The sequence below is a fragment of the Uloborus diversus genome, chromosome 3 (assembly GCF_026930045.1).
Source record: "Uloborus diversus isolate 005 chromosome 3, Udiv.v.3.1, whole genome shotgun sequence".
In the NCBI taxonomy this organism is placed as follows: domain Eukaryota; kingdom Metazoa; phylum Arthropoda; class Arachnida; order Araneae; family Uloboridae; genus Uloborus; species Uloborus diversus.
In genome coordinates this window covers 31,662,294-31,806,472 of record NC_072733.1, presented here as the reverse complement: position 1 = coordinate 31,806,472, position 144,179 = coordinate 31,662,294, and the positions used below count along the sequence as shown (strand labels likewise).

Below are 144,179 nucleotides of genomic sequence, written 5' to 3'. Positions count from 1 at the left end.
AAACTATATTTTAATAATTTTATGTGCAACACATTTTAAATTTTCGCAATCTGTACAGTTAAATATTAATTATTACAAGAGCTAATTTTTATACGTCCCCCAACTCTGGAATATAGTATACATCTGAGAAACAGTTAATAGAAAAACAGAAACCTAATGTGCTTGAGATCAAAACTCTTTCTGTTAACTTTAAAAAAAAAGAAAAAAAAACACATATCTTAAAAATGTTAAATATTATATGTTTTCAGTGCGCTTCTGTTCAGGTCATTTTCATTTACAGTACAACTTCATTTTTCCGACCTAGCGGAGACCAAAGGCAATCCGGATAACGAAAATCTGGGTAATTTGTAAAACACATTCGTAAATGAGCAGACTTATATTTTATAACAGCAAAAAAACTCTGCAACAAAATTACATAGGATTGTTACTCGCAAACACTTAATCGTTTATAGTTCAGCTGCTGTGGTGTAGGAATGACACTCCAAATGTGCCATGTTGTTTATTAGATGACTATAATTTATTGCACGTCCTATGCAGGAGTTGTGTATTTAATCAAAATAAAGAGCAAAGATTTGGTGCATTGAGTTTCGTTCCGGCTACCATAATTTAGAAATATATCATTTCAGTAAGTATATTTTTTAACTTTAAAATTTGATCTGGATAAGCCGGAGATCTGAATAAACGGGGACAAAATAAACGAGGTTCTACTGTAATTATAAATATGCATCAAAAGTCAGTGGCGTATATGTATTTTTATTTTGGAGGGGGCCCATATAACCAAGATTAGTCCATCCCCCCTTTATTTTGATTTTTTGTAATTTTTTTTGGGAGGGGGGGTCCGGGGGTTCTCCCCCGGAAATGTTTTGAAATTCTAGTCCTAAGAACACAGTTTTACAGTCTCTGGTGCGAAATGGGAAGATTGGGCGCCGACTATTGGGCGCCGGGAACATTGGGCGCCGAGCACTTTGGGCGCCGGGAACTTTGGGCGCCGGGAACTTTTGGCGCCGAGCACTTTGGGCGCCGAGCGTTTTGGGCGTCAATCACTTTGGGCGCCGAGCACTTTGGGCGCCGGAAAGCGAATTCTGAAACCCTCAGTTACAGTGCATTGGCGAAATTCGAAAGCTACAAAAATGGTTGGCGAGAATTTCGAAGTGCTGCTTGCGTAGCGCAATGCTGCTTATGCTCTGCTTGCAACCTGTGTTTGAAAACAAAGTTCATTATAATAGTCGCGATTGTCATTGTCATAAAGTTTTGTATTTTTTAATCTCTGAACGATATTCTTGGTCTTATTAAACAATTATTTGAACACAAGATGAATCACATTTTTTAATGTTGCAAGTCGTGGATGGATATTACGCTAGTTACATTTTGTATTGAGACTTATAAATTTTGTTTACAAATGCTCCGTGTGCAGTCGCGAAAGCTACTCATTAGATATGACCCTGAACTAAACCTGCAGTGAGAATTTAGAAAGGAAAGGTTCCTCCAGGAGGAATGGTACATACCATTGCATTTTATAGAGAAAAAATTCAAAATCGATATTTCCAAAAGCTGGAGGGGAGCAATGACAAGCCCCCTGAATACACCCTTAAATAAACAAAATTAATTAATCATAATGCAGGGTCTTCCAAAAAGAATGATCCGTGAAAAATATTGAACATCAACACTTCATATTAATTTTAAACTATGTAGATAATGAACAACTTTTTTAAAACCAAATTAAAGTGGTTAAAGTGTCCACGTTTTCGTTTTAAAAAACTAATGAAATCAGGATCCTAAGATAATTTGATTTTTGCCATACTTTTTAATTAGTTTTTGAAAAGTTTTTAATGCGCAGATATGTATTCAAAAAGTACTTTATTTCAGTGACTTTAATTACAGCACAACTTTTATAGACAATTACATTGTTGTAGAAAAACATGAATGGAACAATTCAGCAGTAAGTTATCCAGGGCTAAGGTAGATATGCAATATACCGACAGCCTGGTTATGACATCCAGAGACTACAGTTTCGTCATTGTTATGGACTCATCAGTCTGGAACAGTCAATAACTAAGCTGGAGGCAGATGTCATCTCATTGATGCTTAGAGTGCCAACAGACTGGTAGCTAAATTAAAATTAACACACCAGCGAGAGTCCCCAGCAATGGTGCAGTTCAACTCGTCAATTGAAAGCAAAGCATGGGTATAAAGCAGTTTACCACCTTTTAGCCAGGGCTAAGGTAGAACTACAAGCAACATACGGAAATCATCTCATTCAAGCTGAATGAGTCTCGTATCTGCCTCTCGAGCTCGGTTCTTGAATATTTCAGACTGATGAGCCCATAACAGGGATGAAACTGCAGTCTCTGGATATCATAAATGGGATGTCAGTATATTGCATGTAGTTCTGCCCTAGCCCAGTCTTAAGGACGGTAACTTTCTGCTTTATATCCATGCATTGCCTCCGATTGTTTAGTTGAAGCACACCACTGCTGTGAACCCTTGTGATTTGCTCAATTAAATTTAGTTACCGGTTTGTTGGCACTCTAGGCTTCAATGAGATGACATCTGCCTTCAGCTTGATGATTGACCATTCCAGACTGATGAGTCCATAACAAGGATGAAATTGCAGTCTCCGGATGTCATACATGCATAATTGACAAATGTGTAAAAAAAATGGTTTTCTTCAAATCTTGCTCATAATCTTCATTAACTTTCAAACTGGAAGCAGAAATCAAACAAAATGTTAAGTTCCTGTCTTGAATCTTGAAAGATATGCGGGCCTTTCTTGTAGTTTTCTCAATTTTTTTTGACGCCATATCACTTTGATCTGTTTGATTCTTATTTCACTGTTAATTAGCAATTGCAAAAAGTTTTTATTTCGAAGCAACTATCATTAAATGAAATGCACTTACTAGCAGCAAGTTTACCAATAAGACAGGTAATTTAATTGATTTAATCTGCCATTACTAATAAGCCAGCTAGTGTCGAGAAAGCAGGTGGTAACCAAGGCTGAGGAATTGGAGGAAACATGACTCCGACTCTTTGACTTTGAAAAGAATAAGGTTTTGTCAAAATGGCTTCTGTTGAAAGGTTCTTCATTCATAAGGGCGTAAGGATTGGTAGGGGCACCATGGGCTCTCACAACCCTTTGCACTGAATCTTATTCAGCTCCCTATTCTGCACAAAGTATGAAGTTAAGAAGACGATTGAATGTCATGGAGAAGCGTGCCATATCTTGAGCTCACTTAGGCTTCAGATCTGGTCCTTCCCCCAATTTTCCTTCCACTTCCACAGTGCCATGAATTCAAAATTAATTATAATGCAAGAATAATTAACTGCAAGCTCCTTCTGCAAACTTATATGAATTGCTTTGAACCTAAAACAGAAAAACATCCCTACTAGCAAAATTTCTTGCATCAACCTTGACAGATCTTGATATAATATTGATGTGTTTCATACTGCATAAAGCTTGCATAAAGATTAAAAAGCAATATTACAATAACAACACGTATGCAACATTGCATTCATCTTAAAATATCAATGTTGATATTACCTTACAATAACAACATTGCATACATGTTGTCGCCGTCAAGATGATATTGATTTCATGCTGTCGCCGTCAAGGTAATTAGTACACAATAGAACAGGTGGACCTTCGTTGATACTTGCGCATGCGCACAGTTCTTTCTACCCAGCATCCCTCGCATTGCTGGTACATTCTTCCTGCTTCGACCTCAATCGGTTCAGAGGTGCTGCACGTGGCGTTGCATTCTTTTAGGCTTCGTTAAGTTGGTTGCTTAGTTATTAGTCTGGAATAGTATTGTTTTAGGAAAAACTTATGAATGACTGATAACTATATTTGTTTATTAATATAGTACTAAACAAGTCATATCGCAGACGATGTGCGATCAATGTTAGAAATGGCGAAAATAACTTTTTTCGTCCCTAGACTTTGAAACAAAGGACAACAAAGAATTTCGTATTATCACTTCAATCTCACGTAAGATTAATTTTATTCAATGGTATTTATGTTATTCTTTAAGATAAATTCATATGTTTTGTTCATGGGATATTTTCAATGCTGACATCCATTTGAAAATGTACTTATTTATTGTATTTATTTATTTATTTATTATTTTGCTACCTTTAGTGCTATAAAAACTTCCGCAATTATTCCTAACTAAGCATTTTATGTCTTTATAATACAATTAGAAGCATGAATTTAAAAAATAAGTCAAGTATTACGCAAAACGAAGAAACTTTCATTTTTTAAATTAAATCGCGAGTACTATTAATATCTTTATATGAATTTCCGATCAGATGTCAGCTTTAAGAAAATATTCTCAGGCTAGAAAACTATCTTGAAGAATAACAGAAATAATTAAAGAATGAAATTTAATTCTCGAGTTTGAAGTGAAAATAATACAAATAAATAAATGGATAAAACACCTTGCAAACATGCTGATTTCATACTGTCATGTCAATGTATCCTGACATTTTCCTGTCATATCAATACGTATGCAATATTACAAAAGCAAGATCATCTTGCCTAGACCTTGATTTCATGCTGTCATGACAACATCTTGATATTATCCTGTCATATCAATACGTATGCAAGATTACAAAAGCAAGATCATCTTTCCTAGACCTTGATTTTATGCTGTCATGACAACATCTTGATATTATCCTGTCATATCAATACGTATGCAATGTTACAAAAGCAGCCTACCTTGATATTTTCCTGATATTATGCTGCATACACCTTGTCAGTCAATATTGTGGCAGCCTGCTGACAGCATAAAGGGAGTAACATAACAACATTGAGGCAGTATTAATGCAAGATGATTTTTCTTGCATGTCAACCTTTATGCAATACTGAGACAAGATATTTTGCTTACTGGGATGGGTGGCTCACAAGTTGTACATTGGCTCAAGAGCCTCCCCCCCCCCCTTTCCCCCGACTACCAATCACTTCTGAAGTGCTCCAAATTCAGAGTTAATTACAATATAATATGAATAGCAACCCCTTCTGCAAGTTTTCCGGATTGCTTCACATGCCATGAATGTAAGGGAAAAAACGGAAACGAAAAAGTTCAAAGGGTGCAAGAATAAGTTAAGGTGCAAATAAGTTAGACGGTGCCCCTCCCCCCTCTAACTTAACTAACACAGGTGCTATGAATTCAAAGTCAATTATAAAATATTTGCTATAAACTCCTTTGATAGGGAACATTTTAATAAAATTAAGATTTTGGTGCAATCTGCAAATTGTTATCAATTATCAGTTCATTCAGGCAAAGTTAACAAGGCAAAAAAAAAAAATAAATAAATTTTTTTAGAACTCTGAATATATTATTATCATTAGCATACAAATGAACTCACACCTATTAGACTATAATGATTTAGTACAGTTAAGGAGTGACACAAGCTCGGAGCATAAAACAATCGAAATGGAACAGCTTACAGTTCTTGGGGCCAATGACTACTGATTGCGAGTAGTTGGTGGTAGCCAAACGTGTCATTTCAATTTTTTCTAGGAAATGGGGGGGGGGGTGCGGGAGTGTGCAAAGGCTGACACAGGTCGCTCAAATTCTCACGAGCCCCACAGAGCATAGGAGCAGTGACTCAACATCTTCCCACCCATCCTTTCCCCTTTTTATTTATTTTTTTTTTTTTTATAAAACTAAAAACTGAGACAGATGAAGGTGAAATTACAAATGAAATGAAAAGGATTATATTCTTTCCTGAGATAAAATGTATTTCTTAGATCATTAAATGGTAGTATTTTTTACAGATTTTCTCACGACATTTTTATTGTTAAAAAACTTTATGAACTAACCAAAATCTTCAACATATTGTTCAGAGAAAACCAATAAATTAAAACATCAGCAACATAAGAGAAGCACACTCAGATCGTATTTCAGTTACTATTCTCAAGAATATAAAAAAAAAAATCAACAGTCAAAGAAACTCATTTTGAAACAGCATGTATTATCTACCATGTTAAAATCTGTTCTGCGTCTCTTTCAATGTGAGTTTATTGCGAATGTTTACAGCAAGCAGAATTTTACAAACGTAAAAACAATACAGACGTAAATTAAGATTCAGAAGAAACCCTACGAAAACGGAAATATTTCACAACACAAAAAACAGTAAATCGTGAAATTAAAACGAACTAAAACTTTAAACAGCAATATTTCGCATTGCAATTTCTACCTCACAATTTAAAGGGGCGGCTCTGTTTACATTTTACTCGGGGTTGCTTTAATGTATCCAGGTTACCATGCTGTTTAATAGAACGCGCTCGTTTTTATTTCTCATTTCGTCAATGTACTGTAATTGGTTTTGTTCGGCGATCCTAACCGGTCAACCACAGAGTAACCGGTTACTAACCGCTGCGTTCTATCATCAACCGGTTAGCGTATTAATATGTTGATTAGTTGATTGAAGCACGTGATCATTAGATGTCACTTGATCGATTAACCGGTAGCTATCAGTTGAGCCTCACCGGTCGACCGATTACTAACCGCAGCGTTCTATGATCAACCGGTTACCATTCTAAGCAGTTGATTGGAGCATGTGATCATTAGCTGTCACGTGATTAACTAACCAGTAGCTACCGTAACGTAAGCATCGAGAGCGTTTCAAAATTCGCCGCCGGGAACATTGGGCGCCCAGCATTTTAGGCCCCGGGAATACTGGGCCCAATATGCTCGGCGCCCAAAGTTCCCGGCGCCCAAAGTTCCCGGCGCCCAAAATACTCGGCGCCCAAAGTTCCCGGCGCCCAAAATGCTCGGCGCCCAAAGTTCCCGGCGCCCAAAATGCTCGGCGCCCAAAGTTCCCGGTGCCCAAAATGCTCGGCGCCCAAAGTTCCCGGCGCCCAAAATGCTCGGCGCCCAAAGTTCTCGGTGCCCAAAATGCTCGGCGGCCAAAGTTCCCGGCGCCCAAAATGCTCGGCGCCCAAAGTTCCCGGCGCCCAATTTACGGCACCCAATCTTCCTAGACCGCTCTGGTGATGCTAAGGGAAGGAAAAATTCGAGGGCTTCTGCGGAAGTTTTTAGAAATCTTAAAACCGCCATTATAGGGTGGATTTGTTGACGTTAGTGTTATTAAAAGAATGGGACTTTTTGAAGTTGCCCCAATTGATTTTTTTAAAACAATAGAGCGAAATCCTACACCCCTCCGCCCAATTTTTCGAAATTGAAAATCTAAAAACGCAGTTTCAGACTATTTTCGACGATGTTACGGGCAATGTCCTTAAAAACTATTTTGAAATTAAAGTCCCAAAAAACGAATTTTTGAACAGATATTCAGTAATACTAGGTGGAGAGATTTAAACTCTCCACCTTGAATATTCCAAAATTGTAGTTTTTTCCTTGTCAGTTTTGATACGAGAATAGTCGGACCCTCGTCCGAAATTTTTTCGTAATTGAAGTCTTAAATAAAGCGCGTCTGTGGACCATATTTGGTAACGTAAGGGTTTCGGCCATTTTTCAAAATTGAAGTTCCATCAAGGCAATCTTAAACAATTTTCGATGCTTTCAGAAGGCAAGGCGTTTGGTAGTTGTCCCCTGGAAATTTTTTGTTATTGTAGCCCCGAAAACGAGGTTGAAGAAGCTCTTTAATGGTTTTAGTGGGTGGGAGGACTTTGAAGCGTAGCATTTTTAAGAATTTCTTGTCTTAGACCGACTAGGGAAAAAAATGGGGGGGGGGGGGGGAGAGAATAGGAAGCGTTGGACGTGATCAATAGTCATTAGTAACTTTTGAAAATTTTTATTTTAAGGTTCTTTTCAAAAGCAATTCAGATTTTTTCCCAACATTAGGCAATCTTTGGAAGTAAAAAGGAGTTCGATAATCCTTCTCTGAAAGGTACAACGCAATTTTCAGGTATCTTTATAGACGTTTAGTGATAAGGAGCTGTTTTAGGGATCTTCCTCTGAAACTTTTCAAAATTGAAATCTTAAAGGCACAATTGCAGATTATTTTTCATAGTAACCTCAGTGAGAGGATGTTGGTTCGGGGATCCTCCTCCAGAAATGTTTTGAAATTGATGCTGGAAAAACGCCTAAATAAATACGTTTTTAGGACATCAATTTCCATTATTACTCCAACCGAACAACTAAAACTTATTTTAAACTTCTTTTAGGGAACGAGAGTTAAGGAGAGAATCATTTTGAAAAGAAAAAAAGGGGGGAGGTGAAAGAAAGAAGAACTTAAATTGCTAAGCAATTAGCTGCATCTGTTTTTTTTTTTTTTTTTAATTTAAAGATTTCCTTTTGAAAATATTGAGATTTTTTCCCCCAACATTATTTATTTTTATTTTGTTGAAATAACTTCGCTTTCCCAAGATCCTTTCTTTTCTGGAGAATGGGGTACGGATCCTCTAACCCCTTCTGAACACCACATCCTGGTGTCATCTAAAGCAGGGTTCCCAAACTTTAGCGATTCACGGCACCCTTTGAAGAATTAGAATTTTCTCACAGCATCTTAGTCTAGTTTTATATACATACTTATTATTGTTACCATGGACGCTTGGTGGCACCCCTCACCTCCTACCTGCGGCACCCAATTCGGAAATCTCTGCTCTAACGCCTTATAATTATTATTATCACTATCTTAATTATTCTTTTTTGTAGCTAAAAGTTTGGAAATTATTCGTGAGCAACTAAAACCAAAAATAACCCTTATGTAAGTTTTTTTCCCACATTTTGGAGGGGGCCCGGGCCCCCTCAGCCCCTCTCTTATATACGCCCTTGTAAAAGTACTAAAGAAAAATTCAAGTTTAGAGCCGTAAAAAATAGCTGATTTCTGACACATTGATTGACGTTGATGATTTAAGCATATTTAAAATATTGTGTGGATGGAAAAAATATATTGAAACTAAGTCGAAAATGTATCGTTTTAGTTCAATTTATCCTCAAAATAACCTTAGTATTTTCTAAAGAAAAATTGGCAGCCTCCCGAACTTTAAATTGAATCTCCATTATTATAGTGCGAGATTTTTTTTTCCAAGAATGAGAAAAATTATAAAATTCAACAGATTTGTATTACATCATTCAACTTATATATAAACAATGCCTTGCCTACTCTCCTAACGTCTTAAGCATTTAACCACGATGATAAATAAGATGAAGATTGTTAGGGGCCTCTTTTTCGTGGTCTCTCGATCTCTTTCTGAATTCAGCATCAATTAGTTTTTCGACATATCTTAAAACTGATTTAAAACTATACAAGATGAGCAAAAAATATCCTGAGAACGGAGTAAAAAGCAGAAAAAAAGTTCGTGGTACGAGCTAGAGAAGATACTCTTTAGAGAATGGTTCTGTTAGATAGAGATAGTGACTCCAATTCCTTAAGCCATGGGCTACGGCAAGGTGGGACCGTGTCTTTGATCTTTCAGTTTCGCCGCTTCGTGATGAAAACGTAGTTTTCATATAGGGACAACATATAGAGCGACAACAGCTACGCTCGGAAAGCGCTACCGGTTACAGGGGAAGATAGGGTTGCCGCCGAGCTGCAAGATTGGCTCCTTGTTCGCTTTCGAGTTTCATTTTAAAAAATAGTCACAAGCGGGAGCGGAAGGAGTGGCTGAAACGGGTTGATGTAAACTCGCGCCCCGCGGATTCGAAAATGCATGCTACCAATAAATGAAACGCTCGATTTTGATTCAAATATTAAAAAAAGACAAAATGGCCCTGTGTTAGCAGAATTAAAAGCAGGTTTTTTCATAAACCTTATTCTCTTTAATACGATTAATTTTAAACTAATCAAAAAATTCCGAGGTAACGAAAATTATATTTAGTTTTAATTGATTCAAAATGAATGAGGGAATAAAAACTGATTAAGAAAATAAAAAAAAAATAATAATAAATAAATAAGCAACAAATAACGAACATAAAAAATTGCTTTTGTTTGCTACATTAAATTAAGCTTTAATAAAGATTTTTGAACATAGAAATATTTCTTATATTGATATCAAACGCATTACATTTGAAAAAACTTGCTTGATGGTTGGTTGCATGCCGGTGACTGTAACTGTTTGCGATTCGAGAACTCTCGTGTGCTCCTTTGTTGTTTCTATGGAGATATAAGAAGGAGAGAAATCTCCTACGAATGGCAACACCTGAAAACGGCTCAAAAATTTCACTTTCTCACCATGAGCGTATAAAAAATTCTCCTGTTTCTTGGAAATGTCATGCCCAGGGCACGGGCAAGAGGAGCCCGTGCGATAAACAGTGCGAGCAGAAAAATTAAAATTGAAGATGCAAACCAGTATTGAGCTATGGAAATACGCAAGTCAGTGCTTCCAGGATGACGTCAGACACGGCCGTTTCTCCCCTCCTTTAGTGCCGATTTACACGATTCCTGCTTTCGGACATCTGACGTCATTTTGAGCTCGAAAACCAGTTTTCGCGCCTCCAAAACCTGCCTGACTTCGTCGGGAATGGGTTGTGGATCGTCCACAACTCCAAGTCAGAAAAACGAAGTCCGACGTGCAATGATTGGCTATTGATGTCACATGCTTTCGTTTCTATGGTAACAATAAACCTTCTAAAATCAGGGAAAAGATAGCCATCTTTGTGTCTACGGTAATGATTTTGATAAAGTGAATTTCAAAGTGTAACTTCGAAATTGAACAAAGCTAAGTAAATCATTGATAATCGCGCGAAATGAACGAGCCTCTTTTTTATGAAGGACCATGATGCACTGGAAAAAAAAAGCGATTTTTAACATGCTAGGAACTGCAGCGTAGCATCTATACGAATTAGTTGGGTAATTCTTATCGGCAGGATCATTTCTGTATATTCTGTCATAAGAATTATCTTGCTGGCAAAAAGAAGATATTATAATTTTATTCTTGTTTATGGAGGCAATGAGAAGATTTACTGGATTTTCAATGTTACACCTGAAACCTTTTCAAGTAAATACCATTGTGATTGTTTATCATACAAATACTTTGTGATATTACTTAGATTATTATGTAATAAAAATAATGACATTGTTTTCATTAGTAGCTAGAAGTGTTTAAACAATGTTTTACGCAATATTGTAATAGCTTCATTTCATAACAAATGAAGAAATCTTTAAATAATTATCAATCAAATGTTGTAAAGTCACTTTTTTCATAGGAACTTCCAAGTAGGTACATATTCTCAATTATGGGACCGCTTATAGTGCAATGGATTCTTTTAAATTTACTGTGTTTTATTCTAGGGCATAATTGTTCGTAACTTATTATGGGACATATAATACTATGTGTACTAGTTATTGTAAAAAAAATATTCACGACAAATTGTTATGTGCTGAATCAGTTCATGATTTGGCTGGGCTGAAGCTCTGTTCCACTCCTATTTTTAATCAACAATTGTACTAAATGTTGAAACAACAACAAATTTTGGCAAAATATTCAGTATTCAGCTGAAGATAAGGACAGAATTTTAACTTAATGTTCGGTATTCAGTGCATCCCTAGTTTTTGGTTTATGCGGTCTTTTAAAAAATATTCGAGTTTACGGAAAAAACACACACAGGTATAAATTTTACATTTAATGATAATGATAAAAATAAATACAATGTGTACAAGTTAATTATAACTTTTTTCTTTAATTTCCTGATAAATATTTTCCATGAGCATTCAACAAGAGTTGAAAAGAAAGTTATTATTCATTAGTTGGCTACATAATAAGAATATTAAATGCAAAAATTTTGTTCGATATCTTTCTTTCCAAAGTTACATCAACATTGGAAAAGGATAGGCATTACTTGCGTGCGTCAAACTATAGTGAAAGGTGGGTGGACGAAAGGAAAACTATCTCAATGCATGTTACGCATGTTCATTTTAAGCTATATTTATCTGATTTTTCTGTTTATATACAGGAGGGGGTATCTTCAAGGGGTTTTTTTTCCTTGCCATCATTGAATAAAAAATGACCATAAACATCTTTCATCTGACTAAAGTTTCAATGTTTCCTCTCACATCCTTCACAATTAAACCTCTGGTTTTGCTAATCAACTTTAGCTGAGGGTAAAATATTTATCTTCGTGTTTGTTGTTTCTATATTCATTTCCTTTTGTGCTTGCAAGTAGCGAGAGTCAAAAAAATAATAATAATTTAAATTTTGACATCTTGAATTCAAATTATGTTTTTCGCAATCACGAGTGTGTATGTAGGGGTGTGTGTTAGTGTCCAGGCATGAATGTGGATATATGTGTGTATGTATGCGTGTGTGTATATGTCTGTGTGCAGGCATGAGTGTATGGGTGTGGGTATGTATGTCTATCTGCGTGTGGTGTCTGTGTGCAGGCATGAGTGTGTGGGTATTTGTGTGTGCATGTAGTTGTGTATGTATGTGCGTGTGTGTATAGGACATGGATGCAACCTGGAGACGGTTTTGGCTAGGGGAGCAGCATCGTGAAGAGCCGGTCGACGGTGATGCTGCAGAGGGTGCTGGTGGGAAAATAAAATCATAGGACATCAAAACAGTCAAATGAAAGCAATAAGCAATCATGATTGCTCAAAAAAACCGTAAAGATACACTTCTGAACATTTCTATGGTCCAGACTGCGTCATGACCCCCCCCCCCCCAGTAACTTCCCACCCATAGTCACTTCTTTGACCACCAGACAAGGCGGTTGGTAAAACTAGCATTTGTAAAAACCCCAACTGGATTTTTAAAGGAGCACCTGGATTTTTTCAGGTAACTTTTAAATTTTGGTTTCGTTCAAACTTTAAACTGATTATTTTTCAACTAAATCATGGAAAAGTTAAATAAACAATAAAAGTAAAATCTATATATCTAAACAAAATATGATGTATGTTAGTGATCGTGTGTGCTATGTAGTTTATACAAATCCACAATTAAGGCCAGATTTTTGCCAAATTTGTCACAAAGGTCCTTTGATACTTGAGAATTTACATGAGGAGTTTCACCCCACGGTGCACAACCATGGGAGGGAGGGGGGGGTTCCTTACACAAATACAGTTTATCAAATCTTGTGCAGAGGCAGTGGCGTAGCTACATTTTCTGCCGCCCAGGACAATTCCTCAATTTGCTGCCCTTTGGTTGAGAAACAGTCAAAAGTATTTAAAGGAAAAATAAGAACTTAATTACAAAGAAAAATAAAGAATATGCTCTATTCAGAAAAAATTTCTAAATTAGTCCTAAGAATGCATTTTAACCTTTTGGTGACACTAGGCAGGAGCTTAGAGGCCGGCGCTCTGCACAGGAAATTTTCCTAATTTAAAGATCTAGGTATGCAATTTTATGGTTTCTTTGGTCCTTTCAAAGGGGGTAATGACATCCTTTTGGATCCGTGGTGGAGTGCCTGTGTTAATGTTGAAAAACTCGGAAATTGCCGCTTTCCTAGATCCAATACTGCCATATTACAGAATCTGAATGGTTTTCTTTTTCACTGATACAGGGTGATAAGATTAATGAGCCCTATAAGTTCGATTAACCATACTGATTCATGAGAAGGAAAAGTTGTGTATTGAAATCATTACTTTCCATGTGAATGTGAAAGGTTTACTTAGACATCAATTCACTAATTAAAAACCTTCTGCTTAAATGAATGTCTCAGTTTGAAACTCGCTGTTTATAGGAATTTTACTGATATAAAGCAGTAAGATTAGTCGCAGTTATTATTTGAGTTGTGAGTAAGTACTTTTATAAGATAAACATAAAATTAATTCTGGTCTGAATAAAAGTTTTGTAATAAGTGACCAATTAAAGCAATTTCTGAAACAGATAATGCTACCTCAAAGATAAGCAATTAATTGCCCAGACCTCTCTTTTCTTACTCTTGTTGTAACTTTCCTCAAAAAAAATAGTTGTTTTTTTTTTAAATAAGGTAGTTTTCGAGTAACTTTCTTAAAATCAAGTGCTAATTTCATATTATAACGAAATTTTTTTTTTTTTTTTTTTTTGCCTCCTGTAATTGATCAGAAGCATGATTTCCCTATTAGCAAATGTTGAACTTTTTTCACATCAAGAGCATGAAATTGCCACCCCCCCAGCAAAATGCTGCCCGGGGCGGACCAACCCCTCCGTCCCACCTTAGTTACGCCACTGTGCAGAGTAATGCCTCGTGCAATGCTTAGGAATACACATAGGAGGGTATTCGTCTACCTATGGGGAGAACGCTCCATAAGGAGTTTTCCTTATACAGCTCCATAACTTACAACAGATCTTTGCAAAATTTGGCGTCTTTTTGCGATTTTTAATTTGTGGTAATTCCTCTGCTTCGTGTTATCATACATAAAAAATAGTTTGCTCATATGTATATTATTTAGATGTGCGTAGCATTTACCGTCTGGCCACGGATTGTATGGAAAGACAAACATCTGTTTTACAGCCGAAAATGGACAAATCTATTATTTTTTATCGATGCCAGCTTTTGCAGAAGCAGAGTCCCATTCAAATGAGTGGAATACGGGCATCAAATTTTTACTTTTCCCCCTTATTCACGTAGATTCGTCTTATCTGGACGTATAAAAATTCCACGCAATCCGTGGTTGGACAGTATGTACTTCGGACAATAATTTAGGTTAACTTTTTAGTTCTAAAAAGTAATGACTTGACCATAATTATACAATTCCCCTCCCCCTCCCTTTATTTCTTTTACTATTTGTGTATTAAAAAAAAACTTTGGAAGGACTACATATTTGTTTTAGATATTAAATTCAATGCCTCTTGTAACAGTTCCGTTTTCTTGTAACGGCTGCATGTTAGCCATTTCCCATTTTTCAAAAAAGTACTTATCAGACTAAAGTAAGCAAGAATTATTTCAATCCAATTCCGAGACGTTTTTTTTTTTAATTGTTGGGGGGAAATGTTTTGATTAACTGAAAATGGCCATCTTTTTTTTAACAACAGCTCAATGCAAGGTTTCCAAGAGAAAAAGCCATAATTCAAAAGTCAATTCCGATCACCCCTCCCTTACATCCACCCTTACTCGAAACAACTTCGAGATGAAGAGATAACTAACTCCTGCTCAAAGGTAAAAACGTACACTGTGTTCAAAATGAAATATATATACATTACTTTCCTTTTGATACATCAAATAAATGCCAAACGTATTTTTTCAATACTGCATTTGTCTATAAATCCTCACCCCAGGAATTAACTAGAATTTTCTCGAACATTAATGCATAAAGGCCCTCAAAAGACATTTGCACGATGGCGCCAATCAGGCTTGGTGCGGGCCTGCATACACGTAGATTTGCACATGTGTTAAATGTAGCCCCCCCCCCCCCGAAAAAATATTTCAACACCACTGTTAGTATTATTCCACAATAACATGCAAAGCAGTTCTAAAAAAATATACATTTTGATACATCACTACAAGATTTTATTATACAGTGAAACCTCTCCGAGAAGTCGCCCCTTCGTTCAGTGAAAATGTGGACACAGAAAGGGTGGCCATATTTAAGAGTTTTCATTATTGAACTCGAGCTGTACTATGAATTATATAATTCAACACTTTTTAATGATGTTTCAAGAAAATAAAGGGATCAACATACACAGGTTTCACTGTATCACTAAATGAAAAAATGCTCCTCATCGAGTTCTGAAAATGTAATAGCAATAACACAGCAAAAATTATCAACTGTTGTTTTCCGAGCGGCTATCAGAAAGAAAAACTTTTGCACACTGAGAACAGTGGTGTTACCATAGGGTACATTCCATGTATGCCGTATATTCTCAAATATTTTTTAGACATATAGCGTAAACTTTCAAGTTTAAAAAATTTCCATATAAACACATATTACATATATCGTTGCCTCAGAGCAACACTAAGACATCTAATCCCCGAAATAACATTAAGATATCCTACTGTTGCTCTGAGGCAACGATTTGATCGCATACAAATATTGTGCGTAATGGATTATTGGGAGTATACCCTCAGAAAAATAGATGGGAACATCACTGTATGAGAATAATTTGCACAAGCCAAAAACCTCATTTTTGAAATTGATTAAAATAAGCAAATAAATAAATATATGTTTCAGTATTCTAAAAATTATTTTATTTATGAAATCCTTGTGCAATTTCATTTTTTCATGCATACAACAGCAGCATGATGTGATGAGATCCAAGAACATAGACCATTCTATTTTTTAAATTAATCTTTGAATTTCAGGGGGGGGGGCGGGAGGGAATGCTTGTTCGATGAACCCAGAATTATCTTCTATTTATTTTTTTAGCCTGACTTAATTGTGCACATGTTATGTATTGAATATGCACACAGATTTAAAAAAAAAACATCGGTAAACCATTACCGCGAAACACGGGAAAGCACTGTTTGGCAAATTTAGAATTTTTTACTTCTATTTTTAGCGTGGCTCAAAAAAAAGATTAAAAAAAGCGCTATCCAAGACATGTTTTCTAAAAAATAAACCTTCAACATTTACGGAAAACACTTCAATTCTTTAACAATTAAAAAAAAATAGTAGGAAATAACAGAAGATTCAACGGAAGCAAATATAAACAAACAGGTGCAGACGCCCTGTCAAAACATCGAACCAGTTATGGAATTTGCATACGCTTCCCGCTTTCCGCCTTCGTGTAAATGAGCAACGATTTTCCTCTGACTTGTGACGTCACATGTCTGCCGTCCGATGTCCGAAAGCGGGAATCGTGTAAAAGGGGTCTTAGTAGTATTCTCGAGCTTCTCAAAATAATGTTAGTTTTCCTTATTTCTTTCAAAAAAGTATTAAATGGTGGAAGCGTAAACAAGAAAACTCTGGATTAACAAAATTGGATAACGTTATACCAGGTAAAATTTTTTATTGTTTTGTATGAATTTGTAAGAATATGAGTTTTTTTTAATCTTAAATTAATTTAACTAATCATATTTTACAGCAGCATTTAGTTGGAATGGACAGTATGCAAAATATTTTCTTGAATTTATTATCGTAGAACAAAATGAAAAATGTTTAACCGAGAAAGAATTTACTTTAGACCCCTTTTACACGATTCCCGCTTTCGGACATCGGACGGCAGACATGTGACGTCACAAGTCAGAGGAAAATCGTTGCTCATTTACACTAGAGTCCCTATGACCCCTTTTACACGATTCCCGCTTTCGCACATTGGACGGCAGACATGTGACGTCACAAGTCAGAGGAAAATCGTTGCTCATTTACACGAAGGCGGAAAGCGGGAAGCGTATGCAAATTTCGTAACCGGTTCGGTGTTTTGACAGGGCGTCTGCACCTGTTTGTTTATATTTGCTTCCGTTGAATCTTCTGTTATTTCCTACTATTTTTTTTAATTGTTAAAGAATTGAAGTGTTTTCCGTAAATGTTGAAGGTTTATTTTTTAGAAAACATGTCTTGGATAGCGCTTTTTTTAATCTTTTTTTTTGAGCCACGCTAAAAATAGAAGTAAAAAATTCTAAATTTGCCAAACAGTGCTTTCCCGTGTTTCGCTGTTTTTTTTTTTAATCTGTGCACAATTAAGCCAGGCTAAAAAAATAAATAGAAGATAATTCTGCGTTCATCAAACAAGCATTCCCTCCCCCCCCCCTGAAATTCAAAGATTAATTTAAAAAATAGAATGGTCTATGTTCTAGGATCTTATCACATCATGCTGCTGTTGTATGCATGAAAAAATGAAATTGCTCAAGGATTTCATAAATAAAATAATTTTTAAAATACTGAAACATATATTTATTTCTTTGCTTATTTTAATCAATTTCAAAAATGAGGTTTTTGGCTTGTGCAAATTATTCTTATTCAGTGAAGTTCCCATCTATTTTTCTGAGGGTATACTCCCAGTAATCCATTACGCACAATATTTGTATGCGATCAAATCGTTGCCTCAGAGCAACAGTAGGATATCTTAACGTTATTTCGAGGATTAGATGTCTTAGTGTTGCTCTGAGGCAACGATATATGTAATATGTGTTTATATGGAAATTTTTGAAACTTGAAGGTATATGCTATATGTCTAAAAAATATTTGAGAATATACGGCATACATGGAATATACCCTATGGGAACACCACTGTTCTCAGTGTGCAAAAGTTTTTCTTTCTGATAGCCGCTCGGAAAACAACAGTTGATAATTTTTGCTGTGTTATTGCTATTACATTTTCAGAACTCGATGAGGAGCATTTTTTCATTTAGTGATACAGTGAAACCTGTGTATGTTGACCCCTTTATTTTCTTGAAACATCATTAAAAGGTGTTGAAATATATAATTCATAGTACAGCTCGAGTTCAATAATGAAAACTCTTAAGTATGGCCACCCCTTCTGTGTCCACATTTTCACTAAACGAAGGGGTGGCTTCTCGGAGAGGTTTCACTGTATAATAAAATGCTTGTAGTGATGTATCAAAATGTATATATTTTAGAACTGCTTTGCATGTTATTGTGGAATAATACTAACAGTGGTGTTGAAATATTTTTTCGGGGGGGGGGGGGGAGGCTACATTTAACACATGTGCAAATCTACGTGTATGCAGGCCCGCACCAAGCCTGATCGGCGCCATCGTGCAAATGTCTTTTGAGCGCCTTTATGCATTAATGTTCGAGAAAATTCTAGTTAACTCCTGGGGTGAGGATTTATAGACAAATGCAGTATTGAAAAAATACGTTTGGCATTTATTTGATGTATCAAAAGGAACGTAATGTATATATATTTCATTTTGAACACAGTGTACGTTTTTACCTTTGAGCAGGAGTTATCTCTTCATCTCGAAGTTGTTTCGAGTAAGGGTGGATGTAAGGGAGGGGTGATCGGAATTGACTTTTGAATTATGGCTTTTTCTCTTGGAAACCTTGCATTGAGCTGTTGTTAAAAAAAAGATGGCCATTTTCAGTTAATTCAAAGCATTTCCCCCCAACAATAAAAAAAAAAAAAAAAAAAAAAAATTTTGGAATTTGATTGAAATAATTCTTGCTTACTTTAGTCTGATAAGTACTTTTTTGAAAAATGGGAAATGTCTAATATGCAGCCGTTACAAGAAAACGGAACTGTTACAAAAGGCATTGAATTTAATATCTAAAACAAATATGTAGTCCTTCCAAAGTTTTTTTTAAATACACAAATAGTAAAAGAAATAAAGGGAGGGGGAGGGGAATTGAATAATTATGGTCAAGTCATTACTTTTCAGAACTAAAAAGTTAAACTAAATTATTGTCCGAAGTACATACTGTCCAACCACGGATTGCATGGAATTTTTATACGTCCAGATAAGACGAATCTATGTGAATAAGGAGGAAAGGTAAAAATTTGATGCCCGTATTCCACTCATTTGAATGAGACTCTGCTTCTGCAAAAACTGGCATCGATAAAAAATAATAGATTTGTCCATTTCCGGCTGTAAAACGGATGTTTGTCTTTCCATACAATCCGTGGCCCGTAAATGTTACGCACATCTAAATAATGTACATATGAGCAAACTATTTTTTTATGTATGATAACACGAAGCAGAGGAATTACCACCAATTAAAAATCGCAAAAAGACGCCAAATTTAGCAAAGATCTGTTGTAAGTTATGGAGCTGTATAAGGAAAACTCCTTATGGGGTGTTCTCCCCATAGGTAGACGAATACCCTCCTATGTGTATTCCTAAGCATTGCACGACCTCTGCACAGTGGCGTAACTAAGGTGGGACGGAGGGGTTGGTCCGCCCCGGGCACCATTTTGCTGGGGGGTGGCAATTTCATGCTCTTGATGTGAAAAAAGTTCAACATTTGCTAATAGGGAAATTATGCTTCTGATCAATTACTGGAGGCAAAAAAAAAAAAAAAAAAAAACTTTTCGTTATAATATGAAACTAGCACTTGATTTTAAGAAAATTACTCGAAAACTACCTTATTAAAAAAAAAAACTTTTTTTGAGGAAAGTTACAACAAGAGTAAGAAAAGAGAGGTCTGGGCAATTAATTGCTTATCTTTGGGGTAGCATTATCTGTTTCAGAAATTGCTTTAATTGGTCACTTATTACAAAACTTTTATTCAGACCAGAATTAATTTTATGTTTATCTTATAAAAGTACTTACTCACAACTCAAAAAATAACTGCGACTAATCTTACTGCTTTATATCAGTAAAATTCCTATAAACAGCGAGTTTCAAGCTGAGACATTCATTTAAGCAGAAGGTTTTTAATTAGTGAATTGACGTCTAAGTAAACCTTTCACATTCACATGGAAAGTAATGATTTTCAATACACAACTTTTCCTTCTCATGAATCAGTATGGTTAATCGAACTTATAGGGCTCATTAATCTTATCACCCTGTATCAGTGAAAAAGAAAACCATCCAAATTCTGTAATATGGCAGTATTGGATCTAGGAAAGCGGCAGTTTCCGAGTTTTTCAACATTAAGACAGGCACCCCAGCACGGATCCAAAAGGATGTCATTACCCCCTTTGAAAGGACCAAAGAAACCATAAAATTGCATACCTAGATCTTTAAATTAGGAAAATTTCCTGTGCAGAGCGCCGGCCTCTAAGCTCCTGCCTGGTGTCACCAAAAGGTTAAAATGCATTCTTAGGGCTAATTTAGAAATTTTTTCTGAATAGAGCATATTCTTTATTTTTCTTCGCGATTAAGTTCTTATTTTTCCTTTAAATACTTTTGACTGTTTCTCAACCAAAGGGCAGCAAATTGAGGAATTGTCCCGGGCGGCAGAAAATGTAGCTACGCCACTGCCTCTGCACAAGATTTGATAAACTGTATTTGTGTAAGGACCCCCCCCCCCTCCCATGGTTGTGCACCTTGGGGTGAAACTCCTCACGTAAATTCTCAAGTATCAAAGGACCTTTGTGACAAATTTGGCAAAAATCTGGCCTTAATTGTGGATTTGTATAAACTACATAGCACACACAATCACTAACATACATCATATTTTGTTTAGATATATAGATTTTACTTTTATTGTTTATTTAACTTTTTCCATGATTTAATTGAAAAATAATCAGTTTAAATTTTGAAAGAAACCAAAATTTAAAAGTTACCTGCAAAAATCCAGGTGCTCCTTTAAAATTCCAGTTGGGGTTTTTACAAATGATAGTTTTACCAACCGCCTTTTCTGGTGGTCAAAGAAGTGACTATGGGTGGGAAGTTACTGGGGGGGGGGGGTTCATGACGCAGTCTGCACCATAGAAATGTTCAGAAGTGTATCTTTATGGTTTTTTTGAGCAATCATGATTGCTTATTGCTTTCATTTGACTGTTTTGATGTCTTATGATTTTATTTTCCCACCAGCACCCTCTGCAGCATCACCGTTGACCGGCTCTTCACGATGCTGCTCCCCTAGCCAAAACCGTCTCCAGGTTGCATCCATGTCCTACACACACGCACATACATACACAACTACATGCACACACAAATACCCACACACTCATGCCTGCACACAGACACCACACACAGACAGACATACATACCCACACCCATACACTCATGCCTGCACACAGACATATACACACACGCATACATACACACATATACCCACATTCATGCCTGGACACAAACACACACCCCTACATACACACTCGTGATTGCGAAAAACATAATTTGAATTCAAGATGTCAAAATTCAAATTATTATTATTTTTTTGACTCTCGCTACTTGCAAGCACAAAAGGAAATGAATATAGAAACAACAAACACGAAGATAAATATTTTACCCTCAGCTAAAGTTGATTAGCAAAACCAGAGGTTTAATTGTGAAGGATGTGAGAGGAAACTATTTTAAACATTGAAATTTTAGTCAGATGAAAGATGTTTATGGTCATTTTTTATTCAATGATGGCAAGGAAAAAAACCCCTTGAAGATACCCCCTCCTGTATATAAACAGAAAAATCAGATAAATACAGCTTAAAAGGAACATGCATAACATGCATTGAGATTGTTTTCCTTTCGTTTACCCACCTTTCACTCTAGTTTGACGCTCGCAAGTAATGCCTATCCTTTTCCAATGTTGATGTAACTTTGGAAAGAAAGATATCGAACAAAATTTTTGCATTTAATATTCTTATTATGTAGCCAACTAATGAATAATAACTTTCTTTTCAACTCCTGTTGAATGCTCATGGAAAATATTTATCAGGAAATTAAAGAAAAAAGTTGTAATTAACTTGTACACATTGTATTTATTTTTATCATTATCATTAAATGTAAAATTTATACCTGTGTGTGTTTTTTCCGTAAACTCGAATGTTTTTTAAAAGACCGCATAAACCAAAAACTAGGGACGCACTGAATACCGAACATTAAGTTAAAATTCTGTCCTTATCTTCAGCTGAATACTGAATATTTTGCCAAAATTTGTTGTTGTTTCAACATTTAGTACAATTGTTGATTAAAAACAGGAGTGGAACAGAGCTTCAGCCCAGCCAAATCATGAACTGATTCAGCACATAACAATTTGTCGTGAATATTTTTTTTACAATAACTAGTACACATAGTATTATGTCTCATAATAAGTTACGAACAATTATGCCCTAGAATAAAACACAGTAAATTTAAAAGAATCCATTGCACTACAAGCGGTCCCATAATTGAGAATATGTACCTACTTGGAAGTTCCTATGAAAAAAGTGACTTTACAACATTTGATTGATAATTATTTAAAGATTTCTTCATTTGTTATGAAATGAAGCTATTACAATATTGCGTAAAACATTGTTTAAACACTTCTAGCTACTAATGAAAACAATGTCATTATTTTTATTACATAATAATCTAAACAGTAATATCACAAAGTATTTGTAAGATAAACAATCACAATGGTACTTACTTGGAAAGGTTTCAGGTGTAACATTGAAAATCTAGTAAATCTTCTCATTGCCTCCATAAGCAAGAATAAAATGATAATATCTTCTTTTTGCCAGCAAGATAATTCTTATGACAGAATATACAGAAATGATCCTGCCGATAAGAATTACCCAGCTAATTCGTATAGATGCTACGCTGCAGTTCCTAGCATGTTTAAAATCGCTTTTTTTTTTCCCAGTGCATGATGGTCCTTCATAAAAAAGAGGCTCATTCATTTCGCGCGATTATCAATGATTTACGTAGCTTTGTCCAATTTCGAAGTTACACTTTGAAATTCACTTTATCAAAATCATTACCGTAGACTCAAAGATGGCTACCTTTTCCCTGATTTTAGAAGGTTTATTGTTACCATAGAAACGAAAGCATGTGACATCAATAGCCAATCATTGCACGTCGGACTTCGCTTTTCTGACTTGGAGTTGTGGACGATCCACAACCCATTCCCGACGAAGTCAGGCAGGTTTTGGAGGCGCGAAAACTGGTTTTCGAGCTCAAAATGACGTCAGATGTCCGAAAGCGGGAATCGTGTAAATCGGCACTAGCTGAAAGCAAACTAAGACACATCGATTGCGTTAATAAATACTCAGAACAAACCGGTTTCTTACCGGTAGACCGGTGAGGTTTGTCGAACGCAACCTAGGAAGCACAGGGGGGCTGAAATTTTTGAGCCGTTTTCAAGTGTTGCCGTTCGTTTCAGCTCCCATTTTTCCCACGAGGAGAAAATTATTATTTTCTTCCTCTCTTAATTTTTACTTCATTTATAATTGTGGAAAGATTTGATGTTCTATCAAGACATAAAAATATTTAAATTAGTTTTAATATCAGCAGAAATGTATATTAAAAGTTTATTTACACATGTATTTAGTACAAATCGTTTTATTTGTATACGAATTTCTTTTTTGAATGGCAATCATATCAGGGGAGATCTCGCGTCATCTGAGCTCGCTGTAATGGAGAACGGGTAACTGGTTGTGTGTGATGTTTTATAACTGAATTTCCTTGTTGTGACACTTAAAAATTAATTCTTTACTTGGACTTTGTCTTTTAAATCTTACGTTTGCTACAAAGTGAGAATATTCAAAATAAAAGTTTTTGCAGTGTCTGATGAACTGGCAGTTGAATGACTTGACCTGCAAGTATGCGTTGTCATTTTAGCACTAAAGATGAAGAAACCAAGTCTGTTCCAAGTGGAGTAAACATTTGGAGCGCTGCTAGTATTCCAACCCCAAATGTCTTAAAGACAATCGAAATTCCAAATGGTAAGTGAAAATATGAATCGCGTTTAATTTTTAAGGATGAAATAGCAATAAAAAAGACTTCGTTTTTCCCCTATTATAACTTTTTTCCTTTTTTTTTTAAAAAAAAAGTTTCTTATACGAGGTCAGATAGCTGACAGTAGAGAATTCTTTCGAAAGTTAGTATTTGAAATTAATTAAGGTGTTTTGTCTGAAATTTCATGATAATGTACCAGAAATACTGAGCATACATAAAAATGTGTTATGATTTGTAGAAAATATATACGTTCAAAAAAAAAAAAAAAGCTTCTTTTGTGAAAGTTCCATCGCGAAATGTATGTACTGTATATAAAATGCATATTATTAATTATTAGATTGGTGATCACTTTCTAGTTACATTTACAACTGTACTGTTTCATAAATTTTCTGTTCTATTTGATTTCATTTCAATATTCAACATTTTCTTTTCTCTTCCGTAATTTTTTTTTTTTTTTAAGACGAATTTCTGCTTAATTTTGTTTTTATTTACTGACAGATGATTTAACGTTTCAATGGAGTGTCGATGAACAAATTTTTACATTGAATTTCGACGCAAATATAACTTTATAAGCAAGTGTTTTGTACACTCAAACCTGTTTTTGTGCGATCTTTTTCTGCGCAATCTATGAAAATTTCTATCAGATTGGGACTCATTGACGAAATTATTTTAAAAACGAGTGGAAGGTAGTATCTTCAAGTGACGACATAGACACCCTGATGGGAAGTCACTGACCTCCCAAAAAATTCCTTATTCAGGAAATTTTGTCGGATTACTCGGCAAAATTATCATCACTTGGTTTTCTTTGATTTATGTTAAAGGTAAGCAATTCCAAGTTATTTTATAGTTTTTTCGGTTATTTTCTATGAAATTTTTTTTATGCGGTTCCTATCCACCGTAATGTTTTTAAAAAATTGTGTTGCGAAAACAACTTTTCAGTGCTACTCGTGAAGTTTCGAACTAATTTATTTTGTGCGGTCCCTATCCACCACATAAAAACAGGTTTTGGTGTAATTTGTTTTAATTTCTAAAATTAGTTACGCTGTTCATTTGTAACAATATAATCTGTACAAAATACAGTTGCCCTCGTTTACAGCAAATTTTTGGTTATAACTTTGGTAATAACTTTTGGTTATAACAATTTCGACTTGAATTTGGAGGGTAAAAACTTAAGAAATTTTTTGGGGGAAATTTGTTTCAGAAAAAAGGGTCAACTATTTAAGTTAGCCTCTCTAAGCAGTTGGCCCAGTCATTGATCCCCGACTAGCCGACCTGGCCAGTCCGCCCCTGCAATAGTGTTACACATGTATATAATTATCATCAGGGCTCGAGGTTTCTGAAAAAAACTAGTAGACAGCAGAAAATTCTGGTAGCCAGCAAAAAAATCCCCCCCCCCTCTCCCCGCTTTCAAAGTCTTCAATTTTTAAGCTACATTTCTATTACTTTAAAAAATACATGAAAATCATATACTTACAACTTGAAATGACATAAATTGGCATGGAATTAAATGTATGAAGCAAAAAAAAGGGAGATGCAAACAAGATTTAAGTTTCTCTTGAATTCTTCCTCCAGTCATTGGTTTGTTTGCTGCTTTTTTTGTCACATGTCCTTGTGTATGTCTTGATTTTGTGGATTTGAAAAACCATTTGTCAATAGCTCTTTGCGGGTTAAAGTCTTGAATTGAAGGACCATTCATGTGAACCATCAGAAGGTCCTTCAGTGTTGATGCTTCCATTGTGGACCGCATATCTGTTTTAATTAAGTTCATGTGACTAAAACCACGTTCACAAGATAATGTTGAAGTTCGTAGAACAGCATTGATTTCAAAGAAGTGGCTAAGATGAGGAATTCAAAATTTGTAATTCAAAAGTATATTTTGTTGCAACTCTTCTATTTTTAATCCTTGTCCCAACACTTTAAATTCTTACCATTCTTTAAATTCATACTATTCTTTTATAATGAATTCAGATTTATTTCATATGGAATTCCATTGTGGGAGAAAACATGTTTTTGGAAGTGCTTGGCAAGAACTGTGATTTCTGTTTCCCCGAAATTTTCTAAATTTTCTATCGGCCAAGTAAAGGTGTCAAACACTGAGGTAGCTTTTTTCAGTTCAGTATCATCATCTACATATCGTTCCTGCAGATAAATTATTCCACCATTGATTATTTTCTTCCTATTAGTCTCAAATATTGTGGTATCAACATTACTTAGTTGAATGCCTAAATATTCCCATTCAATGTAACTGTCTTTAAAGTGATTTTCAAATGAGGCTGAAGTAGATTCTAATTCATGAAGTTCATTTACAGCATGTTTAACATACAAATTAATTACACAAACTAGAGGTGCAGATTAGCGGTCGCCACTCGCCAATTGGCGACCAAAAATTTTCAATGGCTACCAAAGATTTCAGCGCCGATCGCCACCGGGTGACTAAAGGGGAAAAAAAATCCCCCCAAGTTGACGTTATCGTAGTCACTCGTCTAGACGCGACGTCACTTACTGACCCTCAAGAAAAGTTGAAATGTTGTCTCTCTCTCCTCACTGATTCGTTGACCACTTCCCATTTGCTACACCTACACTGCGTTCGGGCTTAGAGCATTGTTTGGGGAGGGGGGTGAAAACTGCCCCCCCCCCCCCCCCCGCGGTCGAGCAGACATGATCCCCGAACCCAATCAAGGTCAACACCGCAGCATCTGCAGTGCCTGAGGAGGGGAAACGTAAATACGGCGGCGTAGCTAATTCTGATGACTTTTTAAAAGGTTGAAAATGGCGAGTAGAGGTAGCTCAAAGAGAATAAAATTGGATACATCTTCCAAGACTTTATTTCAGTTCTTCAAAACGAAGACAACCAGCATCAAGTCAGTTCATTTTTCATTATTATAGAAAAAAAATTTTTTTTTTTTGGAAAGATTACTGTAACGTGTGTAACAAACTAAACATGGCACCAAATACATTATTTTTCTGCTGTATAATACGCTATCGATTTAAAAATCAATTTTTAGAAGTACCAAATTACCTTAAATGTGGCCGACTTACACCGGTGTCATGAAACTTTTCACGACTTGCTTCGCGAAAATATGCTTCCCTTGTTCCTTTTACATCTTGCAAATATTTTAATATAATATTTTTTTTTCAATCTGAAAATATTTTGACAGATGCAGCGTTAAATTAGCTTATTTAATGTTTAATTTTCATGACTTTTTATTTAGGGAGCCATTACTTCGTGCGAAAAATTGCACTTCGTGATTTAGATTTCAATCCTTTTACACCTTGTAAATATTAAAAATATTTTTTAAAATCGGAAATTATTTTGCGCAGGCTAAATTTAATTAGCTTATTTCGTGTTTGATTTTAATGAATGGATTTATTTTTGGATCCATGCTTCCTTTGTAATCGTACTTCGCGGGGAACTGCACCTCGTGGTTGAGTTTTCAATAGTTTTGCATCTTGTTAATTTCTTAATATTTTTGACAAATGAAAGTTATTTTGACGTATACTACCTTAGATTAGCTTGGTCTATGTTCCATTTTAATAAAAGAATTAATTTTCGAAGCCACGCTTCCTTTGTAATCGTACTTTGCGGGGAATTGCACCTCGTGGTTGAGTTTTCAATCCCTTTGGATCTTGTACAGATATTAATATTTTTGATAATCAGAAGTTATTTTGGCACAGGCTGCCTTAAATTAGCTTATTTTTATGTTTATTTTAAAAACTTGATTTATTTTTGGAATTGTGCTTTCTTTGTAATCGTACTTCACGGATAACTATAACCACGTGGTTAAGTTTTAAATCCTTTTGCATCTTATACATATCTTAATATTTTTGACAGCCGAAAGTTATTTAGATAAATGCAACCTTATATTAGTTCTTTTATGTTCTGTTTTTATAAAAGAATTTATTTTTGAAGCCATGCTTCCTTTCTAATCGCACTTTGCGGGGAGCTGCACCTTGTGGTTGAATTTTCAATCTTTTTGCATCTTGTACAATTGTCTTCATATTTTTGATAAGCAAAAGTTATTTTGATGTGTGCTACCTTAGATTAGCTTGTTTCATGTTCCATTTTAATAAAAGAATTGATTTTTGGAGCCATGATAACTTTGGAATCGCACTTTGAGGATAATTGCATCTTGTGCTTTAGATTTCCTTTTGCATCTTGTACCAACATATTTTAATTTTTTTGGCAGTCGGAAGTTGTCAGCTTATTTTAAGTTTTATTTTAATAAATAATAAATGCAATTATTTTCGGGAAACGTGCCGACATTGCACACCAGTTTTGTTAATCTTTTTGCATTTTTTAAATACTTCAGAAGTTTTGATAATTGAAAGTTATATTTTAATAACTAAAAAGTAATAAATCCTGTTCATATATTTATTTTTACAAGCTTTATTTTAATCAATTTAATTTTATCCTAAAATATTAAATCGAAACATATTTTTTTTTTTGCTGTTGAATTTGAAATGTATTATTTGTATAAATGATACTAAATGTCGTATGTTGATAGGCAGATTTCTCGAGTAGTGGATAGCTACTTTATTATTAGTTCAATTCTAATTCAGACTTTTAAAATAACCATTTGTTCGCAAACTACAAATATTTTTCTAGTTTGTTTTTATTATGTGGTTTTGAATTTTAAAATTTGGTCCTACAAATTTAAATTTGCAAATATGTTGGCTAGGGGGATTCCATGAAAAGTGAAACCAGTAGGTCAAACAAATATTAGATTTTTAACTTAATGTGTTCCTCCATCCTATTTCAATACAAATCATTCTCAGATTTCTTCAATGAGAGAAGGAAAATACTTACCAATCTTCACTGGTACTGATTTTTATTGTGCTAAGATTTTTAATACATAGATATGTAAAATATATGTACAGTGAAACAGAGTTTATACGTTTTTGAAGGGACTGTATAAAAAAAGTGTATAAGGGGAAAAACGTAAATCATAAACACTTTACATTGATACCAAACTTAATATGTAACTAGTGATGTAAAATACCTGGGTATTTATTTTTAGGGGTAAATACCCAGGGTATATACCCTGGTAAATACCCAAAATGGGTATTTACCCGGGTATTTATTTCAAAAATTTATATTTAACTAAAATACTTTTCTGTATGTATTCCACTATGTATATATATAAACAACCATATACAAAACAATAAATTTTTGCTCAAAAGTTGTATTTTGATCACATATTTAAAGAACAATTGTGTGAAACAATTTAGCAATCTAATATGATATTCACATTAGATGTGTCGGATATGCCTAATCAATGTTGATAGCCAAATTTCAGATATAAAAAGACATTCTACAAAGAAAAGTTGCTTTGCGATTGAACTCATCAGCAATGGAAATCTCAAAGTTTTTTTCGCACCAGAACTACAAAGCAACACAAATGGATAGTTAGGCAAATGCATTACAAATTCAAAAAATGCATACTTTGAAGCGACAGCCAAATTTTGAAAAGATAAAAAATGGGGAGAGAATGTAATGAATATGTATACAAATGCCTGGTGTGGAAATAATCATTTAACCACCGGCAAAGACAAATTCAGGAAAACTGTATCAAAATTCTCTTTTAAATTTTCCTGTCATCCTATTTAAGTTTTAGAATAGTTCATTTTAAATTCTGACTGTTTTTTTTTTTTTTTTTTGATAAGATTTTACTAAGCCTTTAATTAAAAAAATTATAATATATAAATTTTTATATTTTTAATCTTCCATTTTATGGTTTACGTTTTAAAAAGAAATTCATCACCTTTTAATACCACCCCTTTTTTTTTTTTTTGCAAAATGCGCAATTACTAAGGGATTTATTTACCCTGCCTTCGGATAAATACACAAAAAATATTTACCTTCCCACCCTACATCACTAATTGCGTGTATTAAAAATAGTTTAAATCATGCAATAATGGGGAGCAAGTGCAGATGAGCAAGGCAACGGAAAACAATATTTTGATTTGTTTTTGCTTATTAATGTGAAAACTGTTTCTATATTTGCCCATTATCACCTAAACAGTAATAAAATAAATAAATAATATTGTCTTAATAACCTAACTCAGTTTATTCTTCTAAATATCCCTCCTGCTCCCTTTTTTTTTTTTTTTTTTGGATATGACTAACCTAGATTGTAATTTTGAAATCCTGGAGTTCATCATTGAATTGCTCATACTCCTCCAACTATGACATTGAAAAGAAAGATTCTTTTCACACGATATGTTTCTTTCATAATTTCATCAAGTCTTTCAATAAAAAATTTTATAAACTGTGTAATACATATGTATGCTTCAGTTTTACCAATTATTTCATATTTAGATTTAAAAAAAAAAAATCCCATTCACTTTTTGCATTTTTTTTGTAAAATACCCAGTTTTTGGGTATTTACCCAGGCCTTGGGTAAATACCCAAAAAAAATTTACCTACCCACTGGGTATTTACCCGATCCACATCACTACTCTAAACACAACAGAGAATAAGGTAGTTGCAAAGTTCAATAGTATTTATCACTAAAATTATAACAAATGTTACTTAAAATACACTGCCAGCTCAGTTATTCCATCTGAGGACTGCAGTTTTGTGCTTTTTAGCACTCATCAGCCCAAAATAGGAATTACCTGAGCTGGAGACGAACAACCTCTTAAGGGAGCCAAGCGAGCCAAACAAAGCTACTGTAGAATTAGCACACCAGATGAGTGACCGCAGCAATGGTGCAGTTCAACTCAAAGATTGATGGCAAAGCATGGTAATTTGTAGTAAGTTACAGCCCTATCCATCCAAGGACTGCAATTTTGTGCTTTGTAGCACTTATCAGCCTGGAATGTTTGTTATATTGTAACTTACTACAATGTAATAAATGTTTGAGTTACGCAGTCCAACCCTTAGACCATTAAGAGATAGACGAGCCATTCCATTCAGTCGCTATTGTATGCGCTGATGCAGGAGTAAGGACGACAAGTTTTACGACCGGGGGAGAAGATCAAACAGTTTCGCCGCTCTCTACCACGTGATTCGGTCATTTGGATTTCAGCGTTTTCTTCCCATGTCTCTATTCTAGTAGGAGAGAGTTCAACTAAATAACATGCCGTATTGCTGTGCACACAATTGCAATGAAAAAGCATGTGTTGGAGTACAAACCTGAAGAAAATCATATATAAACTAACAAAATTAATAACCGAAAAATATTTAAGGATACGAATGTATCATTACGTAAAAAACATCAATGAATCCCGAAGTGCACCAAAAGTACGCGGCAAATGCACAAAACTAATCTTGTTCAAAAACCAATAACTGGAAAATAAAAAAAAAAAGAAATTTTCTTGAATCTTGTGTTACAATTAATTTTATTGCCACAACATTTTTTCTCTAAACAATTATAAACGTTGAAGAATATCAGAGGAGCTAATGGTATTCGAAAGTTGAAAGAATTATAGTGGAAATTGAGAAGTATTTCGATAAAAAATAGCGTCTAACTTAGCAAAAAAAAAAAAAAAAAGAACGAAAGAAAAAGATATATATAAATGGATGTATGTTTGCGTGTGGGTAGGTGTTTGTTCTTTATACAAATACAAAATTTGCGTGGGAGTTTTACCAAATTTGGCACACAGGTTTTACTTTTGAATGCATTTTAGGTATCACCTCCCAAAAGAACGTCCCCCCACGCAAACGCTTCCCCCGTAGTGAATTCAGTGCATTTTAGACATGAAATATGATTTTAAACATATCTGAATTTCAGTATTTACATTTTTCAGTGATTCTTAATGGCATTTCGTGTATAAATCCACCCCTCCCCCAGAAGGGTATCAACTGAGGGGGGAGGGGGGTTCAAACAATTGTTTTATAAAAACCTTTTTTTCTCCTGTCCTATAAAATAAAATTAACACTTTTTTCATCTCACTAACCACTTTTACATGCAATAAAACAATTTACGCTATGAATGCACTTCTCTATAAAATCAGCCTATCTCTAACTTGTAAACTGTACGGAAATTGCATTTCGAATTTCGTAAATATACCTTTTTTAATTCCGAACCCAAAATATTAAAAATATGTTTAGAGTAGCTAAAATTTTCGCGATTAACGAGCGATCCATATTTTTTGAAAGAAAAGAAAAGAAAAAAACTTTGCTGAATAAGGAAAATACAAACAAGATTCAAACACATAAAGTTAGAGGGGGAAATTGCAAATTTTTTTTAGCCTTTCTTTAATTTATTTTTGAAAATTTTCTTCCTGTTTTAGCGATGTTTTTTGATTAGATTAAGCCTTTATTTATTTCATTAATTTTCCTTTAAAAAAAACTTTTGCGGGGAAGATAGGCTAAAAATAGTTTGAAATACATTACCATTTGAAACTTTTAACATCATTTTCACAAAATTAATATTTTATTCATTTCTTGAAAGCATGAAATAGTAAGTTAATAGTAAAAAAGCTATCTTGCATTACAAACGGAAAAAGAGAGAGAGCGAGGGGAAATAAAAACAATTTTCATTCATTGTAAAGAAATTCTCTGCAATTTACCCTCTTTAAAAAACGTGGGTGAATTAGTAACTCTGTTTCTCAATAAGCGAACTTTTAGAACCATTTTTAAAACGGCGTAACTCAACAATTTACAGTAGAAATAAAATAGAAAAAAATCCATTAATCAGTAAACTATGCGCTTGCGGGTCACAGAAAAAAAAATGTTCCAAAACATTTCTGGCCGAAGATAAAAAATTAAAATCAACGCTACTCAAATCCCTACGAGAATTTACGCAGTTATGCGAAACACTCCACTGTGTGTCCATCCCAGTCACGTGGTATCCCCTTACTTTCCCCCGCGGTTCTTCCTGCATCATCAACCACGCCCACTGCCGTATCTATGTGTTAATGATCTAAGGTCCAACCAGACAAACCAACGTACTCCACCCGTGGGGCATGTTGGTTCACTTCACGAGGTTCCGTTAAAAAATTAATATAAAAAAAGTTTATCAATTCAACACTTCACAAAAAATCTGTGGTGTTTAGAAGCATTTAGTGAAACTTATTGTAGAAAATCAAACTAATCATGTAATTTTTGATGGTAAAAAATGATAAGTAAAAAAGCAGACCAACGTGCCCCACCTCCCCTTACTATATTTTTATGTTGTATTAATGTAACAAAGTAATGTAATATTGCTTTTTATTTTATATTCATCAAATTATTAGAAATATAACTATTTTAAGTCACATTCGCCTAATTAAGTATTAAATGTTGGTTAGAAAAAAAGAAAATGTGTCTAATGGTTGTTCATAGACTAATGCATATTTTTTATTTCTGACTCATATTACTGTGTAAAAGTAGCTAATAGAAGAAAAATGAGTCTAACAGCTAATGCTAAATTAACTCCATTAAAATTGATAAAAATGTAAAATGAAATATTAGATATAAATAAGCAAAGAAACCTTAATTTTATGTTTACGTATTGTTGTAATAATGTAAGAAAATAAGGAGTGATTTGAGGATGCATTTACTTTCTGGAAGACTTTAGTTTTTGTTGCTTGAAAATATCAGATATATATCAAAATTTCGAATATTTTTGATATTTTCGAACCCTGATCGAAGTATTTTGCTTTACCCGTTCAAAATTCAAACCACAAGCTTCGTTGCTGAAAAATAGGAAGTTCTACTCCAGTATTATAGCTCAATAAGATCTACCCCTATTTGGTTCTTCTTATCTGATTCAATAATGTAGAAATATTAATAACAGTTGAAGAAATTCTCAGTCATTGAGCAATTTTTTTATGGTCCTCAGCCACTTTTCCTTATTATTGAGTCTTGTAATGCATCGATCCTTATCAGTGAACTTCCAGTAGACCTGGAATCGTTAAGAGAGAAGTACTTCTGGTGCATAAGAGAACCCTGTGCATTTACTAAAACCAGCATCAATAATGAATTCCTTAATGTGGTGTTGACATTCTAGAGATACAGCCCTGTTGTTTGGGTCAGGGGTTTCAATTGTCTGCATGGTTTTGGAAGTAAATATACCTATTACTTGTAAGTGGGCTGTCATTTGCTGTTTTTTATACAAATTACATTGAGTGTTGTATATCCTTTGTCCTCTCCCCCTGTAAAATTTGAACTGCAGAGATAAATTCTTCATTTAGCAGTAAGTTACCGCCCTTAACCCTTTCCGGCGCGGTGGTCACAAAAAGGGACACCAATTTTAAAAATTTCTTTAAAAAAAAAGTTTTTTCTTTAAAACTCCAAAAATCGCTGCATTAGTTGCTTTTATTTCTCTGTAATGCACAGAGTTGGCAGCACTATTAAATATGACTCTTTTTGTTGTCTTAATTTCTTGTTCAAAATACCTTGATTTTCAAGCGCAAATACAATATTTTTTTCAAGATTTTAAAATTTACACCATAAACTAAATTAGTCAACCATTTTCCCCTCAGGAATCCTGAGCTAATCAATCATAATTTTGTAAAAGATTTGAGTTCATTTTTGATTGCATAAACAAAGTCCCCAAATGTGGACACCGCCCGTCTAGAGCATTGAACTTACTGTTGTGGGTGAAAGATGTAATTTGATACATTTCAGAAAAGGGGGACCAAAAGAATAGTCTACAATGGGCTTTTGTTTATTTATTTTGGGTTCTTGACCCAGAACAGGTGAATTTGAAGGTCCATGCCTGCACACATTTGAGATCTGCTTTTCCTAGCAGACAGTTGTATACTTTTTTATTATCAGCTTTGATATTATTTTTTCTGTAAATGGTATTATACAGTCGTATTTTTCCATTTAATATTTTATAGCGCAAAAGGAATGCACATAAAGCAAGAACAATGTGCCAAAAATATTTTTAACATTTTAAATTGCTTATTTAGATATTTTTATATAATCTATATGAACTTTCTTGAATTTTACTTCATCTTTATCTTGGAATTTTTATAGTAAAAATATTGAATTTTGTGTTCTAAATATTCTTAATGGCATAAATTATTGAAATAATTAGTAAAAATGCTTAAGAGCTTAAAATATTTGAAATTACTCCAATTGTCATATGTGGTAAGCATAACCACTTCAGAAAACAATTTCTGCTCTAGGCGGGCGGTGGTCACAAACGGGGACACCACCCCAAGATGGAGGGGGTGAATTTAAAAAATTTTTGACTGTAAAATCTATGTCCAGATAACCAATTTATCCCATCCATTGTGTTTTTTTATTATATTTCTAAAATTTTAATGACTCGCGCCTGTAAGGGTTAAGCCAGGGCTAAGGCAAAACTACATGCAATATACCAGGCAGCCCGATTATCACATCCTAAGACTGCAGTTTTGTTCTTATTAGAACTCCTTAGTCAGGAGTAATGAATAACCGAGCTGGAGGTGGATGTCATCTCATTGAAACTGAGAGTGCCAACAAACTGTTGGATAAATTGGTAGCTAAATACTCCCCCCCCCCAAGACAAAGGGAATTTATCTCACCAGCGAGTGTCTGTAGCATGGGGCAGTACATATTGCGGTAATATTTTTATGGTACTAATATTAATATTACAGAGGAGGCATAGGAATTGTTCACATGTGCCTCTAGATGTGTTCACAAGTGTCCCATCATCTACCTTAGAACAAACTTGCAAAAAAGGAGAATTCTTAATTTAATAAAAAAATTTTAAAGTAGTCATTAATTTACTTGAATATTTAGACAGTCAAACCCTGCTATTACGAACCTTCAGTGGACTGGCTTAAGAGATCACTATACCGAAGGTTCGCTACATCTATTTTTACAAAAAATGCTTACTAAGATACTTCAATAAAGAATGCTTTTACTACACGATATTTCTATTAGAGATTAGGATAAAACTCTAAGTAAATTATTAGAAATAGGGTCATACGTGCGGGGTAAATATGGGTCAATAAACTGTAACATCTAAATATTTTTTTAAGTATAAAAGGTAAAATGTTTTAAATTGGCATGAAGTAAGCTTAAATAATTTAGAAATTATTCAAGTAATCCCTTTACCTAAAATTGCATTATTATTTATTTTATTTAAATTAAATGAGTGACCAAGAATTATCCCAGATCGGGGCAGTTATGGGTCACACATGGGGTAAATATGGGTCGTCACCCCCTTTTTTTAAAGTAATGCTTGTCAAAAGTAATTAACCATTCTAAATTATTGTTTTTATCCCATAAAGATATATTTTGATGATAAAAAAATTTATATTAAAGAAATAACACATTTTAATTGAAATAATTTGAAGTTACTTTTTCTAGTCAACTACAATTAGTTATTGCTCTTTGCTCTAAGCCCACGATTCTGAAGAAATGTCTTTAATATTTGTATGCTACCTTTAACAATCATGTTTCGGTCAACTGCAAGGTTTTTTCTTTACAATCTCAATCAACTAGACTGAAAAAATTTCAAATTACTTCTACAAATGTCTTGCTTGGACAAATAACACTTCTGAAACCTTGTTCCAGAAAATTCATTTCTGCTTTTTCCTTGTCCAAATTTTAAGTTAGTTTCCCATTGTAGAATATGTTGCTATCATCATTCATTACGAAGTCTATCTGATGCTGCTTTCTGTGCTTTGCATTTGATTTCTCTTCTGCTTCTTTTTCTCTTGCAGTTCCAAGATACAAGATTTGTTATTACTATTGAATTTATCCCCTTATTTGGTACTCTAGGGATTCATATTAATTTGTTTCTCATTTTGGTACTTGATGTGTGCAATTATTGCATGCTGAAATAGTTTAACTTCAAAACTGGAATTGATTTGCTAGTCAAAAGAGCATATTCAGCAGCAATGAGGAACCTGCATGCATTTTTTTAATTTTTTTAAATGAAAATTTAGGCCATTTTATAATGATAGACACCAGTTTCATTTCATTCGGACTGCTAGTTATTTTTTAATTAATTCTTAAAGTCTTCCGATTAGCCCCGCCCCTTAGTTTCCCCATCTCCGCTGATGACGTCAAGATTCATTCCCGCTCCCCGCTCCTTTCGGCACGGGACGCACGTGTGTGTATAAAACATTGCTAGTGTTCTCAAGATAGCTCCATGCACAAACCATTGAAGTTCAATGGCACAAACTGCCGAAATGGAAGTACTATATTGTACCTCATAGCAAATATTCAGCATCGTACACAACAAATTAAATATTTTTAATGTACCAAAAGGAGAAGATAAAAATAGTACAATGCCATCAGCACTACTAAAAAAAGAGAGAGGGAGAAGTACTAAACTGTTCTATTGCAAAAATAATTTTACAGAAGCTAACAGAATTGTATATTAATTACATAAAATTGTTTTGCTTCTTAATAAAAGCTATTCCTGATCACTATTCTTTCCCTTTTTTTAATTCTTCGAATTGAAACGAGTTTATTTTCTTTCAGCATAGAATGTTATTTTTCATGTATTGATTTGTTTCATTTTGCTCTGCTTCAACGATTGCATTCAAAACAGTTATTGAAATCAAAGGTCTCGATTTGAATTTTTTAGTAATTTTTAAGATTTAAAAAAAAAATGAACGGGATTTTTGAATGATTTGCATCTCTAGTGTGCAAAATTCATGAATAAGAATAATAAATAAATAAAGTACTAAATAAAGTATACTTTAGGAGCAAACAATAAAAATAAGGAAGAAAGGTATTGAAGAAATATTAAATTCTCAAAACTTTTAAATTTAAAATCATATTTTCTTTTTACTTCAAAACATATTTTTAAAAAGTACAAAATTCGAAAATGGTTACAATAAAGATAAATATAGTTTTCATTTATTAATTTGTATTACTTTGCCCTGCTCTAACTTCTGCGTCCAAAACCCGGGTCGTGCTTTGACGTGACGTTACCCCCCCCCCCCCCACCATACGAACAGAGAAATGAAGGTGGTTCTTTGTGACTTCAATGAACAATAGACAAACGTCTTTGTAATTTAATTGTTAATGAATAAAAAAATCTGAATTACATAGGTAGTAAATATTAAAAAACTAGTAAATGAAACTTTATTAAGTGATCGCTTTTCAAAAACAATTTTCGAAAAGACACTGTTAAAAAACTGAATTATATTTTTCTGTAAAATGTCACTACACAAGAGAAAAAAGAAGCAATCAAAAAGTAATTCAGTACGTATTTAAATCAATCTGAAAACATGTCTAAGCATTTAAAAGCAAAAAAGTAATGAATAATTATTAATCTAACACATTACGTGTTATTTTTCAGATCAATAATATAAATTTTAACAGGCTAAAAGAAAAAAAAAAGTAAGATTTTAAGAGAATGCCTAAAAACATAGGATTTGATCATTTTTTAAATATTTTGGCAAAGTTTAATATCCTTAAAAATTATTTTAATCTGCGCGCAGATTCAATTTCCTTTTCTACGCTTCTGCATGTGACATCACAAGTGATGAAATGCCATTAGCGCAGAGCGCAATATTTAATTCACTTCTGAATTATAAAAACCTGGAAACGCGCTAGACAGCAAGCGTAAACACTCAGTGCGCCAGTGGGGTACGTGCCAAAGTTCATCACTTCTGACGTCGTGAAGACCATGCCTTATTTGGAAAATAAAAATTAAATCTTTTGAAAATAAAAGATTTTCCTGGCTCCGTATTATTTCTTTTTCATTCTTTTAACTTCAGTGACAAAAAGTAGTGCTTTTGACTGATGGAAACAACCCCATTAGGAAAAAACAAAGCTCGAAAATTTGACAAAGATAGAAAACGGTAAAAAAAAAATCTGCTTAATGTTATAAATTATTAAATTAAGAAGGTTTATTTCCCCATATTCCATGCGGGGAGAGGTATCTGCCTTGCTTGGCACCAGCAATTTGTTTGATATCTTCTTAATTTATTTTTTGAGCGTCATTATTTTTCATGGCTTATGGCAAGTAGTGTTCATTTGCTCTGCCTCATTAATGAACACAAATACTGTTTTATGAATGTCAGCATCTCTTGTAAGCTGTGACAGTCACTCAGGCCTGATTAAGGCACAGGTCTACTAGGCCCTGGGCCTGGAGTTCATCTTTCTAAGGGTCCTCAAATTTTTAAAAAACCTATGCACAGTATTAAACAATTATGTATTTTTGTGAAAATGAAAAAAAAAATCGCGTTTTAAGTAAATGTTAAACATTTTGCGTTGCCTTAAAGTGATGGAATAGGGGGGGGGGGGGTGAGAGGGGCATCCAAAGCATTGGTAGGCCTTGGCCTCACTTTTAGTTAGTCAGGTACTGCAGTCACTGGCACTGGTCTAGTTTGTAAAATTCTGAGTAGTATCTATAAACATAGAAATAAATCTTTCATTTTTGTTTTCTTTATTAATTTTTTAATTTTACTTTAAAGTGATTTTATTTTGAATTAGTTAATGATGTATCAAAATGAATTTTTCTTGTGTCGGATTTTTCTTCAAAAGGAAGGGGGGGGGGTTGTGTCTCAATAAACCGTACGCCCATGACATATAGAGGTGTCAATAAATGCTCTGTATTTAATTTATTGTGCAAACAATTTTGAAGTAATTTACTTGTGAATAAAATATTGATGTTGAATTCAAAGTCAGTTTTCTGGTTGTAAGAATTTCGAGGGTTGAAGGTGGGTGATTCAGCGAGGATATACACCTCTTCCTCTTCTGAAGATCAAAATAAGAGCACCTTTGTTTTCAATAAACAACGGCAAACCACGCTGCATTCCTATCCCTTCGTTTAGACTACTTCGGAACCGGTTCTATTCTAACCCAGGAACTGAATCTTGACGTTGTGCATGCTCCCCTCCTCTTTTTGTGTCACGTGAGCTTCGTTCCGTTTTTAACTAATTTTAATTTTGAAAAATCCAAGTCGTTTTTTTTAAAAACAGAGTTGATTTTTGGGAGTTTTAAATAGAAGACTATTCAAATTAGTCAATGTTCCGCGATTACCCAAACCATACAGGTTCCTCATTGCAGATGATATCATCCAAGTTGCACTTGGAGTATTAAAATTTCTTTTTGGGAGAAAGTTTGGCACAGAAAAGGATTAGTTGAAGTTAATACTGATATTATTGACACAGAAATAAATAAGGAAAACATTTAAAATATCAGAAAATATACTGACCAAGAATTGCCCCGGTGACCCTGAAGATTTGTTATAGAAGTGTGAAAACTATTGTTTTTCTATTATTTACTTCACTGTTCCATTGTTTTTGACTTTGATGTAGGAAAATTGAATGCAAAAGGATGACTTATCATAATTTAGTTTTTTTGTAAAAACATTTTTTAACAGTAAAAAATTGGCGACTATTATTTATCCTGGAAAGAGAGTGACCCTAAGTATTGTACTCGGTAACTAACAAATTGTAGAGATGTACTTTTTTATCCATACTATAGGAAGAAAGATTCCATTTTTGGTTGCAAGCTTTTGCATTTTATGTAGGTAGTTCATATTATTGTCAGCAAATTTACAGTTTCTTTATCTAGTTTCTGGATTAAAAAATTAACTAAAGCTCTAACAGTTACCTTAGAAGTTGGAATTCTGCCTCCAAGTGGAGGCTTGGATCTATAAATTTTGGTTCCCCCTGCAGAAAATCAGCAGGGCCCCTACTAAATTCCTATGCCAATGAGAGCAACAGGCCCCTTTAGTACAGTGCCTCCCCCCCACCCCACGCACTGCTTGTTTTGTGGATATGTAGATCCAGGCCTGTCAAAGTGGATCCATTTAATTTTGCTGCTTTCCAATTTCAAAATGAATATAATTCGCCTCCCCCCCTGGTGGAAAAATTTTTGCTTGCCTAATTCAGCCTTGTGAAGTTCACAGTATCATTTAAGGAACAATAGGTTAGGAATGTTATTTGGATTGTGATATTCTGGTGAATTGGTGAAAAATGATCTGGAAAAATTGGTTAGTTTCATAGCTGGATCAAGTGCTATAAAAAGCTGAAAGTTTTAGAAATTTTTGGATTGTTACAGCTGATTCTCCAATGTTTAATCTTTAATGATCATTACATGCATTTAAAAAATACATTAAGAACATAGGGCTTCAATTCCTGGCAAAGAGGAGGTGCTTTAAGCCTTGTCCTCATATGTGGCTCCAAAAGTGAGTTGACCTATATTTTTTATAAATTGTCTTTGGTTTATACTATCAAGGTCAGCATTGTAGTTGTATAGTATTAAGTCTTTGATTCCTCCTTGGTCAAGCATGGCCATCCATATCCTAATAGGCTGTTAGATAGTTTTTAAGGTGTGTGGAGTACTTGTGACCCATTTGGTTGAAGGTGTGGGTACCTCCTTTCGTTTGATTATAAAAACTGATAATTTCTGGTTTCTTCATGTTCAAGTCAATTGTGTCAGTATGGGTCAGGGTTGCCCGGATTTCAAGGCACAGTCCTGTATTTTGAAAAACTGTCCCGTGTCCCGGGGAACTTCCATGCTGGATGGCTTAGGTCCCGTATTCTAGCCAATAACAATATTTTACAAAATAAGGCATTATTTTATGGTTAAAAAATAAAAACAAAAAATGTGAAATAAAGAGCAATAAGAAAATCTTGTGGCAGTAAACGTTTAGTTTGATTAACGTTAACGGCAGTTTCGTTTTAATTTGGTTTTTGTTTTGGCGGCAGACCATGAGGAGCTATGCTCATTGACTAATGTTGAAAATATATCTCTGCACTTGCGTTGTCAATCGCAATGAAAACGATTTTTATACTTTGATCGGTGACAGTTTAATCAGGGTTCGTACGCCCTTGAAAAACCTTGAAAAGTGCTTGAAAAAAAAAAGTTCATTTTCAAGTGCTTGAAAACCTTGAAAAAGTTTTAAAACCTTGAAAAAGTTTCTTAGTGCTTAAATTCTCTCAAAAATCAACGAATTGTGCTTAGAAGTTTTAAAAAAGTATTTCACCAATGCAATTTTTTGAACATGTGTTCAGTATGCAACATCGCGAAAAATTGCTTCCGTGTTTGGGATTTCAATCCTTTTGCATCTTGTAAATATTTTGATGTTTTTTACAACCGAAAGATATTTTGACATATGGTACCTTAGATTAGTTTATTTTTTGTTTAATTTCATTAATTAACAAAGAAATTAATTTGGAAACCATGACAACATTGAACTTACTCGGGTTTCGCGGAAAATTGCTCTTGTGTTTGAAATTTCAATCTTTTTGCATCCTGCAAATATTTAAATATTTTGGCTAATCAAATGTTAGTTTCGCATATGCTACCTTAGATTAGTATAGTTTTTGTTTAATTTTAATAAAAAAACAAATTTATTTCATGGGAAACATGCCACGTCGAACGAACTCAGACTTTGCGAAAAATTGCTTCTCGTGTTTGAAATTTCAATCTTTTTGCATCTTGCAAATATTTAAATATATTCACTAATCGGATGTTATTTTCATATTTGCTACCGTAGATTAGCATATTTTATGTTTAATTTCAGTAAAATATAAGTTTATTTTATGGGAAACATGACAACATTAAACTTAATTCGCGAAAATTTGCTTCCCTTGTTTGAGATTTCAATCCTTTTGCATTTTGTAAATATTTTTATATTTTTGGCAGTTAGTAGTTATTTTGACACTGCTACATCAGATTAGCTTATTTTATTTTTTATTTTAATAACTAAAGAGTTAAAGAATTTATTACCTTGGTCTTGTTTAATTATTTGCTAATTTATTTTTGCAATTTTGAATGATTATCTTTACCTAATTTTTGGTCATAGCAGATTTTTTTTTTTTTAAATTTAAATTTCAGCAGTTGAGCACCTAACAAATTAACTTAAAGTTTGTATTTTAAATATAAAGTCGATTTATATAATTTTATTTATAAGAACATCATTTTTTTTTATGTCTGCTAAAATAAATAAGGTGTATAACAGGGGTGGTTGTGTTATGATTATTCACTTGAAATCCAGTAGTGTTCGTTTTTATGCTTTTACCTCCCTATATCTCCAATTTTCCCCTTTTCCTCAAATGTTCAAAATTACTACTTTATTAAGGTTGTGGGTACTTGGAGCTTACCGAAAGAGGCTTTAATCAGCAAAGGGGTAGATAGCTTAAGGAGGGTCATTCATCTTCATTTGGATCTAATAAATTGACCAGTACAAGCCTAGCTAGGCCCAGTGCCTGTTGTTGGTTATCAACAGGCACTGGGCATGGTATTTCTATGCAAAATATTTTGACTTAATAAACTATTTTATGAATTGTATGCATAGCAAAAGTTGTTGTTGTACATATGTATATTCAAGTAATAGGGGTCTTAGTTTTAAAAATTATTTCTCCCCCCCCCCCTCGCCCCATTTTGCTCTTTGAAACTTTCAGGTAATTTTTTATGAACTCACAAATCACCTGAATATTATTGCCTTTCTAAATTTACATTCTAATTTCAACAATAACCCATTTTTTCCCAAAATAAAACTACTTTTGTCATAATATATGTCGACTTCTTTTGAATCTTTTCAATTTCGAAATATGGCTCTATAAATCTGAACTTGCACATTTATTGTCTATTGCAAGTTAATCAATGAAAGCTGAATAGGCTCAAGTTTGCATTCACAGTATTTATCACTGCTTAAGCTGCTTTTGTATATTTTGAGGTGTAGAGACTGGACTGTGGACTTTCATAAACTTTTTTTACTTCCTAATTTTTAAATTTACTCGAGGACAGTTGAAATGCCTTATTGTCTGAACAGCTAATAAATACATACGAATAATTGATTTGCATACTTATAAATGATTTGCAAACCTAATATTTTTAGAACTAAATAGTGAAAACTGAAATAACTTTCTGGGTAGTGTTTTTGTCCTAACCGCCCTTATATTGTAATAAACCACTGTATAGATATTGGAAATAAATGTTGAAACCCGGGGGGGGGGGGGGGAGTGACTTCAAAAACTCCTTTCTGGCAATGCCATTGAACTTGGGTATTTTAGTTTCTTCCCTTAAAAGTTAAAAGCACTTATGAAAGGTTTTTTTTTTAAGTATTAATTTGCTGATTCTAGAACATATACAAACCTCTGACTGCTGCAACCTTTGAAAAACCTCAAAATTAAACCTTTTGGTATCTGCTTCTCTTTATGACCAAACTTTTCAAACATTTTCAGGAAAACTTTCAACGCAGTAGATCTTTCATCAAAGCGTCTCTCGTTGTAGGAAAAGCAATTTTGCTTTCCTATACTTTTTTGTATTGCCTTATTTCTATGTGTTTGTAGTAAATCAAATCTGCATACAATATTTTTAGTACAAATTTATGATATTTCCTTGAAAACAAAATTTTTTACCTTGAAAAGTACTTGAAAAGTGCTTGAATTTTTTTCTGCCTAAAGGGTATGAACCCTGTTAATGCTTTGTTACAATTGAATTTTGTAGATTTATCATGAAGAGGCGTTCTACGTCGGAAAGCACCCCTTAAAAATACACCACATCCAGTAATCCCCCCCCTTCAAACTCTTAGAGAAGCCTGTCCCGTATTTACTGTTCTTAAATCTGACGACCCTGGTATGGGTGGTCACATACCTTTTTTTTTATACTCCCATTGTTTGTGTACGTAAAAATTTGAAAGTCATCGCCGAAAATATGCATCTATGTATGTGTACTCCTAAAATATGAAAGTCATCACCAAAAAAAATGTATCTTTTGTTTTATTTTAAAATAAGGTTATAATAGCAAAGTGATGTAAAATACCCGGGTATTTATTTTTAGGGGTAAATACCCAGAGTATATACCCGGGTAAATACCCAAAATGGGTAAATACCCGGGTATTTATTTCAAAAATTTATATTCAACTAAAATACTTTTCTGTATGTATTCTATTATGTATATATACAACCAACCATATACAAAACAATAAATTTTTGCCCAAAAACTGTATTTTGATCACATATTTAAAGAATTATTGTGTGAAACAGCGTAGGCAATCTAATATGATATTCACATTAAATGTGTTGGATATGCCTAATCAATGTTGATAGCCAAATTTCAGATATAAAAAGTCATTCTACAAAAAGAAAAAAGCTTAACTGGTTAAAAAAAAGCAAACATCAATTTTTTAAGGTCCTAGTCTTTTATAACCCAGTAAATATGTCCCTGCATGACATCAAAATGTAACGAAATGTCGCTCAATTTATTATTACTATTTATTTACCTATATCTTATGCAGAAATTTCCTCCAAACTTAGTTCAATTGTTCAGGTGTATTCTGTATCACACACACACACACACATATATATATATATATATATATATATATATATATATACACACACATAATATACATAAAACATTTAAAATTTTTAATCTTTTATTTTAGGGTGTATGTTTAAAAAAGAAAATAGTCACCTTTTAATACTACCTAAAAATTTTTTGCAAAATGCGCAATTACTAGGGGATTTACCCTGCCTTCGGATAAATAACCAAAAAAATATTTACCTTCTCACCCTACAGGGGAGCAAATGCAAATGAGCAACGCAACAGAAAAGAAAATTTTGCTTTGTTTTTTGCTTATTAATGTGAAAACTGTTTCTATATTTTCCATGTTATCACTTAAATATCAATAAAATAACACCATAGTGTTTTTAATAACTTCTCAGTTTATTCTTCCAAACATCCCTACATGCTTCCTTTTTTTTTCATTTTGGATATGACTAACCTAGATTGTGATTTTGAAATCTTGAAGTTCATAATGAATTGCTTATACTTCTCCAATTATGACATTGAAAAGAAAGATTCTTTGGTTCACGATATGTTTCTTTCATGATTTCATCAAGTCTTTCAATAAAAAATATTATAAACTGTGTAATACATATGTATATATCAGTTTTACCAATTATTTCATATTTAGATTTTTAAAAAAAATTCTCATTCACTTTTTTGCATTTTTTTGTAAAATACCCAGTTTTTGGGTATTTACCCAGGCCTTGGGTAAATACCCAAAAAATATTTACCTTCCCGGTGGGTATTTACCCGATCCACATCACTATAATAGCATGAAATTTTAGTGAGAAAGAGAAAAATAACTTACCTACACAGAGCAGTAATTGAACTAAAAGCCAGGGTAGTTATCGATCCCACACGAGCTTCACATTACAGTAAACAAGAAACCAAAGGACCTTGTACTATTGTTAGAACCTTGAACTAAATTTTAGTAGGGGAGAGGAGGGAGGATTGGGACACTTTTCACATAAATGATTCTTATTCATAATGCTCTACTTATTCATTTAATGCAAAAGCTCACACAATAAACTTGCATATTATAACTACATTTTAAAAAATATATACAATGTTTTAAACATTTTATTATTTTCACACTTGACTAATTACAAATTTCAAGAATTTTGTCCCATTCCTCCCTCCTGGGTGGGAGGAGTGGGACACATTTGAAAAATTACAGAAAAATTAGCGAATGTCATAATAAGAAAGGTCCACATTTAAAGAAATACAAGACTGTGCTCTACTAGTCCCACCAACTAATTGCGGTGGCTGGTAATTTCATGATAATATCTGTTTTATCTATAATGCTACAGTCATCCTGTTGAGGAAAATTAAAATTTCATGTCCTTTCTCATAAATTTTGCATTGTAGCTTTCAGTATCATAAATGCTCTCCATCCTTGCAACATAGTTAGGGGGGGGGGTTGCAATTTGCTTATTTTTGCTGACAATGGAAGGGGGGATGTTTGAGTGATGCTTACATGAGACATTTTCAAAAATCTTTAATTGTAGAAAAAAAAAAAAAAAAGAAGAAGAAAACTAGAAAAAAAAATTTCAAATGACTAAGTTCTTTTAAAATTGTGATCTAAGATTTTTCTTAAATAAGGAAATTAAACAAGCATTTTTTTTAATTAAGTCTCATTTTTTTTATTGAATTTTTACTGTTAAGAAAAGTGGGGGGGGGGGTTGCGATTTGCATATTTCTGCTGACAAGGGGGAGGAGAGGTCAAAAATTGATAAAAACATGCTTACGTAATATTTAAACAGTCCCTTTACAGAAGGGAACATATTTATGGGGCATGTCCCATTCCTCCCTCTACACATTGCTTCTAAAAAATAACTTGTCACATAAACCATGCTGGTTTTAGGCTTAATTAAATTGCAGATAAGCATACATTATATACTTAAGATTACAATGATAATATATTATGTTAGTTTTACAAATTACATAAATAAAGAAATAAAACTAAAAATAGATTAAAAACTTACTTTGGAGGTGAGAAATTTAACTTTTTCCAACTATTAACTGAAACTTCCTGCTGGATAAAATGCAAGTATGAAACAAAAAGAAGCTATAAACAGGCGCTCTAGTGGTCAAACTGACAATAAAATAAAGTGATTTATTTTGCCATAATTTTAGCTGTCCCACCTCCTCCCACTGTCCCATTCCTCTCTCCTCTCCCCTATAGGTCTTCAGTCGATAATGCCACTCACTAGCTTAGAGACTTCAAAGATTACTTTGAATAGATACCTATCCGGGTTTGCAGTTCTAGGGTTAAACTATTTTTAAATTCATGTACTTTTAATTTGGTATTTTTTACAATATATTTGAGCAAAAATAGTTACATAATTTAAACTGTGGATAGCTCTATTGAAAAATAAAAAGTAGCAAAGCTGTAGTTTGGTACAATGTTTAAGATTGAGATAAACATGATTCTTGAAAATCCTACAAAAAAAACCCATGTTGGCTGGGCTTTTTCCAAAAAAAAAAAAAATCTTGTAAATGAGAGGAGCCTCATCCTAGGAACTGAGAAAAATATAGCTGTGCATTTACTAATATTTTTTACATTTATTAATAATTTTATTTCTTCATTTTTATGAGGATGTTCACATGCTCATGCCCTCAAAAAGAGTAATTGCCACTGTCTTGCATATCTGATTACAGGGCCAGATTAAGACCTGGCACATGCATGGGCACATGGGGCACAGGCTCAGGACACCAACATTTGGAGGCACCAATTGTGTAGGTAAAGTTTCTGTTGGGCTCATTGCATATTGCACTTCTGCTTTTTTAAAAGTTTTATCATAGATAACTTTAATATTAGTGGCTTACAGCAAGGGGCAAAGTATCCTATGTTATAATGGATAATTATTGTATGCTATATCACTTCTTCTACTTTTATAATGTATTGTATATTTTATTGTAATAAAAGGTACTGCCAAATTTGGCATGTGGCTGTGTTAACGCAAAGTATCAACATATCTTCACTATAAAATAAGTGGACGGGAGGAGAGGGCACCAAATAACGGGCCAATATAGGTAGCTGTGTAGGTATTGCAAGTAAGTTTATGTGCTTGATTCAATGTCCGTGAACCTCTCGTCATATAACATTTCAAGCTATTTGTTATGCTATTATATAATATATATATTAATGCTATTTATAATACTGGTTCAAATTTTTTCATATAAATGAAAAATCTATTTTTGGTTTTAAGTTTAGTTTTTCTCTTTTGCAGAAAATGAGAGCGAATGTTTTGCTGGTGAGTTTTCTGACATATGCAATCTTGACCCAGGTTTCTGTGCCGCACAAAAGAAAAATTTTAGAATGTGAAAAAGAGGATTTTCAAGAACGGTTACAAAAAATTCAACGAAAGCTTCAATTGCAACGAGCATCCGGGGTAGAAAATATGTCTGTTGATATTGATGAAGATATTGAAGATGAAGACAGTGATGAGCTTGACGAAGTTGAAAGTGTACAAATGGAATGGGTTCACGAAGAAAATGATTTTGATTCTGATTCATGGGATGATTCAAATGATGTATCATTTGAAAAATATCAAAAAATGTTCTTCACTGCTTTGTAAATCAAAGAAGTGGAGAGATGATAGACGACGTCTTTTGAAGATTTCAATGGCAAAAATTAGAGGAGTTGAAGATCCAGAGACTTACTTGCGTCGATCCGTCCTAATAAATAACACTGTCAAGAGACTTCAAAAGGATGATACAAATAACTACAGGTGTCATCCTTCTGTATCTTTATTTCAAACAAATGCTGAGTACCAGAGCAATAGCATTGATCAATGGGAAGTAGAGCATTCCAACATTGAGGTAATGTGCAAGGAACATATTAATGAAGAATCAGCCAGTTTTGAGTTAGTCAGTTCTGTTAGCAATAATGATAGCACATATAACTATCCTGATGTTCAAACAGAATGTACCATATAGTTCTACAAATTTTCAATTATCTTTTGCATCGTCTTGTTCATTGGATAAATCAATGGAAGGTTATCAGCTGGAAGTTCTTCCAAGTATAAACTCTTCATTTTTTAACAAAAATTCCGTAGATGAACAAAGGTTGAATGAATCTTCTATGCCTTCGAGGGTTTTAAAACCAAATTCTGCAGTGCATGTATTATCTCTCTCAACCATGTGGCTTACAGTATCGCAATCCAGCTCATAACGAAGACCCTACTGGTGAATATCATGAAGCAAATGGATCAACTTCAATTTTAGACTCTGTTGTTTATCACAGCCTCATTGCCTCATTGGAATCATGATGATTTTTCTATTGCCAACATACTGCAGATAAAAATTGTCATGTCATATATATTAGATAATCGAATCTTTTTATTGTGTAAAATCTGAATACATGTTTTATTGGGATAATATATTGATTTTAATATATATAAAAAGTTATGACACAAATCTCTTAATTGTATTTAAAATATTATTTTTCTTAATGAGTTTTAATTTGAGATAAATTAAACTTCTAAATTTATAACTTGAAGCTACTTTTGTATAATATTGCTTGTTTTTCTTTTATATATGTTGTCAAACATCGTTATCAAGTCTCCCTTTGGATTATCTGCAAAATGACATAAGTAGAGTCACATCTTAACTGGAATTGTTTCAAAATACATTAAACATAACTTACAATTAAATTGCTATTTTAATAAACTAATTTGTTTTACTTTCCCATATTGATTCAATTGATGTAATTTTGAACTATTTAGCTAAGACAAGCCTAAGATAAAATCACTTTTTCCTTCACATGCTTTCCAGTAAAAGGCTTTGTATCCAAAATGTCAAATTGTCTGGTTTAGCATTTTCAATAAAGGAAAAAATATTCAAAAAGATAGATCATTCCAAAGCCTTAGATTTAATTGGGAGCTATTTCTTCCAGTTCAGTTTCAAACTCTGGAGACTAAATAATAGTTTTATCTTGTTCCTATACTTCAAAATCTATCAGAGATTGTTGCCTCAGCCTGAATAAGAAATTTTATCTACATCAGTATATACATGCCAATTTTTTAATGTGCTTTTTTTTCCAGTTTATTTCTGGACAAGCTTTCAAAAGTTGAATCTTAAAACTAAAAAAAAATCATCTGTAAAACATTGCGTCACTCATGTGAGAAACTTCTTGCACAGATTATTCATTTCTGCTAAATAGTGATGGTCTTTCTCCTTTCCTGCTACTTCCGTCGAGTCCTGTTTCAAAATCTAATTTATCCTTATCCCTTTTTGCTTTCAGGACTTATATACTCCCCTTTGCAAGTTTATATTTGTTAGTTAAGCAAATGAGGACTTGCATAGGCTAAACACAAGTAGTGATTGTTATGCTACAACAATAATAAACTCCTTGTATTCAATATTTTCTTAAGTGATACAAATACTTATACAGTAAAACCTGTTAAGTTGGCCGCTTTTGTCATGTGCAGAGTTAATCCTATATCATGTACATAAACCTCTATAAGTAAACCACCTGTCTAAGTTGACTACTAAAATATTGCCCCGCAAGCAGTCAACTTCAAAGATTTCACTGTACTTACAATAGGACTTTTAAAGAAAAAAAGCAAAAAATGATTGTTTTATATCCTTTGTCTTTTTTGCTGAAATAATTCCATTGTAAAGAGAAATTTAAACTTGTCTAAAGCTTTGTGATAGCCAGAAGTCTGCATGAAAACATTGTAACATGAAGAGCCTGTTAACATTACAACTTATGTTTCATAATTTTGGGATTGATGATAGTGTTGCAGTAATGAGGCTTGACTGTGTATATGTATATACATATGTATACACTTATATATATATATATATATAATATATATATATATGGGCTAGAATTCAATTTTATAAGTGAAGGGGAGACTCCCCTCCCACAAGTGTGTGTCCAGGGGATTGTAATTTCATGGGGGCGGGGGATAAGATACGACTAAGATTTGATTGCTTTATCTCTTTATGTATTTCCAAATTATAGAAGTTTGCATTGTTTTGTATGTTCCCCCCCCCCCCCTCATATTTATATTAAATTCTTAAAAAATAGTTGTACAGTCGAGTCCCGACTTACGTGAGGGATGCGTTCCAAGACCCCTCGTGTAAATCGAAATTTCGCGTTGTGGAAAAGAATGTGTGTAAAAACTTTTATAAACGTACCCAATTATTTTAGACAGTTGTAAACACCCCTCAACTATTAAAACCCATTTCTTAACTACACATTACTGTTTCTTACATAAAGAACTGAATTGTTACTTATATTTAAAAGAAACATTTTATTCAACATTAATACTGCTACAATGCACAAAATAAATGATAAGTGGGGAAGAAAGACATAAAATAAACCAGTATACGGTGCGTACAGTATACAGTGAGAAAAGTAAATTCACTGTGTACTGTACAGTAGATCCAGTAATGAGATTTGTAACTTGAAAAAATGAAGATAATGATTTATGCTCGTGATCAAACCGTTATTCTAATATATTTTTAAACAGTTGCTTCACTAACTCTTTTGTAACGTTTCCATCTATGGTAAATTCCCTCTTCCTGGTTTCTTTAATTCTCACAACATAGGAGCAGTTTCTATTTTCAGACATTTTTGCATTTTACTAAGATATTACTCGGTAAACTTTTACGGGTTTCCTTTTCTTGACTTTTAATTGTATGTATGGAATATGGAAGATTCACTCATGCCTAATTGCCGTGCTACCTTCGACGCATATTTTAGTTGAGATTCAGCTTTTCAAGAAACTTTAGCATCAACTTTCCTTTAATTGTCAAAAACTTTCTCTTTTTATTTCTACCTTCTCAAACTCTTTAGATGAAACAGCGCTCTTAGGTGTTATTACATTTCATCAACTTTCTCATTTAGAATGAAAAAAATAGATGGAAAATAAGGAGTAGTTATTTGTATAAGCGATGTTTAGACTAGTACGGTGTTAGTACAGTAAAAATAGGGGTCGGACCCAAACATCCAAAAAAAAAAAGCTAAACATGGTGCAAATTGTTTATTACCCTCCCAATAAGAACAGGTAAAAAGTCCCACCCCATTGTGCGTCGGGTTTTGAAATGGGGGGCATCTAAAAATTGCTGTTTTGGGTATTTTTACAGAATTTTTTGAGTAAAATTTAAAGTGAGAATATTATGTTTTACTAAATTTAAAAGCATGAAATGAGAGGTGTTTGACCCCCAAGAGGGATGACATAACCCACCAATGCTACAGAGCCCCCCCCCCCCATCCACGTAAAACAAAGCAGTACCCCCAAACCCCCCTCCATACATTTCATATGGAAACATTATTTTATGCTAAGTTAAAGTTAGAAATCGAGTGTGTCCATCTTCCAAGATCGATGGTGCACCTCCTCTCAAAGCTACAGCACCCCCTCCCCCTCCGCCAAATAAAATAAATCCTCACCCCCCCCCCCCCCCCTTTATTTCAAGTAGAAGTATTATTTCATGCAAATCGAAAATGCATTAAATCTGGACTGTCCAGTCCACCCCATAAGAACAGTAGCTCACCTCCCAAAAGGAAATTATATACTAAAATATTATCCTTCCCCCTCACCCCTTTAATGGCGCACATTTGATTAAATGGCCAGAAAAATTACGCTGAACTGTTTTTTTTTTTGCTTCCAAATGATTTCTTCTAAGCTTGTAACAAAAAGTCTTCGTTCACAAGATGTTTTTTGGAATCTAGATCCTCAGCAAAGTCGTTATTGTTGCAGCTATGTCTAACACAGTTTGTGCATATAATTGAGCACTTCAGTCCACTTTCAGACTTTTCAAACATTCACTATATCCAATGAACTCCTCAGAGCAAGCATAAGATTTGAGACGCAGAAAGTCTTCTAGAGCAGAAGGCTTGACTGTTGTAATAGGACGCAGATTACAGTTCTGTGGTGCTTTCTTTGCACCCATCGAAAATGACACTAGCTTTCCCATACTTACATATAACCTATACATTGCATTGCTGGCATATTTCCTTGAAGCTTACAGATCAATACCAAAAATATGATCAAGCAGGTATCTTCCATCTATTACGTATGAGGCAGTGAGAAGCAAAGGGATGCAAGTGGCAAAATTAAAAATTTGGAGATAACCAGTACAAATGGTTGGTGAACCTCTCCTCTATCTTGAGGCAAGAGATGGTACTATTAGACCTGGTAGTTGCTTCTATACAGCATGATTTAAAAAAGAAAATCAATGAAAGCCTGCCTAGGATCTTATCTTTAAACGCATTTTATTCAAAACTTGAAAATGTCCACTTACATCCCTTTGCTTCTCACTGCCTCATATATGACACCAGCTGTTCGATCTGTGATGGTGGATGAACCTTTTGCTTCAGATAATAGCACTTTAACGATACAAGATTTCTTTCCTTCTGAAACCAGATTCATCGAATACTGATGGATGATCAGCGCATAACTCATACCAGAAGTTTTTTTAACAATTTGTTATTCCATCTTTACTGTTCATACCATTCGGTATAAAAGATGGTTTGGGCTTACACATCTTTACTGATAGTAACTACTCTTGTAACAGAAGCTAAAGACATAACTGTTTACCTCCTTTACAAAAAAATGCCACAAAATTGTTTACCTTCAATATCCTTTGATGTTACTACCCGAACGTTAAAGGTCTCATCGCAACTCACCTTATCATCAGCGAGGGAAGAAACTTCTGGGGGCTTTAGAAACGGATTGTGATTTCCAAACTGGGAGACAAAAAGGTGTAAATATTTAGCATTCAATTGCTGTATTGCTCATTGCTCTCATCAAGACTTGCTCTATCGTTGAATCACTACAGGTTCTAGATCACCTGAATTTGTCACTGTGTTAGATCGTTGGATAGCTGATGTTTTAGCTGATGTTTGATGTGATCAATTTTTTTTTATCGCATAGTGTACTCAAAAATTTGAGATAGTGTTGAAAGTATATGTCTGCATATTTAGCATAATTCACATAACCAGCTGCGTAAAAGAGAGGTAGCTCGGTGTTTGCAAATGAGAACCCCCACCGACTTAGAGGGTGCAGAATTGCAGCATTGCCCGTTTCACTATTGGCAATTTCGGTTCATCCCCCTTACGGTGATGGCAAAAGATTGTAGAATAGTTGAAGTTTGTTAATCAAGAAGAAGTAGGGAAACTTTGGTCAACTTGGACTTTTTTTATGCTGCACAGGAATTTTGTTTTCCAGCGCTCTAAGAAGTTTAATAACTCCAGTCACAAATAATTTGGTGACTGAGCTCGCTTAGATCTTTTAGAATTATCATTCTGACATTACCATATCATTGTGTGACATTTTGTGCTTCGGAAAAGTTTAAATCAGGGAAATTTTTTCGCGAACTTCACTGCAATTGTTGACTTTAGAATGTAAATTCAGGGTCCCCCCCCCCCCCCAAAAAAGCGATTTCGCACCCCTTAAGTGTGGCAAAGAATCCATCCAGAATAAAAGCCCTCAAAAAAGAAAGAAATACCCATTAAAAAAACTGCCTTAAAAATTCCAATGACACAAAGCTGCTCCATGAGCCCCCCCCCCCATTCCCCCCCCCGCCTGTGCACCCCTGTTAATTAGAATTTTTTCTGTCAGAGTTTATTATTTTACTATTATAGAGTGGTTTCTGCGAGGTTTGAGAATTTTTTTTTAAGTTATAGAAATTATTTTCATTTAAATAGAGGATTATTTCGTCCCCCCCCCTTCCCCCCAAAACCCGACGCGCAAAGTGCTGGGACTTTTTACCCCTTCTTGCTGGAAGGGTAAGAAGTAATTTGCAACAGGTTTCACCTTTTTTTTTTGGATGTTTGGGTTTGGCCATTTTTTGACCTAATTTTACTGTACTATGTGGGAACGTCCGCTATCAGTCATGAGAAATGGATGAAGGTCCATTTACGAAAAAAATTATAGTAGCTGATTACAAAATCAATACTTACACACCACGATTCTCCACAGAAAATTTTCCGGTTGCGGGTGAGGAATTCACGTTTGATCTAAAAATTTTTACTGGTGAAAAAAAATCATGTTATAGCCATTTCACGTAAGTTGGATGGCGTTGTAGCGGTAGTCGACTGTACTTCTACTTTACTAAATTTTTCCACATTTAATAAATTTTAAATCCTACTTATTGATTCTGTTTTTTGTACTATAGGATTTCAGAAAGAGTATGTTCAATGTTTTTGAAGATTCATTTCGTTACACATACTAAAATAATTGAAGAATAATACAAAAAAAATATTTATCCTCCCTTTTAGAGATTTAATTATGATAAAAAGAACATTTTTGTTTCTGTTAAGGAAGCAAGAAGTTGTGCATATTATAGGTGCTGCTAACCCTATGTGTAGGCTCAGTTTTTATACTTTCCAGTCTTGAAATACAGGGCTTTTTTTTATATTTTCTTTATATACATATCTTATGATTCACATACTATTGGTAACTTGACTGCCATGGCAAAAAGTGGATGTTTTCATTTTCACAGACATCTGAAATAGCTGCCTCCTGCCCTTTTTTCAGTGAGGGGACCTTTGGAAATCCAGGTGGGAATTCTGTGCAGAATCACAGGGTATGTATGAGATGCCCTGATATGATAATTAGTGTATGCATAAAATTCAAAAGATTTTTTTAAATGTGGCTGTAACAAATATTATTTTAAAGCATGAACTAGTGTTCTTTTTTATGGTATTCTTCTAAAAATTGATAGTATAAGGATTTATACGGTTTATAAGTTTTGGAATATGCAAATTTAGTAAAGTAAATTTAAGCAATTTTTAAATTATGGATAAATCAGGACATAGGATTCTAACATTTATGGCGATAAATACTCAGGAGGAGGTTGAACTAGTCCAAAAGATAGCTATTTTCTCTTTCTTAAAAAAAAAAAAAAAAATCTCCTTCTAACGTAAATCTTGGAAGTAGTCTCCCTTCTATTCAATAATTAGAATTTTAGCTCCTGATATATATGTATATTTATTTATTTTAGTTAAATATGTATGCAAGATGTGCCATTTTGTGTTTTATAACACTTTTAAAAACATAAGGCTTATGTATTTAAAATTTGAGTCAAGTTTTTTCTTAGAATACTTACTACTTATATACATATTCTTTTAAAATGTGCTTTTAATGCATTTAGCAGATTGTTTTGTATACCTTTCATGAGTCAAAATAATTTCTATCTATCTTTGTTTCACTGAAGTAATAGCTAGCTGTAATATGTATGTTGTAATGCAGAGAACTGGTGTCTTTGGTATGTTATATTGCTTTTTTCCCTCTCTCTCTTTTATCTTATTTTATTTAATTTGCAGTTTTTGACTGTAAAGTGAACTAATAAAATCTTAAAAAGACAAGGAAATCTAATAAAATTTGTAGACTCTTTAATAATTTTAAAGCTACTGCTATTTTTCCCTTCCTATTTACAATAAGTATATTGATTTTTCTAAACTGAATAAGGGTTTTCAGTTTGTATTATATGTATGAAAAGGGTACCTCATATAATAAAATAGAAAAAATACCTCATATAGCTTTTTTATGTTATGTTCACTTTGAAGAATCAAATGTAATATGGTTAACCTTGCTTATCTTTTAAATGCATCAAAATTTAAAATGTTCCCTCCCTTCCATATGCATTTTATTTTCAAATAAAGTAAAAGTTGTTATATTGTGATTCTATGCTCTTTGTACACTGTATCCAGTGTTTCTTAAGCTGTTCTTGGGCATAAATATTTGAATTGTTCTGAGTTTTCATTGAAACTTGTTTTGGGCTTACATTTAAAAAACAACTGATCTTTGAATAACATAAGGTCACACATGTTTCATGCATCAAAACTTCTTTCTTTGTAATGATGTAATTAATCCTTAGTTGAAGAATTATTTTTTCACTGTTGTTCATTCTAAAATCTAGTTGGTACAAAAGTAATCTTCAGGTTTACCTTTAATTGTTGATACTGGAGAAAGCTCTCATATCAGGAGCAAAACAGTAGATCATGTACTTTTTTGTTCAATAAGAAAGTTTTCTGTATCAGATGTGACATTGTGATCAAGGGGAAAATATCTTTATATTGATGCTAGATCAATAATTTAATTGCTGTTTGGAGAATTTTTTACCTGCAAAACTAACTCTTGTTCAATAAATTGATTACAGTAGCATACAAATTATATTTTAATCAAAAAATTCAAGTGACCCATTGGGAATAAGGAGTGATAAATTCTAAGGATACTAATTCTAGTTTAAGATTTCCTTATTCATAAATTTCTTTCATCTAATTATAAAAAGATATTGTTTAAATTTGAATGTTTGTAAGAACTGAACTTCTACTTTATTTTAAGAACTTGGCTATTCATCTAAGGTTCCTCTATGGGTCCTTGAAATTGCTTTATTTCAGTAGCCTGTTACAAAGGGCCCTTTAAAGTGCTTAATTATTTTGCACAAGGTGCTTCACTTTTGATTCTTTAAAAGTCCTTAAAAATGAAAAATATGCGTGCTCTCCTTTTTTTTCCTCAATTGTCTCTCTCTTTAATTTCAAAGTCCATTGTTTATTTCCTTTACTAAGATTTGAAAGTTCACACTGCCCATCTTTGTTACGTTTAGAATCCCCCCACCCCACCCAATTTTTTGGAACTGATCGCATATTTTTAATTGCTCAAGAAAACTACTTGTCTTTGTTCTTGTTTTAGTTTGATTGAATAGTTATTTTGATAATTGTACACTTTCCAGCTTTTACTTAGTAGCAGGGCTGCCAATTACTTATTTTGCAGAGTTCCTGAAAACTGAAACTCTGTGAAGTTTTCTATTTTTATTATATTTTGTTATTGGGCAGTTCTCAAAAGGTTTGAGCAAACACAGACTTCAACTTTGAAGCTTCAACACCAAATAACTTTCATTTTAATTAACTCTAAAATTTTTGAGGTAAATTATAATGCTGTATAGAGACAAGAATTGACATAAATTATGGAAAAAAAGCTCTTCAAATGCCCTTAAAAAATATTTTCTTTGCTAAATGGCACAATTTTGGACATACCAAAACGTTAACTGAGCAAATGTACCATTAAAAAAAATTTTTTTTAATTATTTCCATACGTTTCAAAAAAAAAGTAAAGGCATGAATCTTACACTGAATAATTTTTTGTTAATATTTTACACAAATAACAAAAGTAAAGACAGATTATTTACTTTGTAAACGATTTTAGAGATAAGTAAGTTTGAAATTTGTTGCATGTCCAAAAGTTACGATCTTTACAATGCTATTATTTGAGAACTAAGTATATGATGTTTTCGTTTTAAAGGTATTTATCGATCCTCAGAATCAGTTTTTAATTGTTTAAAAGTGTTTTCATAAGCTTTTATGCAGTATCTTAGAAGAAAAATAATTTTTCTTAAACATACATGTGAGATGTCCAAATGGCGTTACGATCTTGACGCCGATAATTCTGTCCGTTTATTTATATTTTTTTTATAATCCACTGTCTTCTAACATCAATAAAAAAGATTATTATGATGTTATCTTTTTTAATCCATTGGTATTTTGCATAATTAATACGTTACACATTGAACAATACATAAATTACAGTAGAAACATGGCTTGTTATGATCGAACGAAAGCCATTTTGCGCGAAAATCGCCAAGCAAACCTCCGTTGGCGACAACACAGTATACGATAAGCTAAAGGTTACCAGAGGGGGATTCCAGTTTGACAAATGTAGTTAATCGTCAGCTGCACCATTTTTGGCGCCTTTATCACCTGCGCTAGCAATTTTTTTTTCCCGCCGCTTTTATTATTTTAGAATTTTTTTTTCTCTTCTTTCTTTTAAACATAATTTAACGATCTCCAAACAGAAATACGAATTTCTTTTTTCAATAATTTTTTTAGACATCGTTTTAATTCTTATGACATTAGAAAAAATATTCATTAAAACTGATGTCACTTTTTACATTCTTTCTTAAAGCATATTTTGTTTATTTTTCCTTTAAAAATATATATGTCGTATTTGTCTCTATTTTTATTCCTTATTTGTCCCAATAAATCAAACTACAAGTATGTATAATTATTTCCATGAAGTTTTTTTCTATCTTTTATCAATTTCTTCAAAATCATTCCAAAACTTTATTATATGTAAAGAGCAGTATGTATAGCCATTCAAGTACTTCATTAATATCCTCTTTATCATTAAATTGCAAAACTCAAAAAGTAGTTAATGAAATTTTCATTGGAAAAGTTAAAAATCAGATTAACAGTTGTCAAAAATGGTGAAACTTACATTATGATGATGTCCAAAATCCGTTACCTACAGGACAACAATGTCCAAAATGTGTTACCTACAGACTGCTAATTTAATTTGCTAATTAACAATTTTTACAAATACCTGCTGTCTTTTTATGTTCATATATTGTGTTCTAGGTAAGCATACTATAGAATAAAAGCAAAATTGGTATCAAATTCGAAAATTTTTGAAATTGCTCAAAGTTAACTTTTTTGTTCCCATCTTTTGAGAACTGCCCTATTTTAAAGTTATTTAAAGTTATAACAACAGATGTATAGATATGGGAATTAAACGAAGTTGTTAAAATTTAGGCTATGACTTAGTTTTATAAATCTTAATTAGTAAAATTGTAAAGTTTTACGCTAGTGTTTTATATTGTTATATCAAAGTACTACAAACAAAAACCTAATGAGTTTTGTTTTTAAATGATTTTTTTACACAGTATTGAAAGGCTATGCAAAATCACAAAATGCTCCTATAGTCCAGTGTAGATGCTTCTCGAATCATTTGTTTCAGGTTGGCAATCCTGCATTTGGCTTAAATTTTGCTTTTATGCACAGTAATATCTTTTATGCTGTTGTCCTAATTTTTTATTTCCTTTTATTAAAAATTATATTTTTTGTGTTTGCCCATCTGTTACTGGGAACCTGGTGTAAATCCCGACACCACACAAAGTAGGAAAATAGTATGTGGGGCAAAGTAGTATATGAGGCAGTGAGAAGCAAAGGGATGTAAGTGGCCAAACTAAAAATTTGGTGATAACCAGTACACACGTAGTAGGTGAACCTCTCCTTTGTCTTGGGGTAAGAGATGGTACTAGTAGCCCTGGTAGTTGATGCTATACAGCATGATTCAGGGAAAAAGTTCAATGAAAGCCTACGTAGGATGTTATCTTTAAACTTTTTTCACTCAAAACTTGAAAATGTACACTTACATCGCTTTGCTTCTCACTGCCTCATATGATGTTGCAAGAACCCTTGAAACATCTCAGTTGGAGAAACAAGTAGGTTGCTTTGAAATGCTTTGTTTTGATTTCCATTTTGGAATGGTAACCCTGTGAATAGAGCTCTGGTTTTCATAGAAAGTTTAAAATATTCTTTTGTTTACTGAATGGTTTAATTGATTCAAAATGAATCCTCACATATCAAGGAAATTGCAATTTAAAAAGCTAAAATAAAAACTATGCATTTTAAGTTTATTTCTATGAGTAGTTTTCCTTAATGATAAAACATGATGAAAATAATAATTATATATATATGTATTATATATATATATTATATATATATATATATACACACACACATCGAGGATGATTCAAGAAATGTGGACAAAATGACATGGAAAATCAGCCATACAATTAGGATTGCACTAATTGCATAGGAACAGAAAATCGCCAACAGTATATTGGCGTTCAGCATACACGCAAAGGCAGACACTGGCGGATGCACGACCCATCACATACTCATCACATGAAGAGAATTTTACCAAACATTTTCATTTTTAAGGCAAATCTGGTGTTGAAATTTGTGGCCTTCAGCTGTCATACACCCGTCACCGCAGCAATGCAATGATATGATTGCAATAATGATCCGAGTTGACAAGATTCCAAAGATTGCTGAGGGTTTTTTTTTTTGCGACGCATGTATGAAAGCTGCAGGACGAATTTTTCAACAACCGCTTTGTCTTCTTTAAAAACAGAAATATTGTGCAAAGTCGTCTATGTGTAATAAGGATGTGATTTGTTGTGCTTCCATCTGTGTTTGACTTTGTGTGTATGTAATGCACCAGTATTGTTTGCAACCCTCTGTTCCTATGCAATTTTTTATCCTTGTATGACTGATTGGCGTTGTTTAAGGATCCCTTCATAAAATGCTATGTAATTCCTTTTGCTTTTGTGTTGTACAGTTTAGCTAATGCTACTTTCATTTTTTAAACAAAATGCCAATTTTCATACCTGTTTCTTTTAATTAAGCTTTATTTTCAGTGTTCTATATCTAATTTCTCTATCATTATTTGATTTTGAAAAGTATTCTACTAAGAAACTTGACCAAATGATCTTGCGAAAAAGAAGTCTCAGGGTTTTTATTTACTTTTAAGTATTGTTGTGTTTTCTTCCTTTGAAAAACATAATTTTAAAGTAGTTTTCTTTCTTACATACATGTTCTGCTATTTTGCTGCTATCATAATAAATATTAACATTAAGAAAATCATGCAATACTCTGTCAGCCTTACTATTCTATGAATATTTGTAAATGTTTTGTTATTAATAATATTATATTAGTGTGGGAATTCTCATAAAAATATTTCATAAAGCTATTTTTGCAATTTATAAATACCATGTTAATACATTTTTTACTAAAACGTAGCTGTTTCATAAAAAAAATTTGTGACATTCAAATGATGTTTGCATTATTCTGGTGTGCCTTTATGGAAAAATCAATCCTTTTATATTTCTACTTTTTTTTTTTTTTTTTTTTTTTTTTGTTTCAATGTATGAGAATTTATAATAACTTTCCTATGAAGCTCTTTTAATCTGTGTTGATTTTAAGTATACTTATGAACAAAAACAACGTATTCACCATTCAAGTTGCTACTTATTTTACTTTTTTAAAAATTCATATTTTTGCTGCTGTTTTTATGAATTTTAATGTAAAATTCTTTCTGCAATAAAATGAAGTTGAAAATTTAGCACAATGTCTACCAGTTTTTTTTTTTTTTTTTGCTGGGCAGTTTTTTTTTTTTTTTTAAATTTTAGTACAGTAAAACCTGTAAAGTTGACCACCTGTCTAGGTTGACCGCCTTTGTCAGGTATGTAATTTTTCCAATATCATATATATCAACTTCTATAAGTTGACCACCTGTCTAAGTTGAGCACTAAAGTATGGCACCGCATGTGGTCAACTTACACGTTTCACTGTAACTTCTCTTCAATAGTTTAGGGTTTTTTTCTCTATCGGTTCTACTTATAATGAATGGTGATACATTTTCAGGAACTAAGAAAATATCTATACATTTTTATTGAAAGTTTATTTTTACATATATGCTTTCATATATTTTCTGATGTATATTGCTCGTAAGATATTTGTTTTATGTTATGTTACAGATTTTTAAATAAAATACTATAAATACCTTTGTAGATAGTTTGTTTGGTTTTCTAATGTGTTTATGCCTGAAATATATTTTCCATTCTTAGCGAGACTGAAATTAACTTGTTGTAAACTCTCTTAGGCACTTTTTTTATTGCCACAAAGCAACTTGGGTCAGTATGTGACTAACTTCCAAGGATAAGACTTTTCTTAGGGTGACCTAGAAACTTTTATTATTGAATTTCATTTTTTTCAAGGCCTTGAAATTCCTGGAAAATTAGATATGCAAAGACATCTGGAAACTCCTTTATTTTCTTATTCCTTCAGGCGAAGCATGTGGCAGAGCTCTTACAAGAAGGGGGGGGGGGTTGCACACGTGAAAGAAGACTAAAAACCGTTCTGGCGAAAATACAATTCTGCCAGTTTAGGCCAAAGTGGCATAAATGGATATGTTTTATTTTCAGAAAAATAATTAAAGTGTAACTTCGATTTAACGATTTCCTAAATTTAATGATACATTTCACTGGTCGTTATTTGACTGCATTGTCGATGCTCCCCGTTTTAACGATATTCTTGATTTAACGATCGATTTTTTCAGTCCTTTAACGGTCGTTAAATCGAAGTTAAACTTTCTTTAACATGCTTTTCAATTAAATATGCTAATTTTAAAAATTTTAAGTATCAAGTTATTGGGCAATTAGAGACAGCGTGCGCTAATTGTCTTAATTGTGCCAAAATGGAATCTCAGCGCCACCCTGCTCCAAAAGTATCATTTTCGAGCAAAATTGCTCTCAACTACTCCAAATAGCCCGAAAAGAATGGCACCCTTCGAAAGTAACCAACACGCCATCTGGCAAGAGAATCTAAATAGGAAATGATGGCGATTGTCCATTGTTCTGTGCGTTAAATTTTTAATCAAAGGGAAAAAAAGTCATTCGTGTATTTTAACTTATTGAATGAAAATGAAAAGCTCTCAAGCTGCTATATTTGTAGAGACTCGTTTAACCGTTCATCTTCCTGATAAATCTGCAAAAAGCATCATAAGAAAACTTCTCTTCTCACTCATACTACTTACGATCATCTTAGCAGGGGTCGAAGTAATCCTATATTTTCAAGAAAAGCATCAAAATCGTCCTATATTTTTGAAAAATGTCGTATATTTCCGTTTTTTGTTGTTGTTGAACCAGGAGGACATTAATTCTACAAATTTTGGTGCATGGTACACTAAAGGAAAAGATGATTTTACCGCTTTTTGCCATTTTTGCTACTGTTCAGTGCTCATAAGCAATAGTGGATTTTCGCAATTGAGGCAGCATGCTAAAACATTCAAGCATAAAGAAGACTCTGAGAAACGTCAAGAGGATCCTTCTCAAACTCTGTTTGTTCTTAACACAAGTGTTAAAGGGTTCAGTTTAAACATAAAATCAAATAACTGTGGAAATCATGAGTGAGGAAGAAAAAATAAAAATTTTCTTTGTTCAAATTTTGTTTAATTATTTCGTCTATAAAGTACACTGTTTTTTTCGAAAATTATTCTTTCAACTACAGGAAAGTCATTTTAGATGTAAGGAATAGTTTTATTTGAGGTTTTTTTTTAAAACAAAATCATATTGATAAGAATAAATAAATAACATATGATATGTATTTATTTTTTCATAGCAAAAATATTCATATAATGTGTCTTATATTTGTCCTATATTTTTTGCGGAAAATGTCCTATGTGTGACAAGTTAGTCACTTCCACCCCTGTCCTAGTCATCCAAAGGTGACAATGTAAGATACGAAAATATTTTGCAACGTAAACCACTCGGGAAACTGACCCTGAGTAATATATACAGTGAAACCTCAATAAGTAGTTCACCGGTTAAGTGGTTACTTCGTTTAAGTGGTCGTTTTTCTTTGGTCCCGAAAAGGTCTCATTCACAGTAATGTAAAATGATCCTCTTTTACTGGTCACCAAATTTAATTTTACCCGGTTAACTAGTCACTCAAAAATTGTTTTCTAAAATTCCTTTTCCTTATAGGAACTTAGAAAATAGTGTCGGACTTAGTTGAAAGGCTGTTTGATAGTCATTTTTCCTTGAAATCTCGATCCTCTGTTCTGGTCGTTCAAAGCATACTTCTTGCTGTGACTCTGCCGAGTGCCAAGAGTATGAATCAAACTTCTTTCAGCAGGACAAAATCTAATACTTGGGGAAAGTTAGTCAGTATTTAACATCCGTTCAAGGAACTACAAACACAGAATTTAAAGCTTGATGCATGTTAGAAGAGATCATTCTTTTCCGTAAGCAACAACCCCCCCCTTTTTAATATTTCTACTAATTTATAGAAATTGATTACAGAAGCTATTGTTTTTCTCACAGAATTCTACTGCTATTCATGAATATTTGTAAGGCTTTTTTTTTTTATCTTCCTTAATTTCACACTCCGCATAGGTAGTCACTCCGCATAAGTGGTCAAAAATTTTTGGTACCTTGAGTGACGACTTAACGAGGTTTTACTGTATTGCTAAATTACAACGATCTGCTATGATACAAGCATGTTCTAGCTTCATTTTTAAAGGAAACTTGGTATTTATCGGGACGAAAACAAATAGATCAATCAGTACAAATAATAATAGGCAATCCTCCTGTGCAGAAATAAACACCTACAGTATCGTCCGTTTTTCAGCAGTTGAGACTTGGCCACGCCCCCAACACGTGGTATCGGAAGATTCTATATGCGTCTTTTGGGGATGAGGCTTCAGACCAACACTGAGAAAGGCTGCCAGTTGGCCATCGTTATCGCGCTGGAAGAAGACGAGTGTTCTATAATTTTCTAAGCAATCACCTTGTACCTTCTCTCTCGAAAAAAGGTGTGCTACAAAGACAATTGTTAGACTTAAAAGTATTTTAAGATTTGCAGTGTATTTCTATACGTTTCGGGTTAATTTATCATTGATTTTGCAAAGGAAATCCTAAACTTTCTGTTTTTCACACTAACTAAACATTTTCTGCAAACACAGTGAACTTGGAACGAAAATGTTTCATTCTATTATGCTGAAACTTTCAGAACTCAAACGTGGGTTTTTCACGCATTTTCTATAATTATAAATCTCTGAACTTTGCGATTTTTGTGTCGAGAAAGAGCAGTAAATTTAGATTTTAAATCAATAGCCGGGTACGGTTTTCCCAAATTTTGAATTGTGTCACTTCCCTTGACGGGGTACGATATGAATCTTTGTTAAAAACATACATGATCAGAAAAAAAATTGTGACTTAGCGCTATCCAGTTGGAGGGGGAGCTGATCTTTTCCCTTAAAATAATTGGTAGTGCGATTTTGGTGACTTAGAGCAAACCTAAGGAGCCGTTCACAAAGTCACTTTTTATAACGCACAGAAAATTATTATATGTTTCTAAACATTAACATTCATGCAATACTTAGAAAAATAATCTTGATTTTAATAGTCAATTGCATTAATATAGTTCAGATTGATTTCTTATTGTTTTCCCATTTACTCTTATTTCTCACATGTAAATCCTTTTCCTTTCTGGAACAATTGGCCAGCCCCCGCCTTTGGTTGAACCAGTTCTTTTTTTTTGGGGGGGGGGGCATCTTTTGTTCGAATAATGTTTTCAGCATTTTAAAAAATAACTGCTTCTGTAGATCTACTGACTGTATATCCACTCTGTATGATCTGAAATTACGTACAATTCATACAGATGCATCAAAGACCCAGCCCTTAAGAGTTGCTGAGCTGAGTCACCTCCCACCCCCCTAAAGAAAAGAGAGAGGGAGATAGAGGTTGCGTTCGACGAAACTCACCGGTCGACCGGTAAGTTACTGGTAACTAACCGAAGCGTTCTATGATCAACGGGTTACCACAGCGGTTACCATTCTAAGCAGTTGATTGGTTGATTGGAGCACGTGATCATTAGCTGTCACGTGATTAACTAACCGGTCGTTCCCTATCCTTAATAGAAATGTTTCATTCAGAAAACAAAATACCTTAATTTTTTTTTTTTGTAAATACAATATTTATAGTTCAGAAATTTTCAGTTTAAAAGGTAAAGATTCCTCGTAGACGACAATTACGTGAAGCTAGAAACGAAAGGAAAGAACACAAAGACATTTTCTCAAATTTAAATGCCCGCCAAAAGTTAGGGTGTCTCAATTGCAAGCGGTAGCGATCACCCCCGCGCAAAATTTAACTCTGCTTTCAGGAAGGCGTTCCGAAGTGTCTTCTCCTCATGAATGCACAATAACAAAGGGAAGAAGATAGCAGACAATAATAGATCAAAGTTAAAGATAGAAAAGATATGAAATGATTGTAGTAAAGAGTCAAAGAATGAACGTGCAACAAATACCAATACTACAAATCAAAATATAAAACGAAAACCAATAAACCTACAGCTTATGAATAAATAATACATTAAGAATAACCAAATCCTTACAAACCAAGCACAAAATATCAAAACAAGGCAAGAATATCACTAAAAACAATTAGAAAAGTATTGATTCAATGCTTGCTTACTACCGTAGCAGAACATTGTAGCAGACAAACTGGTTTCGTTTTTATCCTAATTATAGGTCCTTATTATTATATTCTTATTATTAAATCCTTTTTATTGGTACATGTATTAATTTCCATTTGCACCAAAGAGTTATTTGCACACGCACATAAACAGAATGAAAGTTTGTATTTGTAAATCGCGCTTTGCCTTTACAGTTCATATTTACTCTTCTTTACGATTATTCATGACTGTTTAACGTTTTAAAAGTGAAAAATACTAATTTAAAAGGACGTTGCTACTACTCCTCGAAAATAAGCAGCTATGATTGGCTAACGTAGTCTACTCCAGTAGAGACTACTTATAGGCAAAATAATCGCTCATTTTGGCGAAAAACTTCTAATTCTACAGGAAATAAATTACATGACGAATTATACAGTTGAGTAATATTGTCGGTTGCCATTTTTTTCTTGCGTGCAGAGAAATACGCTCGGAATCAATGTTACAAAAGCTTTGAGGCTTTGTCGTAAACGAAAGCAATTTAAATGTTTCCTTTTTGATTATTCTTTAAGAAATGCTGATGTGTATGAGAATTTTGTGGGATCCTTATTGCGATGAGGACTTCCCTTGAATTTGCTTTTTGAGCAATCACGATTGCTTATTGTTCTCACTTGACAGTCCTTGATGTTCCGGTTCCTTTTTCAGTTTGGACCAGCAGGGCTGCAGCACCACCGTACACCGGCGGCGGCGCGGCTGGTCCTGAGCACTGTCCCCGGAATCCACTTTTGCTGGGCGGTGGCGTCCATGTCCTACACACGCATGCTCATACACATTCGCCTACACGCGCACGCCTTTACACACATACACACGCCTACGTGCACACACGTAAACCTACACACACACAACTATACATACGTAACCAGCCAGGAGGAGAGACATGCTTGGGGGGGGGGAGTCATTTCTAGAAACAGTAACTCTAACCAGTAGAGTCTTGTCGCAACTCGTGATTGCGAAAAACATAATTTGAATTCAAAGTTTCGGAATTCAAATTAGAGTTTTTTTGTTTTTTTTTTCCTTTTTTCGTGTGTGTGGGGGAGGGGGGGGGGGAGAATGCACTAGTACTAGAGTTTTCATGGGTTTTCGAACTAGTATTATAGAGTCCCTACGGAGATTTTTAGAGGGCGGAAATGGTTAAGAGGAATGTATTGGAAAGGAGATCTCTTAATACTCTAATGGAGACTTTTGGGGAATGTTTTTCTTTTTATAATATAGCTTGAGTTCTTGAGTATTAAATGTCCTCCTTCACAGGGGTACCCACCTAGGGGGAGGATCATGGCGTTTTTAGGGGGATTCATTTAAGGGTATTTTTTTCATTCGGGGGGACTCTTGCTCGGGTGTTTTTTGCGATATTGAGAGGAGATGCGCCCTTGCCCATCGGGGATGAGCACCCCTGTCATTCAAATGAATCTTTTCAGGGACTACTGTCCTTAATTTGATGCGTCGCTTGAACAGGACCGTTGACGTTATTTATTAGGAAGAAATATACGCGGAGAGAGAGAGTTCATGGTGCACAGGCTGCTTTAATTAGGTTTTTAAGGGGGTTGTTTTAAGTGATATGTTTATCCTCATTTTAGAGGGACTCTCTTTATGGGGGGGGGGAGTACTCCGGTCATAGACGCTCATATGGGTGGCAAGTGAGGGCTCAAGCCCTCCCCCCTTAGAAATCACAGAGGCGTCACCCTAAGGGCAAGGGCGCACCCGTCTCAATATTGAGCTCCTTCCCCCGAATGAGAAAAATACCCCTCCCTATAAATATTTTAATGGCGCAGTATGCGCCATGACCCCCCCCCCCCCCCATCCCAGGTGGGCTCCCTCGGAAATCAGAACTTCGTTGATTTTAGTATTTTTTCTTCGCAAAAATGTATTAACATTTCTCTAGCTACTAATGAATAAGTTATTAAAAATATCAAATTTTAATAACTCTAATCTGTACAGAAATCGGTTTCCCACGGGGAAAATATATCCTGCTACACCAAATATCTGGTCCCCCTCTTCTCAAAATGTTGCATATGGGCGCCCATTTTCCGGGATCAATATGATATATCAAGGGGTTAAATGGAGTTAGGACATCGCTCATGAGAAATATTTTGGCACTCTTTTGATACTATTAAATTGTTTCTTCATTCCAAGATAGTCGCTTTTGGAGATCGGGAGGTGTCGACTGCCCCCCCCCCCCCCGTTATAAAAAATATTTTGGACTAATGTCAACTATACTATATCTTAATGAACATTGGCAAGGTCGATGCTATTCCAAAACTGTTGACTTTTTTTGTTCAGCATCATTTTTAGTATTTCTTCAGGAAAGAAATCCGACACTGCCTCTGTTTCGGTTTCTGACTTTGTATGCATATCGCGCGTCAGCATTACGTTAACGTCATATGTTCCTAAGCATGAATCTTGCTTTGTAACCGTGTTTCTGATCTACACACAGTCAGCACAGCTTATTTGGACGATATAGTTATGAATCCCCTACTGTATATATGCACAATGGGAGAGGGGAGCATGAGTGTCCTCGGTTCCAGGGCTGGATCTGCGTACCTGCAGACCCCGCGTTGCGGGGGGCCCAATGTCCCAAGGAATTGGGGAAAAAATAAAAAAAATAAATAAATAAAAAACTACACAAAGACTTAATTACGTCACAAACATACTACTAGGGGAATGGCCCTACAGATTTTCGGCACAAAATTTATAGATCTGGTCCTGCTCAGTTTAAAGTAAAATAAAAAACAGAGCCCCTTCAAGAAAAAAATTGGGCCTACCAATACAGGGCCGCCAGAGATTGAGTTTTCCTTCAAAATCTTATAGTTTTTTCAATCGGAGACTACCTTTTTTTAAGACCAAACTATTCAAATAACGAGCCTGAACCTCCCTCCCCACGACCATATGGCTTATTGTGGCAATTGTCCCTGATAAAAAAAAAGTACTTTATGCTGATAACTAATACGAATACGACTACCAGCCAGCAGGGGCGGATACAGAAAAATCATTTGGAGGGGGTACGGAAAATTGAATAGCCCCCCCCCCCCCCGCGTCACCTTTGATGTTTCATAACAAAGCTTTAATGACTTTATTTTTAAAAGTGCATGTTTTTTATTTCTCCTTTAGATCGAGGAATCTACTTCGAAGTACATGAATATTAAGCACTAATGTACTTTTAATGTAGACCGAAAACATGTGAAATACATGAACCGAAAACATCTTTAACGTTTCAAGCCATTTAAATACTAAACCCAATATAATGTCACCGAGATGCTAGACAATGAGCAGTTTTACTCAGGAACATTGCCGTTAAGGTTATAACAAAAGGGCAAAGTTATGAAATAAACCCATACCTCACTTGAAGTTTTTTAAATTAATTTATAAAGAAAATCATAACATATAAGTTTTACTGAAGAATTCAGAAACTATTTTTATGTGAATTTCAAAACAATTGCTGATTTGTTCTTGAAACCATGATACAGTTGAGATAACATAGTGATAGTACTACATGCCGTTTCCATTAAAAATCATGGTTTTTCCAAGAAACTACCAAATGATTTCTTTCATTTTGCATTTTTTATAAGCTGAAAAAGAATCGAAAATAGGTTCCTGGATCAAAATGACTCTTTTAGGTGCGCCTACAAATTTAAAAAAATAAATAAATAAAATTAAAAAAAAATCAAAATAATTATTGATTCCATCAAAGAAGAATTAGTGGACGAATCGCGATAATACGGTCCCTTGAATTCGAAACTAGTGAGTTAAATGTATTCTGCAACTCTGAGCCTCTGACTCCAGTAATACTTCCTTAGCAAGCAAATATGCTGTGTGTGTTATGTGTTCTTTTTAATTAACTACGTAAAAAGTGCAAAAGAAAAGTCAATTAAAAAGTAATAACTAAAATAGTGAAATTAATTCATCCTTTGGGGGGGGGGGGGCGCAACTCCCAGCCAGTCTAGCATAGATTAGGGTTGGGGACAAAACCTCTCCTGAAACGTTGGTCCAAAAAAAAAAAAAAACTCAAAACCATTTATTCCTAGCAAGAAAAAAAGTGCGATTTTTCTGTTCATGTGTTAGGAACAACTGCCTTAGCGCATTACAGAAGTGGGAAAAGCAGATTCTGTAGGTCGAATTTGGAGTTTAGGTTAGGGTAGGAAGGGGGGGGGGAGCGCCAAGAATAATCTTTTCACTGATTAATCGGTAAAATAAATTTAAGTGATCGATATGCTAATTAATGGACGTATCTCAACTCCACATCAAGGAAAATTGATATTCCGTTGAGATTCTTGAGTCATTAGATACAAAATTAATCAAAAAATTTATTTTCCTTTTTCTTCCCATAATAGGAGGAAACAAACATTAAATATGTATACTCAAACCCCAAATAATGAGGGAATTAACAAAATATTTATAAACGGATAAAAATTTTGTTTTAAATATTTATTTAGCGAGACTTATTTTCGTCGTCATGGTTACAAATCGTCTGCATTCAAGGCTTATCTCAAATAGTTTTTGCATAAAAGGTTTTTTTTTGTGTAAAATCAAATATTTTCTGGAAAAACATCTAAAAATACTTAATTCTGGTAAGGATAAAAGTATAACATTATACGTTGTAAGTTTAATCTTTATGAAAAGTGCATGAGTGCAATTTGGTCATATCTTTATTACTTCATCCTAATTACTAGTTTTTTTTTTTAAGAATATGCCTCCTTTTACCTAACCTAGAAAATCACTGGTCATGATATGATGAGTGTGAATTTGTCCTCTACTTCCATTCTATACATAGAAACAAGAAACTCAACGAGTAGGGTCCTATCGCAATTTGAGATTTCGAAAAACATAATTTGAAATCAAGACGTCAAAATTCAAATGAATGCCAGGGCCTTTTTTTTTCAACTTACAACAATTTATAAGTTTTGAAGTAAAATTGTGAAATCAAAGTTTGTGTGTGGTCTTTGTATTAATGTGGGGTCTCTTGACTAGAATGTGCTACGCTGCAAATGCTTGAAAAAAAAAAAAAAAAAAAAGACAGAATCTTTAAAAAGAGAGGAAAGAAACAAAATTTTGAAATCTAAGAAATCATGGCTAAAACTAAAACAAGTGAAAATGTGTGAGGGCTATCAGCTAAAAACAGATAAATAATTATAAATCATGTATTAATTTGAAAAAGAAAGGCATATCCTCTCTAATATGCACACTTGAAGGATCCATGAGCAGTGCATGTCTGAGACAATTTCTTTTACTCATCATTTGTCCTAACATAACTGAACCAGCACTTATTTGCAATATTAGCAACCAAATGATTAAAATGTTTTTTTTTCCACAACACTTCTAAGATTTATATGAAATGGCTAGATGTAGCTGTTAAAAAATATCGTAGCTAATTTGAGAGGTTGCAGAAAATTTATAACAATCTGGTAGAAAACATTAAATATACAGACACAAGAGATTTGATACAAGAACTTTATTTATAGCTTCCAAAAATATACACATAGTAGGTACCAATTCAAATGATCAAATCTTTATTTCTTCATGAATGAAACAGAAATATATGTTTAACAAATTGGATTTGATCAAGGGAAATGGAGCAAGCCTCCAAACAATATGGTAAAAACCTTTTAAAAATTAACCAATTCCTCTTAAATGAATTGTTATGAGGCATGTTATGTCTTCAGATACTTCCACCCTTTTTTGATGACAAGCAGACAAATTACACAGAATAATTTCAATATTTTGCCCCAATGTCTCGTTAGTTCTACCATTATCCTGCTTCACACTGTTCCTTCAATGTTCTACGTAGGATGCCTTTAAAGATGTCTTAACAAGCTTCTAGGCAAATATCTAGAAAAAGGAGGATCCAAGCTTTAAATCTTCAAGAATATGCTCCTACTTAGTCTTCCATTGAGCTTAAAAATTTACTTTCTGAATTTTCATTTAAACTATTTTACAAAAATTATGGGTGCTATTAACAAAGATGGGGTAAGAGATATTAAGACATGAAAGAAACAGGTGATCTAAAGAAGCTCCAAACATCTCTATACGGAGTAAAATTGCATAACACTTTTTCATCAGGGGTGTGTAAAGAGGTGTCAGAAGGTATAAAAATTACTTAACAAATACACCGTAAAAATTAATTTAGGTTAGCTATGCCAATCACTGTGAATTCAAGAGATCAATGAGCCTGAGCTGTTATCTTTCGCTAACAGTTCAGTTAGCAAAAGCTAACACAGTTAGCTTTTGCTCCTCAGATGTGTAGACAAAATACTACATAGTACAGTTAACTCTCAATCACTGTACTCAAAGTCCTGAAAAAACCGGCTGTAACCTTTGAGTTACGGGAAGCAACCACAGCCCTTCTCAAGAGTTAGGGACCCAATGAAATCTATGAGATAAAAAAATATTAGAATTAGAGTCAACTGCATAACACAAATCAATGAATAATAAAAAGTTAGAACATAAGAAAAAAATTCATGTACACTTGTTATTTGATGGTTTTAAAGTTGAATAATTTCCTCCTTGATTACTTATTACAGATTAAAACTCATGAAATATCACACACATTCATACTTCTGTTGAATCAGTTATTACTCTTCAGGCTCCGACTAAATTGAAAAGCATAAGCAGAGGAAATGACAGCAAATGAAGCCAAATCTCTCTACTATGTGCCATTTAGTCAGGAATTTTCAGTTTTTGCATCTGCACATGCGAAATACTTCTTAGACTGAGGGGAAAAAAACAACTTAATTTAAAACTTAAAAACACAAATATTGCCATGTATCATAATCATAATGGAATAATACACAATGCATTGTTTTTTCTCCTTTTTCAAATATCAAATTGCAGTTGGTTCTGTTTAACGACATTCTGTTGAATGACTTTTCATAGTCCCAGATACTCCACTGCAATTTTAGAAGCATTCTATTTAAGTACGATTTTTTTGTGGTCCCCTGAAAATCGTTAGATAGAGTCAACTGTATTATATTTCTCATCTATTTCTAATTTAATCATTTATTCAATAGTTTTAATAGGTTAACAAGCTGTTTTTAATAGCTTACTCTGCTTAACTTTTTTTGAACACAAATCAATAAACAATCACAAGTTAGAATACATGGGAAAAAGTTCATGTAGGCTTGTGTCATTTATCAACTTTTAAAAATACTACTAAGATAATAAGTAAAAATACTACTTTATCTACTTTAAAAATACTACATACAACTAAAGTTGTATGATTTTCTACTTGATTACCTCTTACAGATGAAAACCCTTGAAACATCATACAGATCCATACTTCTGTTGATTCAGTTGTTACTCTTCAGGTTCAGGCTAAACTGAAAAGTACAAGCAGAGGAAATGACCGACAGTAAATGAAGCCAAATCTCTCTACCATGTACCATTCAGTAAGGAATTCAGTTTCTGAAGCTGCACGCCCAAAATACTTCTTCAACTATGGGGGGAAAAAACAACTTAATTTAAATCTTAAATGCAACAATTTTACAATGCATCACAATGGAATAGTATGCAATGCATGAGTTTTCACTGTTTTCATAAACAAATTATTATATTTCTGTTGTCTATTACACCACGTTTCTACTTACTCAGATGAACAATATAGAATAGCATCCAAAAGGAGAACAATTATAATAAATTAATATGAATTTCTGCCTTCTGTGCATAGAAAAAAAATCAAGAATACCAAATATCAAGCGGGGATATGCTTTGCACACAATGCATTTTAACCTGGAGTGCTCACAGACATAGAAGATAAACACGCCAGTTGTGATCAGTGCTTCAGCAGTAGCCACTTCAAGGTTAATGCTTGAGAAAATAGGATTCCAGGTCTCCCAATGGAGTCAAAAGTGCATCAAACATCATTTACACCTCAATAGCGAAATATTAAATACATTGTAACATTTTACCCGCATCAAATCATATTATCGACATGCAAGGTCGAGCGAAACAATTTTGTAATAGATTAACTAGGTCAGCGGTTCCCAACCTTTTTCTCTTTGCGAACCCCTTGGAACAGGCAAAAAAGTTCGCGAACCCCCTGATGTTGAAATTAGTAACATGTAAGAAACAATAAAAAAACAGCATGTTTGCTTTCCATTTTTTGCAGCATTTGATTGCAATAAACAAAAATATAATTGTAAAATATCATTAAGTGCAAACATTAATAAAAAGTTAAAACTACATCTACAAGAAAAATTATAAACAAGAAGTTTTATAAACCAACTATTTTTTTTTAAGCATACTTTAAATTGGGGAAAAAATCCTTAATGCGATATTTGTGGCTGTTTGACGGAACAAAGAAACTGAAAGTTTGGTTCAATGTCTGAGAGTTTGAGTCTTAAATCAGGCTCTGCATTCAATCTGCTTCGGTATTTATTTTTGAGATAAGTATAGGAGGAAAATCCTTTCTTGCACAGATATGTTGTACAAAATGGTAATAAAATTCGAATTGCTTTTTTGGACAAAACGGTATAGTCATTTCTTACACTGAGCCAGAAGTCAATTAACGAGAGCTCTTTAAATGTAGTTTTCAATGAATTATCACAGGATAACTCGATGAGCATTTCCTTTTCAGGTAATGTCAGGGTGTTCTCTAAGCATGGATTTCCTTCAAAAGGATTGCGTATCCAGTTGTTTGAGAGAGGGACGTTACGCCTATTAGGAAAATACTCGTCAAAAGTTAGTTCAAGATGTTGCAGATGTTCACATACATTTCTTTTAACGCTTTCATCAAGTTTCATTGAGTTTTCTCATAAAAAAACTGCTAAGAGAAGTGAAACAAGAAAACTCGCCCATTTCCAGGCATTGGATCCAGAAATTCAATTTTTTTACCATAGCTTCAATTTTATATACAACGAAAATATTAACAACTGCACCTTGCAAAGATAGATTTAATTCATTTAATTTTGAAAAGATGTCAGCTAAATATGCAAGCCTTTGCATCCAAAGAGGATCGAATATGCAAGTGGACAAGTGAAATGGATGATCAACAAAAAATGCTTGGACTTCTGACTTCAATTCAAATAAGCGTGTCAAAGTTTTGCCACGGGAAAACCATCTAACTTCTGTGTGAAGAAGTAAAGTAACATGAAGGCTTCCCAATTCCTCACAAAGCGCGTGAAATAGACGGCAGTTTGTGGGACGTGATTTTATGAAATTTACAATTTTTACCGCATCATTCAAAGTAGCGGATAATTCTGCGGGAATACGCTTACATGCTAATGCTTGTCTATGAATGCAGCAATGAGTCCATTCAATTTTCTCGTTGATCTTCTTTACTCGCACCACAAAGCCAACAAATTTTCCTGTCATTGATTTTGCACCATCCATGCACACACCCACACACAAAGACCAATCTATTCCATTTTCTTCAAAGTAACTGTTGACCAGTTCGAAAATTACTTCTCCAGTTGTGTTGGTTTTCAAAGGTTTTGCAAATAGTACATCTTCTTTAATTGTGTCGTTAAAAATATACCTAACATAGACAAGTAATATTGCAGCGTTTGCTACATCAGTCGACTCATCAAGCTGGATCGCAAAATTATTCTCTTTTATTCTATTCACAAGTTTTTTCTCCACATTACTTGCCAAATCAGTAGTTCTGCGTGATACTGTGTTGTTTGATAGCGGAACTAGGTCAATTTTTTTTGCTGACTTTTCTCCCAGTATACACTTAGCAATATCTTTAGCACACGGTCCAATTAAATTTTCTGCAATTGTATGTGGCTGTGCAGATCTTGCAATTCTATAACTGACTCGATATGAAGCTTCAATAGGCCATTTTACTATCTTCGTTGGATTCTAACAGGAACGTAGAGACGCTACACTTTTTATTATATTCCAATTTTCTTTTAAAATATTCGATAGGTTTGTCCTTGTGTGTCGGATGCTTTGTTTGGAGGTGTCTTCTCAGAAGTGACGGTTTCAAACTGCTGTTCGCTAGAACTTCGTTGCAGAGAAGACAAAGCGGTCTAGGTTCAGACTCTTCTCCAGTAAAATAAAAGCCCATTTGTAAATAGTCACTGTCATATTTTCACTTTTTTCCTTTTTTCTCCCCTAGTTCACTTTTCTGTTTAGTCGGGGGAGGCGGCAGTTCATTACATCTATCTATTTCAATATCCTGTGTTGATTCGAAAGTTACTGCTGATGTTGAGGGTTGATCGATTGACTGCTTGTCCATTTGTCGCTCAACCAAACTACCAGTTTTCAACCATCAATCCATAACAGCAGAAAGTTATTAAATCATAAAAATTACCAACACGATTATAACTTCACAAACAGAGTAGCACGATCACGTAGCAAAACCAATTGCAATCAAAATCACTTGTTTTCAAGCATCTCTAAAGTATCTCTAAATACGTCTGTTAACAACTATTTCCCCAGAACTATGAGCATGCTGATGTTATATATTTTTGAAAACGAACAGATGGGTAAAATCCAGTGATAAATTTTAAGTTTGGAGCCTTTTGCTGTCATATCTGCTATTCGGTGACTGAATTCGACGGAAATTCCCGAGTTATATTTCAACCAGATTAGAAATAATACCCTTATGATGCAGTGTTTGAGAATTCTTTATTTTTTTCGACATATGTATAATATGTATATTGTTTGATTGACTCCACGCGATTGCGCCTTTTTAAGGTCATTGTGATCCCCGCCACAGCTTAATACCATGTTTCTGCATGGCGCCTCGCAATAAAGAAGGAAGGATATCTCTTTTTGTTGTCTATCGAAAAAAAAAATGTGAAAATTTCTTTTTAACCAAGATTATAAAACCGCTGAAAGATTTTTTTTTTTTTTTTTTTTTGAGCTTAATACAAGAGTCTGGTGCGTTTTCAAATTAAAAAAAATTTTTTAGAACTATGTGTGCAAATTGAATATTTTATAATTTTTTACCAAACTAGGAAAAATCTGCCATTGCACCGAAATTTTCGCGAACCTCCTTCCTGCACCTCAGGAACCCCTGGGGGTTCGCGAACCACCGGTTGGGAACCTCTGAACTAGGTGCATCAATTTTTAAATAAATATTTTGATTCTTTAAGAATTGAAGTTTTCAATACTGTTTTTTGGGCACTTATCTAGTTCTTTTGTGAAACATAAATTAAACTTAATTATTAAAATTTGCCTTATCAAATTATCCTTGGGTACTTTTCGTTCGTTCATGCGCGTCAAACCATTGCAGTCGCCTAACGTCATAGTTGCCATAAACTCCAGGTCAAAATCACTAACGATTTAGCTGTTATTTACATCTACTCGAGAAGATGCTGTCCATATTCAGATAAAAGTAGCCTCACAAATACTGGCCCAGTAATGCATTGCCATGAAAAGAAAAAAGCCAGGAATATAATTCAAACATTACAGTGCAACAAGAATAACACACAGTAAAAGAGCTGTAAAACACAATTGAAAAGATAATACATGAAGCAATTTGGCATTAAGTATAAAATAATTACCTATTGCTATTTTAATTGCCTGTTGAGCTGTAGGAGCTCTTAGTACAAAAAATGTCAGTCAATGCAATAAATGTATTATCAAACAGAAAGCTACATTAATGTTGATGAAAAATACACCAAATCGAGGTCTCAAAAACAATAGATATCTTCTTTGGTGACTAAATACGGTTCATAAAACCAATCATCGGCAAACTTAGAGTCATTAATGAATTGCGACACATTTTGAGTAGTGTATTTATTTATAACCTTATAAAACAGCTAATACATTCAACGTAGTATTATTTTTTAAAGAGGAAGCAACTTGTAAGATAATTAGATTATATTTCTTATATGTCAGTTCGGTGTACTGGTCAACACACAAAACTTATACTCACTTATACATTTCCTTTCATTTTTGTTTTCTTTCCTTTTTTTGGCACTCTCGTCCGCCAAAAACATTGGTGTATTTTAATTTGTAATACACCAATTCGACATTTCCATGTTTTTAATGTGTCGAATATGAACATCACTCGTCAATTTAGCAGAATCTTGCACATCAAAATGCACAAAATTCTCTTCTTCCGTAATTTGTCTTGTAAGCTTTCAAATGAGGAAAACTTCGCCCCTACTTCAATAGTCATTCCTCTATAATTACAATAATTAGATCATTAAAATACTATCCATATAGGAAAGTATGCCGAAAAAGCAACACGTCGGTCAATGCAGGAACGATCCTGGGTCCATGGTTACCATATTGGCGACTTCATCTATTTCAAGGCGAGTTCTTATCAACATGACGAACATGATGCCAAAAAAAAAGTGCGATACCATAAGCAATACAGTTGCAGTTTATTTTTCCTTTTTGGAAACACTTCTTGAAGGAGTATGTTCTTTCCGATTTTAAGTGTACTTTTTTTCATGTATTTGGTATTTTCAAGAATGGTAAACATCATTAAATGCAAATTAGTTTAAGAAAATAAACTGGTTCGTTCTGTATTCTAGAGTTATATATTTTGAATTATAATAAAACAAACTAAATGACGTTACAGTTTTTCCGCATTTTTTATGAAATTCCATTTGCACCAAAAAAATCTTTCCTAAATCAGAGATGCTCCTCTTCCCCCTCAAGAACAATGATGTCCCCTCCCATCAAATGCATCCCCAAAATGAGATACCCTAAAAACGACAAAGACAACTTTTAGCAAACCCTCCTCTCCCTAAAAATTTCAATCATGCTGTCTGCTCTGAAGTCCCACTCGTTGCACTTTATTTATCTAATTATTTAGAAGCTAGACAGCTTCACATAGATAGAGGACTGCGTGCCAAGCGCTTTGCCTCCGGACACACACAGGAAAGATTTACAACACTAGAGAAGGAAATAACACTCAAGGCACAGGCGGGAATCGAACCCACGATCTTCAGCTTGGAAGACGAAGCTTCTACTACAGAGCTACGGAGGCCCCCTCGTTGTACTAACTACCTTAATTTTGATAACATATCACTCAAGGGGGATCGTGGCATGAACCGTACCATAGAAATTTTAGGCAGTATCCTGGGTGCTGCTCCCAATTGAGGAGAGGGGACAACTACGAAACACATAGATGCAGAGGGGTACCTACCGTGGGGAGGTCATGCCGCACTGCACCATCGAAATTGTTATGGGGGGGGGGGGATTTCGAGTGGTATTTTCCCTGTTGGAGTCTTATTTTGGAGGGGGTGCACCCTTGCTCTTAAGGGGAGGGGGAAATCCCTAGATGCAGTAATTTTGCAAACTTTTTCTGCAAAATAATAGTTGTAACATTTTTCATTAGAAATGGTTCATTAAAAATTTTAATATTTTCTCTCTTTTCTTTTTTTGTAACATAGATACAGCATACGCAACTTTCAAGAGAAACAATATTAACTTTTGTGTCAAAATGAACTGTATATCGCTTTTCCAACCCCATGCCGTTATGCATAAGCTTTGGAAAAAGCAGCAATAATTAGTTGGATACTGTGGCAATAAATATTGAGAGTTCAGAGATTGGTAATAAAATGATATGTATGACTTATTAAGAACGTCGGTAAATAGCAAAAGTAGTACTTCCTTGCAAATGAAGAAATTCACAGGACATCAGTGGACGCCCAAAAACAGAAGCACAATCTTTTAGATATTGGGCTCTGGGAGGGGGGGGGGAGCACTTTCATTGAGTCTCAAGCAATTCTCACTAATCCTTGAGTGCTTATGAAAATACGAAGATTGCTAATGAGCCACAAGTAAGTCCGTCGTCATTTAGGGGGTTCGGGGCATGGGCGCGCATAAGCAAAATTTTAAGGGGGGAGGTGGTCAGATATTTTTTTCATGGTTTAGTAAGATATTTTCCGCATAGAAACCGATTTCAGTACAGATTAGAGTTATTAAAATTTGAAATTTTAATAATTTATTCATTAATGGCTGGAGAAATGTTTTTACTTTCTTGCTAGAAAAAAAGTACTAAAAGCAAGGAAGTTCTAATTTCCAAGGTGGGGCTTGAGCCCCCACTTGCCCCCCCCCCCCTCCATGTGGATGAAAGGGAGAAAGGTCGAAAGTCCCCCTTGCTTTGGAAAAATAATGCTTTTTATTAGTTATAAGTGGATAGCGGGCGTGTTTTTCGTTGTTTTCCCCAAGTCAATTCCCATTGAGTGCACACACCCCTCCCTCCATGTCAAATTTAGAAATGAAGGACCGCAGAAAAATATTTCCGATTGTGCTGCCCCCTAATAGAGAATATGTTAGAATCCCCCCCCCCCCTTCCACTTCAAAGAAAACGCAAACCTACCTGGACTTAAAGGCTACCCACCGATCTGTTACGTTAAACTATTATTTATTAATTGATTGCAGCGAAAAGGCAAGGAGCAAGTTACCACTTCATTAAGTTATTTACTTAGCCCAATTTATATAATATGTGCATATAAGTATACAAAGGGCAAAAGTATGTTCAAACTGACAAACTAAAAAAATTCCTCTCCTCTCCTACTCCATGATTAACAGACATTAAATTAACGTGACTAGGGGCGCAACCCCCTCCCCTTCCCCGTTTAAAAATTCCCTACTCTTGATTTTCTCCTGCAATAGAAACTGAGTATTTTCCGCATCGTTCCCTTGTTTTTTTTTTTTTTTTTGAAATGACGAGCCTGTCAGGTGCTTGTACACTCAAAACAGCCTTCATTTAAAAAAAAAAAAAAAAAAAATCAAAACTATGACTTTTTAGTAATTAAAAAAAAAACATTTAATACAGAAAAATGTTCATATAGCAAACGGATTAAGGAGAAAAAAAAACGATAACACTTGTTTAAAATAGAAAAGAATTTTCCAAGTAATGTGTTTCATGAAAAGAATTTTCCAAGTAATGTGTTTCATATGATACATGATAGAATTCTGAATAGATTAAAATTTGACAAACTCTTAATAAAACTCTATGTGAAACATAAAGTTAAATAACAATTCTTAATAAAACTATTTAATATATAAAGCAGAATAACTTTCTTGTAAATATACAGGCGTCTCTCGTATTCATTCCGTGTAGTATCGAAATCGTGTTATACGAGACTTTTTTAAACTTATTAACATATTTTTTACACTAATTAATCATGTTACATAGTAAAAATCATGTCAATATGTATCGTGTTGTATCGAAACCGTGTTATACGAGACTTAGAAATAATGTAAATCAAAGCAAGTCTATCGTGTTATATCGAAACCAAGTTTCATGAAAAACAAAGTAAAACCTCATTAGAGTTATCAAACATTAACAGAATGTATTAAACAAAAAAGAAATGTCTTCTTTATTAAAGATAACTTTCGTGTTATATCAAAACCATGAAGTATTAAATTGAAGTTTCGTACTGTGTAATATCGAAACCGTGTTGTGCAAGTACCGTGTTATACGAGGGACGAATGTACTACAGTAAATTTGTTAAAATCAAACGTCAATTACATTGATTGTATTATAAATTAAAACCTGCTAAGTGTGAAGCATATGCAAAATATAATGTTGTGGTTTTATTTTAATTTAGAAGCAAAATTACCCACTTATAATTGTTATGTGTGTTGTTTAAATGCTAACACTGAAAAACACAATTACAGCATATAACCAAATCCAGAATAAAACATTCTTAAAAATTGGATGGTATGATAAATTGAGGAATGTCTTCACATGCTTTTCAGCACTTATTCAACATGGTGCGAATATTTTTAATGCTCTTGCTCAAATGTTCTTGACATTGAAATATGAATATAGCTTAAAATTACTCCTCTGTTAATTTGAAAGGATGATCTTTTTAAAATCCCCACGGAAAACACATATCTAATGACTATCATGCTAAACTTGTTACCAAACAACTATATTATTTTTACCATTATCTACTAATATAGTGCTTTTGTAGAAAACAATTAAAGTACAAGAAAAATATATTTGACCCAAAGAAAGACAATCATTTTCTCTTTTAACTATAGCTTTGAAATTTAATATTTAAATACATAATTGAAAAAACTATGTATGTCATTGCTTTGACAGGTGTTTTGAAACATATCAATAACATAAAGCATATATACCACTACTATTATGCACTTAAGTTTTGCTGATACCTTTTACTTAAAATGCAATGTTGTGATTTAATGCTCATTTCTTTTGATTCCCCTCACTAGAATACTTTGCTTAATTTTACTTTCCTCATACCCCTAATTTCTTACACCATAAAATTACAGATAGTGATCTCCAAGTTTTAATGCCAGCATGCCAAAGTTTTGTAAATGTTTTCCTTTTGACATTTATGAAACTTTTGCACCAGGAAAAACTATAGAGTACTGAGCTAACTACAGGAATAACTTAGAGAAGCATATTCATTTTTGGTATGATAACAGCAAGAATTTGTTTTAAAATAGAATAATACACAGATTTTTTTTAAGCCGGCTGTGTTACAATTCTAAGCAAAATAATTGTACCAGAAATAAAACATATCTGTGACCAAGTAAAAATGTTCAAACCAAACTTTTTATCTCGAGGAAAATTAGCCTAAAAAATGTTAGCATTTATAAAGAGGGTTTTAGTCATAAATTAAGTGACAACACCCTTTTATATTAATTCTGTAAATGCTTTTTATTACATCAGACACAAGAATCATATAAAGTAACTGTCATGCAAAGTCTAAATTCAACTAGTGTCGTGCTTAAGTTTTCATGAAATCATCCATCTTCTCGCTATTCAGGATCAAACAATTGCCATCTTGGTAAACTAACATGGAGGAACCCTTCTGAAAAATATACAATAAGCAAAAAATATTCATAATTCACAATACAAATTGAACATTCAACTTTGGGCACATTGAAATAATTATTTTTATACTTATCCCACAGAAAGTTTGTGCATCAGATGAACTTAATACTGATTTCTGGCCGCAAAGCATAGACCCACCATTTCAAAGATTCTAATGGTTGTTCTTGTTCATTGAAAGGTCCAGTTAAAGCATTATTACCAGCAAAATTAAGACTTTGCAGCAGACTTTAATAAAGTAACTGTCATGCAAAGTCTAAATTCAACTAGTGTCGTGCTTTAAGTTTCCATGAAATCATCCATCTTCTCGCTCTTCAGGATCAAACAATTGACATCTTGGTAAACTAACATGGAGGAACCCTTCTGAAAAATATACAATAAGCGAAAAATGTATTCATAATACAAATAGAACAGTAAACTTTGGGCACACTGAAATAAAGCATTTTTATACACATGTCCGCAGGAATTTTGTGCATCAGATGAACTTGGAACTGATGACTGACCAGTGAAAAACCCACAATCTCAAAGATTTCAATCATTGCTCTAACAATGACTGCTCACTGAAAGGTGAACTTATACTTCAGGTTCTATTGACAAATGTACCAGGTGCCCTACTAATTTAATAGAATAGTGTTTCATGCTTAAATAATTTAGCTCTTAGCAAACTACAAAAATCTTTCATTTGTTGCTAGACAAAGTTAAAGTTCAATAGAGATTAAAAATCTGGCATATGATTTTAAGTAATGAATTAAACAGCTAAATAGTTTCAATTATGTAGGATTAGGAAATAAGTATTTTACTCATGATAAACACCTATTTGTTACACATCTATGATGCTGGATAAGAATAATACCTAAAATGCATGAATTTTGACAGTAAATTAAACAGCATACTGATTTTTGACACCAAGAATATGAAAATTAATAAATGTTCATTTTTGGCACACCCAGGAAGGCTAATAGGGAGAATATTCAACAAGAAGAAAAGATATGATTATTGAAGGGAAGGGGACTTAACAGGAAGAACCTTTACAGAGTTAATTTTTGAAGGAAATATTTTGCCGGGAAATTGAACAGTTAAAGGGCTATTCCACGGAAAACGGTAATTTTTTCTCACATGTGACGCTTCGTATATTTCATAAAAAATAATAATTAAAAAGGATAATGAACAAAATTTTGTTGCTTAAGACATCACAAATGCATGTGTTACTTCTTTAGCCAAAACTTTCTTCTAAAATTATTTCTTTTTTATGAAATACAGAAACCGTCACGTGCGGGACCATATAACCATTTTCAATGGAATAGGCGTAGACATATTTTTTTTCTTTCAATGGTTTAAATAATTATTTCTAAACTTAAGAGATATGTTTCCTTTACATTGGAACCATAGCTTTCAAAATCTGCAATTTGTTTCGTCATTGCTGTATTAATAGAGCAAAAATATTAGCTTATCCACAAGCAAGTTACCAGAGGTTGACTTTAGATGTCCTGCACGTGACGCATGTAAATTTTAATTTAAATAACAAAATTGTTTCAGAAGTATCTTTGTATCAAATTTAAAGATAAAAATTGCTTACCCCAGTTTCATTTAAATATTAAGAGATATGACGAAATGTTAATGAAATTTAAGCGTATTTTTGTCCCACATGTGACGGAGGAATGGCCCTAAATGGTTTCAACTATGCAACAGGAAAAGAAAATAAATGTCAGAATGAAGTCATTTGATGCTCAACTACACAGGAGACAGAATCCTTACTTAAGACTTGATATCTGAAAGAAAGTTAATTTTGGTAGAAAATTAAATTTGCTGATAAATATTCCTAATTGTTCAAGGAACAAAAATGCTTTACAGTACAATTTTCAATAGCGTTCATTAAAAACACATCTTTGCACGCTAATGGCTAACAGGAGGAATCTGTCCTTAAGAATAGATGACAGGAATAAATTTAATTCTGGCAATAATTAAATTAATTATACATCAAAATGGATTTACTAAATGAAAGAAATTAAACAATTTACTCACGATAACAGATTTCTAGTTGACGCAGATCTATGCACGCTAAAGGCTGACAGGAACAATTCTGACAAAAGTCAACACATCTGAGAAAAATGATTGTTAATTAATGATGATAATTAAGCAACTCAGTAGCTTTTTTAATTATGCAAGGAAAAGGAAACATCTAAATGTTTCACAAAGGATTTAAACGTTTAATGATGTGAATACATGCACGCTTACAGGAAGAATCCTCAAGGACGTCTTAAAGAAATATACGTTAATTTAGGCGGGAAATTAAAAGAAGCCTAATAGTTTCGATTATTCAAGGGGGAGGGGGGGAAGCAAAAATCTCAAGCACACGAGAAACGTTTATTTAATGCACACCTATGCAAGCTAACGTCTAACAACAATTTCCCATATTATATTAGTTATCTGAAAGACGTCTAATTATGGCATAATATAAATTTTGTTCGGATAGAAAGTACAGGTGCACAGAACGATAATCTAGAAAAAAAACCTAAGGCCTAGCCATAATAAATCTTAATACATGCTTTTAATTTCATGACCGTTGTACTGTCCAATTACAGATTGCATAGAATTTTCAAACGTCCAGATCAACGAATCTATGTGAATAAGGGGGAAAAGTAAAAATTTGATGCGCGTATTCCGCTCATTTGAATGAGACTCTGCTTCTGAAAAAGCTGACATCGGTAAAAAATAATAAATTTATCCATTTCCGGCTGTAAAACGGTGTTTGTCATTCCATACAATCCGTGGTCAGACAGTAAGCGTAAATAAAGGAACATGCTCTTTTTCAAAATAAAAAAAACAAAAAGATACAACTTAATATAGTCACATCCAAGAAAATGTTTTACTTACTTTCATGCATATTTAATTGCAAAAATCTCATCATAATAAATACATTAACACATTACTCATTACTACATTCTTCAAGCCATTTTTTAAACCACGCACCACGAGGTACAGGAAGAATCCTTGTCGCCAAGTCTGAGAATGATATCATTTAGCGCCAAAATATAGGGTTGCCTCCCGTTTATCTGTCAGGATCGTTCCTGCATTGACCGATTTTCAAAAAGCACGAGGCGCAGTAGTTTCTCGCTGGAATAAACAACGCAAACGTGATCGCCAAATATCGAGGACGTCTGAAACCACGCTAAAAGTTACTACAAAGGTTGCTAGAAAAATCGAGGAGTAGCAGACACTTCCAATTTAAAAATATTATTAATGTGAAGAAATTCTTCCTATGCCATTTTTAACTGTGACCAAGTTTAGTGCTCGTTCTGTCTTTATCCACATCTTTGATGTGAATAATTAGAATTTTTCAGTGATCACTAAAGTTGCCAAAACAGCTAGAAGCAAAACAATCTAGCAACTTAGTTCTAAATTAGTGGAAGGATTTTGTTGTTTTTTACGGTGTTGTTTTTTAAGTGTATGTGTGGTGATGATTTTGTGTTGATTGTGGTAGGTGAAAGGAACAACTTGTTAAAATTTTGCTACGTACAAGTCAAAATTTTTATTGCGCAATGTACATTTCATGCCATGATTTGAAATGTTATTTGTAATTCGTCTTGCATGTCTACGAAATTGATAATCCAGACCTTTACATCACATCTTTGTAGAACTTTCCTTATTGTTTTAGTTTTGCTTTGCACATCACCTTATTTTATTAGAAGAAATGAGTGCCGTTTTATTTTAAGTTATTTTTCTGCAATTCTAAATTTGGGTCTTATATCTTGCTCTTCCTATCAGGGTGTGCTTACGCTTTTGAAGTTTAGTTTTCGTTAACGTTTCCTTTTAAATGTGATGATGAAAGCTTTTTTTTTTCGTGAAAACTGGAGTCTGTACAGTCAAATTTTATTAGGGTTGGCTGAAAATGATGTCTGTAATGCTATAAATTGAATGTTATATTGCGTGTCAGACTACAATAATAAATGCCTGATGTTGCCTCCCATAACATTGTTTTCTGATGGTGTTTAAAATGAATAAAGTAATGTGGCTAATCACAGGGGTGCCCGTCCCCAGGCAAGGACTACTCATTTGACCATCCTAGGCCCTGGCCTAGGGGGCAAGTTGAAAGCAGCGCATATCACGGAGGGAAAAAAATAATACATCACTTGTTAAAAAAAAAATCTGGAATGCAGTGTCCTAGTATATGGAGTAGAAAATTTCAATTAGAATCAATAGTAACCTGTTTGCTGAGTAGAAAAATAGCTATTCGAGGGAGGGAGGGGCGTAATGTTTAAGTCAAAAGTCCCGTTTTTGGTTGAAGCAGATAATTTTAAATATCTTTTATTTGAACAATAATTTCTTCAAAATAAAGTCAAAGTAAAAAACTTACTGGAGGTATATCATACACAGGAAAATGAGAAAAAGCCACGTTGTAGAAAATTTTCAGCTGCAAAACTTGATTATGAAATAATGCATGCTGTGTGTAACTGAGTATGATATTATAACAAACCAAAACAAATAACATTACTGAAAAAAATTTTTGAAAGTGTTTCATATTTAGAAAAATTCAGAGCTATTGAAATTTCTGAAAAAAATTTAACTTGTATCAAAACTTTTGAAGTATCACATTTTTGTAACTGATTTGTTTCATAAATTGTAATTTTAAATTAATCTGTTAAAAGGATTTGTTTGATGCCATGTAATTTACAATGCAACAGAAAGCAAAAAACAGTGGCCACATTTAGAGATGTACCGAATGAAGATAATACTTTTTTATTTTGGGAAATGTAAATGCGTCTCCCATTTAACACTATAAATTTATCAACATTAAATACTATGGATTACACTAAGGATTTGTTTGATGCCATGTAATTTACAATGCAATACAAAGCAAAAAACAGTGGCCACATTTAGAGATGCACTAAATAAAGATAATACTTTTCTATTTTTGGGGGAGGGGGAATTTAAATGCATCTCCCATTTAACACTATAAATGTATCAATATTAAATACTATAATTATTAGTTTAAATTAAATAAAGCGTGAAATGAATCATTCCAAAAGCAAAAATAATAGTAATAATAAAATAGTAAATGTCTAATATGGTTTATGTTTGTTTGAAATTTTACATTAAATGGATAACTAACTACTTTCCTGATGAATGATTTAATAAAATTGTAATCGTGGTGACATGTTACATCATAAATAAAGAATCATGCATGAATTTACCTTATGTACAAATACAAACCTAAATTGCTTAAATTATCGTTACAAATTACAATTTATTCAAGCGACTTTCTGCTATCTTAGCCTCTTCAGTAACTGATAAGTAATTTTATCATTAAAATCGAAGAATAAAATTCAAACATTGTCAGATATTTTATTTTTTTGTCCTTGAATGCAAATAATTATTAAACTTAATTAATATGATTCATTTTAATTAGGTTGAACTTAAACTATTTCGTATGGTGTAAAACTGGTTTCGAACTTGTGTTAGAGGGTTGCAGCTAATGAACCCAAAGGCTTAATGGCAGGCAGCAAACATAACAATAACCATAACCAAAATACTTTTTAGGGAGGAGATACTGGACATCATAATCAATATATATCACAAATAGAAGACGAAAGATATTTTTCCGAAAAATATGCCATGTGTTTAATGGAACAAAGTAGATTGTCAGCTTGCAACCATCGAAAACAATATCCACCTCAAACTCTGTCCTGCTGAATTTCAACAAATTCACGTAATGCATTTGAATTTTGGAAGTTTGCCTTATAGTCCATAAAATATAGTATTCATTAGTAGACAGCTATTGTAACCAAAATTGATTTTCTCAAAAACTTTCTCTTGAAGTATCTTCTTAGAAATTGAAATACTGCAGATGTCAAACATTTTCATTTTTAAACTGCATGTTTGTTAATGTTAAATAGTAATGAATTGACTATAGATTAATTACTACTAAACACAATGAAGTAATTTTTCCTGGTTACTGTGTCATATTTATACGAGTTTGAAATAATAAGGTTAAAAATATTATTTTAAAAAAAATTTAAATGCTGCAATTTTTAAATTTAACATTAACAAAAAATTTTTTAGTGTGTTGCTTTTTTGTTTTGGTATTTGCTTTGTGTTTCAACCATTAAAATGATTATTTTTAGTTGGAGGAAACAACCCTATTACTAGACAGAACCTCTTGTTTTAGGGGCATCGTTGCTTAATAGGGATTCATGTTTCAAGTGGTTCTTGTCTAAGATGACCATTTAATTTTCCCCTCAGAACAGGATATTTACCAATTTTGGGTATCTACACAGGCATATTTAAAAAAGGGGAAAAAAAAAAATGATTTGATTTGAATACACACATTGAGGTCTTTAGCTGTTCTCAGTGGAGAAGCTTTATACCTCCAATAATCCACAACATTATTCCAAATTTCGAAGTGACTTTGTTTTGATTTGATTTATGATAACACACATTGAGGTATATAACTATTCTCATCAGAGAAGCTTTTACCTCTAATAATCCACAATCTTTTTCCATATTTTATTTCCAGGACAATACACATGAAAGATATACATTACATAGGAAGGAAAGAACACCCAGGGCTAAAAGTGGAAATCGAACCCGTGCCTCTTTGCTTACAAAGCAGTTGGCGAAACCACACAGCCACCGAGGCCCCTAAAGTGGCTTTTTATGTAGTTTGTGACAGAAGAAAACAAAACGCATAAAAGAGAAGAATTTATGCAATTTTTTAACGCACAAATTTGCTTGAGTACATTTGGTCTGATTTTAAATAAAGAAGAAAATCTTGACAGAATTTCATGCAATTTACTTTTAAATTCGTAGGTGGTGTGGGGCACTTGTAACAGCTTACCAGAAGAAGCAGTAATAAGTAAGGGTAAATAGCTTTAACGTGGCCATTGATCTTCATTGGGGACTAATAATCCGAATGAAACCGACCTAGCTGGGCGCTGTTCCTGGTCGTCACAATAGTATTTGCATATGAAATCAGCATTGCATGAAGAACAGCGATTTACAACCATGTTTTTCCGCTTGCCCAGAAATTAGTCAGAAGCAAAAATATCCTTTCTATGAGTGCATTAGCTCCCGGGCAAATATGAAATATACTAAAGGATGCATGATTTAGTTTATTGATATGAAAATGCTTAAACAGCTCCATTCAGTGACTTTTCATTGAAGTATTCAGTGTTTTGTTCTGTCAATTATGTGCAGGGACAACCGGACAGAATGTCTGAAAATGAGACGGTGCTGTTCAAAATGGGACAAATAATTATCATGCCATTGTTGGTCTCAACATTTAGAACACAGTTTCTAATGATGACTGTTTCTAAAAAAATAAAAAAAATAAGTGACTTTAAACAATTGATAAAAAAGGTGAAATGAAGGGACACAGAGTTTGCTCTCCATTCGATCTCTCTATAGCCTTTATTGTTTGTTTTGTGAATTCCCCGGAAAAAGTGACTATGTTTTAGAATGCAGGTTTGAGGTAAATGTACAATAAACAGATATGATATGGTGTAAAAATTCCTTTGGTGGAGCTGAGCCAGTCTGAAATATTCTGGAAGAGGGGGAAGGGGTAGCCACAGCTTCTCCAGCTCCCATGATTCCTATTCCCTTACATAAAACCACTTTCTTTTGAGAAAATTCAAGGGCCTCCAATTTCATACACCAACTAGTTTTTGATTGTGCGACAGCCCTGTTACTCTCTTTCAGTGGATGTCTGAAGTCAGGTGGTTGTCTACTCCCTCATATAGTTCTACCCCCATAACTGAAGCTCTGTGCATGCCAATCCATTTTCCTTAATATGATTCCTTTCTTTGTTTCAAGTCTCGATATTTCGTTCCCCAGCTTTGTTAATGGCACCCCTTATTTCTGTTACTAAAGCAGTAGGAGTTGTATCTAAAGACGTAACATGCCTCATAAAAATTCATTTACATCAGGGGCGGCAAATAGGGGGGTCAAGAGGGGGCGGTCGCACCCCCAAATTTTTTGAGCAGAATGATAGAAAATGGGTGAATTCAATTTATGTAAGTCAGAAATCAACTTTCATTAAAGGGAATCTCGCTGGTTCTTAGCAACTATTTGATGAAACTCAACACATTCTCAGACTAGAAAAAATGTTTTTCGTTATTTGGATGATGACTTTATTTTCGGCTTTTTTAGAACATAGAAAACTGATAGAGAACAATGGTTAATTTTAACTAAAGAAGACATTCCCTCAGGCTAAATATTTCACACTTGTGTGCCCAGTGTAACGATGGTATGTCCAATGTGAGAGGCTCGTGAAAAGTGGTGTGACTGCAGGTTTTCACAAGAAAATTCTTTGATATTTTACATTCCCTTTTACGCTTATTTTTTAAGTGTATATTTATTTTATGAGTGTTCATCGCTTTCTTCTGCTAGAAACACGTTTCAGCTGCTCAATACATTATAATGCTTTCATAGAAACTTCTTAAAAATGCATGCGATTATTGAATAAAGAAAAGACATCAACCAAATACCTTTTATGGGGATCTATAATTATGCAATCGCGGAGTGACACATGATAATCTTCAAGCGTTAAAACTATAAAAACATTTATCTATAACTTTAAAGCAGTGATTTGACGACTGGAAGAATTATTGCAAAACGATTCTTTCAATGGTGAAAAAGCTCATGCCCTTTAGCATGTATGACTTTGTTTGAATTTTTATCCAATTTGTTTGCATCGGGAAAGGGTTTTTGAAAAATGCTTTACTCTATCAAAATCTATATCTTCAATCCGCTAACTCGACTATTCAAACCGCAGTTCAATCTACAATTGATATGTGCACCATACTACCGCAGTTCAATCTACAATTGAAACTGAAAATAGATTTTTTATAGATGTATATTTCAACCAATCGCAAAATTTTTCAAAAAAATTCTTCCTCTGAGCCAATTTTAAAAAAGGCGCAAAAAAAAAAAAAAAAAAAAAAAAAAAAAAAAAACACATGATGATGTGAAGTCAAACATTGATTTTTGAATATTTTGCATGAAGTAATAGATTCAGTTTCGAATGAAATTAACACAAGATTTGATGATAATTATTTTTCTGTATGGTTGGCTGGGATTATGGTTATTTGGATTATATTTTGAAAACGAAAAATAAAATGTTTCAACTGTGAGAAAAAATTTTAGCATTAGGCGAAAAAATTACAAGCAATATACTGGCAGAATGGTTTTCACATCCAGAGAATGCAGTTTCGTCCTTGTTATGGACTCATCAGTCTGGAATAGTGAATAAAAGAGCTGGAGGCAGATGATATCTCATTTAAGCTGAGAGCGCCGACATGACTAGATTATTCAATCATGAAAAGTTTAAGCCCCTCACAGTTTTTGAAGTAGCCTGGGTGATTTTGAAGAGTAAGATATAAAAAGTGTTTTCATACATAACTTTGTGTTACTTCAATTATTTTTTAACTATTGCAATCAGCTCAGCTAGTAGAGAAAGATTTTTTTTATGTCTCAGGAGGTTAGAGAAATATTTTGGAAGCACAAGGGGGGGGGGGGGGGGGAACCTTTTCCATTTAGCTGAACTGGCAAAACAGCACGACATTGGGCACATATAGATTAGTAACACGATTCCCTGCTCTTCCGAATTCCAAAAATCATGCATTATAACTTTTCCAAAAGGAATAAAAACTTTAGTAGCGAGATGTTTTGTATGATAACTTTTTAGTCAATGAATCAAAATTTTAATTGTTTCTAAACATTAATTTTATTCATGTTAAACCAATTTTATGACAACTTCTTGTTAGCTAATGTGTGTTTGGTTTCGCTTTGGGGTTATACATATTTAAGAAACTCGACCCCCCCAAATGAAATAGTGAAATGCCGCACCTGATTTACATGAAACGTTTTTTTTTTAGACTTTTTTCTAGATCCATATTTTCTCATTCTTTCTGATGCTGTTTTCCCCACTTTGATAACATTCATAAGTCAACAACTGTTCAAGGCTTTTCTCAAATCAAATCTAACCCAACAGTTGACACTAAAAAGACACAAGCTATTATACAGCTTGAGAATTTTGTATTTTCCAGGGAGGAGGTTCTATTTCATTTGAAAAAGATTAAAGCAACTAAAGCTCCGGGACCAGATAATATTTATCCAAAAATTTTAGTTGAATGTGCAGAGGAATTAGTGGATGTTATTTGAAATATTTTCAATGCTTCTTTTAAATCTGGGACAGTGCCAGAGGGCTGAAAGTTGGCTAACATAATGCCGCTCTTCAAGAAAGGGTCTAAAGGTAATGCAGGGAATTATAGACCTTTGAGTCCGACTTCAGTGATTTGTAAGATTTTCGAAACTTTGTTCAAAATTAAGATCATGAATTTCTTAGAGAGTAATAGTCTGTTGACTAATTTTCAGCATGGGTTCAGGAAAAATAAATCATGTGCTACTAATTTATTGCATTTCTCCGACAAGGTTACCTAAGCTTTAGATAACAAAAAGTGTGTGGATATTGTTTATATTGATTTTCAAAAAACTTTTGACAAGGTACCGCATGTTGCTCTTCTCAGCAAACTAGCTGATATAGGAGTAAGAGGAAAACTTTACTTTGGACTAAAAATTGGCTCACTGGAAGGAAGCAAAGAGTAGTTGTGAGGGGGAAATCATTCTAAATGGAGTGATTTTTTAAGCGGGGTTCCTCGGGGATCAGTTTTAGGGCCTCTTTTGTTTATTATTTTTATGAATGAAATCAATGAAAATATTTCTGGAAGCATGAATTGTTTTGCTGATGATGTAAAAGTTATAAGGATTGTCAAAAATGAAGAACAAGTAAAAGCTTCAAGACGATTTAGATCATATTACTAAGTGGGCGGATAAATGAGGTATGGTAGTTAATGTGTTGGGAAATGTCAAGTGCTACAATTAGGTCATGGAAATAAGCATACAAGTTATAGTTTACAGGGTTCAGTCATTAGTCAGGCAGAAAATTTTATGGTTCTGGGTATCTTAATAAATCAGGACTTCAAGTTTAGTCAACAGTGCAGCATTGCAAGTAACAAAGCCAACAGAATGCTTGAGTTTATCAATAGATCTATTTCAAACAAATCGAAGAAGTTTCTTCTGCCTTTATATAGGAGTTTAGTAAGACCTCATTTGAAGTATGCTGTTCAGTTTTGGTCGCCTTATCTGAAGAAAGATATTTCTGTTTTGGGAAGGGTTCAAAGAATGGTAACTAGAGTAGTAAGGGGACTTTCAGATTTAGATTATGATACCAGACTTAATAGGCTAAATATGTATATCCTGGAGCAAAGGAGAGTCAGAGCGGACGTGATTCTTTTATTTAAATTTATCAAAATGAAAGATGTTGATGGTTTAAATATTTGCATGGAAAGCAGGATGAGGAGTCATTGTTTTAAGCTATTTAAATATCAGGCTAACTTGGTAATCAGGAAAAACTACTACTTTAGTAGGGTGGTGGGCACTTGGAACAGCTTACCGGAATAGGCGGTAATGAGCAGGGGGGTGGATAGCTTTTAGAGGGCCATTGATCTTCATTGGAGACTGGTAATTGACTAGGACCAGCCTAGCTGGGCCCAGAGCCTGTTGCTGGTTGTCACATTTGTATTTATAAATTAACATTTTTGCTTACATATCCTCTCAAATAGGAGTCTCGTCAAACTTTTTGTCAAAGGATTTCAATGCCTGTCGCCTATGTTAATTTTTCAACTGTCGCTGTTTTTGAAGCCAAAGACTGTACTATTTATTCTTTCTTGGTTGTCAAAATATCGCCATTAACCCATTCCATGACCAGCCCGAAACCCCTTACGCGCATGCCGCAGATAACGAATGGAGTTGCTTTTTGCTACGTTGTAACAGCACTTTTCTCCCGATTTTGCTATCAGGATTTTAATGTTGTTTTTGCTGTTGAGCTTGCATTCGAAAATCGCTTCGCTTTATTAATTTTTAGGTACTAGATTAAGTATTGCAATAAAATACGAGGTTGCTAATATGTGCTAAAATATTCATTAAATTTAGACATCAAATAACGGGAAAATAATAAACAATAGAGGATAGGACGAAAAGCAATTATTTTTATAACACTAATTATTTTATTGATTTATTTTTCTTTTTGCTTTTATCTCAGTATATCATTTTTTTTTCCTTTTTATACACTTAAGAAATCAAAGCTGTTAAATGTATGAAAATCTATCTTTCAAAAGGACGAAATAAAACATTCTTCAAACAATTGACTGATTGATCCAACCTGTGAGCATGGAAATTGAATGGACAAAAACGCTTTAACTGTGGGAATGATTTTCTTAGAGGATAAAAAGCAATCTTCGGTTCCTTTTGATACATTTTGACCCATCAAAACCACCAATAAACACAGAACCGGTCGGTTCTTTTATGGTAACTGATGATTTTTAAATCCCTTCTGAGTGTCCAGATATCAGTTGCTCAAGCGTGGGAAGTATTTTAAAGATAAATGATTACAAAAGATCAAAACTTGCGGCTAATCCCCTATTTCCCTAAAGGATACTTTTGTGCATGCAACTAAAAGCCCCCAGCTGAGAGAGGAATAACAGAGACTGCTTGGGCGGATTCCCTAAGGAGATGTCCCCCTTGGTGTCTTGCGGTCAACCCTTCCACATTATTTTCTTACAACAAAACAGTTTGAATCAGAAAGGAATTTCAAAGCAAGCTTTACTGCTTGAATTTGAGAACATGTCTTCAGAAGAAAAAAAAAGAAAATCTTGTTTGAAATCGAGTCGAATTGTTTTTCTTATTTTAAAACATATTTGGATAAATTTATTTAGTTTCATAGGATTATTTACTAATTAAGGCAACTTGATTATTGAAAAGAAACCAAATATTTTATTTCTATTTTTAAAATCTCATAAAAGAAGGTGCAATCAAAACATTGGAGCTATTTTAAAAGAATAAATAAAATCTGAAAAAGAAAGGGAGAAAAAGTGTTTCGTTTCGAATGAGTAAAGCGAAAAGAACTCAAGATATTATCATTTCTTTTGTACTGTAGTATATATATATATTTTTTTTCATGGCCAACTATTACGTATAGTCAATGCAGTCGTCATAATTTTTGTTTGTGAAATTAAAAATATTCAAAACCGTATCACTAAAAATCCATCAAAGGATGCCGCGAATATAAAAAGTTATAACTTAAGTTTGAAAATATTATTTAAAAATAAATAAACAAAAAAATAGTAATAATAAAAGTATACAAATAAATAAAAAGCGTAGTAAACACATTATAATTTTAAAAAAACATACTCGTACAAAATTAAGATATGTAAGAGAATTTAAAAGAATATTATTGCATAAAGCAAATTATAAAATTTGAGGATTATGAAACATTTAGTTAAGGACGCTTGTGTAAGACGGTGGATCTTTGATAACAAGAAAAAAATATTTCCGTTTCTTTGCTTTATTCAAGCATAGAAATATTGGTAAAATGAGTAAGGAAACATTTCCACACTTGTTCATTATGAGTTCAAATGCCAGAATGCTAAGAAACAAAGTTTCCACGAAAAGATAAAAATGTATTGCCTGAATATTTAAAGCATTATACGTGTCCCATCCAAGAATACTTGAAAAGTTAATATGTTAGTAAAATAAAATAAATTACAACAACAGTTTCTTGAAATACTATAAGTTATATCCCTTTTGACTAAGGAAAAGAGCTTGATTACCACTCCCCTAAAAGCACCAGAACCCAACAGAGAAGCGCATTAACAGGGTTCTGCCCCTGGAAGGATCGCCGACACATATTAGGCCGAAGCAAAAACTTCAAGAAACGCCGTGCCGACACAGGTTCGTCGAAGGCAGTTAGGAACCATTTTCTTGCGACGAGCCTGAATCGGTCGGGGCAGTATTAACACAAACAGCGCGGCCGATCCTATATGGGCCGGGGCAAGGAATGGGTTAAAGGAATCTTTAAAACTTTTGTTAGTGTGTGAAGCAATCTGCCTACTAAAGTATCCAAATCCTTATAGAGCACAAAAACTTCCTTTAATTTCCTTTTTGCACAATTTTATACAATTACCAAATTTTACTTATTTGAAAACATTTTGGATAAAAATTGTTAGTGTCATTTTATGGTCACCAAAAGTACCTCATCATTTAACAACAATAGCTCTTAGATGAAAGTTAATGACAAACTGTTTTCAATGTTGGGAGGGGGAGCCTTATCCGTGGTATCCCAAAATGATTACTGCAAATTTGATAACATTTTAAATCGCACCAAGAAGCCACAATAATTGAAATTATGAATATTGTTTTGAATTGGCCTCAAAATAACTAACACAAATACAAGGGAATAATGGGCAACTACATTTTTTAAAAGTTTTTATGCTTCAAAAGCCATATCGAAAAGGTTTTAGATCCTATGTTCAAAAAATAATTATAGCAATATTCTAAGTGTTTGTATATTATACATTCATTTCATATTAGCCTTGTTCAGAAATAATAATAAAAACTTCGGGTAAAAAAAATCAAGGTATATTTTGTAATTATTTAGTTAAAATTATACTAAATTGATTTTACTAAAGGATTTATTTTATATCTGCACTTTTTTACTTTTATGTTTTCAAAATATGTAATACATGCTATAATAAAGTTCCTGTATTAAACTTAAAATTTTTTGCCGAACAAGCGTTCTACTTAAAATCAAAATAAAATGAGAAGTTGATTGAAAGAAGAAAAAAGTAAACTTTTCCTTAAGATTATCTAAATTTATTTTCTATCTTTAATTTTAGAACACAAAGATCTCAATTTTATTGTTCTTTTTCTTTGGGATACATTGTATATTTATTTAATAGGATTCTTTTCTTTTAGAATGGTTTTATGTGATACAATAAAGAAAATAAGAGCTTTTTTTCTCCAGCAAATACTGATATAATTGTGCATAAAAGTAACATATGACTTATCCTTCAAAAACCCAGTGTTTGCTCAGGAAATAGCACTTTTGAATATTCTCAGATATCATTTAACATATCTTTTGTTAATTTTAATTTGCATTTATTTTCTCCTGAATATTCAATAAACTTTTCTTTTAATTAAAAAAAATAATTATGTACTAATGATGTATGTTTATTGCTGCTTTATTAAAGATGATTTATAAGTTAAAATCAATTTAATATATTATCTTGATCTTTAAACTTAGTTTTTCATTCTATGCACAAAACGACATAAAAAATGAAAAGTAGAAAAGTGGACAATTCTGCCCCATCTCCCCGTACTACTAGATGGTTTTATTCTTTACTAGTCAGTCAATGATATGCTCACTATCTGCTCGTTTCTTTTTCTTTTCGAAACTGAAACATGCAGAAACTTATTGGTGTGGCATTGTAAAAATAAAAATCAATGCACAATTAGAAGCGCAATGCTAAAGATGGAAAAAGGAGGGAGCTCTATAAAGTAGGAATTCTTGAGGGTCCGCTCAGCATTCAGCTGATAGAGAACCTTTGATTGTTCTGTCATTACATGTCCGGGACAATCGGTGAGGGGTTTTACGTTTTAACAATAAAACGATATGAAACATCAACTAGTGGAAAAGACCAACTATTGGTTTAAAAAATTAGTATAAATATATGTATGCATAATTTATAGCCTGTGTCACTCAGTAACAATGGACCTTTCATGAAGTGAAAGAATTTTTCAAATAGTTAAAATTATTATGATTCTCCGGAGATTACCTCGAACATATAAACATACAAAAAATGCACTCTCTCTTTATAATATTAGTATAGATTTTGTTGATGAATGAAATACTTTACTTTTGGAAATGTGCCAAGATCAAAAATGAATATGTACTTTGTGCAAATGTTTTTCTTATGTTTGAGATTTCAATTTGCAAGTTGTAATTACGAGGGTCGTTTGGAAAGTTAGTTCCATTTTGAAATAAAAAATTAACAAGTATGGATTGAGCAAAAAAATTTATTGCACATAACTCTACCACCCTTACGCTATTTTTCGACATTGCTCCTGTGATTTTCCAAGCATTTGTCATAGCGTGGTACAAGTTTTTGAAAACCTATTCGTAGATTGTTGCCGCCTGTGTAGCCAATCATGAGGACACTTACAGGGCTTTAAATGGGATGTTTTTGACCATCCTTTATACAGCCTGACACGGCTCCCAGTAACTTTCATTTGTCTCGGCATCTAAAGCCTTTCCTTGGGGGTCGGCAGTACAAAAGCGAAGATGAGCTCAAATAACATGTTACACCATAGTTAACTACACTGGCGGCAGCGTTCTGCAAAGAGGGTTTACTAAAGTTTGTATTACGCTATGGCGAGTGCCTGGAAAACCATAGGAGCTATGTCCAAAAATTCTGTGAAGGTGGTAGATTTTTGTGCAATAAATTTCTTTGCACTATCTGTGCTTGTTCTTTTTTTATTTCAAAATGGAACTTACTTTCGGAACGACTCTCGTATTTTAATATTTTGACAGCTGGAAGTGATACTTTGAATTAGCTCATTTTTCATTAAAAATTAATATATTTATTTATTTAATCATTTTTATTAGTACATATTTCGCCTATTTCATTTCTTTGCTAAGTTTGAGCCCGATTTGTTCTGAAAAAAAAAAAAAAAAGGACTTGCAAACTGCAAAATAGTTAATTTTCTATTACTAATTTTAAAAATAAATAAAATCTTGTTTTTCTGCTGTTATTTTATGTAGTACTTTTACTACCTTTAAACTACTTAGTTACCCTACCTTCTCATGGTGGTGAAGGGTTGAAAGGGAGGAGTGGGAATTAATAAACCTTGCTTGCTAGAAAACTACCTACTCAAAAAAACTTCTGCAACTAACATGTTTTTTACTAATAGTACTCATTACTGTTTAAAAAAGCTGGCAACCCTGGTAATTGAATGGCCTGTATATTTTTTGTAGGTTTGAAGAAAGTCATCTAAATGCATATGAAGACTGATTTCGGAAGTAGTGAAAATTTTTGCTGCTGTGGTTGTTTTCATGTTAGGACTGGAACAATAATATTAGGGGTCTGGCATTTAGTGAGTAGAATTTTTTGTGTGCATGTTTAATTGAAGCTAATCAGTTACTTGTGATATTTTATTTTTTCACAATTTATTATTAGTAGTTATGGTAATAAGGTATTTCATACTTTTACTTCATAAGTCAAAAGTTCTTTAAAGAAAAAAATTTGAATTAAAATAAAAACCTATTATAGCACATGACCCCCCTCCATGTATCACATTTATAATGAACAGAAATAAAAGATGAGTTGCTGCTATTGGCTAAGTTCACAGTGGCAGAAACGCCCGCGACATGTCGACATCGTCGCGGACAACAAAACTCTATTGCGCACAGTTCTGTCAGGGCTAAAAAATAAAAGTTGTCCTTAAAAAAAAAATAAAAAAATAGCTGAGGCACATGAACAAAGAGGTGATTTGTTCGCCCGCCCACAGTGGCATGTATAACCTAAAACAAAACAATCTTTTTAAAATTGTTTACTGAAAACGCAAATCTGAAATCAAAATAACACATATTACTGTGTACAAAAAAAGTCAGCACATTTCTGTGATGCAAGCGATAAATATCTAATAACATAGTGAATAATTTAGCTTGTTTGTTTCATCAAATCGTTAGCAGTAGTGTTGTTATAAAGTTCTCTGAAAATGCAGAGTAAAGACTTTTTCTTCCCGCTAATGACTTTAAAAAAATAGCATTTATCAGCAAATTGAAATTTGATCACTTCAAATAGGGTTACCAGCTTTAAAATTATCGCCATTTAATGTCTGGTGTTAAACTTTTTATTCATCTATTTTTTTCACGACTCCAAGTTTTCGGTGAATATGTCAGTGGTATTAATAACATTCACCAGGCGTACCTGTTAAATGGTTATTCTAAAATTATTTTACTTTAATAAACTTTTAATTTACAGCTTTTATACTTTTGGTGCTTTCATTTTGAAAAATGCAATCTGATTGTATCCAATATGAGAATCGAACTTTTACTCTTTTTTTTCAAGCTAACTTCGCTTTATATGGAAGCAAATAAATGAAAAGTAGATTAAAACCATAATTTCAAGATTTTAAAACGAAATCCCGTTTTTGTTTGAGTCAAAACATTTGAATGCTGAATAGATGGTTTAATTTTAGTTTTTGCTGCAACTTTGTCGATAGATATAAATGATATGTTTATCATAAGCCTCTAAAATGCAATTCTAAAATTCAAAAAAAAAAAAAAAAAAAAACTTTTACGAGCCATTTTTACACTTTTGGAGCCGTTACATTGCGAATTGCAATCTCTTTGCATCCGCTTTGAGAATCGGATTTTTCAAATTTTTGATGTTTAATACGCTTTGTTAAGAAGTAAACAAATAAATTCTCTTTTTATTTTTATTAAAATCATGAAATGTAGATGTTTTTAACAAAATTCTGAGATTTTTAAGAGTTTCAAAGAGTTAAATGCTCTACCATTGATTGATTTTTTTTTCAATTATTAAACAGAAAATATAATATAATAACCGAAAAAAGAAAAAAATTTCACACAAACACCCATTTTGAAATTTCATTTTACTCTGCCCCCCCCCCCCGCACAAAATTATCTGCTTTTTCACAAAATGAATTGATTTTTCACACAAAAAAAGGACCCTGTGAAAAAATCCTGAACAGACCTCTGTTTAATAGCCAACACATATTTGCAAATGTCAGGTGCTCACCAAGGACGGGGGGGGGGGGGGGTTATCAGATTGCACCATTGAAACTTTTAGGAGGAGGTAATTTAAGGAAGTTTTTGGGCTTAGTTTGGGGGGGGGGGGGTTGGAGCATGGTCTTTGGGCAGGGGAAGGGGCACCTTCTGCCTTATTTCAAAAATAATTATTTAAAAAAAGACTTGTTTATTTTTTTTATTGAAAACACGCTCGAAATTTTGCAGACAGATTATGAAGTTCTAAAAGCTTGTCCCAGACAGCTACAAAACTTTTTGCCACTGGGGCTAAGTTTAACTTAGAGAGGTTTTACATAACAGTCCAACTGACTGCAACCAGCTCCTGTTTGACAAAAGCCTGGATTTAGCGAGGAAAGGAAAAAAAAAATTGTTATTACTATGATATGTCTATTGGGAATATTTTGGAATATTACTCGCAAACTCCGCTTAAAGCAACCAATATTTTTGTTATTCATGTAATTTCTATTAATTTTCATCTTGAAGATTTTGTGTTTTTCATGGAAGATGCTTTATTTCATTAAAAAAACTTAATGCAGCTAAAGCTCCTGGGCCTGATAAAATTCATCCAAAATTTTTACTTGAATGTGCAGAGGAATTAGTGAATGTTATTTTAAATATCTTCAATGTTTCTTACAACTCTGGGACCATGCCAGAGAGCAAAAAGCTGACTAACATAACATAGCTCTTCAAGAACAAATATAAAGGTAATGCAGGGAGACCTGTAAGCTTGACTTTAGTAATTGGTAAATTTTTTGAAAGTTAGATAAAAATCAAGATTTTGATTTCTTACGGACTGATAGTCTGTTAACTAGTTTTTAGTATGGTTTCAGGAAAGATAAATCATGTGCTACTAATTTATTGCATTTCTATGACATGGTTGCTATAGCCCAGTCAATGAAGGTAAAAAAATAGGCTTTGTCGCAACTAATTTAGGGAAAGCTGAATTTTTGCAGGATGTTAGCAAATAAAGTATACACTAAAAAAATACAAAGTCCCGACCCCCACCCCCTCTTGCTTTCTCCCCCACCCCCCTCCGAAACATTGCAAGAGCAGTACTATGATTATACGTTTTTCGTGCCGCAACTAATTAGGTGAAAACTGAATTTTGGCAGGATGTTTGTACATAAGGTACACACTAAAAAGCCACAAAGTCCCGACCCCCACCCCTCTTGCTTTCTCCCCCACCCCCTCCGAAACATTGCAAGAGCAGTACAATGATTATACGTTTTTCGTGTCGCAACTAATTAGGGGAAAGCTGATTTTTAGCAGGTTGTTAGTATATAAAGTATACACTAAAAAGCCACAAAGTCCCGACCCCCACCCCTCTTGCTTCCCCCCCACCCCTCCGAAACATTGCAATAGCAGTACTATGATTATACGCTTTTTGTGTCGCAACTAATTAGGGGAAAGCTGAATTTTGGCAGGACGTTAGCAAATAAAGAAAACACTAAAAAAAAAAGTCCCGACCCCTACCCCTCTTGCTCCCGCCCCTACCCCCCACACTCTCCGAAACACTTAGACCATCAAGAGCAGTACTATGATTATTCGCTTTTCTTTTCGCAGCCAATTAAGAGAAAGCTGAATTTTTGCACAATGTTAATACATAAAGTGTACACTAAAACCTAGACAGTCCCTACCCCAACCCCTCTTGCTGCTTCCCCCCCCCCCTCCTTCCAAAACATTGCACACTGATCAGTTCAGTACTATGATTATACGCGTACAGCTTGAAAATTTATGATGTTACCGGAGTGTTCCTTTTTTTTTATTTCACTCCTAACAATATTATAAACCAGTGGTGCCCAACCTATGGCCCAGGTGCCGTATCCGGCCCACTAAGCTGATCCGTGTTGCCCGTTGTTTTGTGAAATGTTACAACTCGAAGAGCACGATTAATGACAATGTTAGAAATTGTTAACCAAACGTTTAGAAATTGGTTTCTGAAAACATTGTTGGGGACCACTGTTATACACAAATTATGAAACATACACTGTTTATGTAGATAGCTCAATTTCGCCATTTTACCAACTTAATCATATGCAGAAATCTCACAACAAAAACCAAAAAGTAACTTCAACTAATTAATAGCTTTTTATCATTACGTCTTGGAAAGAAATGTTTGAACAAAATTTATAGATAATAATATGATAATAGTCATTTTCTTGAAATGGATCAACAATGTAATAAGGGGCCATCTTCTAATATTTCGTTGGTTTGGTCCGAAATATTGTTATAGTGCATTCCACTACAGTGTCCACACATAGACGTGCAATCGAACCTAGCTTTACGACAGATACAGTTTGAAACACATAATCTTTTCAATTGCAAGATACTAATTGGAGAAGTTCACTTTAAGCAGAGATAATCTTCATGAACTTAGGAATCAGTCTGTTGCATGAAGTATAATGCCAACCCCGCTCTTCTGGGGGAAGTTTAAAACCTAACCGAGTTTGAATCTGGTGTTGACCCTAAAAACTCGAGTGGAAACCTTAAAAAGATGTTGATGAGTGACGTCTGAAGTTGGTGGAAGTTTTGATAAATCAAAAGTGGACTTAAGGGACATTTTTGTGATTACTTGCTTTTCACAAACTTTTATTCAAACTTGGTTAGGTTTTCAACTTCCAGCAGAAGAATGGGTTTGGAAATATATTTCAAGTAACAGACTGATTCCTAAGATCATGACAATTATCTCTCTGCTCCAAGTGAAATTCTCCTACTAATATCTTGCAACTGTAAAACATTGTGTTACAAACTGTAGCTGTCGTAAAATTGGTTCGATTGTACCTCTATGTGTGGACACTGTAGTGGAATACATTGTAACAATATTTCAGACCAAGCCAACAAACTGTTAAATGACCCCTTATAAAAGAAAAATTCTAGTTATAATAACTTGATGCCTTTTTTTTTAATGCTACCTGTTTTTCAGAAACCAGTTGCTACATAGTCCTCGAGTTGTAACATTTCGCAAAACAACAGTTCACACTGATCAGTTTCATGGACTGGATGTGACCCGTGGACGTAGGTTGGACACCACTGGTTTATAATATTGTAAGAAGTGAAATAAAAAAAGGAATACTCCGGTATCATCAATAGTTTTCGAGCTGTAAGCGTATAATCATAATACTGCTATTGCAATGTTTCGGACGGTGTGGGGAGGGGGAAGCAATAGGGGTAGGGACTTTGTTTTTTTAGTGTATACTTAGTATACTAACATCTTGAGAAAAAAATCAACTTCCCCCGTTTAGTTGGGACACGAAAAGCGTATAATCATAGTACTGCTCTTGCAATGTTTCGGAGGAAGGGGGGAGAAAGAGGGGTGCGGGTCGGGACTTTGTACTTTTTTAAAGAATACATTACGTACTAACATCCTGCCAAAATTCAGCTTTCTCTTAATTAGTTGCGACACCAAAAGTGTACAATCATAGTACTGTTCTTGCAATGTTTCGGAGGGAGGTGGGGGAGAAAGCAAGAAGAGTGGGGGTCGGTACTTTGTACTTTTTAAAAAAATACATTATGTACTAACATCCTGCCAAAATTCAGCTTTCCCCTAATTAGTTGCGACACAAAAAGCGTATAATCATAGTACCACTATTGTAATGTTTCGGAAGGGGTGGGGGGAAGCAAGAGAGGTGGGGGTCGGGACTTTGTGGCTTTTTAGTGTGTACTTTGTGTACTAACATCCTGCCAAAATTCAGCTTTCCCCTAATTAGTTGCGACACGAAAAGCGTATAATCATAGTACTGCTCTTGAAATATTTCGAAGGGGGTGGGGGAGAAAGCAAGAGGGGTGGGGGTTGGGACTTTGTATTTTTTTAGTGTATACTTTATGTATTAACAACCTGCAAAAATTTAGCTTTCCCTAAATTAGTTGCGACACGAAACCTTTATTTACTGGGCTACTATGACTTTGGATAACAAAAGTGTAGATGTTGTTTATATTGAATTTCAAAAAGCTTTCAATAAAGTACTGCGTGTTGCATGCTCATCTCAACAAACTAGCTAATATAAGGATAGGAGGGAACATTTTACTTTAAGTTAGGAATTTTCTGACTGGAAGGAAGCAGAGAGTAGTTGTAAGGGGAAATCATTCTAAATGGAGTGATGTTTTGAGTGGGGTTACTCAAAGATGAGTTTTAGGGCCTCTTTGGTTAATTACTTTTATGAATGATACTCTGAGCCTATTTCAGAAATGCCGCAGACAACGAAACTCTAACGTGGACAGTTCTGTCGTGCTATAACAGTTGTCCACAAAAAAAAAAAAAAAAAGGATTGCAACTATCGGACATTTTTCTACCTAGGCAGTATTGAAACTTCGGCATAGTTGCATGAACTTCGGACACAGGGAGGGGGAAAGATTAGTGGCGCCGACTCGGTGGTGCCTGAGGGGGCTCAAGCCCCTTCAAAAATAATTTTGATGGGGCAGAGCCCCCCCCCCCCAATAAATCAAGAAAATTATTAGTATATAATGCTTTTAAACTCATAAATTTATCTTTTATTTTCCTTGTTTGAAGATAGTTTACCTTGTAAAATACATTCAGTAATGAGTTAAAACATAATTATTACGGTAGTAAGCAGGTTAACTGAAAACGAGTGGTGTGAATAATGATAGTGTTATGGTGCTGCACGCACAGAAGTCTGAATTTGTCCCAGTGACTTTCAGGTCAAGTCTGTTGCCGGTGGGCAGCGCTGCGACGCGCTCATCTAAGTGTTGCTGATCTGGAAAAAATATGTGAGAGTTTGATTTATATATTAAATGGGAGATGTGATAGTTTTGAATACTTTTGGGAATTGTGTTTAAAAGAAAAACCTTCACAAATTGATTATCCTTCGCTTCCTCGGAATCTATGTGTACTAAAGAAGTTTGAAAAACAAAAACAACGAAGCCAGTTCACCGCACACTTCAAAATCCCAAGTAAGTAGGGGAGAGTCGGTAAATGCCATACAGCTGGTAATGCCGTACACTGTTATTTCTGAAAAACGCCGATAGGTAGCAACGCAGTATGGATCACGCCTAGTCTTCTACTGAACCTTAAATGTTTTGGTGTCACTGGGAAGAAATTCACTGGAAAACTGTGAAAATATTTGCGATTTAAGGTAAGTTCACCATCGGAAATTTTGTTTTAACTATGTTTGCTTGCTGCTAGAAACCACACAGTTCCATTTTTTTTTGATAGTTTAAATGATTCATTTAATGGTAAAGTAGTAGATGAAATTAGTAACTGCTTCATTTAAACGTGGTTAGGTTTAAGAAAAAAAGGATCAGGTTGGGCAATTCCGTACATTGTGTACGGCATTATCCACCTGTGTACGGTAATTTGCCTTCGAATATGTTTTATCTGAAAATCTTAGATTTAAGCTTTTTGAAACATTCCAAAATTTTATTTTTCCCTTTTTTAACCCTTACAGGCGCGGGTCATTAAAATTTTAGAAATATAATGAAAAACACAATGGATAGGATAAATTGATTATCTGCACATAGATTTCACAGTCAAAATTTTTTTAAATTCACCCCTCTAGCTGGGTGTGATGTCCCCGTTTGTGACCACCGCCCTCCTAGAGCCGAGATTGTTTTCTCAAGAGGTTATGTTTACTTCGTATGATAATTGGAGTAAGTTCAAATATTTTAAGCTCTTAAGCATTTTTACTACTTATTTCAATAATTTATGCCATTAAGAATATTTAGAACACAAAATCCAATATTTTTACTATAAAAATTCCAAGATAAAGATGAAGTAAAATTAAGAAAGTTTATATAGATTATATAAAATTAATTATCTAAATAAGCAACTTAAAATGTTAAAAATATTTTTGGCACATTGTTCTTGCTTTTTGTGCTATAAAATATTAAATGAAAAAATACTACTGTATAATACCATTTACAGAAAAAATAATATCAAAGCTGAGAATAAAAAAGTATACAACTGTCTGATAGGAAAAGCAGTTCTCAAGTGTGTGCAGTCATGGGCCTTCAAATTCACCTTTTCTGGGTCAAGAACCCAAAATAAATAAACAAAAGCTCGTTGAAAACTATTCTTTTGGGTCCTTCTTCTCTGAAATGTATCAAATTACATCTTTCACCCACAACAGTGCGATCAATTCTCTAGAAGGGCGGTGTCCACATTTGGGGACACCTGGAAAGAAACTTTGTTTATGCATTCAAAAATGAACTCGAATATTTTTCAAAATTATGATTGATTAGCTCAGGATTACTGAGGGAAAATAGTTGACTAACTTAGTTTATGGTGTAAATTTTAAAATCTTGAAAAAAATATTGTAATTGAGCTTGAAAATCGAGGTATTTTGAAGAAGAAATTAAGCCAACAAAAAAAAAGAGTCATATTTAATAGTGCTGCCATCTGTGTGCATTGAAGAGAAATAAAAGCAACTAATGCAGCGATTTTTGAAATTTTAAAGAAAAAACTTTTTGTTAAAGAAATTTTTAAAATTGGTGTCTTTTTTTATGACTACCCGCGTCAGAAAGGGTTAAAACTAAAGAGTGTTATTACACAAAGAGTTATTAGATTTCATGCTATATTTTTAACATACCCCACCAACAAGGTTTGTGCGAAACCAACTCTCAAAGACCCAGTGTTGCTCATAAAAGGCAATCATAGTAGTCATATCTCCATCCCAGCTTGGGATTTCTGCTGAGAGAAGAATATAATCATGGTCAGCATACCTCTCGATCAAACTGTCTACAAGTCACTGAAAAATAACTACTACATTGAGTGCGACAAGTGGATAATCAACAATCTTCGTCGACGAATTACAGAATATGATATTGCAAAATTATTTCAGGTTGCTTATGAAAAATAAGCTACAATGGCGAAAGCTATGAGGGATTTTCAATGCACCAGAATTTACCCCTTTAATCCTGAAATATTCAGTGATCAGGACTTTGTTGTTGCCAAAGCCATGGAAGTCCCACAGCCTGGGCAATCAGGAAAAGCTGCCCACGGTGCCCAACCATCAGGAGAAACTGCCCACAGTGCCCAAATATCAGGAGAAGCTGCCCACGGTGCCCAACCATCAGGAGAAACTGCCCACAGTGCCCAACCATCAGGAGAATCTGTCTACAGTGTCCAGCAATCAGAAGATTGACCAGTCATAGATGAGTCTCAAAAAGAGTTGGCCCTTTCACCCTAAACCTGCCTTGAGCGTTGCCATTGTTAACAAACAGGAACAGACGTGCTCAATACTCTGAAATTCTGAGTTCCACGCCTATAAAAAAATAAGCTTTTGGATAAGCAGAAACCAAAGTAGGGAATAACAACCACAAATGAAAGTTAAATGTCGATAAAGTTAAAAAGAAAAGTAAAATCACTTTGACGTCTGGAAAGAAAGGAAACAAAAAAAAAAAAGAGAAATCTAGAGACCTCCCAAATGAAGATTTCAATTGCTTAGTTTGTAGAACGTCATACATTCAGCTGCCGTCGGAAGATTGGATCGAATGCCACAAATGCAGAGTATGGTCTCATGAGGGATGCACCGAGGGCTTGGGTACAGCAAAAGAACAGTACGAGTGCAACAGTTGCCGAAAATAATAATTTATTTGTGCTTTTTAAGAATAAACATTTTGTTTATTTCAATACTGACTTGTTGTCATTTCATTTCGCGGATATTTTACTGTACGGTATTTCCCGACCATGTTTAACTAACTAAAAAAAAAAAAAACAAGGCTATTTGGAGCCAACTTCAAATGTAATTCATGTCGACAAATATTAGAGGTGAATATGAGATCAATACAGTCACTATTGCTTGAATATTAACAAAGATGACATTTAAAAAATATGTACGTCATTTATCGACTCTCCTCTCCTACAAGGAACTTGTGAAATCTTGCATTATTGGACAGTTTACATCAACTGGACTCACACAGGTCATTGCAGTTGAACAAGAGTGCTTGCTTTTACTAAAAAGAACTGAAACAAATTTTGTAAAATCAACTGAGTTTTTCAAAAATGACCTAGACATTGAGAGACTCCTTTTACACTTGAATATGTTAGCTGATATCACTAATGAAAAAACAACTGGTCTCAAAAAACATGCTTAAATTAAATTACCTTTTTTAAAAAATACAGTGCGTGTTTGCATTTATTTTTTTCTTTTTTCAAAGCCAAAAAATGTGTGTCAGACTTGTCGAGTTTTCGGGGTTCTAATGTTGATTATATGACTTTAAAATGCTTTTAAAAAATTTTAAATTCACAATTTTTCATCTCAAATTTAGAAAATTTCCCGCAGTAAGATCGCCCGGTATGCCCCCCCCCCCCCTCTCGAATATATATTTTTTAAGTCAGCGTCTTTAGGAGTGCCCTTCCATGCAAGTCAAGTGCCTTATGTCAATGCTTAGCTACAGCACTGCACGGCTCCCCATAAAATAGAACAAAGAAATGTCTCTTACTAAGACAAGTAACATGATCTTGTTGAACCAGAAAATTTGTATATCAATTTTTAGATTGTTTTAATTTGAAAACGTTGTGCCACATATTGTTTGTTTAAATTATACACACCAGAAAATATGTAAATTAGCTTTTTCAAGGTACAAAAATCTGACCTTTATTTCAAGGGAGGGAACCACCGTGAGATTACATACCCCCTAACCCCCCAGTGATGTCTGCCCCCCCCCCCCCAATAATTTTTGAAAGTCGGCACCCCTGGGAAAGATTCAAGTTATGCCATGACGCACGCATTGGCGAGGATGTTTTAAAAAGTAGGGGGGGGGGGACTAATATAGTAGAGGAGCAAATGATCATATTTTAGCTTCCGTGTGAATTTGTGATACAATTATGGAAGTTAGTTTTTCTGAAAGGTGTTGGCCCAAAAATGAAGAATTTTGATTTTAATGGTATTGAAAATGTGCAGGGGGGTGGGATTTTTGTAATACAATTATTTGAGGGCGTGGGGGCTGTTTTTGTGATACAATTTTGGGAGTTAGTTTTTTGGAAAGAGTTAAAACCAAGTCTCATCTGCTTGATATTAAAAATACAAACATATCCATTACAGAGTCAGTACTATTACAGTATACTAAAGCATTTTGGTTGGAGTAAAATCTATGAATTCTTTATGTTTGCATTCAAATATAAAATCACAGAAAATGATTCTATTCAGGTAGCCTATATCACCAAAATGGGGTGCCATCAATACTGACTACCATATTACCGCTGCAGTACCAGCAAACCTGCCTATCTATCTCCACATTTCTTGTCTGTTTAATAAGATTGTAATTGCTAGTAATAAGTTTTCATCATTACGTAATGTAGGAAAACACAGGAAAAATAAATTCCTTAAAAACTAAGATTACACAAACACTGTGGGCAATGGGGAAGATTCTGATTGAATGCTTGAAATCAGCGTCAAAAATTACCCTACATATACTATTAATGTTTCATGTAACAAAACCTTTATTTACCAGTGTTATTAGTAAATTAAGTCTTCTGGTTTGGTTTAATTTGGATTTGTTTTTCTTCTAGGTACTGCATCTTTTTGCTTTGACTCTTTTATTCAGTGTTTTAATACATCCAGATGCAAGAAGTAGATTAGCAGCTTGGCCAGCATCTGGCACCACAACGCCTCATGATGTCAATGAGTTACTAACATCCGAATATTACAGTCCACAGTTACCAGATATAAGTGCCGGTCCTGCAGCTAATTATGCTTTTGGACATGATAAACATCAGTTAAGTATGTTACTTTTATATTTTCTGCAGAGCTGCTTAATGATGTGTAGTATCTGTCCAGAATTTTTCACAGGGTTCATTTTTGTGAAAAATCAAATAGTTTTGCAAAAAAAATAAATAAATTTCAAAATTTACACATGTACCAATGTGGATGGTGCAAACTGCATCATTGAAACTTTTAGGTTCTATTTTCTGTTGATAATGTCATCCTTGGGGATAGTATTTCGCTGGGGGGGGGGGGCAGCCCTTAAGTATCAATATCTATGTACCATTCCACATTATGTTAAATTATACTAGAAATGTTTACTGGAGATGTTATATATGTAGTAATCAGAGTAAATGAAACAGAAATAAAATTCAGGCAGCTGTTCAGCATTTAATTTTTTAACACATGACACTCTTAAAGAGCACGGAATTTTTTTTATAACTTATAAATTTCTTGCTTTTAATTAAAATAAAAAGAGATTTACTGTCTGTTCTTGAAAGCAAAGACTACCACTCAGGACAGATTCCATTTCGAAAAGGGGCGATAGGTTGAGGATGGGCTCTTTCCACTCGCACTTGCTATCTCTGTCTTTTTCGACACTACATTGGAAGAACTGCTGAATACGTTATTTTGCACCTTTTACTTCCTGGTTCCCTCCCTATTTCGATAAAATCAGAGCAGACCTGACGCATGCGTAAATTGGCGCTAGGTCTCAGCTAAGAGAAACAAACAGTATTTGTTTACCTCTTAGCAAAGCATACTAAACATCAAAAATTAAAAAAATCAGATTCCTATAGTAGATGCTATGAGATCACAATTCTTAGAGTGAAGGCATCAAAAGTATGAAAACGGCTTATAAAAGAATTTGGGCCATTTCACATCAAGTGAGCCAAAATTTTTTCATCACAGTTTTGTATTTCTTTAAAATTTGACTCATCGATTGTACCCTTCAAATTAATCAAAAGTCCAAATTTTATAATTTTTATCTCTTTTACTTTTTTATTTATAAGACTTAGAAAACTGAGACTGATTTTTAGAAAAAACCCTCTTTTTTTCATGGATGCTTGAACATAAAATGAATGATAACAAAGCACCAAATATAGATAGAACGATTTGGTCAAACGCATTTTAAAGTACTTTAGTTATTGTTTAATATGATATACAACACAACTATTTTTATAAATGTTTTCATTTAAAAAAATTAAATTTAAATTAAAAATTTAAATTTCTCAGAAAGCATGAATTTTTTTTTTAATCTCAAAAAATTTTGTGCATTTTATCTTTATTTGTGCAAAATTTCAAGTTGGAGACCTCAATGGGATGATAAGCTGATAATTTCTGCTAAAGAAAGAAACAAGCACTATATTTGGCAGTATTAGTTAATTATTGCTTGCAGGAGTATCACAGAACTGAACGTATCTTTTTTTTTTTTTTTTTGCAAAATTAGCAGATCCATGTAGGGGAAAGTGGGGTAAAACCGGGACCTCTAAGGTTTGCAGGCTTCCAGAAATCAGTTTTTAGCATGAAGAAACAAAAATTTTGCAAAAGTATGCACTACTTATCTATTAATGCAACCACAGTTTCAAAAACATAAGTGTTTTTTTTTTTTTTTTAATTTTTATACATTTTTTTGTAAAACAAGTCATTTTACCCAGTTTTGCCCCACTAGTGGAGTAAAACCGGGTAGACTTGTAATTGCTATGGAAAAATTAAAATTTTAAAAATTTCAGCAAAATTCAAGTTTTATTTAATGACATATGTTAACTACTGTCATAACATAATAGAATAAGTATAAAAAGACACATATTGATGAGTTCTCAGTAAATTTCATTATCTTTACCTTTAATTTTTTGCTGTAATATAAGGCCTATTGACGCAAGTAAAATAGTTGTCTTCCTCTTCGTCCCCAGAGCAGCTTTCATGGGCTCAACGACAACATTGTATGTCTTGGATCCATCCCTCACCATCCTTGTAGTCCGAGTAAAGGTCATTGCAGTCAATGCAGGCAGTATATTCATTCTCTTCACTGGACTCATCCCTCATTTGCTCCTTCTGTTTTTCTTTTTTTTAACGCTTTATTTTCTGTCTATTCCTTTTTGGCATTTTTATAATGTTGCCTTTTCTTTGATTCATTTATCTTTCCTTCAGGTTTTTTTTTCTTCTGTCCATCTTTGGTCTTTGCATCATTTTTCTTTTTTTTTTCTTCTAAAGTTGCCTGAACATGAAGTTTGTATCTGGATCCCCTCAAAATGACAGTTTTTCTTTTTCTCTTGTCCTCCTTCAGCTGCGGGTAGTACTCAGTTTTGCCCCTCGATTAGTATCCGGTTTTGCCCCGCACAAACAGCTTTCATAAAAAATACTGTCATATGACTATACAGAATGCTACAGACAATTACTTAGAATGATGATGAAGGTAATTAAATATTGCACAAAGAAAGCTACATACCACAGGTGGGCAATGTCATTCTTTTTAATGATCCGTTCATTAGAGGACCGTTCATTCTTTTGATCCATTCATTTAACTTGTTCATTTAGAAAGTTACAAGCGATCTCTCTGCATGACATACTCACGTACTTTCGAAATGTTTCATTAGATCAGCAATATTCTTTGAAGGAAAAATAACCAAAATCATCTAAAATAGGAAAATATGGCTATGAAAAATGAATTTAAAAAAACTTTATTCTGGTTTAGATATATAAAGCAATTGAAGTTCATTTTGAAAGACATTTCTCAGTTGCCCAATGGTAAGATATGTTTTCCATTCCAAAAATCGCAGGTTCCATTTCAGCATGTCACAAAATTAAGTTATTAAATTTTTCTATATAAAAAAGTAAACTGTTTGTTACGGTGGAAAATTTGCAAAATTGAATTTGCAAAATTGCGTGAAATAGTGATATCTCCAAGCGTAGTATGGTGAAAATAAAACAAAAACATTTTAATCTGTACTTTAGGTTATATTTAAAAAAAATGTAAATCATGAAATAAATAACAGACAGAACTACAGAAAGGAAAACAAAAGAAAGAAACAGGCTACAATATTAAACACGAGAATAAAGAAATGTTCATTAAAACTATGTACCTTAATTAACATAAACTTAACAAAAGTAATATAATCATATAACGTCTGCTTTTTACATAAAAACTGGTGTAAGATGTCGAAACTGACCTTTTTTGACCCCAAAACAAACATCTGTCAACAATGGCATCTACCCAAAAGAAAGAGGTGTGGTCCTTCAAATATTGTGTTCCAGCTACACTACTGTATACATACATATAGTATTACCATTAGGTATAACAAAAACAGTAACAATAAATTAATTGTTAGCTCAGCCGCAGTACCGAATAATTTAATTTTAAAAAAAAAAGGCTCACCTAAATATAAGGAAGCTTCAAAATTTTTCCACAGTACCAATGAAAACAGAAAAAAAAAAAAAAAACACGCACACACAATTTTTTAAATGGGGGAAAAGTTAGACAGTAAAAATCCTTATTTAAAACCTCTGGATAATGGAAATGGAATGTAAAATGAGGCGACTTGGAAGTCGCAAAGAAAGTTGAAAAATGAAGTGAAATCAATATACACAGTCGAGTCACATTAATGTGACCACCACGTACTTTCCATGTCAGAGTTAAATAACCAATCACAAGAAGGCAGGTGGCAGCACAGTGCAGTTGAGCATGTATAAAGGGTGTGTGAGGGCTTCGGAAAACATTTCAATCGTTGGCGTTATGCAGAAACGAAGCGATTTATCCGACGTCCAAAAGGGCATGATCATTGGCTTTCGGGTCAAGAGTGGAAGCATTTCCGAAACAGCTGAGTTTGTGAACTGTTTGCGTGCCGCTGTGGTAAAAGTGTACCGTGCATGGCAAAATGGGACTGTCCAAAATCAGCGACGTGGCAAATGTGGTGCACCACGGGCCATAGATGACAGAGGCGAACAACGGTTGCGGAGATGTGTTCGGACAGATAGACAGGCTACCGTTGAGCAACTGACCACCAAAATGAACTAAGGGGCTACCAAAAGTGTCTCCCAAACTACTATTCAGCGAACATTACTGCTTCTGGGCCTCCGAAGCAGACGCCTGGTTCGTGCACCTATTCTGACTGCTGTTCATCGACGACGAAGGCTAGAATTTGCACGCCAGTACAGCAGCTGGACGTCCTCTGAGTGGCGACAGGTAGCATTTTCAGATGAATCGCGTTTTATGCTCCATCTGACAGATGGACGTTGGCGTATAAGGCGCGAAACCTCTGAAAGGAACCACCCTGCAACCATTGCCGGAACGGTCCAAGCTTGAGGCGGGAGCATTATGGTCTGGGGTATGTTTTCCTGGCATTCTCTGGGTTCACTGATCATTGTGGAAGGCACGATGGATCAATACAAGTATGCATCTGTCCTTGCGGACCATCTCCACCCCTACATGCGCATTGTTTTTCCTCAGGATGATGGCATCTTCCAGCGGGACAATGCGAGGTGCCATATAGCTGCCAGTGTTACGTGCGTGGTTTGAAGAGCACCAGGATGAGTTTACCGTCCTTCCCTGGCCAGCAAACTCACCTGACTTAAACCCAATCGAGCATCTGTGGGACCATCTCGATCGAGTTGTTCGCGCCATGGATCCTCAACCGCGTAATCTAGCGCAGCTGGCCACGGCATTAGAGTCGGCATGGCTCAACATTCCAGAGAACACCTTCAGGGACCTAAGTGACTCTCTTCCTGCACGTCTCGCAGCAGTCCGCTCTGCGAAAAATGGATATTCTGGCTTTTGACAGATGGTCACATTAATATGACTGGACTGTGTAGATGGTAGTTGGTAGGTGGGATGTTATAGAAGACAAAAGAATCAGCAGATAATGATAAAAGGTACTTTTGGAAATAATTTTTGTGACAGAAAGTGTGAGAAGGATTGAACAAGTTACACAAAACATTACTAATGGATACATGGGAAAATTGCAATTGAAGAACTGCAACGGTTAAAGAAAAATGATGAATTAAGTTGAAATTAAAAAGGTTCAAACTGAATATATTGTGCTGCCCTGAGAAAAAGGAAATTTGAGATTGATCAATGAGTTAAAATTTTGAGTATGTATTTCAAAAAAAGAAACTGCGATTTTATCACAATTGAATCAATGCAAGGTTCCAAACGGCTCACCATTCAAAAGAACGGTCGTTCATTTTTTAGGTGAACGAACGGCTCCGTTCATTTTAAGGATTCGTTCTTTTTGACCCGTTCATTCATGAATGACATCCCTACGACATACCTTTACTGTTGCAGAAACAGGAATGTAGTGTAATCAGTCTAGTTTTGTTCAAATAATTTTAAGCAAAAACCACTCAAACAGAATTTTTGTCACAGGAACGTCTATTGCATTCTAATTTAATGGCTGCTACTTTTTCATCAAGGTGTAAGGTAGTTCCTCTCTTGTTCATGCAATTGCAGCGCTTTGAGGCTAGAAGGGGGTACCCGGTTTGCTCCTGACTTCCCGGTTTTACCCCACTTTCCCCTATAAGTGTACAATTGATCCCTCTAAAAAAATATTTTTTAAGTTACAAAAAATATTGGTTTATACACGGAAATATGTGTTATTTTGATTTCAGATTTGCTTTTTCAATAAACAATTTGTGAAAGATTTGTTTTGGTTTATCACATCTTTGTGAAGGGTCCATTAACAGATCTAAATTTCCTCTTTCCTGACTCCTGTATGTACTGGTAGTGATCAAAATAATAGAAAAACTTGAGATTTATAAAGAATTCTTTATTTGTATGGTGTAGCACCACCTTTGGCATGTAATACAGCTTGTATTTGCCGATGAATCGATTCATACAAGTGTTGAATAGTGTGTAGTGGAATTTTGTGCCATTCTTCATGGAGCTATTCTCTAAAAGAGATGCTAGTGGAGAATATTTGATTCTGTATTGATTGCTCTAAAATACACCATAATGATTCCATTATATTAAGGTCAGGTGACTGCTGGTGAAGGCAGATGTTTAACTTCATCCTCGTGTTCATCAAACCATGATTTGACAAGTCCTGCTTCATGGATAAGTGCATTATCATCTTCAAAAATTCTATCTCCTGCAGGAAACAAAGTTTGCATCATAGAATATGGACCTGGTCTCCTAAATGTATCAATACTTCTCCCCAGTGGTCTTTCCATTTAGGGTTAAGACTGGTTCAGCGGAAAACCATGACATTGCTGCCTATATCATGATATATCCTCTTCTATGATAGAAGGAGAGAATCATGATCATATACTCGTGCTGGTGTCCTCCAAATGTTTACTTGTCCTGTAGTAGAGAAAAGTGTGAAAGACGATTTGTCAGACCATGTTACTCTCTTCCACTCATCATCAACCAGGATTTGTGAATGTGGCACCACTGCGGAGGACATTTAACATAAACATCTGTGACAAGTGGCTTGGGAATCAGTACTCTGCCATAAATATCATGTTTATGAAGGTGCTTTCTAACTGTAATAGCTGACATTGATGAATCCAAATGGTGGTTGAGTTCTGTGGTTACTTTTGCTGCTGTTGTTTGCTTTTTGGACATTACAATCCATTTCAACAGTCGTCTGTCACTGAGCTTCTCTTTCCCCTCTCTTTATTGCTCTGCCAAGGTTGTGTTATGGTGCTGTGTGTAGGCTGTCATGACTTTAGACACTACCTCTAGAAATGCCAAAAATTTTAGATGTTTCATCACACTTGCTCCAGCTAGACACATTCCAACAATTTGGCGTCTTTGAAAATTTGAAAGGTCCGACATTTTACGAGCTTGAAAAAAATCCAAGACATCCAGAACTTCTATTAAATCACCACATATTACCTGAAAATATACATTGCTATTTATAAAAACATACCCGGTAGCTATTTTTATTTTTTCATGCTTATAAAGGTAATTCAAAAATCACTTTTATACGCAGGTGTTTCCATTATTTTGATATCTACTTGTATGTATTTATTCTAGAAAATGTTTTGTTTGTCCATGTTTCCTTTTATGAAATATAATATAAGATATATATTGTGAGTCATTGTAGTTTTCTTTGCATTGAGGTGTTCATTTGCTACATTGACTAATGATTATTTAATGATGAGAAAAATTACTTCAATACTAGATTTACTACCCACTTTCAATGATAATGATGAAGATGAAGAAAAAATAATCAAGGGTGTCCCCACAGCTGATCAATCAATTCTAAGCATAAAAACTCTAAAACTACTTTTACTTGTAAATGCTAACTAAAATGCAATTCTTCTAAAAGTTGTTAGATACAGATCGTGCTATAAAGGAAAAGTGTATCTGAAACAAAAAACAAGTAAATATATTGTACATTTTTTTCTACTACTTCATTGGATAAGAGCCCATTTTTAAACTATGCTTAGATTTTTAACGTGACCCGGATTTTATATTTTGCCGCCTGAAACCTTTTTTATCACTGGTTCGACAGAAAACCTAAAATAGAGGTTCCTCTTTAATTTCATTTAGTTACTCCCAACTACTATCTAAAAATTATGAAGTCTAGTCAGCTGGGGTAGTGAGATACAAAATTTTAATTCTTTAATTTTAGCTTGATAATTGGTGGATAAAATTTTGCACATTGCATCCAATACTATACTTCCTGAAACTAACTCATAAAAAAAATGACTGTATGAGTGTAGGCTACTGTATGAAATCCTGTTTCTTCAAATTTTGTTCATCTCTGAAAATTTCTGCTTTGTAAACTTCAAAGTAGGGTTGGGTTTTAGATTGTCCAAAACTGGTTTAGAACAGTCCATAAGTGCCTGAAAGTGTCTTTAACTGTCCAAAAGTATGCAAGAGCTAAAGATGTGTAGTATAATCAATTCATATTTACTGCAATATTTGTAATGCATAAATATAAATATTAATAAGTTTTAATGAGTATTTGATAATATTTTTCTCTGAAATGTTAATTTAAAAAACAGTTCACTTAAAAAAATTCCCAATAACTCGATTACATAAGAGTTCCTTATGTAATAATTGGTTTAGTTATGAAAGGAAATTCAGAATACTACCAAAACAATTAATTTCAGTTCCATTTATAACTCAAAGGAATATTATTAAATGTAATATTGTGCCCAAAAAAAGCTTAATTTTTTCTAATGTTTTTGTATAGAAGTTTTACATGATGTTTTAATGAAAATTCTTTTTTAAATCATAGATTAAAGAACAATAAAGTGATTAAAACTTGTGCAATTTCTTTTTTAAATTCATATTATTAATATGATACATTCTGTAACTGTCAAATATTGTCATTTATTGCATTTAAGTCAATTACAGTAGACCTTCGTTTTACACGGGGGTCACGTTCCTTGGAAATGCCGCATAAATTAAGACTCATTATTAGTGTTAAAATAGAAGTTAGGTTCTGTAGATTAAAAAAATACTTCATTCTAGTGATGTCTAACTGTACAATAATTTAATGTATACTTATATTGATTTTTATGCATAAAGAAAACACAAATTAATTTATTGTTTATGAAAAGGAGCTAGCTATGAGAGTCTTTTGGCAGTCCAAGAATTTTTCTCTGTAGTTCTTTGCAGAGCATTAATGCATCCATAATCATTTCCATGATAAAATCTCCCTTCACTAACAAATCAGAAAGATCATTTCTATTGTCAAGGAATGGCTCAAAATTTTCAATGTTCACGATTTTGGTTCTGTATCATCAATGTCTGTATCCTCATTGCTTTTGTCCTCCTTTCACTCCCAAAAGCTCTTTTTCCAGGTACTTCTGAACTGGGTGAGTTTAATAACTTTTATTCTGGAAAGAGCTCTGGAACCAATCACATAAAATGTCTCCAGTGGCTCAAGTTCAATTATTAGCACGCCAAAATGCAGTTTATTAATCTGAAATCTTTCGGAGTTAGGATTTTGAAACAGAGGAAAATTTTAATGTGCGGAAATGCTCACATTGCCGCATCCGGGGAAAACCGAAACTCATCCACATGAAATAAAATAAAGGTGTCAAATCTTAAACCGCATACAATCGAAACCGCGTAAAATAAACCCTGGTAAAATAAACCTGTGTAAAATGACGGTCTACTGTATTGAATTCTATTTTGAACACTTTCCTTTGCACGCATGCATATTATTTATATTAATTCTGGAATGTTCACATTGAATAAATATTCAATATAAAACATAACTTTGACACATTTTGTTCTGTTTTGGATATTTTCTCAATAAATACAGTTTCTCTAAAAATGTAGTTTTGGACACTTTCGGAGAGTTTTGGACATGGATTTGGACAGGACAGTAACAAATATAGTTTTCAGCATATTGTCCAAAACCTTGCCAACCCTGCTTCAAGGTTTGTCCAGTACCAAATTGTATTTGATTCACTATCTCCAATATGATTCCCTACACTCCTGTTCTTAATAGAACATCTATCATGAGGTAAAACTTGATCCAAAATTCTATACATTCTATTAGGGATTAATATCATAGGATCTCACAGGAGTGGAGCTTCTGCCTTCTTTTCAATTTTATGTAAATTTTAACATTTTAGCCAACATTCAGGCTATTTCAACTTAAAAATAAATTGTGGGAACATATTGGCTCATGCACTTTTTTTGGTAGAAATTAAGTCCTGCATCATACTGAATTCCACACATGACAACATCATTTAAAGAAGTTCCCAGTAAATTTTTTAAAATCTTCCTGTTTTCTTTTGGTTTTTAAACATATGTTTTCTTCTTTCTCAGTTGATGTTGGCAGATATGCAGCTGACAAATACTTTTGAAGTTTTGCTGTCATTAGCCCTTAAAATGGGGTTTTCCAAAAAAGAAAATTTTCATGATTATTTCTATTTTATTTTTGCTTATTTTTATGCATTATTAAGACCCCCTTTTTTCCAGAAGATGTGCATGTTGGTTTGGCAATCACTGTATGTACCAGTGTTATATCCTTGTTTCTTTTATATGGAGCTATAAGAGTAAGTAAAATATTTTGAATTGTTATGTTGATATTTATGAAATTGTCATGTACTGAATGTTTGGGAATTTCTGTTCGTTTATTGTACTATTGTACTAGAACCCCTGCTAACTCTCCAATTTTCATGATATTCTCCCACATTCTTGATTTTATAGTGATGGCCACAGAGTGCTGGGAATCACAGCGGGTTGAACCTATCGGCCAAAAATCCAGCTGTTTCTGAATTTTTGTATGCCTGTTAAATTCAGCCTCATATTCGATAAACCTTACAATACTCATGCTTTTCATCAAAGATTCACAAAAGCAGCGGGAGGAGGCAGTGGAAAAGAGCGGTCATTTGTTTATTTTGTGACCAAAAATTTGAATTTAATACCCCAGATTTCCAACCTTGGGTGCCGAATTGGAGGTCTAAAGTTTAATATAACATCAAAGCTTTTCTCATTCTAATTAAGACCCGAAAAATAAATTTGTATCAGGTGAGTGCAAAAGTTCGTGCGGAGTTTGTGAAAGAAAGTCATACAGTGATTAGGCAAGCAAAACTCTTTATTCAATCAATGATATGTTCTCCATCGTTGTCTATATTCTTCTTCCAACGTTCTGGCAGCACACGGATGCCCCGATCATAAAAACTGCGTGGTTTAGATTCGAAGAACGAAGACACGACGTTTTGTAAGGCATTCAAAGAGTCAAGTTTTTTTCCATTTAAATGATATTGCAATGACCGGAAGTGATAATCCGATGGTGCGATATCAGGAGAATACAGTGGATGAGTTAGGGCATCCCATTTCAGGCTGTTCAGTTTTCGTAGCGTCTGTCTTGAAACGTGTGGTCTAGCATTATCCTGATGAAAGATTACGCCTATGCGATTTGACAAACTCGGACGTTTCTGTTTGATTTCTCGGTTCAGATTAGTTAATTGACGATAGTACTTGTCGGAATCGATCGTTTGGCCGGCGGGGAGAAACTCAAAATAAATTATACCCTTGCAATCCCACCAAACGCAGAGCATCACCTTCATCGGGTGCAAACTGGCCTTTTTGCCATTGGGTCACCATGTTCACCTGCCTGTTTCCATGTGCGTTTGCACTGAACGTTGTTGTACAGGACCCATTTTTCATCGCCCGTCACTAATCAATCCAAAAACGGCTCGTTTTTTGAGCCGCCCGAGTGAAGATACGGCAGCAGAAATTCGCTGGATTTTGTTGCTCTCGGTCAACAAATGGAGCACCCATATATCGAGCTTTAAATCAAATCCGATTTTTTTTAAACGCCGAAAAGCGGTTGATCGGTCAACGTTAAGCGCTGTAGCAACTTCCTCTGTTGAAATTCGCAGAGTATTCTGAACTAAAGAACGCAAAACGTTGTCATCAATGTCGGAAGGTCGACCTGAGCGTGCCTCATCTTCCAGCTTAAAATCTCTGCAACGAAATTTTGCAAACCATTTTTCCACAGTTCGATTAGCTGGTGCTTGGTCTTGATAAATGTCTTGAATGTTTTTTACGGCTGCTGCAACGTTGATTCCCTTTCGAAACTTGTAAAGCATAACATGCCGTAAATGCACTTTATCAACACTCATTTGAAAAGTAATCTTTCTAGAAGCAGTTTGTATCTGCACAAATTATTTTTATTGGAATGAAAGCTGCACACGTCACCTTTCCAACGATCTGACTTACGTAGATAATGGTATTAATGACAACACGTTACACCCGTTCTAACGCCATCTATTGCAACTCCGCATGAACTTTTGCACTCACCCAATATTTAAAATTCAATCGATTTTGTCATTCAAAAGTAATTTCTTTTTTTGTATATTTTACGAATATGCTATCAGCATTTCTATTTATTATTATTATTTTTTAAATATTTGGATACATATACTTGATTGTACTAACACATTGACTGCCTCAGGAATTTTCAGAAATCTGGCCTAAAATGACAATTTATATAATCACATTATGTTATTAAAAACTGTAATGCCTAGTGCATAGTTATCATCAAAAAGCATAAAAAAGAAAACCACCTCCCCCCCCCCCCAAAAAAAATCATCGTATAAAGCCGTGTCCTATTTGTACCCTAGCAAAATAGTGCTGAGAAACACTTTATGTTTGTCCATCCTGCAGGGTTAGGTTTTGGACTGTCCAAAACTGGTGTAGGACAATACAGGTGCTTTTTACCATCCAAAACTGTCAGAAAATTTCTTAAACTATCCAAAAGTATGCTAAAGCTAAAAGGATGTAATCTAATGAATTCATTTTAACTGCAATATTTGTAATACATGAATATAAATATTAATGTATTAATTATTGAGTTGATAATATTTTTTTCTGAAATGATTATTTAAGAAATATTTTACTTAAAAAAATTGACAATACTCTACATGAAAACTTCATTAGGTAACAGTTGGTAGAGTTACGAAAGGAAATTCACAACACTACCAAGACAACTAGTTTTAGTTCCATTTATAATATGTGTAACATTTAGGTGCAAAAAAAAAAAGCTTAATTTTTTTTAATGGATTTTGCATATAAGTTTTACAACATATTTGAACAAAAATTATTTTTTAAATCATAGATTAAAGAACAATAAGTTGACGATTAAATGTATGAACTTAGATTTTAAAACTTGTGTAATTTCTTTTTTTAATTTACACTTTTAATATAAAACTGTCATTTAGGTCAGTTATTGCAATATAAGTTGAACACTTACATTTTCACACATGCATAAATGTCGTAAAATGTGGCTGTTATTATGAAAAAAAGAGCGGATGTGTGCCTCACATGACTTCCTTTTACTCCGATTTAATGTCATTTTCCGATTATTTTCAATTTTAATGTGATTCAATAGTTTACTCTCTAAATATCACCAACAGTGGCCAAATTGAAACCAGATTTTAAAAAAATAGCGCCAAATTTGTCGCCAAGTTGGCAACAAAACTTGGCAATCAAAAGACTCGCGATATATCGCCAAGTGTCCACCAAATTGTAACACCACTTGAGTTTACATCAAAATTAACAATGATTTCTCCCCAGAAGGGGCAAAAAGACCCCCTTAGAAACACCCAAATGCAACCAGAAGGGGAGGTGCACAACTAGACCCCACTAGGAGTTTACGTACCAAATTTCAACTTTCTGGGACATACCATTCTTGAGTTATGCGACATACATACGTACATACAGACGTCACAAGAAAACTCGTTGTAACTAACTCTGGAATCATCAAAATGGATATTTCGCGTGTCTATACGTTTTTAGGCACTTATCCACGTGTGGGCGAGCCGAAAAAAAAAAAAAAATTCAACATTCATTCAGTGGTGAGCAAAACAAAATTAAGGTTGATTTTTGAGTGAAAATTTTTCCACGAACAATACTTCTATTTTTGTAAAAGAGAGTAAAAATATGCGTACAAATTCAGAGTTTTACTGAAGAATTCAAATTCTGTATTGAGTTCTGTTCCTGATATTTTCTCGCAAAATGAAGTTTCTCAAAAAATAGTTTTGGACACTGTCAGATAGTTTAGGACACAAAGATTTTGATCAAGACAGTAAAAGCCTTGCCAACCCTGCCAGCCTGCAAAGAGAAGTGGACTCTTTATGTGGAAGATTGTTTTTAAAAGTTCCACAGAAAATAAAATATTATTTCATTTCTTGAATTTGAATTAATTTTTATAATATTTTTTGTTCATTTTTTAATAAATTTTCTATTTGTGCAATCCAGCATTGATTTTTTTGTGCTTTTCCCAGAAGCTATCAATCAATATTAGCACTAATATGATCCAAGTTTAATCTTAGCTGCTCAAAAATGGCAAGTAAACAAGTAACAAGATAACTTGTAGTTGCCGTCCTAGAAAAGAACGCAATCTATGAGTTGTGACAGTCAACAAACTAAAACTGATACCTAGGTTGTTCATTTGCCTCCTAGAAACTTATACTAGGCTCCATTATGATGCTTAGATGTAAATTCTTATTTCTAACCCTGGGAGGGGTTTAATGGGAGGAAAAAAGGAAATAGAGACCGGGTAATTTTTCGCTTTGATACTAAGCTGCTCTTGTAAAATACTGCTTGTGTATAAGTCGACCCCCTTACTTATAAGAGAAAAATGGGGAAAAATTCTTTCGCCACTCTGGCAATTGCTATATGAATGTAAACAAACTTCACTCTTATCAGTTAATCTGGCAGGGAAAAAAAAATTCCATCCAAAGGAATGTTTCAACGAATTGATACTACATTTTCTCGAGTTTTTTCAAAGATTTTCGTCGAACAGTCCAATGAAAGTATGCAACTAGGATTTAATATCATTGAAGTGCTATTTAAGCGAATGACAGCCATTCTCCGATCTCTTCTCATATCTTCCGTTTCCACGCAAGTCAATATCAACGCCTAGCTACAGCACTGCACAGCTCCCCACAAAATAGAACTGTGAAAATGTCCCTCATTTAAGAAAAGTGGACATGGTCTAGTTGAACCAGAAAATTTATGTACCAATTTTTTGAAAACACATCACACATTATTTGTTTCTATAAATTATACACACCAGAAAATATGTAAATTGGCATTTTCAAGGTACAAAAATCAGAATTTTTTCGGTAGGGGGGGGGGGGCTTCATGGAACAGCATACCACCTAGACCCTTGGTGACGTCCGCCCCCCCCCCCCCCGTATAATTTTTGCAAGTCGGTGCCCTTGTTTCATTTTTAGTGTTAGGATTTCTGCAATATTTTGCATATTGCTGGATGTCTCTAGGATTCGTTACAAACTCTTTCGAAACATTAAAGTTATCTAACTTGATGTATTTTTCAAGTTAATAAACGTTAATGATTTACTTGAACATGTTTCATAAGTTGACTCAACCAAGACACATTTGTGAGGTCCGTTAAAATTTAGTTAGCATTCTTTAACAAGGTTCAACTTCGCTGTTACAATTTTTGTTACATGTTGCTTTTATTTTGAACTAATATCAGTACAATTTTGTGCTGTAGCCATATTACATTACTTTTAAAAAAATGAACATTAATTTGCTACTATCGCCAAAATTTGCAAATATGGCGATTCCCTCACTTTTCGTGTAGTCAACCCTTTACTGTAATATTTTAGTCTTTATTTCACATTACCCCGAGGGCCCCCTGTTCCTACCACTTAAGTCTTTATTTCATAGTCGGACAATGTAAGATTCTAGCAGAATGTGTAAGTATTTATTTCTTTAGCATCTGCTTAAAAGGATAGGACTAAAATTGGGGAAATGTTCACGTTTTGTTTGTTCCGAAGAATTGTTCGGGGAAAATTTTCAGAAATTCTGCCCTGGTGTATAAGCCGACCCCCTTACTTTTTACCTCATTTCTTATACTATAGTTCTTGACATATATGTACACATATACGGTAAGTGTGTGGTTTCAGTAATTTCAACTTGCCAACATCTTGATTTGTCATTTAAGTATGGGAAGAAAAATGCAATGCCAAAGTAAATTGAAGAAAAAAATTGAATAAAAATTAAAATATAAATAAAAAACTGAAGTATTAAAAATGCTTTATCAACTAATTTTGAGTGACTCAAGAAATTTAAAAAACTGAAGTCTTAAAAATTTTTAGACTGTCTCTGTCAATAAAAAAAGGAGGGGGGGGGGGATCTTCACAAAAAAATTCTTGTATCTTAGGGTAGCTTAATTAAAAATGACAATGGGTTTCTGAGTTGCTTAAGTGGGATCAGGAGGCCAGTTGGCATGGAGTACCTCATATGTGTTTGTGTTCTTGCATGTTGTATGTTTGTCTAAATTTTGAATGACCAGGCAATTTTTACATTAATTTCAAGTTTCTTATGGTTCAGTCAATCACTAGAATTGTGAAATTTTTTCTTCATTAAAAATTATTTTTAAATAGAGGGATGATTAAAAGTTAAAAGGGAAAGAAAAACCTTTTTAATTAAAAAAATGTTAGAATGAATTCTAAATTGTATGCATTGAATTTTTCCCCATATTTGTTATTGTTTTTAAAATTTTTGACCCTAAACTAATATGGTAATAGTATTGAGTGCAGTATTTATAATCAGTTTCATTTCTCCTTTGTTATTACAGGGCAAGCCGAACTATTTGATACCCTTCTTTAGTCTACAAGTATTTGATTTCATTATATCTGCTTTAACAGCTGTTGGTTACTTTTCATCGGTTCCTGATGTGCGTCGCATGATAGAAGAAGCCTATGATTTGCCATTGCGAAAGGAATTATTACATTTGAATCCAGAATGGCTTTGTGCTCTTTTAATGATTGCTATTCTAATTTGTATGATGTTGAAGGTAAATTAAATACAAATACAAATACAAATACAAAAGTAACGACCAGCAACAGGCTCTAGGCCCAGCTGGACTGGTCCTAGTCAATTTACAATCCCCAGTGAAGATCAATGGCCCTCTTAAAACTATCTACTCCCTTGCTCATTACCACCTCTTCCAGTAAACTGTTCCAAGGTTCCACTACCCTGCTATAATAATAATTTTTCCTAATATCCATGTTAGCCTGAGATTTAAATAGCTTAAAACAATGACCCCCTGTCCTGTTTTCAGTGCTAAACTTCAGCCCCGTAACATCTTTCATTTTAATAAATTTAAACAACTGAATCATGTCCCCTCGGTCTCTTCTTTGCTCAAGACTGTACATTTTTAACCTTCTAAGCCTGGAATCATAGTCTAAGGGAGAAAGTCCATTTATTAGCCTTGTAGCTTGCCTTTGAACCCTTTCCAATACATTAATGTCTTTCTTAAGATAAGGAGACCAAAACTGAACAGCACACTCCAAATGAGGTCTTACCAAACTTCTATATAAGGGCAGAAGAACTTCTTTAGATTTGTTTGAAATAGATCTATTGATAAACCCAAGCATCTTATTGGCCTTGTTACTAGCAATGCTGCACTGTTGGCTAAACTTTAAATCCTGACTTATTAAGACCCCCAGATCAGTAACTTTGTCTGCCTGACTAATGACTGAACCTTGCAAATAATAACTTGTACACTTATTTCCATGCCCTAAATGTAGCACTTGACATTTCCCAACATTAACAGCCATACCCCATTTATCAGCCCACTCCGTAATATGATCTAGATCCTCTTGCAGCTGTTTTGCTTGTTCTTCATTTTCTACAGTCCCCATAACTTTGACATCATCAGCAAAACAATTCATGTTCCCAGAAATATTTTTGTGAATATCGTTCATAAAAACAATGAACAAAACAGGCCCTAACACTGATCCTTGAGGAACCCCGCTTAAAACCTCACTCCAATTAGAATAATTTCCCCTTACAACTACCCTTTGTTTCCTTCCGGTCAGCCAGTTTTTTACCCAAATGAAAGTTTTCCCTCCTATTCCTATATCAGCTAATTTGCTAAGTAGAGCAACATGCGGTACCTTATCGAAAGCTTTTTGAAAATCAATGTAAACAACATCTACAGGCTTCTTAGTGTCCAAAGCCATGGCAACATTGTCATAGAAATGTAATAAATTAGTTGCACAAGATTTGCCTTTCCTGAAACCGTACTGAAAACTAGTCGATAGATTATTAGTCTCTAGAAAATTTACTATCCTAATTTTTATCAATGTTTCAAAAATTTTGCAAACCACCGAAGTTAGACTCACAGGTCTATAATTTCCCACACTCCCTTTAGACCCTTTCTTGAAGAGCGGTGTAATGTTAGCCAGCTTCCAGTCCTCTGGCACTGTCCCTGAGTTATAAGAAGCATTGAAAATATTTACGATTACATCTGCTAATTCCTCCGCACATTCAACTAAAATTTTTGGATAAATATTATCAGGTCCCGGAGCCTTAGTCTCTTTAATTTTTTTCAAATGAAGTAAAACGTCATCCCTGGGAAATACAAAGTCCTCAAGCTGTACTATAGCTTGTGTCTTGTTGGTGTCAACTGTTGAGATACAGTTATCGTTAAAAACACTCGAAAAAAAGTTATTAAGAACATTAGCAATATCACTATCATCCTGAATTAAAATTCCGTGCTCATCAACTAGTGGCCCAATATGACTATTTCGAACTTTCCCCGAATTAGCGTATGCAAAAAACCTCTTGGGATTCCTGTTTATGTTATCTGCCAGTCTTTGCTCCAACTCTCTTTTCTGAATCCGCACCAAATACTTAAATTTATGCCTTGCCTTATAATATTGGAGCCTATCTGCACTGTGACCAGTTTCTCTAAACCTATGAAAAGCAGCTTGCTTGTAATTTAGAGCGTCCTTAGTTTCTCTGGAGAACCACATTGGCCAAATTTTAGTGTTGACACCCTTTCTCCTAAAAGGAACATGATCCCCAACCGTTTTCGCTAGCTTTTCCTTAAACTCTGCCCACTGAAGATTCACATCGCTATTGTCCAATCCAGAAGAAAAAACTGCTTTCAAACTCTGCCTAAGTGCCACAAAATCAGTATTTCTGAAATTGGGCGCAAACCTAAAATTCTGTACTTTGTGCGTATCAAATTTAATCCCAAACCTAATACTGTTGTGGTCTCTGTCTCCAATGTGTTCCCCTACACATAACCCCTGAACAGAACCTTCCATATCACAGAAAACTAGATCCAAAATCACGTCCTGTCGAGTACCCTGAGTTACAATTTGATCTAAAAAACAGTCACCAATTACTTTCGAAAATTCCTCTTCTCTGCTATTACTATAGTAAAAATTATTCCAATCAATTCCTGGAAAATTAAAATCTCCCATTATAATGACTGACCCCTTGCTTGAAATGTCACTAATAATACTAAACATCCGTTCATCTTGACCCTGGCTTAAGTTGGGTGGCCTATAAATGTTCCCTAAACGTAGTTTGTTTCCCTTATTGCTCATCAACTCCAGCCAAATCATATCAATCTCATTAGGTTTATCATTAATTACCAATTCATTGCAAGTTAAAGTGTCTCTGACATAAAATAAAACCCCACCACCTCTTTTACCTACTCTATCTTGTCTAAACAAATTATACCCAGCAATAGATAATAAATCATCATCACTTTTGGTAGCCCATGTCTCAGTAACTCCAATAATATCCAACCTCTCATCTATAATTATGCTTTTCAATTCTTCCATCTTGTTCCTAATACTACGAGCATTTGTATAAAAAACCTTAAGTAAGCCCATCTTACTTTTATTTAATGCTGCACGATTATTTGAATCCCAACTGTTAAAATCTTTTCTCTTATTAGCCACCCTATTTCCGTTTCTACTAAAATCCAAATAGTTAATACCCTTTCGAATTCTGCTCCTAAAACCATGCCCCCCATTCCAACTTAGTTTTCGATTCTGAAACCTCTAAAACCAAACCACTAACCATTTTGACCCCTATAGAGCTCAGATGCAGGCCATCCCTAGCAATCCAATCGCGTTTACATTTACTCCACACATCAATAAACCTGATACTACGCTTAACGCAAATTTCCTTGAGTATCAGGTTCATACACCTAGCCCGTTGGTTTAACCAACTCCTATGCACTCCATACCTGAGAAGCAAACCAACCACTTGGACATTTGCCGAACAGTTGGTTGCTTTGTCCAACAGGGAATCCCATTCCTTTGTAAACTCATCGTTGTTACTATGGCCTACATCGTTAGTTCCCACCCACATTGATCATAACATTTTGATCATAACATTTTGATATTAATTCTTAGCAATTTTTAAAGCAATCTCTTATTGCTTGATAATCTGTAGAAAAAATAAATAAAAATGTAGTCATAAGAAAAGCAAAGATTCTGTGACCTTGAAAAACTTTGAAAAGTGATTGGAAAAAAAATTCATTTTCAAGTGCTTGAAAACCTTGAAAAAGTTTGAAAGGTTTCTTAGTGCTTGAATTATTTCAAAATCTTTTTCAATCTTGTAAATAGTTTAATATTTTGGGCACTCAGTTATTTTTACATATACTACCTTAGATAAGCATACTTTATATTTAATTTTAGTAAATATTAATTAAATTTATTTTTAGGAATCAAGCGAAAGGTGCTTCGCGAAAATTTGCTTCTGTTGTTTGAGATTTCAATCCCTTTGCATTTTGTACTTTTTAAAATATTTTTGGCAATTTTAATTTGTTTTGTTATGTTGCTTCCTCAGATTAGCTTCTTATTTTAATTACTAAAACATTAATTACTTTTATCTTTATTTAACTTATTTATTTTTGCAAACTTGATTTTAATCATTGTTAGCTGATGATGCATTATTACTGATTTTAAAAAAATATTAAATGTAAACAAACCATGGCATAATATTTTAACTTAGTGTTTGTATTTGAAATGTAATATTTTATAAAGTTGAATTTATTCTTATCATTCTCTTGACGCCTTCTAAAATAATTAAGGTATATTATGGGGAGGGGGCTGTACTGGTTATACACCGAAAATTCAGTATTGTTTGTTATACTTCCACCAAACCACCTTTTTTCTTTACCCCAAAATTGCTAAATTAACACAGGGTTACTACGCTACAGAGAAACTTGTAAAAACAGGGTAAATAGGAGAGTTTTGAAAAAAAAACCTAACAAATCTAGGAAATTATATAAATTTCCTTAAAAACCTGGCAATTCCCCCCCCCCCCTCCCCCGTTTTTTGATGTTACAAAAATGAATGCCTGACTATATAACCTACTAAAAATTAAAAATAGCAATTTTACTTTGTGTGTGTGTGTGTGTGTGTTTTTTTTTTCTTTTTTTGAGAAATCATGATTGCTTATTGTTCTCATTTGACCATCCTTGGCATCCGGTTCCTTTTTCTGCTTGGACCAGGAGCCTCTGCAGAGCCGCTGCCCATCAGTATCTGCAGATGCGCCTCCTCTGGTCCTGACCACTGTCCCCCGGAATCCAGTGGTGTGCATGTCCTACACACATGTGCTCATACACACTGACACCCACCCACCCACCTTTACAAACATACACTCACGCCTATGTGCATACATGCAGGTCTACATACACATAACCGCCCAGGAGGAGGGGCAGGCTTGAGGGGACAGAAACCGTTTCTAGAAACAATAACTCCAATGAGTAGGGTTCTGGCGAAACTCATGATTGCGGAAAACATAATTTGAATTTAAAATTTCAAAATTCAAATTAGTTTCTTTTTTTGAAGAAAATATTAAAATGTCTATCTTTAACGCAAAAATTATTTAATGTTTCATTTGACATGCATCTTAAATATTACTCTAATTTAATTTAGAGAATCTGAGAATCTCATCAATATTGATTGTTCTGCTTAGTTTTGCATTTTTTATCTTATAAAGTCCATGTAAAGACAATTTTTTTTATGAAGTTACACATAAAGATTTCAATTTTAATAAAATCTTCTTTACTTCCCTTCACTCTTTGTGTAATAACCGATTTTGTAATTGTAATCTGAGTAATTGATTAGGTTTTTGTGTAACCTTAATTGTAATTTGTTCTATGGAATATTCTCATAATCGTAATCAAAATTATAATCATAATTTTGATTATGATTAAATTTTCTTCCATAATCGTAACTGTAATCTAAATAAAATAAATCATAATTTTGCCTTGTAATTGCGTAATCTTAACTTACAGAAAGTGAAAATATTTAAGCTGTGCTTCTATTATTGTATGGTTCAATAGTAACATGAAAAAAGACTTCAGCCTGTTTACTCGTTCCTCTTTGTAAATGAGTGTCATAAGTTGAGGCCTATCTTAAGTGGTTAGTACCCTGCAGATGCCTTTGACTGGAATGTCATCCTAAGTCCTTGCAGTTGGTCATCCATCAATTTCCCCTTTTCATTTGTCAATGCTGAGCAAATAAGTGAAGCACACTGTCACCTCGAAATTGTATTAGCCAAAAAGGTACAATTATATCAAAAGTACAACAAATTTCTGGAACAGTTAAAAAAGCTTTTGGTTTTTTATATTTTCATGAAAAAGTAGTGTAAGAGAATTCTTCTCAAAGAAGAGTAAATTTGCATTTAGGTTTCAGTGATTATTCTAGCACCCACCAGCTTTATATATGTCTTGCCTTCATATTTTGCCACGTGACATCTAATCTAAACCCTGGTGAATGAAATTTTTTGATATGTTTTCAGAATATTTTCTTCCATAATATAAACTTAAATTTATTTTTATGCGTTCTTGTTGATATTATCTAAGTATGTAAAAGTAAAAAGTTCGCATTGACAGATTAAAAAAAAATTTGTTTGCGTTTCCTATGTTTACTTACATTTACTTTCGATTTATTCATCAATGAATTTTTTTAATATAATTTTGAAAATAATTTTGTTGTTTTACACTGTTTTTTTTAACACTCTCATTATTATTAAAAATATACTTCTTCATGCAAAAAAAAAAAAAAAAAAAAAAAAACACTAATGTTTCAAAGCTGGAAACCACACCAAATCTTATTTTTCCCATTCTTATTTTTAATATGTGTGAAGTTGAATCCTTTCAGCACTTGATAAAATGAATTTGTTAGTAAGTGATATAAAATCAAAAATGAAATCATAACATATACAAATAGCTTATCAAGTGGTCCCTTAGAATTCTAGAGATTAAACATTCTTTCAAAAAATAATACAATAAAAGTACACTTTTGCTAAAAATAATACTACCAAAGTACTTCTCAGTTTCTGCGTCATTTGCTCTAGTTCAACTACTATTTAGCATTGCTGGCATTCTTTCACTTCTCTAAGAATGAGAAAGAAAATAGACACCTTCACAACATTAGTTTTGCTCAAATGTATTTTTTTTTTTTTTTTTGCATTTTGAAACAGACTATCAGCATATTTTATTCCATTCTGAATAACGAACCATGTGGAGGTTCTTCTTTTTTCTTTTCTTTTAAAGTCGTATTAAATTAATTGATTTTATACCAAATAGTTGAGAATACAAAGTAGAAATACCCAGTTTTCAGAAAATATAAACTCTAAAATATTTGTTGCATGCAACAGTATAATGAAGAATTGCATCAATTACAGCATGCACTGTGTATAGATTTGGATAAGAGTGTGTCTGCATACAATATACAGTCTATGCAATATTATGTAATGTATGCTCTTTAAATTTCATAGATGTAGTATCTTTCTTTCATATTTTGCTCTTTTCCTGCAACAGCACCATAATTAAATATAAATAAATAATCTTTTAGTTAATAATACATGATAGTTGCAATCATCATTGCAATCTGTATAATATTAAATCAAAAATTATAATTTTTAACAATGTCGTTGTTGCCGCAAATTAGTGATACAGTAAAACCTGCCACATCCGGACCTGTCACGTCCGGACCTCCCCATATCCGGACGGTTTGGGGAACAAATTTTCAATTTTTGAGTAAGAAAAAGTCAAAGTACTTCTTTGTTTCGAACTGTGCGACGGGCGAAAGAAGAGATAAATGGCGAAATAAAGTGTCTTTTTTTGCCCCCAAATGTGACATCCCTCTGTCAGCCTATGGACCAAGATGTTATAGAATCTAAAACGTGTCTGTCGACGAAAGTTACTGACGGTTTTGATTGCTGGAATGGATGAAGGAAAAAACGTTACAGAGACTCGAAAAAAGTGAACATGTTGGATGAGGTGATGTGGGTGGCCTAAGCGTGGGATAACATAAAACCAATAACAATGGTAAGGTCATGGAGGAAGTTACCCAAACCATCTGATGAATCTACGGGGGAGAAACCAGAGGAAGGTAGCAATGAAACTTCCGCCGAAGACGAGATTGCTGAACTGGTAAAGAACCTGCCGGGATGTGAAAAAATGAAGGAAGACGATGTTAACGAGTGGTTGAGTGCAGACGAACAGAACGAATTAACAGACGGCGATATATTGAACATAGTGTGCAAGAATGATGATAAAAACTCAGACAGCCAAGGGGATGAAAGCACTGACAAAAATCCGGTCGTAAACGTAATGAGCCATTTAGAAGCTTTCAAGTCGTTCGAGGCTCTACTGTCCTACGTTCAAAGTCAAGAAGATACTTGTGCAAGTGACGTGATGCTCTTAAAAAGGATGAGAGACATGACTTCAAAAAAAAAAAAAACGTGTACGGTGTGGAAAGCAGCAGAAAATAACCAACTTTTTCAAAAACTAAGTAAATTTTTGTTAATACTATAACTGTGATGTGTAACTTTTTGTAAATAAATTGTGTAACCTTCTGTTTTTCTATGGAGTATAATTTATGTACATACTACTAAGTTTATAAACGTTTAAAACTTTAAATTTTGTTTATAAGAACAGAAATACAGCTTGAAAACTCTATAATACAGCTATTTTTAAATGCGGTCTTGATATCCGGATTTTTTGATATCCAGATCGGTCTGTCGCCACATTGATCCGGATGTGGCAGGTTCTACTGTATATATTTACATACCCATTACAATGATATTCATTAAAATATTTCTGAAGACATGAATTGTTTTGCTGATGACATTAAGGTTACGAAGGTTGTAGAAAATGAAGAACAAGTAAAACAGCTTCAGGTGGATTTGGATCACATTACTAAGTGGACAAATAAGTTGGGTATGGTAGTTAATTTTGGGAAATGCCAAGTGCTACATTTAGGTTATGGAAATAAGAGTTTTATTTTTTTATTTTATTATTTTTTTTCAGGGTTTAGTCAAGTCAGGAGGAAGATGTTATTGATCTGGGTAAATCTAGTAAGGTTCTTCTGCCTTTATATAGAAGTTTAGTAAGACCTCATTTGCAATATGCTGTTCAGTTTTGGTCTCCTCTCAAAAAAGATATTTCTTTATTGGAAAGGGTTACTAAGCTATTGAGGGGGTTTTCAGATTTAGATTATAATGCTAGACTTAATATGTATAACCTGGAACAAAGGGGAGTCAGAGGGGACAAAATGAAAGATGTTGATGTGTTGGATTTTTGCACGGAAAGCAGTAGGAGGGGTCACTGTTTTAAGCTAATCAAGTCTCTGGCTAATTTGTAAATTAGGAAAAAAAACTTTAGTAGGGTTGTGGGCACTTGGAATAGCTTACTGGAAGAGGCAGTAATGAGTATAAGGGGATAGATAGCATTAAGGGGGCAATTAATCTTCATTGGAGACTAATAAACTGACAAGGTCCAGCCTGGCTGGGACCAGAGGTTGTTGCTGATTGTCACATTTGTATTTGTATTCGGATTGGAAACTGGGTTCATACACTTGTGGTTTAAAAAAATTCCTTGACTTTTCCAGGTTTTCCAGGTTATTTTTTAGAAAATTCCAGGTTACTCTCTTCATTCAAAATTAAGTTTAAGTAACAATATTTTCAAAATAATCAAAATTGTTTAAAGTAGCAATGCATAAAAACTGAAACTTTTCCACTTGTAAATAAAAAAAAAATATATATATATAAACTTGGATTTTGTAAAAAAAATTTTCTTACAATTTAAGTTTTTTTTTATAAATATATTTTTAAGCATTTTGTACAAAACAAAGTATTTTCAACTTATTTTAGCATTTCTTTGATGCCACATGTCATGTATATTAGCGTTTTGCCATAATCGTGCAACAATCTTTCCCCACTTTTGGTTTAAAATTCTTTCATTTATTTTCTTATTAGTATGTAACACAAAACATATTGAGCAAAGTGCAAAGCTTTTTTTCAGTATAAATATGATTAACTTGTTGCATCAATGGGCATACCATATAATGCATAATAACAAAAATCAACATTTGTCGATCATTGGCTGATGTCAATAATCATCAGTTTTTATTCTTTTGCGTATAAAGGTTGCTTACATTAAAATTAAAAATTTTCTTTTCTACAAAATAATTAATTTTTAAAAATTCGCAATTAATTGCACATTTACTTTAAATAGTTTACACTGAGATAAACATCCAATTATTTTTTTGTAAATTTATGTCGACTTCCATCTTGCAAACATATTTTTTTCCACGCAGTTCAGCCACAGTTACAGTTAGTCTCAACACGCTGGGGAGGAACTGATCCGCAAAACCTCCCCGCTGACTTTTTATCCAATTGTCTTGTTGTAGAAAATGCAATTTTGTTTTCCTTTACTCTTTATATTATTGCCTATTATTCATACATAGTGAGTTAAATGAAATGGGCATACAATATTCATAGTACAAATGTATAATAGTACTTTGAAAAGTATTTTTGTTCTCTTAAAAAGTGCTTGAATTTTTCTCCCTGCAGAATATGAGCCCTGGAAAAGAGACGGTTTCAAAAATTTTATTTCTTTTTTAACCTTTCTCTTCCGACTAAAATGGCATCTATCTGAAGAGCTTTTACTGTGTGGGACACATTTGTTGCGAGAAATTTCCCCTTTTTTTCATGACCAGGGTCTTTCCAAAACAGTTTAAAAGTTAAGAGGCATTCTGTGGTAATCAAGTCTGCTTTAGCACACTTCAAGAAAAATAACTGAAAATACTCAGCTGGTTTCCACAAGTATGTGCAGAAATAGTTTTAAAAAATAAAAATAATGTCCATTGAATCTAATTAAAAATATCAAGCAATAATTTCATCCACTGAATCCTTAATTAATGTTAATTATGTACTTTGCAGCAATGGCAGTTAAAAAGTATCCCTGCTTATAAAGACATTTCATAAAAGTTGCAAAGGTGACGTGGTTATGAGGTTTGATGGTATATTACAATAACAGCTTGTGTACGATGATATTTAACTGCCAGTTTATTGTTTGTCTTGCATTTTCTTCATTCATTTTTATGCAGAAAACTTTTATATTGACAGAAATCATTTTTGTCTGTTTTATATAATTTATAGTTAAATGTTATTTACAGGCATACTTATTGGGAGTGGTGTGGTCATGTTACAAATATTTGAAGTTATTGCATGTTGCTCATCTTGTTGGAAGTTACATGGAGGCTGATAATGAGGTATCTTTCCTTAAGCATGTTAAATTGAAATGCACATAAGGATCATTTCATTTAGAAAATAAAATAAAACTTTTTTAGTAAAAATTCAAAAAAAAAAAAAAAAAAACAAGTTGTTGCATTAATATATTAATATTGCTATTAAAAAAGGATCCTACCCTGCATAAAAAAAGCCTTATTTGCTTTGAAGAAAGTAAAGAGTCCTTAAAAAGTTCATTTTTTTTTCAATTGAAAATGCTTGACATTAACTGAAAGCCTCAACTTTAATTCATGTTTTAACTTACTTTTTTTTGTGTTACTAAGTTTTTTCTTTTTTTTTTAATCCCATGCCCGTCTGTGGCATTTCTGCCATTAATCGACAAACAGCCCAATAAGATGAAGAAGTTGAACATTAATGAGAATAAAATTTAGCGTCCTTAGAGCTGTCGTTTAAAAACTTTAGAATAATGGAGCAGTTCCTGAGATGATTACTGTCCATCTCACCCTGGAGACACAGAGGACAACAGGGCAAATCCTTTACCCCTGTGCCACAGAATTAAACTTTTCAATCATATCTAAGCTACCAAAACAATATTCCTCTATATTAGTGGGATTTCAAAAAGGACTGGAGGTTATAAACTCCATGAAAAATTTTATGTTCATAGGTGTATATAAGCATTTTTGTGTTGTTATAAGTCACTCCTCTGGAAAATAATTATTGTCAAAGCGTTATGAATGGTTACGTCTTGTTCATGAGGGGGTTTGATATTTCCCCTCATGAACAATTCATCTCTATGCAACTTCTGTACTACCAGACAAATGAAAGTTAGAAGTGAGAAAACTTCCTCTTTTTTTCTCTCTCCATCAGTGGAGGGCAAATTATAGTTATTTTGCATTTGCTTGAATTAGTTTGATTTTCCAAAAAAAAAAAAAAAACCTGCTGCACATAATTTTGTTTTAAGAACTTCAGCATTGTATATTGTAATTTTTAAATGATTAAGTTAAAAAAAAATTTTTTTGAATAATAGGTGTAGTAAAAGGTAAGTTTTTCTTTAATCTTATGATCACATTTTTGATGTGAAAATATTCTAATAAAATTACATATTATGTAATGAAAGTGTTTTTGGATCATGAAAATTTCAAAATTTTGCAGAATAAACCTGTTAAATATCAAAAATTATATAACAATCCAGATTTTAACAAGTTCCAAAACAGCATCCAAATGGTGACTTAAGATCTGTGGTATCTAACAATCTGCTGTGTACATCGTTACAAACTTATTTTCTTAGACAAAATGTAAAAAGCTGATTTAATAACCTTGCCGACAAAGTACAGCACTGAGTGTTCGAGTTTTCTTTTAAATTTGAATATACTAAACAATTTGAAATGGTGCAAAGTTAACTGGAATGGCTCGAAGTCACCCTGAATGACTTTCCTTTAAAAATGATGTATGGTTTAAATTTTCACAATTTAAGTGTCTGTAATCTTTATGAATAAAAGTTAAAAATTTCTTGCTGTTTTAATTACACACATTTAGGAGTGCTAAGTAAAATCATGCATATATTTTCTACAAAACTGCACTAAGAACAGCCATTAGGTGAATATATAGCTTTAGTTGCTTCACATCAGAAATACTTTACTGATTTTTAAACTTATATTATACTTATATATCTTTAACTTAGATAATAATATTTTTTAAAAAATCAGCAGTTTGGATAAAACCATTATTTTCTGTTTAATACTTTTTAATTTCACATTGCAGGCTTTATTACCTCCTGATTATGAAACTGCAACAAAAACACCTCCTCATGCAGCTGTTTATGCACCGCCACCATATATTGCTGATTTCCATCGAGTCTAAATTTCATTGTTTTGCGTACTTGAAAATGTTAGCATAATTCAATTAGCTAGTCAAATTTTAAATTTGTATTTTGATGTTGTATTTATAAATTGATTTATAGCAATGTGCAATAGTCTTTCATGTATTTATAGGGAATTCAAAATTTATGGAATAGTCTTGATTTAGCAAAAAAGAATGAGACTTACATTATAAAATTCATTTCATTAAATTTTATTTTGGATAAACTGAAAATTTTTAAAAAAAGGAAAAAAAGTGACTAAAACATGAATTATTTCTTTTTTTATTTTAAAGTTATTTTTTAAGCTTTTATTTTTTGCTGTGAAACCTCAATAAAAGTGAGCTCGAAATTAATGCTTAACTCTTTTTTCAACTTTTAAGAGCTTGGTTTATATTATTTGTTTGCAGTGCAGATTGTAGTTTATTTAAAGTAAATGTGAGTATCAATTATAAATTGTTACTTTGTTTTTAGTGTTCTGTATAATATAATATTTGGGTATTAAAACATTACATTTAGTTGTCTGATTGCAAATATTGTTGCTCTGTATTTTTAAATTAACACTTCTATGTCCTTTTACACACTTTACAATCATTTGAAAACTCTCAAGCTTTAAATTACATATGTTTCTCTTTGTGCGCTGATAATTATTATGCATTATGTTTTATTTCACCTTCTTAAGAATGCTCAATAAACCAAGGCTCTACTAAAAGTTTTGAATTTTGTTTATTGGTATACAAACAAGTATCAGTTAGGTAAGCATGCACTGTGACGATGAATTTCTTTTGCAGTTTTTGATGTGACATGTGTAACATTTCAATATGAAATCATTTTAATTGGCAGCCAAAGGCTTCACATTTTTAGAGTGCCAAAGTGTGATGGCTACTGTAAGATTCTTGAAAGTATTTTAGTTTAGTAAATTACTGGAAAGTATTTTTTATCCCATTACAATTGAATTTCTATGAAGTGTAATTTCAAATATGCTGCATCATAGGAAGAATATAAGTGCATGGTATCATAACACTAGATAATGGGCAAGAGATTATTCTGTTTTCAAATGTAGAAAATTCACCTATATGCTGTATGCTGTCATTTTAAAATTTCTCCTCCTTTGTAAATTATTTTAATTGTGAACTATAACATTAAATGTTTAGTGAGTATGCAAAATATGTTTTAACTAAAGATTCCTGGAACTGAAATGTCTTTTCTTCTGAACATAAAATAATAAAAGCTTAAAATTGCCTTTTTCTCTTTCATACAGAGACAATAAAATATATTAAAATTGGAACATGATTGAACTGACACGTTTGAACTGTTATTCAGCCTTTCATTTCAGCATTAAATACTCTTTGACATAAATAAAATTGTACACCAGGAAAGACATGTAAGAATGAAACAAATGTTGGTTTCATAAGGACAACATTGACAAAAGAAAGTTATTACAAAATGAAAATAAAATAATAATTTATTACTGGAAAAATCCCAACTGAATGGAGGCATTTGTACCCTATTGAACCACCTCTAACTTGAATGTATGAGGCAACACAGGCCAGCTTTGAAGCATAAATATCTTATATGATGTCCAAAGTCATTTCGTACCACATTTACTATAAACATACCACCAACTCCATCAAACTCATGGGCTGTCCAACTTCCTGTCCCGAGCGATCGCAGATGTGCTTGATCTGTGACAAATGAAGGGAATGAGCTGGCCATAGAATGGTAATGGGGAAAAGGAAGTACTCCCACACCCTTGCTGCATGTGACCAGGCATTCTCCTGTTAAAAATGGCTCCTGGAAGCCTTGCCATTCGTGCCAACACACATGACTGAAGCATGGCACAAACATATTATTTGGCTGTCATGGTGTTGTGGATGAGATGACCATGTATCCCATGACCTGGCATTCAATAGTGTCCCCCCAGCTGCAGGTGCAGTGTGCTGCTGAGTACAAAAGTTGGATTAGGATTTTCACACTATCATCTCCAGTTGGAGTAGTGTCACGTTTGACGGGATTGGACTACAACCAAATGGATCCTAATTGAATTTGGGCAGTGATAACAATCATGTTTACGTGTAGAGGCCCCATTATAAATGCTTTAATCCTGCCTTTACTTTCCAGCTGCACACTGTACACACACCTGGGATGATGCTGTAGGGTGCTATTGTATACAAAACAAGGTCTCCCTAAATATTGAACCATGGCACCATTACAACTTAATGGTATGTTTGTGTCATGCTTCTGACACATGTTGGCACTGATGGCCGAGCTCCTAAGAGCCATTTTTCAAGAGCACAATGCTTGGTTACACACAGCAAGGATGCCAGACGACTTCCTTTTCCTCATTATTACCTTCTCTGACCTGATAAATTTCCTGTTTTGTTGTAGATCAAGCATATCTGGGATTACTTTCGAGCGTAAGTAGGGCAGGCTATGAGGTTAATTGCATATGTAAAATTTCATTTCATTCTAACACTCCTCTTTGGTGTGTCAACTTTTATGTTATAGAGTGCATATGATTTTATCGTAAGAAAAATTGGCTTTGGAGTGTTTGGACAATAATATACAGTAAAACTCCTCCTAGTGGATGCTCTTGAAGTGTTGACATTCCTCTAATGAGAACTTTTAATTCCCCTACACTAATTGTTATTAATAACTAGCATTAAGCTTAGCGTAAGTGAAACCTCTCATACGAACACCCTCATTTGTGGACGCTGACACTATTTTGAGAGTCCTTTGCATTCATATACCCTTTTCTCACAAAAAATTTAGTTCTGAAATACAAATTAAATTATAAGCTAAAATAGTTAAATATTTGAAACATTATTAAAACTAGCCCACTTTTTTATAAAGCAGGATAAAAGTATGTCTTAAAGGACCAAAAGCTGCTCAGCTGAGAAATTTTCTATACAAACTTGAGTACCATTGCTGCAGACTCTCACTGGTGTGCTAAATTTATTTTAGCTACCAGTTTATAGGCATTTTCAGCTTTAATAGCCGCATTTACAAGATACCCTTGTGTACCTCGTAAATCCCCGCTCCAGCTCTGAAAAAAAAAAAACGGAAAATTCCCCGTTTACATGTAAAAAGGGGTTGACCATTGTACACGAGAAAGCGGTTTTTAACTAGCCTCCTTAGCGCATATAGTCAGCAAGTATATGAACTTGTTTTGCATAATGCATTCTGGGTAAAAACTGCAATTGCTCCAGAAGGTAGCAGGAGGAAAAATCCACTTTTCCTGGTAAATAACCAGAATACGGTTTAAAGCAGGTTATTTGCATGGTTTGAAAGTGTCCATATAAACGTGTCTAATGAGATTCCTCCAGCTCAGTTATTGACTATTCCGGACTCTATTGTCCATAACAATTATGAAACTAGTCTTTGAGTGTCATAACTGGACTTTCAGTATATTGCGTGTTATTTCTGCCTTTCCCCTGGCTTTAAGGTGGTAACTTACTTTTTAGAAAATAAATGACAGTGGAAAGAG

At 33.7% G+C, this 144,179-nt stretch overlaps 2 protein-coding genes and 1 long non-coding RNA gene across 4 annotated transcripts; 2 read left to right on the top strand and 1 right to left on the bottom strand.

The window, feature by feature from the left end:
• Nucleotides 1-41,326: 41,326 nt before the first annotated feature.
• Nucleotides 41,327-49,457, top strand: LOC129218320 (uncharacterized). Its single transcript, XM_054852556.1, is given in 5 exon segments — nt 41,327-41,422; nt 48,417-48,563; nt 48,598-49,107; nt 49,139-49,318; nt 49,320-49,457. Coding segments are annotated over 5 exon segments (1,071 nt in total).
• Nucleotides 49,458-83,691: 34,234 nt separating this feature from the next.
• On the bottom strand, nt 83,692-86,715 carry LOC129218667 (uncharacterized). Its single transcript, XR_008580357.1, has 3 exons — nt 86,643-86,715; nt 85,791-85,867; nt 83,692-83,748 (listed from the first exon to the last, which is right to left on the bottom strand). It is a non-coding gene; the product is annotated as an uncharacterized LOC129218667 (long non-coding RNA).
• A 220-nt stretch (nt 86,716-86,935) lies between these two features.
• LOC129218123 (lysosomal-associated transmembrane protein 4A-like) lies at nt 86,936-141,934 on the top strand. 2 transcript variants are annotated; one of them, XM_054852332.1, is made up of 7 exons: nt 86,936-87,245; nt 100,636-100,754; nt 111,899-112,109; nt 121,975-122,051; nt 128,114-128,332; nt 138,765-138,860; nt 140,599-141,934. In XM_054852332.1, exons 2-7 carry the CDS (start codon nt 100,656-100,658, stop codon nt 140,695-140,697), a joined length of 801 nt encoding a protein of 266 aa, XP_054708307.1. In that variant the 5' UTR covers nt 86,936-87,245; nt 100,636-100,655; the 3' UTR covers nt 140,698-141,934. The 2 variants fall into 2 exon arrangements, with proteins under 2 accessions (XP_054708307.1, XP_054708308.1); XM_054852333.1 differs by having other exon boundaries at nt 86,939-87,245; nt 121,978-122,051.
• Nucleotides 141,935-144,179: the final 2,245 nt, after the last annotated feature.

Bases quoted from the DNA above. Each gene is read 5' to 3' on its own strand.
- LOC129218123 (XM_054852332.1), top strand. From the start codon at position 100,656: ATGCATATGAAGACTGATTTCGGAAGTAGTGAAAATTTTTGCTGCTGT. The intron at 100,755-111,898 runs GTGAGTAGAATT...TTTTTCTTCTAG, and splicing joins TATTAGGGGTCTGGCATTTA to GTACTGCATCTTTTTGCTTT. The intron at 112,110-121,974 runs GTATGTTACTTT...CCTTTTTTCCAG, and splicing joins ACATGATAAACATCAGTTAA to AAGATGTGCATGTTGGTTTG.